The sequence below is a fragment of the Arvicola amphibius genome, chromosome X (genome assembly GCF_903992535.2).
Source record: "Arvicola amphibius chromosome X, mArvAmp1.2, whole genome shotgun sequence".
NCBI classification, from domain to species: Eukaryota; Metazoa; Chordata; class Mammalia; order Rodentia; family Cricetidae; genus Arvicola; species Arvicola amphibius.
This window is the reverse complement of record NC_052065.1, coordinates 16,423,802-16,562,988: the sequence shown is the minus strand read 5'-3', so window position 1 is coordinate 16,562,988 and position 139,187 is coordinate 16,423,802. Positions and strand designations below refer to the sequence as shown.

Below are 139,187 nucleotides of genomic sequence, written 5' to 3'. Positions count from 1 at the left end.
AAGGTATATGAGGTATTCCACAAAGGTATTCAAGATGGTGGAAAAGACAAAGACAAAAAGGTGCAGGGAGCAGGCATTGCCACCATGCCTGGAATTCCAACATTTGGGAGGTTGGGGTAGGAGAGTTTGCAAGTTTAAGGACAGCCTAGGCTACACAGTCTATCTCAACAACAGAAAATAAGGGGAAATAGGGAAACATTAGTTTGAGGTTTTGGGGTGCCTAAATGGAGGTAAGTACACATGTAACATCTTCATTTTCGTAAGACAGTGTCTCATGTGGTCCAAACTGGCTTAGAGTGCTGGCTCCTCCACCTCCTGAAGACAGTAATTACATACCTGTCTCGCAACATCAAAGCTGGGAAGAATATTTTTCTGACAACACTTCAACCAGATTGATAGCCTAGACAAGCATCAGACCTTAGTTACCACCACCATACTGGGTCCTATAGATGGCCAGTCCTACCCCATCTCCTCCATGAGAGTAAACCCAGTGCTTAGGATGCTGACGCATGCCCAGCACTCCCAAGGTTGAGGCAGGAGGATGGGCGTGAGTTCAGGCTAGGCTGTGCTATGCTGTGAGGTTTTGTCCCAAAACACCAATAGACAGGTAATAATGGCTGAGCATAGTGGTAAAGACACTTGCCGCTGAACCTCATAGCTGAGTTCTGTCCTTTGAACTCACACAGAGGTGGAAATAGAGAACCAAGTCCAGGGAGTTGTCTTCTGACTGTCATGGCATGTGTGTGGCCCTCCACATGTGGGTCATGACACGTGTTCTCATATAACCGACACAACAATAAAACGACGGCCCCACTGGGTAAAAGCACCTAAAATCTCAACACTTATGAGCTCAAGGTCAGCCTCTAGTACACAGCAAGCTTTGGAAGCCAGTCTGGGCTGTGTGAGACCTTGTCTCAAAAACAATGACGTTATAGAAAAAAGGGGGATGCTTCTGGAAAAATGATGCCTCAGAGGTGATGAGCACTGGCTGTATACACTTCAGAGAACCCAGATTCAACTCCCAGGCCCCTTATGGTGGTTCACAGTTTAACTCCAGTCCCAAGGGATAGGATGCCCTCTTCTGGCCTTGTCAGGTACTGCATGTGCACAGTACACTGACAGACAAAACACCCATATACCTAAAATACAAAGGAAAAAAATAATAGAGGTAATTATCAAAATAAAGAACAAAGGCATGCTGCTATCCACCTTTAATTCCAGTGCTTGCGAAGCACAGGCAGATGAGTCTCTATGAGTCTGAGGCCAGCCTGGGCTACAAAAAGGAGGCGAAGGGGAGGAGGAAGAAAATCAGGCAGGGTAGTGCCCCTCTGTAATGTCAGCATTTGGGAAGCGGCAGCAGAAGGCACACCACAAGTTTAAGGTGAATATGTTCAATACAGTTCCAGGCTCCTAATCTATTACATAGCAAGACCTTATTTCCAAAACCCTACAACAACCAAGCAATAAACGAAAGTTTTCAAGATACAAGAACACATGCTGGAGAGGTAGTTCAGCCATTGAAGGCTAAGGTTCACAACCAAAATAGATGACAGGAGGAAAATGATATCTGACAGATAAAGTGATTGTGATAACTGCCCTGCTCCCTATTGGGAGCACTTATGCCAAGTGATATGACCTAGACACGGCATATATTATTGTGTGAAGTATTTACAGGGATGGGAAGTCCAATAGAGATGATCAGAGGCTGGGAAGTACAGGATAATAGGAGATTATTGCTTTTTAAAATATTTTTATGGTTTATTTAACTTTATTTTATGCATTGGTGTGAAGGTGTCAGATCCCTCTGCAACTGGATCTTCAGACAGTTGTGAGCTGCCATGTGGGTGCTGGGAAGTGGACCCGGGTCCTCTGGAAGAGTAGTCAGTGCTCTTAACCACTGAGTCATCTCTCCAGCCCCGAGATTATTGCTTTAAGGATACAGAATAATGGATTTTTTTAAATCAAGAAAGGATTTTTCAGCTGGGCAGTGGTAGAGCACACCTTTAATCCCAGCATTTGGGAGGCAGAGACAGGTGGTTCTTTATGAGTTTGAGGCCAGCCTGGTCTACAGAGCAAGTTCCAGGACAGCCAGGGCTGCTACACAGAGAAACCCTGTCTCTGAAAGCCAAAACAATTTTTTTCTCCTGGCTGTTCTGGAACTGTCTTTGTACACTAGGCTCACACAGATCCACCCGTCTCTGCCTACAGGGTGCTGGGATTAAAGGTGTGCTCCACCACTGCCAGGCAAGCTTCTAGTTGGGATGATAAAGTGCAATAGATACATAGTAGAGATGGCTAAGCATTGCAAACGTACTTAATGCCTCGAAATTTTACATTTAAAAATAATAAAAATGTGGCCTGGAGAGATGGCTCAGCAGTTAAGAGCACTGGCTACTCTTCCAGAGGTCCTGAGTTCAATTCCCGGCAACTACTTGGTGGTTCACAACTATCTAAGATCTGGTGCCCTCTTCTGGCCTGAAGGCATACAAGCAGGCAAAACACTGCATGCGTAATAAATAAATCTAAAAAATAATAAAAATGCTAATTTTTGTTATACATATACAATAAATCTTTGACTCACTTTGTAGCCCAGACTAGTCTTTTTTTTTTTTTTTTTTTTTGGTTTTTCGAGACAGGGTTTCTCTGCAGCTTTTTTAGAGCCTGTCCTGGAACTAGCTCTTGTAGACCAGGCTGGCCTCGAACTCACAGAGATCCGCCTGCCTCTGCCTCCCGAGTGCTGGGATTAAAGGCGTGCGCCACCACCGCCCGGCACCCAAACTAGTCTTAAACTCACAGACGTACACATGCTGCTGCCTCCTGAGTGCTGGGATTAAAGGCGATTCTCACCACACCCCTCTATACACACACAATTTATCTATTATTTTATGTGTATGAGAGTTTTGCCAGTATGTATGTATGTATGTGTGCCATATGCATGCCAGGCACCATCTGAGGTCAGAACAAGACAGTGGACCCCTGGGACTGGAGTTCTTTACAGTTGTGAGCTGCCGTGTGGGTGCTGGAAATAAAACTGCAGCTGTTCTTCTCAAGAGCCAAACCAACTTGCCAGCTCCTATCCACACGGGTTTTCAAATGACAAAGGAGCTAGGCATGGTGGCTCACATGTGTAGCCCATCAGGAGGAACTAGGAAAAAGTTGTGACGCAGAATTTTACTCCAAAGTCCCGGCTGATCCCTTCCCCAACCTCCTCGGTTATGGATGACCCTGTGTAGTGCCACAGAAATCAGGACACAGGGACGCAGAGTAGGAGGCACAACTGCATACTTTACTGCAAAGTCAGTATTGAGTATTTTTATAATATCCAAATCATGATTCAAGCTAGGTTCCCATAATACATGAAAATAGTTTCATAGACGAGTCACTTGGTTGCAAATAATTTCAAGAGCTTTGTGCCCTAGCTAATCTAAACAAAAACCTTGGTGTTATGGGAATAACTCTTGTTGTAATATAATATGTAAAAACACCTCATCAGAAGACAAACCACAACCTAATCAGAGCCTTTGAACTACAGTGCACATCTGTGTTCTCAAGGACTGACCATTGGCAAGGCACTCTACCCATGGGGGAGGTTTGCCTCCTTCTGACTTGGTTTGCCAAGCCCGTAAGTGAGAATGCTACCTCAAGTCACCCCTGCACAGAGTTCCTATGCAGTTCAAAACCAGCCCTTTACATTTTCCCTCTTTTTCCTTTTGTAACGAGTTAGTTTGTTGATCCACATATTTAACAGCAACTTTTTCATGCTCAACTGATGATGAGGCTTAATAACACAGTAGCATAAGCAAACCTATAACAATAACTACTATCCCCATACCACCAACGGTGTGGGACAAACTTTTTACCCAAGCCTTAGGGGTCTAACCCCTTTAGTTTTTTTAGCAATCTGTTAAGCAATGTCATCTTTGGAAACCTCTGTGCTAATGTAGATTTAATATTAAAATGCAGTTTTTAAATTTTTTGTCTTACAGATTTGTTGCTCAAAAAATAATTTTGCATTTTTCCCCAGGCTCATACAGATTCATTAAAAGCCAAATCAGTAACACAAAAAGTAGTGGAATTTCAATCACAATGTAATCTTTGTTCATGTTTTTAACATCGTCGCCTTTTTTTGTTTTTAGGCTACCATCTGCTTTAAGGCATCAGCTTCATTCTGTCATCTGGCATCAATTTCATCTTGCTGGGACCAAAGTTCATGAGAATCTTTATGCCAAGCTTCAACGTAATGCTTAGTCTGTAATGAATTGTACAAGGCCATTCTAGATACCGTGGCTAGCATCACAACTGAAATTAGACTCAATAATACAGCAACAACTGTTCCAATAGATCATTTACTATGAGCAAGAAATTTCTTACAAAACTCTACTGTTAACTGAATTAAAGGATTAGATGACCAAGATCTATTTAACTTTACAGGTAACCAGATGTAGGGTCGTTGCTTCACAATCATGACAGACTGACTATTTAAAGGAATAGAATTATTTAAGCAAGTGTATAAGGTACAGCTGACACAAGAAATATTTTCAGAAAAAATTAGCAGTAGATGAGGCAAAGGAACACAGGCTGTAACATTCCAGCTTTTACACATAGTAAAATTATACACAGAAGCAATGGAAGCAGTTCCGGAAAATGATCCCTTATAGAGGTGCACAGTCTTTGAGGCAGCAGTCAGCTTCCAAATATGTATCTGACCAGCGTCGGGAAATTGTAGAGTAGCCATCCGAGGTCCACTTATCCCTCCATCTCCCCAGGCCATAAGCCGAGGACCATTACTAACTGTCTCCTTGTTCTTTGTAGCTGGAGCCATTGGCTTCTGCAGAAGTTACCGTCAGTAAAGCACACACGGTCAGGAAAAGATTTTCGGCTGTAACAGGTTTATCACACCTCTGCAGAACAGCTTGACCATTAGCAGTGAGAGACTTAATTTGCCCCCAGGTAGGCAAAGGAGCTTTAACGTGCCGATGAGGACGTTTTCTGGCCAATGATAACTGGGCCATTGCTGCCACCGGCACCTCAAGATTGTCCTCGTTTCCCCTCGATTCCATTTTTCTCAGCATAGCTGTTTTAATCGGTCCTTCAGGCCTTGATCCAGCGGCCTGGAATCCACTGCTGGTGGCCATCCTGACAAGACACAAGACCATACCCCCTTCTCTGCTCTAGTCAGAATGTCTCCCTGTGGTAAATTTAAAAAGTTTAAAATAAACAAAGTCTGATGCATAATAGCTCTAGGATTATTCTGTAAAGCCCAAATCCTGCATCTTCCTCTGTTTTAGTTTTTTAATTTGTTGCTTCAAGGTAGCAATGGGCTCTTTTTACAATGGCTTGACCTTGAGGATTATATTCTATGCCAGTCACATGATTAATATCATATTGATCACAGAATCGCTGAAATTTTGTAGAGGAGTATGCAGGCCCATTGTCTGTCTTTATTATGGTTGGCACCCCCTAATACTGCAAAAGCTTCAAATAAATGGGAATGACATGATTAGTTGTCTCCCCAGATAATGGCGTAGCCCATATCATGGAGAAGAATGTATCTATGGTCACATGGACATAAGATAACTGGCCAAATTCTGGTATATAAGTTACATCCATCTGCCAAATATGGTTGGAATCCAACCCCTGAGGATTTTTTAAAAAGATTTATTTATTTATTATGTATACAGTATTCTCAGGATTCTGTCTGCATGTATGCCTGCAGGCCAGAAGAGGGCACCATGTGAGCCACCATGTGGTTGCTGGGAATTGAACTCAGGACCTTTGGAAGAGCAGGCAGTGCTCTTAACCACTGAGCCATCTCTCCAGCCCCACCCCTGAGGATTTGTACCAGGGATATTTTGTATTAAATGCAGGGGATGACAGGACAGTTAAGAATAATACACCTAGCTTGTCTGTAAGGAATTTTATATTGAACATGTAAATGAGGAGCATTGGTGTGCAAATGTTGATGTTCATCCTCAGCCAAAGCAAAGTTTACGAGAGCATCAGCTAGATTATTCCCCTTTGTTAGATATCCAGGTGATTTGATATGTGACCGTATATGCACAATAAACACTACATGATTTCATTTCTGCAGTAACTTTTGTAATGTTAAAAATAACCCTTGTAGGGGCTGGAGAGATGGCTCAGTGGTTAAGAGCACTGGCTGCTCTTCCAGAGATCCTGAGTTCAATTCCCAGCAACCACATTGTGGCTTGCAACCATCTGTAATGAGATCTGGCGCCCTCTTCTGGCGTGCGGGCATATATGAAGGCAGAATGTTGTATACACAACAAATAAATAAATAAATCTTAAAAAATAACCCTTTCAGTATAGGATTCATTAACATGAATAGAAACAGTGCAGAAGGTCTTTACAACCCAACTACATATTTGGAATCAGTCACTAGATTAAGGGCTTCAGTAGGAAAATCCTGCAATGCCTGAATGACTGTCCATAATTTATTCTGTTGTACCAATGTATAAGGAGATAATTGTGACCAAAACCTTGATTCAGTACAATAAGTGGCATGAGTTTTATTTTTATTTTTTTGATTTTTCGAGACAGGGTTTCTCTGTGGCTTTGGAGCCTGTCCTGGAACTAGCTCTTGTAGACCAGGCTGGCCTCAAACTCACAGAGATGCACCTGCCTCTGCCTCCCAAGTGCTGGGATTAAAGGCATGTGCCACCACCGCCCGGCGCGCCATGAGTTTTAGAACCGTCAGTAAACACAGTTCGAGCTTGTGAAAGGGGTTGTTCAGCTATAAAGTTATTAATGACAAAATGCTGCTCTTTAAAAAATTCCTTGCCCCTGCTTAGTACATCATCTCAAATCCTTGAGATGAATTTATTCCAGAGGCTGATATTGAGATTTTAGTAACATTAAATAGCACCCAGATAGGAATTATTATTTATTGAAGGCATTAATGGCCAAAATCCCTGTGGTGACTGATGAAGAAATTTCCTTTTTATCTAACATTCAGGGGGGGGGGGGCAGGGATGATTTATTCATTTCTATAATTACTTCCTGCTGACCTTAGGACGTTGTTCTCGGGGCCCTAGAAGGCTAGAATGTTAGTCAAAAGCAATGAGGGAACTTAGAAGAATCTGGTTCATTGACCAGCTGAAACTACAACAGTCACATTGGCTGGATTGGTCCACATCAGGTTTCAGCAAGGTCAGGACTCATAGTCATTTGGAGCAGGTTGTTATCAACAATTGATGCTTGGATGCGTTTGTCAGCCAAGTGGGAACCTGGTAAAACAGATACAGACTGGGAACAGAAGTTTTAACTTCTGTTAAATTTATGGACTAATTTGAAGCTTGTTTACTCATATTCTTAATAATTAAGGAAGGGGAAAGAAATCTCGTAAATTTTTATATACATCTAAAGCCATTACTTCTTATAAATTTTATATTTTTAGAATATCCTCTAAGACCCATATAATCTCCAAGCTTTTATGCCTTCAAATCCTTACAACCTGTATTGATGTTCTCAGTTTTTTTTTCTTTTTTTTTTTTGGTTTTTCAAGACAGGGTTTCTCTGCAGCTTTGTTAGAGCCTGTCCTGGACCTAGCTCTTGTAAACCAGGCTGGCCTCGAACTCACAGAGATCCGCCTGCCTCTGCCTCCCGAGTGCTGGGATTAAAAGCGTGCGCCACCACCGCCCGGCTTGATGTTCTCAGTTTTTTATTTATTAATTTTTTCAACCCTCTGAATTAATATAGACTCACAATGAAAGCATCTTGTCCTTTGACTAACCATCATAGGAGCAGTCAGACTGCGGTCTTAAGTTACCGACCATAGATGGGATGTTGAAGTTTTTAAGAAACATGTTTGGGGGGCTGGAGAGATGGTTCAGTGGTTAAGAGCACTGGCTGCTCTTCCAGAGGTCCTGAGTTCAATTCCCAGCAACCGCATGGTGGCTCACAACCATCTGTAAGGAGATCTGGCACCCTCTTCTGGCGTGAGGGCACATAATAAATAAATAAATAAATAAATATTTAAAAAAAGAAACATGTTTGGACTTCTCTATGGCAGTCTGAATAGCTAAGAGTTTTAGCATTGTTATTTTATAGGAGGCCAATCATATAGAACCCTGTAACTCAGAGGATTGCTTGTATTAAGATGATTAATTATTAACTTGTATTTCGGACCTCAGTCTTTCTTTTACCTTTAAAAGACATGATTGCGTAATTAACATAAATATTCTCCAGTGAAGAATCACCAGCCTTATTAATGGAGAAATCAGTCAGAATTAGCACCACATAATAATATTTAGAATTTTTATAGTTTTTCTTAAAACTCATTGTTGTCCATATATGAGTTTTTAAATATCATTTTAGTCTCTTGTTTGTCCCTTTGTCCTTTAGATAACATGTAAATCTCCATGAATGTCTCCTCTCTTGAGTTTATCCAGCAGTCCAGAACATTGCATAGATACATTTCTTTTTTTTTTTTTTTTTTTTTTTTTTTTTTTGGTTTTTCGAGACAGGGTTTCTCTGTAGCTTTGGAGCCTGTCCTGGAACTAGCTCTTGTAGACCAGGCTGGTCTCGAACTCACAGAGATCCGCCTGCCTCTGCCTCCCGAGTGCTGGGATTAAAGGCGTGTGCCACCGCTGCCCGGCGCATAGATACATTTCAAACAAAAGCCAAAATATATAATATATGTATGTATGTGTGTATGTATCACAATAAAAATAACTTAAATTTGTAGTGACATATAAAAACCTGTACTAATGTGAAACTTTTGAAACCAGCAGTAGCTTTTTTAAAAAATCTTAACCAATATTAATTTGTACTCAATTTCCTTTAAAGATGATAAGTATTTGTAACCCATTGGATCTAAATGATTAAAACGCATATATTTTTTTCTGTGAAAACAAAAGCATAATTTTCCCCAAACATAATGCATCTTTAACTATTATTTTAAATCAACGCTTTTCAAAGTACACAGGTTAGTATAACTCAACATTTTTTTAAAGCGGTATCAAGACAGAGAAGGGTTAAAATGAGAAATTGCTGGCCAGTAGAAAAGACCCTGAGTGTTATCATAGTGAAGAAGAACTTGACTTAGGAAAGAAAAGAGGGGGAGCAGTGCTGGTGGGCACAGAGTGTTCTTAACTGCCAGTATTCCTGAAAAAAAATTGTTAACTTCTCAGCCCACAATCAAAGATTATCTGTTACACATCTGTGCAGTTTTTCAACTTCAAGCAGTTAATTCCCTGCCGCCCCGTTCACACGAGCATGTCTCCCTGTAGGATCTCTGCCCACATGGGCATGCGCCTGCACCCCCTGCCCTCTGCAGGAGCTGCTGGCTGGCTGTGGGCCAGAGAACAATGAAGGAAGTGGTCAGTGTCATGCCTCACCTTAGAGAAGTTTTTCTTTCAGGACCCAAAGTCCTGGAACTGATACAGTAAAAATGCACAGGAGGCTAGAGGCAGAGGCTGCCTGCCTCATCTCTTCCAGGATAACAAAGGTCAAAAGACAACAACGAACACTAATGACAGACAAACAGGTACCGGTACCACTTAAACTTTTCAAAGACATGAACACTTAAAACAGCAACATATTAACAGTCAAAACACAGACCAAGACAAAGCGCGCTCATTCATTCCCACATGCCTTTTAAAATCTCTAGATTCATACTCCGTTCTGCAGGGAACCAGGTGCGCACATCCTTTATACATTTCAAAAACTGGGGGGCTGGAGAGATGGCTCAGCGGTTAAGAGCATTGACTTCTCTTCCAGAGGTCCTGAGTTCAATTCCCAGCAATCACATGGTGGCTCACAACCATCTGTAATGATGTCTGGTGCCCTCTTCTGGCCAGCAGGCTTACATGCAGACAGAATATTGTATACATAATAAATAAATAAATATTAAAAAAACTGAAGCAATTGTTGTTGTCCTTCCTTAGTACCGCTAACCTTTAAAGTATCTATAAGTAAATGTACAAACAGCTCTTGGCTGTTTTCTTGGCCCATATTCACTTTACCTTTTTAAAAAAATACTTATATACAAGTTACTTCTTATTTTACAATTATACTCGAGTTACTTTTTACTTGTTTGTCACGCTGCGCAGCTAACCTCTTTTTTGTATTTACACTGCACCTCCTGTCCTTATAGCAAAAGATTGACCAATAGGCAAATAAGGTAAAGGCAGTTATTGAGCAATATTTTTTAAAATTCCAAATCAGCAATAGCAGACATCATAATTTGTATTTCACCCTTATAATCACTATCAATTATTCCTAAATGCACTATAATTCCTTTCATACTTAAGCTAGATCTTCCGGTTAATAACCCAAAAGTCCCAGGAGGCAAGAGCCCATAGATCCCAGCCAGCACCTTAACAGGCAAATTGTCCAGCTTTTGAAGTTCTATCAGTCATGGCTGGTATGTCTACTGCAGCATTATGTTTAGTGCCGGCTGGAGTGAAAAAATTGTGGCTTGCCCTTCTTACATCACGGACTTATGCCCAGTGTGGCACCCCGCTAAAGTTGTTTACAATTTCTCTTAAGGTGATATTTCATAGTCTTCCCTGAATTCTCATTCAGCTTGTGGTAAGCAGTGGCCATAGCTTCCGCCATAAGTTGCATTTCTCTGGTCTTTGATAGAATATTGTTACAAGTTTTCATGTATTGATTCAAATCCCCTTACTCCTTAATGGGTAAAATGGCCCTTCGGCAATCCTCATTAGCATTCTCATAAGCCAATAACTTCAGTAACTGCCATCTTGTTTCCTAACCAACTACAGTTCTCTCAATAGTCTTTTTGAGGTGGACAATAAAATCTATGTAAATTCATTAGCCTTTTGAAAATTCTTAGTCCAGGACCCGTAGTGTTCTCCAGCTGGCCTAATCTGTTCCCAGGCCTCATAAGCAATTTTTACCTGCTGATGTGAATCATCATATTTCCCAGTTCCTGATAACATAGCATATGTGATAGCTCTGATTTGAGGGTCCTGACTGTGGACATTCTGCCTTGCTTTCTCAATGCACGAATCATCATACCACATTTGAAACTGCAAATACTCCCCGTCTTTTAGTAGTGAACGCGCCACAATTTTCCAATCCTCAGGAGCCCAATTTCCATAATGACGGGCAGTGCCAATTAAAATTTCTTTAGTGTAATGCGATTGTGGACCATACAAAGTAACTGCTTTCCGAATCCTACTAATATCATCCACATTGATACCTTCATACCATGGCGGTTGGGCTACTCCCCCAACAGGCGGCTGTCATACGACAGGGGATACATGATGGTCAGGGGGGGGGGTCATCCTCATCCTGGTCAAGGTCAAACTCATCTGGGTCAAGATCAGAAGAACTCAAAGATTCCGCATTTCCCTGCCTGCAGCTGCCTTAAATGATTGTCTCGACAGTGGAGGAGCTGCCAGTTTTACTTTCACTTTATCCTTGGCGATAGGTAACAATTCTTCCAGCTGTTTCTCTTATTTGTCCTCTCCTTAGTAACTTAATTATCCTTCTGAGTAACCTTAACTGGCTTCTCAGCTAACTAGGAATTATCTTTTTCAATCTCAGTTTGCATTTCTTCACTAACCTGTAACTTTTTCACTGGAGCACGAACCTCGGATGCTAAGTCTTTCACTGTCTGCACGGCTTTAAAAACTACATAAACAAGAGAGCATACAGACCAAAAGCACACTGGTAGTTTTCCACCTTGCTTCACAGCCTTCTCAATGTTCATCCGAACCTGATCCCAATTTCCTATATCCATTAAATTCTCATCTGAGGGAAACCAAGGATTATATTCTTTGATAATTTCAAGACATCTCTAAGTCTGACATAGATACATGAACACCACGAGTTTTTAGCAAATGTTTAAGTATAGACAGAAGCAGAGAAGTGTAAGCTTGTCCCATTACCCTGTAATTACTTACATTATTATCCAGCACTCCTAACGTTCTTTCAGGGTCCCTGTTTGAGCACCAATTGTTGGGGACCCTTCCCCAACCTCCTCGGTTATGGATGACCCTGTGTAGTGCCACAGAAATCAGGACACAGGGGACGCAGAGTAGGAGGCACAACTGCATACTTTACTGCAAAGTCAGTATTGAGTATTTTTATAATATCCAAATCATGATTCAAGCTAGGTTCCCATAATACATGAAAATAGTTTCATAGACGAGTCACTTGGTTGCAAATAATTTCAAGAGCTTTGTGCCCTAGCTAATCTAAACAAAAACCTTGGTGTTATGGGAATAACTCTTGTTGTAATATAATATGTAAAAACACCTCATCAGACCGGGCGGTGGTGGCGCACGCCTTTAATCCCAGCACTCGGGAGGCAGAGGCAGACGGATCTCTGTGAGTTCGAGGCCAGCCTGGTCTACAAGAGCTAGCTCCAGGACAGGCTCCAAAGCCACAGAGAAACTCTGTCTCGAAAAACCAAAAAAAAAAAAAAAAAAAAAAGACTTAAAACACCTCATCAGAAGACAAACTACAACCTAATCAGAGCCTTTGAACTACAGTGCACATCTGTGTTCTCAAGGACTGACCATTGGCAAGGCACTCTACCCATGGGGGAGGTTTGCCTCCTTCTGACTTGGTTTGCCAAGCCTGTAAGTGAGAATGCTACCTCAAGTCACCCCTGCACAGAGTTCCTATGCAGTTCAAAACCGGCCCTCTACACCTAGTCACTAAGGATTTCTAGGCAGTTCACTGTTGCTAGTGGGGAGGGCGTCGTGAGCATAAGCCTCTGTCCCCGCCCCCCTGAGGAGTTATTGGCAGTTAGTGAAGGCTGGCAGAAGGGAGAGACAGTTTCCTCCGTGGTGGCCACTGATAAGGGATAGGCTCATGGTCCTGTAAATAACCCCTAACCCATGCTAATGAAATTCATTAGATCACATAAATGCTTGAAAATAAAAAGGCACTGCTTGGGGAGAGGAAGGAGTGTGGGAGGAGGAAGGGGACAGGAGAGAATAATGGAGGTGAATATGACCAAAATATATACATGTACGAAAATGTCTTAATGAAGCCCATTATTGTGTATAATTAATATATGCTAGCTAATAAAGGGAACAACTTCATGCCAATAGTTCTCACAGCAAATTCTTTTTTTCTTTTCTTTTCTTTTTAAATTTATTTATTTATTTATTTATTTATTTATTTATTTATTTATTTATTATGTACACAACATTCTGCCTCCATGTATGCCCACACGCCAGAGAAGGGCGCCAGATCTCATTACAGATGGTTGTGAGCCACCATGTGGTTGCTGGGAATTGAACTCAGGACCTCTGGAAGAGCAGACAGTGCTCTTAAACACTGAGCCATCTCTCCAGCCCCCTCATAGCAAATTCTTTGAAGGACACAGAATGCCGGTGTGTGTGTGTGTGTGTGTGTGTGTGTGTGGTGGGGGGGAGACTGGAAGAATTCTTCCATATACTTAGGAGAAATATAGTACCAATTCTGTACAAACTCATCTAGAAAATTGATGAGGGTATTTCCTAATCTTAAAATAAGGATACTTGTTCTAAGAGACTAGTATTACTCTGTTCCAAACACGGAGAAAGCCATTATAAGAAAGCTAATTATTCTTCATGTACCACAGATGCAAGATTCTTGTGTGTGTATCTGTGTGTGCATGCACACTAGGGATGGAACCCAGAGGCCTGGCATATACTAGGCAAACATACCACTAGACTGCACTCAATTTTAAGATTTCTATTTTAAAATAATTTCAGACTCGAAGTCACAAAGCAGCAATACCTATCTATATACCTTCAACCAGCTGTTCCAATGTTAATATTTTATCATCTTTTCTTTTCCCAGCAACCTTTTTGTGCTCGTGTTTGTCTTGAGGATCTCCAAGACCACCCTCAGGTTTTTTTTTTTTTTGTTGTTGTTTGGTTGGTTGGTTTTGTTTTGTTTTGTTTCTTGAGAGGGTTTCTCTGTAGCTTTGGAGCCTGTCCTAGAACTAGCTCTTGTAGATCAGGCTGGCTTTGAACTCACAGAGATCCACCTGCCTCTGCCTCCCAAGTGCTGGGATTAAAGGCATGCACCACCACCGCCTGGCTGCACCACCACCACCGGACCAGCACCCTCAGATTTGATGGTAGTAATGCTTCTTTACAATGAAGGAATATAGATAGAACAGGATCAGAAAAGGAAAAAAAGACGCTGCCTGTTTGATCTGTGAATTCCATTCACAAGCTGAGTGTCTCACGGTTCAGATGAAGCAGCACACGTGCCTAAAGTCTTTTCCCAGGGGAGTCCCATGAGATTCAACTGCTACAGAAGTGAGTGTCCTCCAGCAATGAGTCTTCTGTACTGGCCAGATAGGAGAGATAAAGGGAGATGTGGAGTGGGGGAACCAACACCCCTGCATCTTTCAAGTCCTTGGTGGTGGCACTGATCTCTGCAGTTTCTCCAGGGTCACAGTATTTTCTCTGAATTACTATTTTCCTTGACAGAGGCAATTTTAAAGGCTTCCATTTAGCCTTTCCAACAATAATAACCCTCACTTCACAGGTCAGGGAACCAGCGTGGGAATTCTGCCAACTTCTAAGAGTATCTATCCCAATTATACATTCTGGAACTGGGGAAATAACCGCAGGATGAGTTTGGGGACCCACTGGATCTACCGTGCATTGGACTTCAGCCAAAACTCCACCAGCCTCCATAAGCCCGTACTTCAACTGGAGGGCCACAGTGCTTCTTGGGGAGTCCTGGAATCAGCATCAATTCAGAACCAGTATTCAGTAGACCCCTGAAAGTCTGGCTGTTTCCTTTCCCCCAGTGTACAGTTCCCTTGTAAAAGGCCGGGGGGTCTCTCTGGGGAAGGACTGGGGAAAGACTAACAGCAAAACTCTGAGGTATTTTAACAAGGTGCTTCCTCAAGGGAACCTGGCCATCCCTTCATTCAATGGGTTCTCGGGTCTGCAAACTGACTCAAGCCTGGAAATTGGTTCACAAGCCAAGATTCCCTTTGCCACGATCCAATGGGGCTTTGCTTTCATTTGTTTGAGAACTTTCCCACGTATACAGATCAAACAAAAAGGCAGTAGGCTTCTTATCTATTTCATGGCTGGAAACACCATGATTGATTAGCCAGTACAAAAGGTCCATATGAGTCATGCCACCAGAAAATTCACTTTGTCTGTGCTGCCCATTACTGGTTAGGCCATTATGGACACGGCTTTGTCCGTGCTGCCCATTATAACTACAGCCACCTTGTCTCTGGAAATTCAATGCTGTCACCTGGCCCCTGCTACCTAGGGGCCCAATTAAAGCCATTGCATTTAATTCATCCAACTGAGCAGCAGCATCTCCAGCCCTAAGGTCTGGCACAAGAAAAAGGGCGACAACAAAGCCCATCAGATGTGCTGGTGCCCCTCACCATTCTGTATCTTATAGGATTAGTGAAGGGCCTGTCTTCTGGGCCTTCCCATTGTGAGGGATTAGGATTTACACAGTGTACCCACTCAACCATTCCAATTTCCCTGAGCCTTACAATCCCTTCATCAACATTAACAAAGGGCTATCCGGCATCTCCAATTCCTTTTCAGTAGTTCATCTTTTGACAAATGCTTCTCGGCCAACCATTCAGACAAACTTTTGACACCTTTGAACTGAGTGAGTTTCCGTATTAGACCTAGAATCTCCATTCACTGGACCCTTTTATTGATAGACTCAGCCAGATCCATTTTTAGGTTCCTTCCACCATTATCCCACACCCTTTGAATCCATTCCCACACGTATTCCCCAGATTTCTGCTTGAATGAACTAGCAAACTCATTAAGCTCTTTAGTAGCTTAGTGCATCTCCTCCTGGACTACACTCTCTACCTCCCTGCTAGGAGCCTGCTTTTCCTTGAGTCTGGTTATAGGGCCTGGCATCACCTTCAGAGAAAGTCACTGCTGGTTTAGTGGACAACTTGGGATTGATTTCCTCAGTTAAAGCAGAAAAGGCAGTATTTCAGGGGGTGGGCTGAGGGTCTATCTTCTGCTGAGGGCAGAGAGAGGACTTCCTCGGGTGAGATAAACCTTGAGAATCTGAGGGTTCAGAGTTCTCAGCATCAGTAGGGTCCTCCTACACATCTCTATTCCAAGTTACCGGAAGAGCCCGTTTGTCTGAATTAGGGTTACTATTACTGTGATGAAACACCTGACCAAAAAGCAAGTCGAGGAGGAAAGTGTTTATTTGACTTACACTTGCATATCGCTCTCCGTCATTGAAAGAAATCAGGACTCAGGACAGGAACTCAAACAGGGCAGGAGCTGATGATGTAGAAGCCATGGAGGGGTGCTGCTTCTCAGCTTGCTCCCCATGGCCTGCTCAGCCTGCTTTCTTTTAGAACCCAGGACCACAAGCTCAGGGATGGCAACACCCATCAGTTACTAGTAAAGAAAATGCTTTACAGGTTTGCATACAACCCTTTTATAGAAGCATTTTCTTTTTTAAACTTATTTTTATTCTATTGGCATTGGTGTTTTACCTGTATGTATGTCTGTGTGAGGGTGTCAGATTTTACAGTTACACACAGTTGCAAGTGCCATGTGGGTGCTGGGAGTTGAACCCAGACCCCCTGGAAGAACAGTCAGCGCTCTTAACCACTGAGCCATCTCTCCAGCCCTTGGAAACATTTTCTTTTTACTTTTTTTCTTTTTTTGGTTTTTCGAGATAGGGTTTCTCAGTAGCTATGAAGCCAATCCTGGAACTAACTATATAGACCAGGCTGGCCTCGAACTCACAGAGATCTGCCTGCCTTGGCCTCTGGAGGGTTGGGATTAGAGGCATGTGCCACCACCGCCCGGCTGCATTTTCTTAATTGAGGTTCCTTCCTCTCAGATGACCTTAGCTTATGTCAAGTTAATATAAAACTAGCCAGGACACCATTCTTTACCAATCAATGCCCTTACTCTAACCACCCACGCCTTCTGAGGCTGGAGCTTGAATTTTTACTATAATTCAGAGAACCTTATAATGAGGGCTTCGGTTTGATTTTCCACAACTTGAGCTCTGGCTGCTGGAGAGAAGAGTCTCTTCCAGGGCACACTTAGAAACCTCTAGACTGTTGATGCGCATCTGGAGCCGTCGGTTGTATCCCTGAGTTCACTGCTGTTCTCCTCTACAGTCTGAGATGCTAGAAGTTGGTTAATTTTATCATGGAGCTCATTCCTATCTTTCGTCAATTTATCCAGATGGTAGGACATCATCACTTCCCTCATTTTTCCACAAATTGTCAAAAGCCTTAGACACAGAGTCACCAAATCCATCGTATCTCACAACTGGTGAATCAGGATAATCAAATGCATTTGTCTCCTTCAGTTTATAAAGGACTCAGTCACCCCATGAACTCTCAGTACCCTCTGAGCTCCCAGGAGAGGCTTCAGTAACTGGAGAGGATTCAGTAACTGTAGGTGTCAGCAAATTAGAAAGCCTATTCCAGGTACTTAAAATATTCAACCCTTTTGCTCTATAACCACTTCTGGTACTAAAATTTGTGTTAGTCTGGGTTTGCCTAGAGTAAACAAAAGTTGTAGAACACATGCATGTACACACTTGCACGCGCGCGCACACACACACACACACACACACACACACACACGAGGCTGAATGTCTCAGCTGGTCTTCACTATATGCTGCAATCCCAAAGAAGTAGACTCTAATGCCAGTGAAAGAACGGACCTGCTAGTGAGGGGGAGAACAAGCAGGCAGAGAGCACGTTTCCTTCTTCCATGTACTCATATGGGCTTCCAGCAGAAGGTGTGGCCCAGATTAGAGGTGGATTGTTCCACCTCAAAAGACCTGGATTGAAGGTTTATCCTCTGACCCTAAAGATTTGGATTAGAAACGAGTTTAATATAACTACCATAAAATGTATGATAAACCTCACTAAAGGGAGAGAGTGAAGAGGAAAGATGTGTTGTTTCAAGTCATTTAGAAACTGCAGCAAGCCAGGAAGTGGCACCCTTCCATGGCCTCTGCATCAGCTCCTGCCTCCAGGATCATGCTCTGTTACAGTTCTGGTTCTGACTTCCTTCAGTGATGAACAACACTGTGGACGTATAAGCCAAATAAATTCCTTCCTCCCCAACTTGCTTTTTGGTCCTAGTGTTCCATCACAGCCATAGAAACCCTGACTAAAAGCCCGGCGGTGGTGGCGCACGCCTTTAATCCCAGCACTCGGGAGGCAGAGGCAGGCGGATCTCTGAGTTCGAGGCCAGCCTGGTCTACAAGAGCTAGGTCCAGGACAGGCTCTAAAAAAGCTGCAGAGAAACCCTGTCTCGAAAAACCAAAAAAAAAAAAAAAAAAAAAAAAAAAAAAAAGAAAAAGAAACCCTGACTAAGACCCCATCCTTGGCTGATTGTCTCCCTTCATGTCTTTCTTTTCCTTCCTAAACTAACCTTGCTGCTTTTTAAAGTTTATCTCAGAAACCAGCTTTGGAGTTTATCATTATCTTTTCTGACTCATTGATATACACTAGAATTTACTCCTATTTATACTTAACATAAACACATTTTAAAATATAGTTAAAATAATTTCCAGCCAGGTAGTGATGGCACACGCCTTTATGCCCAGCATTCGGGAGACAGAGGCAGGTAGATCTCTGTGAGTTCAAGGCCAGCCTAGTCTACAGAGCAAGTTCTAAGATAGCCAGGGCTACATAAAGAAACCCTTTCCTGAAAAAGAAACAAACAGGGGGCTGGAGAGATGGCTCAGAGGTTAAGAGCATTGCCTGCTCTTCCAAAGGTCCTGAGTTCAATTCCCAGCAACCACATGGTGGCTCACAACCATCTGTAATGAGGTCTGGTGCCCTCTTCTGGCCAGCAGGCATACACACAGACAGATTATTGTATACATAATAAATAAATAAATATTTTTTAAAAAAGAAAAAGAAACAAACAAAAAAACAAAAATAATCAAGTCATTTGGAAACTGATGTGCTTTCTGGGCAATGGTGGCACACACCTTTAATCCCAGCATTTGGGAGGCAGAGACAGGTGGTTCTTTATGAATTTGAGGTCAGCCTGGTCTACAGAGTGAGCTCCTGGACAGCCAGAACTACATAGTGAGACCCTGTCTTGGAAAAAAAAGCAAACAAACAAAAAAAAAAACTGAGCTTGGCGGTGGTGGCAAATGCCTCTAATCCCAGCACTTGGGAGGCAGAGGCAGGTGGATCTTTGAGGCCAGCCTGGTCTACAGAGTGAGTTCCAGGACAGGCTCCAGGCTCTAAAGCTACAAAGAGAAACACTGTCTCAAAAAACAAAAATAAAAAAATAAAGAAAACAAAAAAAGCAAGGAAGAGAGAGAGAGAGTGAAAGAGAGAAAGGAAGGAAGGAAGGAAGGAAGGAAGGAAGGAAGGAAGGAAAGAAGGAAGGAAGGAAACTGATACGGAAACTTCAAAGACAAAAGAAACTATACAAAAGCACTTGGCTGTCAAGTGCCACTATTTCCCAAAGGCACATATGTGCTTCAACAGTCTGTTTTTAATTATGTGTACGGGTGGAATGTATGTGCAAGTGTCCAGAGGGACCAGAACAAGGCACTGGATTCCCTGGAGCTGGAGTTGTAGGCAGCAATGAGCATTGATGTAGGCACTGGAAAATGAACCCAGTTACAACAGAAGACCTGTCAGTGCTCTTACCCACTGAGCCATCTCTCCAGCCCCAACAGTTTTAATACTGTTGTATATGTATACTAGGAGTGAAGAATTAAATAAGTGGATGGTGGAAGTTGGAGGTAGGTTCTCACTGTTGGAGTAAGAAGCCCCAGATAAGAGGAAGGGAAATCTATAATAAATCATATATGTGGTACTGGAATATCAGTATTAATTCATGTTCGTTTTGTGATGTGGGAGTCCCCTCTGTGTGCTGTGATTACCATTAATGAATAAAGAAACTGCCTTGGCCTGTTGATAGGGCAGAACTTAGGTCTGTGAGGAAGATGGAACTTAATGCTGGGAGGAAGAAGGGCGGAGTCAGAGATGCTATGGAGCCGCCACCAGAGTCAGACATGCCAGAACTTTGCTGGTAGGCCACGACCTCGTGGTGATATGCAGATTAATAGAAATGGGTTAAATTAAGATGTAAGAGTTAGCCAATAAGAAGCTAATGCTAATGGGCCAAGCAGTGATTTAATGAATACAGTTTCTGTGTGATTATTTCAGGGCTAAGCGACTGGGGACAAGTGAGCGGCCTCTCCTCTTACAGTTTTGAAGTATGTATGGACACATATGGAAATAATTAGAATGGAAATAATAATAGTATGTATATATGTGTGTTAATATAGATGATATATCCCACCATATATACCCATATATGTGATATATGTGTGTAGCTACTGTGATAAATGTGGATGAAAAATAAATGCCAAGCTGTCATGACTGTTCTTGGTTGTCAATTTGACTACATCTGAAATTAAAACCCAGATGACTGGGTACACCTGTGAGGGATTTTTTAAAATTAAATTATTTACAGTAGGAAGACTCACTTTTAATCCTAATCTTTTGAGGTGGGATAATCCACCTGTAATCTGGGCCACACCTTCTGCTGGCAATCTATTAAAAAGACACAGAAGAAGGAGGCTTGCTCTCTCTCTTTGCCTGATTGTTCTCACCTTGCTAGCAAGTCCATTCCTTCACTGGCGCTAGAGCTCACTTCTTCAGATTTCCAGTGAAGACCAATTAATACGTTCAGCCTTGTGAACCAAACAACTATGGATTCTTGGACCTTCTGTTCATAGGCAGCCACTGTTGGATGAGCTGGACTGCAGCTTTAAGTCATTTTAATAAATCCCTTTTCTATAAATAAAGAGGGTTTCATTCTATAAGTTCTGTTACTCCGGAGAACTCTAATACACAAGCTGAGAGGAAAAAATAAATTACATTACAGTAAAGCTTCAATACCTTTAATGTACAAGGAACTTTGGAAACGTGGAGTGGGAGACCGAAAGCCACAGAGAATGGACAGACAATGTAAAGAAAGTTATATATTATTTATTTTTGTTTTGAAAAATGGCCACACTCTGTAGCATGGGATCGTGTGTGTGTGTGTGTGTGTGTGTGTGTGTGTGTGTGTGTGTGTGGTGTAGTGGCAGATGCTATTTCGCAGGCACACATCTAAGTGTGATTTTCATCACTGTCCAAAAACCAAGCAAACAATGACAATGACAACATAATGAAAAACCCCACTAATTTCTCTCGAGAAACATACCCATGTTTTGGAAGTGTACTATCCCTTTCCTAGCCATTTTCTCATCTCTCTCTGTGTGTGCTTAAATCTATGTTAAATCTGTTTTTTAATAATCTTCAACTTTGCTTCAAAATAGGATATTAATACCTGGAGATAGAGCTCAGAAATGGAGCACTTGCCTGCATGCAAGAGTCCTTAGGTTGATCCCCAGCAACACACACACACACACACACACACACATACACAAAATATTAAAATAGTCTTTATAAACATATGAAAGAGATAATCATTCTCATTTATAACAAAAACATGAATTAAGCCACACTAAAGGAATCGATAAGCAAGTTGTGGCATATGTATACTAGGAAATCCTACCCACTAACAAAAGACAACCACAACTTGGATGAATCCCAAAACGTAAATGAGCAAAAAATAAAGAGATGCAAAAATACATAGTATCTCATTCTACTTGTTTGAAATTCTTTCTACAACAGTCAAATGTGCTCTACAGGACAGAAAACTAAACAATGTTTCTCTGGCTGAGGATGGGGGGATAAGGGGGATGGAGGGATGGGGGGTGGACCGTGGCACAAAAGACCCTTTAAGGTGTGATGGAAGTGTTCTCCCAGTATTGTGGTGACATAGGTATCTCAAAAGTCGTAGGATGGTATAGAGACAGACAGCATATATCACACAAGCCCTATTTGACTATATTTCCCGAAGCAGGGAAATAATTTCATTTCTATGAGAAAATAATGCAACTACACTGAGCGACCTTTTCTTTCAGATCCGAGAGGGTTAGGACACATTTAAATACATGTTTCTGTTTTGGTTTCTGTGTTGGGGATCAAAACCAGAACCTTGTTTATGCTACCAAACTCTCGTCCACGGAGCTAGTTTTTGTTTTTATTTTTAATGGAGTTTTCTGGGTCTTTTTTATTAATTGCTGTTGTCTCTTCTTGCAAACTTTTAGCTTATCAATGACTACATCTTCTCCCTAATATGATACCCAGCGCTGTGTTAATAAAATCATTGTCAGATCTTGAAAAAAAATGAGGAGTAAGTGGTCAAGGTCTTTAACGTGAGGCGGGATTCCCCTTTGGGGTCACTCGGAGGAGGGCCGGAACAAGACCGCAGGAAGCTTCCGCTTTCATTTCCATGGTTTATTAAGTCACTTTCTTCTTAAAGGAGCGTCGCGGAAGGGTGATAATTTTTTTTTTTCTGTCGGAGGACTACTTCCCTACGGACAAGTCCACCCATGATACAGAGATACCATAACATCACATAACAATGAGTAGTCTGTAAATGCTCAAAAGCCATAACAGACAATTGACAATTTGGTGAAACATCAAAACGAAATTTGCCTGACCTTTAAGCATCATTTTCTTCTCTCTGTCTCTGAAACGCTGAACATTTGATTACGTTCCCTCCCCCATTCCTGGTCAGTGGTTCGCTCCGACCTTAGCTCTGACAGGCCACACTATCTGCGCTTGCGCACAACGCTTGCGGGGGGCGGGGGGGGAGGAACATGGCGCAAGCTCTGTCTGAAGAGGAGTTTCAACGGATGCAGGTGCCGCTCGACGTGGGGAAAGACCACCCGGCTAGGAGACTGGGGGCGGGGTAGAAAGAGGTCGTACCATAGGCTCTGAGGATTTGGTTGGGATGGGCCTTGAGTATAAGGGGGTGGTCTGGAGAAGGGAAGCTGAGGCTTTGAGTGGCGACCCTATTGACTTCGAGTATTTCTATGGGGGTTCTGAAGGCTAGATTCTATTAGCTTTGTGGGGTTGGTAGAACGTATTTAAGTAGGCGATACGTTTCTCAGTCCGGGGTGCGGGCGAGACCTTTGTGCTCTTGTGTAGGGCATACCATTAACTGGTGATGATGTTTGACTTTGAAGGATGGAGAGCCTGAGAAGGAGAAATTATTTTGTCTGGAGAGAAAGGAAACAGGCATCTGGCCTTCTGCGTCATGTGTGTGTGGGGGTGGGGGGTGGTTTGACAGGGCAAGACCATGAACTGGTGGGAGGTGGAAAGTTTGAGGGAGATACCACTAGGCCAGGGGAGTAGGGAAAACCATGGATCTATTCCCTAGAGTTGCTGTGCCTTGGTAGTAGAGGATCCTAAAAGGTAGGGGGATAGTTGCATGGATTGGGGTGATTCCTTTAGATCTGGGGTGAAGACTATTCTGAGTGGGTAATACCATTAACCCATATTAGGGGAACAACTAGCAGATATAAAAGAATAATATTTTGGAATTTCAGGGAGGGGAACATCACGGGGTTTTGGGGAGAAGTCTGACCAGGTTCACAGACCTGTTGATTCTTTTAAGGGGCACTCTGAGAGGGAGTGGTAGCACTGCACAATGGAGGAACACTTTGAGAGAGAGCCTTAGTGGGAAAGACTGAAATGGGGGAAACCCTAGAGTCCTGTTGGTTGAGGGAGTAGAAGTAATTCTATTGGCCCGGGAGCTAGTTGACCTGCTGAGGGTCACTAAAGATGTAAGAATGAGACCACTGTTTCTTTGTTTCTTTCCTTCTTTCATCCTTTTGTTTGAGACAGAGTCTCATTCTGTAGTCAAGGCTGGCCTGGAAGCTGCATTAATCTTTTCCCCTTAGCTTCCTAAGTACTGGTATTTCTGGTATATGTCCCCATGCCTGTTGCCAAAAATCTAATCTTTAAGAAACTTACAGAAACACTTGACATTCCTCTAATAGCATGTCATTCATAACATTTCAGATTTTTATACATGTGAATAAACTTTATACTACGTAATATTTATTGCTTATTCTATAATGACTTTCATGTGATATTAGACAGGTTAAGTCTGACCAACCAATTGCATGTTTTCAAAATAATGTTTATAGCATATATATCTCTGATATGGCTGGGCCAGCATCCTATTTAAACAATTCAGCTACAGTTGTATGGGTGTTATTGTTTAATAAAGTTTTAATATTTAATATACCAAAAAAGAATGAGACAACTGGACCATAAATGGGGAGGAGCACTGTAAATTACAGAAGATTTTGAATAAGATTATTTCAGCTGGCCCGCCCAAGGGTATTTGAGAGAGACTCTGGAGGGACATAGTGTCACCGTTTTTGGATCATGACTGAAGGCATCTTGTGAAGAGTGGGTAGATATTTAAACAAGGAAGATTTATCCCCTTGGGTCATGTGTGAGAAAAAAACCACTGGTCTCTTTTGGATAAGGACTTCAAGGTGGGTAGAAAGGTATTGCAAGCCTGGCAGTGGTGGCACACACCTTTAATCCCAGCACTTGGGAGGCAGAGGCAGGAGGATCTCTGTGAGTTCGAGGCCAGCCTAGTCTACAAGAGCTAGTCCAGGAGAGGCTCCAAAGCTACAGAGTAACCCTGTCTCAAAAAAGAAAGAAAGAAAGAAAGAAAGAAAGAAAGAAAGAAAGAAAGAAAGAAAGAAAGACAGAAAGACAGACAGAAAGAAAGGTATTGCAGTTGGTGTAGGATTAGGAAAGAGGCTATCTGAGTATGGGAAGAAAGGGACAAGAAAGATCCCATAATAGCCGGGCCAGCATTCTGATCTGGACCAAACCCATTGTGGTGAGAGAGGTGGAGGCTGGTGCTTTGAGAAGGACATAAAAGTAGGGGGAGGGGTCAGTGGGTGCTTCTGGGAAGAATCAGCTTCAGGGCTCAGTGCCCCATGCTGCATTTTCCCTTATTTCTTGACTTAAGGGGACTCTAACATGTTTTGAAAACCTTAGGAGTGCTGCAGGACCTTGGGAACACCCCCTGACTCATGAAAGTTAAGAAGGAGTAAGACCAGATTCTCTTTGCTTGAGAAAGAGTTTTATAGGCCTTCTGCTGAAGGGGCTTTCAGGGTCTGACCAGGGCAGTGTTCAGGGTGTTAAGAGGTTAGTCAAGATGATTTTATCCTGCATGTATTGAGTCACGGGAACACATAGAAACAGGAGCTCGACTATTCCAGTACCATTCAGTATGCCAATACCTTTCAGTGGCCCCGGGTATGAAATGGATTAGTGGGGCAATGGAGGGGTGAGTCTGACTGTGGTGGGAATAGAACTGGACAAGGTAGAGCAATTAAGGAAACACCTAGGGGGTACCAGTCCAGTCTTTGGAGCTCAGGGGCTTGGTTGCCTCATGTGTGGGGAAGGAATGCCTTCCTGATAAATCTTTTTGTTTCTTGGCTTCTCCCAAAGACCCAGCTCCTGGAACTCCGGACAAATAACTACCAGCTTTCAGATGAACTTCGGAAGAATGGTGTTGGTGAGCCAAGAGAGTCTCATTAGATGGGGTGGTTTTGGGGGACTAGAGGCAAAGATTTTCCTTTAGAGACCTGATAAGATGACCCTTCAGTTCCTTGTTACCACCTGAGGCTGAGATTCCCTGCTTTCCCTGCACCAGAACTTGCCAGTCTTCGGCAGAAGGTCGCCTACCTGGATAAGGAGTTCACTAAAGCTCAGAAGGTACCTCCCTCCACCTACCCATCCACCCACCTCTTGCTTCCCTCTCTCCATCTGACTCATGTATCTCCCAGTGAACACCTACACTGAACCAGACCTAATGATACATGCCGCTTTCTTATAGTCATTGGAAATTTTTTTTCACAGAAGTCTCTTCAGTTTGCTAGTTTTAATCAATCTTGCTTATTTAATTTTTGTGTGTGTGTTTCTTTTGAGACAGGATTTTGCTGTGTAGCCCAGACTGGCCTTAAACGCTTGGTTGTCCTCCCTCAGCCTCCCAAGTGCTGGGATGATAGGTGTGTGCTGACATGCCTGGCTTTGCTTAATTTATTGATTTTTTTAAAAATTTACTCTTAATTCATTCAAATATCAATTGCTTATTCATTTTCATTCCCTAAATTTCTTTTGAGTGGTGCTACAGATCAAACCTAGGATCTCATGCATGCTAGGCAAGCTCTCCATATTTGCTTTTAGCCAAAAGGCTCAAAAGTGATCTTTTTGTTGTTTATGAGACAGGGTCTCTTGAAGCCTGGGCTGCCCTTGTGCTTGCTAGGTAGCTGAAGATGGCCTTGAACTCCTGATCCTCCTTTCCTCATTCTCCTGTCTCCAACTCCCAAGTACTGAGATTATAGGGGTCTGCCACCACACCCGGCTCCAAGCTGTCTTTTCTCCTGCACTACATCTCCAGCCTTCGTTCACTAACTTTGTCTTGCCAAGCTGCTCCCAAATTTCTGGCCTCACGTCGGCCTCCTTCCTCAACCTCTTGAGTAGCTGGATCTGTAGGCATGTATACCACATGTGGCTTCATTCGTTAACTTTTGATTAGTCAAGTCTATCAGTAAATCTGCCTTGAGTCTACCTCCTGTCTTGCACTCACTCTGCCTCTTTATGCGCCTACGTGTCCTGGTCCTGTTGGTGACATGAGACCAAACCCACCTTTCAGATTCTTTAAAAATAAGGTAGAATATAGCCTAGATCCTTATTTTTATTCTTCTTCATTGCTCTGTCCTCATGTATAGTGCAATGTTGCATACAGTACAGGCTGAATACTTGTTGGACGAGGGGCTGGTGGTTAAGAGCACTGACTGCTCTCCATCAGAACCTGAGTTCCATCCCCAGCACTCAGATGGATGGCATCTCCCAAACCTGGCTCTAAGTCCACTTCCAGGAGATATGATGCCCTCTTCTGGTTTTCAAGAGCACTGCATGCACCCATACACACAAATTTTAAAAATGTGGAAGGGGAACTGACTGGCATGAAGTTATCTTCTGACTTTCATGTGTAAGCTGTGCCACTCAAGTGTGTGTGTGTGTGTGTGTGTGTGTGTGTGTGTGTACGCGAGCGCGCACGCGCACCTACACACACAGTAATAATCAATAATCAATAAATACAATTTTGTTTTATTAAAATAAAACTTGTTGGGTGAGTTATACAGAATTCAGACAATCTGGCAGTCAGGAAACGGGAGTTCTTAGTAGGGTGTTGATTTCTACAGCGTGACAATATCCTTAGCTGCCAAGCAGAGGAACAGAAGTTGCTATGTTACATGAGAGAGAAGCACATTGATGTGTTTGAACAGATGTAGGGATGAAGCCACAGTTTACTAGCTTGGAGATCCAGTATTATAAAGGGTTAAAATCTAAGACACTATTTCCCCCTCTCCCCCAAAAACATGGAAGAAAGGAAGAATTTTTTGAGGTGCTGTGGCACCAAGGCACCAGAATTCCCAATCATTCTTCATTCTTTTCTTCTGTTATTTCTGTGGGCTTCTGACTGTTATGAAAGTTCTGTGTTTAAACATATTTCCATCCCACAACACATCATTGCCCTCACGTAACCCCTGCCACATTAGTTTCCATATCCCACGGAGGGGTCCATTGCTCTTCACTTTAGCTCTCTTCCACCCTTCCTTTTAGGCACTAAGCAAGAGCAAGAAAGCTCAGGTAAGGGGGCCATTGGTGGGTGAATATGTGTGCAAGATTGTCTTAGTGGGATATTTGTTTGGTGGCATTGTCCTGGCCTTTATCTGTGTACACCCATTGTATCTGCAACTTCCTCACTGCTCTGCATTTCTGTGTCTTTGTTTTCCTGTGTTTGTCTCACACTCTTTGTCCCTATGTATATTTTTCTTTATCCTCATGAATCCACGTCCTGCCTTCCTGTCTCCCCCTCTGTTTCTTCTCTTCGACTTTCCCTTTGTCTCTCTTCCACCTGTTTCTGTCTCTTTCATTTCTCTTTTCTGGTTTTCCTTTCTATTTCTGACTTCTTGTTTCTCTTTCTCCCATTCATCTATCTTCCTTACTCATTGTTTTCCTCAAACCCCTTCCTTCTGTCTCTTCTCTTTGCTATATTTTTTTCCGTTGTTACTGGTTTGTTCCTGTCTTCCTGCCTTTTCTATTCCCTGATCCTCCTCTCATTCCCTCTCTTCTCCCCTTTTTCCATCTCCCTATCATTATTTCTCTTCCCTCTTAACCCCTTGTCTATATCTCCCTTCCCGTTTCTTTCCCTCCTTTTCCATGTCTCTCTTGACCTCGCTGTGTGTCTCTCTTCCCATATATTGCCTCATTCTTTCTGCCCTATATACTTCCTACCCAATGCCATTTTTTCCTTCTCTCCCCTTCTTTACCTACTTCCCCATCCTTTTTACCCTTGTTGGAGTCCTGGCCCATGTCTGCCACTGCAGGAAGTGGAGGTACTGCTGAGTGAAAATGAGATGCTGCAGGCAAAGCTGCACAGCCAGGAGGAGGACTTCCGTTTGCAGAACAGTACACTTATGGCCGAGTTCAGCAAGGTGCTGGTGCCCGGGATAGCTGAGGGGGGAAATGGGAATGGTGCACCTGTGTATGCATGGGCAAGAGCTCAGCAGTAGAGGGTGGACAGGGTCTGTCGCTGAACACTGTCCATGGTGCTGAAATAGGCTTTAGTCTATTGCTGGGGGCAGTCATTTGACAGGTGGGGCCACTTTCATGGAATTAAATCCTTTGAGCCCCTGAGTTCATTTGGTTCCTAAGACACTCCTTTTATTTAATTCAAGTCTCCATTTGTATAATTTTGGGCTGTAGCTATGGAACCTCAGTGTGTTCTGGGGCTTTAAGTAAAGTTCTTAATGCTTAATATGGATGGAAAAGTGTTTGAACTGCTTTCCTTTTCTTTTTCTTCCCTTCATCTGACATGGGTCTGGGGTTCCACTTCTTCCAGGTAATTCATCCTGGATTGACTAATTCTATCTCCTTACTGGTTTTAATGTCCTGGCTGTTTCTAACCCTTCTGAGAAGTTGGAGATCCCATGTTTTATTCTCCTACTAGTCTTCTGTATCCATGGTTGATCATTTTGTGAGTGTCAGTGCATTTTAAGGAAAAATATGCCGTAGAGAAAAGAAATTCTGTTTTCAAGGCTCCATCTGATGCTATAAAGAGCAAAAGAAGAAGAATGTAATTATAATACATGAATACAGTAAGAAATTGTCAAAAATAACGGCAAAAAACCCACAGAAATTTTTGGGATATGACTTACTTGGTAGAGTGCCTGACTCACATGAATGAGATCCTGGGTTTGGTCCCTAGCACTGCATAAACTGTGTGTTGTGGCACATGCTTGTTATCTTAACACTTGGGCAGTAGAGGCAGGAGAATCAGAAGCTTAAGGTCATCCTCAGCTACATAGTGAGTTCCAGGCCAGACTGGGCTACATGACAAAGAATAAACAAAAAAATATTTAAAAAGTAAAAGACTCAAGACAAAATACAACAGAAATCAATCTTTAAGCAGTTACAATGCCAGGAGAGGCAATTTAACAGTCAGTAATTCCAAATAAGGTCTCTGGAAGCAGAAGGCCTAGAATAAGATCTTGGCTGTACCTTTTACTAACTATAACTTTAAGCAAGTCACTTAGCCTCCTGTTTCTTGATTCCCAAATGTTTAAAATGGAAGTGGTGATGATAGAAACACCTGCCTCACAGGGTTTTCATGACGATTCTGTGGGTTAATCTATGTAAGTCATGTAAAGCCTCCTACATAGATAGTATGAACTATCGAGGTGTTCCCTAATGACATCATCTCATTGGTGCATTTTCCCTCTAAACTATGTCTTGTTTGTGGTGATGAAGATCTAACCCAGGGATCATGCATGCTAAGCATGTGTTCTATTACTGTGCCACGTTCCCATCCCTCTCCATACTTAAAACAGTTATTATCCAGTGGATGGGGGAGAAGAAAAGAAGGTAAAGGAGAAGGAGATCTTTTTTAACCAGGATCTTGGAATATGGCTCAGTGGAAGAGTATTTGCTTAGTATGAAACATGTTTGCATTCATTCTGTGTTTTTGGCCTGCCTCACCTCCACCTCCTTTCATCCACTCTGCTTCCACAGCCTTCTGATCTCCTTACTTCTAGTTTTTTCTATTGGTCCACTTCACTATTCCACAGAAGTTATTCCAAACTCTAGATCTTATCACACTCTAATTAATACCCTCTGGCATCAGCCCCTCTCCCTGGTCCCTGGAGCTTTCTGGTGCTCTCGTTTAACTACTGGTAGTGTTTTTCTGCACCACTCTGGGCTCCTGCATAATCCCCTTCCTACTCCTCTCAGGCCCTGATGGTACTTACAGAAAGACCTGATGCTAGAGCCTGCCAAAGGTGTTGTTCCTTGGATAGATAGTTAAAGGGACCCGCTATGTAGTCTGTGTTCTGGAAATAAAGTTGGAAGCTGCCCAGAATGGTCCCAACGCTTGGGTAATTTGCAAACAAAATTAGTTTGTTTTCAATTGCTGTGGTAAAACACTGATCAAAAACAACTTGAGGAGGAGTTTATTTGGCTCCCACTTCACAATTTATCACCAAGGGAAGCCAAGTCAGGAACTAGAGGCAAGAACTGAAGCAGAGCCCATGGAGGGAACAGTGCTTATTAGCTTGCCCTCCATGGAACGAACACTCAGCCTGCTTGCTTATACCACCCTTGTTCTCCATCCCAGGGATGGCACCACTCACAGTGGGCTGGGTCCTCCCATATCAATCAGTAATCAAGAAAATGTCCAATAGACCCAACTACACGCCAAGCTGAAGGAAGCATTTTCTCAATTGAGGTTTTCTCTTCCCAGATGACCCTAGCTTGTGTGAAGTTGACAAAAAACTGGCAAGAACACTGACATTTTGTATCAGTGTAGGTGCGGTGGAGTAGGGGAAACAGTAATGGTGATCCTTTACCAATGCTGTTTCTTCTATGCCTATTCCCATTTGAATTGCCCTACGTTAGTCATTCAATGCTTACAATACAATTATGAGATATTTTTAGTATCCCCTTTTAATGGATGAGGAAAATGAGCCCCAGGGAGGTGAATTAATTTGTCCCAAGATCAGCCAGCTGGAACATGATAGAGTAGAACTTCATGTCCAAGCCATCCAGTTTCTGACTGTTTTGTGATTCCATGTTACAAAAGAAAATGTAGCCAAACGTGGTGGTGGTACGTGCCTGTAATCCCAGTATTTAGAAGACTGAACTAAGATTTTGAGTTTAAGACTAGCCTGGGCTACATGGTGAGATTCCATCTTAAAGAGCAACAACAACCAACAAAAAAAAAGCATAAAAAGAAACCCAAAACCAAAAACAACCTCCACAAAAACAACCCACAAGATAAAATTAAAAAAAAAAAAACTCACACCACCAACAAATACATTTGTGATTGACACTAGGTCAAAAATAAGTAAACTGAGACAAATAAGTAAACAGAGAATGTTGTGGTAAAAGACTGGAATTTTTGTGTTGGTTAATCCTACTTTAAAGATGACATCTGAGTAGAGCACTGACGGATACATAGAAGCCAGTCAGGTGAAGAAATTGTTAAAAGAAGCGATGTTATATCCTAGGCAATAAAATTAAAAAAATTGTCAGCCACAGTAGTCTGGTCTGAAAGTGAAGACAGGGGATTGTCTTGTGAAACTGTTGTTTTAACCAGGAGGTGAATGAACAGTGGGGCCTGCTGAGTTTTATTTTCATGGCGTACCTCTCCAAAGCTAAAGACTGGGAGTATAAAAACTGTAAGCTGTGTTTATTCTAGAAATGTCTTACAAGCTGTTTGTGATGCCTGGGTTGAGAGGAAGCTGTCCTCTCAACCAGGGACCCAGGGAGCTAGGATATTTTCACACAGATTGGGGGCGGGGGTGTGTCAGTGGGGCTGTCCATGGTGCTTAACAACTTCCATAGCAGCCTGAGGTCTTAGCATCTCAGAGGTTGGGAGTCGACAAATGGAAGGTTGTTCTCAGTATTCTTACCCTTTTCGACTTTGCTACTTAACAGATGTGTAAATTGGAAATTGTTTAATATCTCTGTGTCTCAGTGTCTATATCCTCAAAGTGTAAGAAGAACTGCATTATAGGGCTCTTGGGGGAACTTAATGAATTCTACACCGGGTGACCGAGTGCTATTTGTGTTTTGGTGGCTATTGTTCTGATTTGCTATTTTTCTGTCATCTCTTCCCCTGCTCAGCTCTGCAGCCAGCTGGAGCAGCTGGAGCTGGAGAACCGGCAACTGAAGGAAGGGGCTACAGGAACAGGAACTGTTCAAGCTGGTCCACATGTGGACGGGGAGCTGCTGAGGCTGCAGGCAGAGAACACAGCCTTGCAGAAGAACATGGCAGGTGCATGGAGGCCTTCCTGGGATATAGGGACATCTTGAGTAGAGCAAGCATGGACATAATCCTTTTATGGGAAAGAGAAGAAATTCCAGAGTGAGACTTGGTTTTGCCTGAACAAGTGTGTGATTTTGCATTTTGGTGGTTATTTTACTTCTCTGAGTCTAAACCATCCACACAGTACACTAGAGTATTTGTGCCAAGAAGATGGAACAATTAAGAGGTTTCACTCTGTGTTAGTTCAGTGTCTGGTTCTTAGCAAATGTTAGAGAATAGCAGAATGGATGTTGAAAAGGAGATATTGACAAAGCAGAAATAGAACATTGGTAAGATTCTGAGCCCAAATTGTAAATAGGGTCTGAGATGAAGGCGGAAAGACAGCTTGATAGAATGTGAGGAGGGTCTGAAACATGGGCCTTTGGTGAGTAGCTGGGGCTTATATGGTGGTGGGTGCTGCATTCACAATCAAGAATGAGACCAGGTACAATATGGGTAGGAATTAGGTTTATATATATATATATATATATATATATATATATATATGGTATGGAACATGGTAGATAGGATTTTAGAGGTTGGTGGGGCTTAAAAATTATGTGTGACATGCCAGAATGAGGCTTCATCTGGGGCAGGTTCCTATGCAACCTGAGAGGCTGAAGGATAGATAGGTCTCCCTGTATTTGAGACATAACAAAAGGCTTCAGAGATGATTTCATTCATCATACATAGTTTTTTATTTTTCTTTCTTTTTTTCTTTTTTAATGTATGAGTGTTCTGCATGTATACCTGAATGCCAGAAGAGGGCATCAGATCCTATTATAGATGGTTGTGAGTACCATGTGTTTTCTGGGAATTGAACTCAGGACCTCTGGAAGAGCAACCAGTGCTCTTAACCACTGAGCCATCTCTCCAGCCCCCATCAGATATTCTTGTCCTACTCAACAGCACTGCAGGAACGTTATGAGAAAGAGACTGTGAGGTCCTTAGCTGCCAGTGAGGGCCAAGGGGATCCCCCAGGAGATGCACTCCCCGCTGCCCTGGCTCCCATGCCATTAGCAGAAGTGGAGCTGAAATGGGAAATGGAGAAAGAAGAAAAGAAATTGCTCTGGGAGCAGCTGCAAGGCTTAGAGGTAAAACTGGGTCTCTTGGGACTGGGATGCTGGGAGACAGCAAATGCTGTATTCCTGCCTGTGGGCCCATGGAGATGTCTGTGACATCACCATCTCATGGGCTAAAGGGAGGTGGGACAGGCAAAAGTAGAGGCCTTCCTCCATCCTTGCTGATAACAACTCCATCCCTTATCTCCCCCCCCCCTACCACCCGCAGAGCTCAAAGCAAGCTGAAACCTCCAGACTACAGGAGGAACTTGCTAAGGTGGGGTTTGCCGCCGCCTGGCTTTCTCCTAACAGCAGAGGAGCATTGTGCATCCTCAGAGCTTCAGTTTGATCATGTGTGAAATAGAGGCTCACAAATTTCAGAGCTGCTTTCATTGTAGAATAAGCTAATGTAGTCCCATTCTACCTTGTGCATGGCAGGTCCCATCCCTTCTGTTTCCTCGCAGCTTTGCCAATTCATCCATATAAGAATGCCCTTAGAACCTGGGGGCCCAGTGGTGAGACAACCAATCATGATCCTGCTTTCCAGGCCTCCCAGCCTAGCCATTCTGTGATGTGGCCATTGGCTGCTGCTTTTGGAGCATAAATAATGGCCTTTGGAGTCCAAGGGAGCTAGCTGGAGATGGTGTTGCTGCTGCTGACAACTGGGCCATCAAATTGCTTAGCCCTTCTGAGACTCAGTTTACCCACTTGTAAAATCAATAGCTCTCAATTCTCAGTCCTGAGAATTCCACAAGACTATCATAAGTAAAACCCAACTTGTAGAAGGACTCAGTGTGAAGTGTCTATAAATGTTTCTATTGTTTATTTTATTTTGTCAGTGTTCTCATTATTGTCTATACTCCTTCCTCTTTCTCCCTCAGCTCTCTGAGAAACTGAAAAAGAAACAGGAAAGGTATACTTTTCTTTCCAGGGGTTTTGGGGGCCTAGAGAGAGAGGGATTGGCTTATGGAAATAACATATCTATGCTTGTCTTTCTGCGTGCAGTTTTTGTCGTCTGCAGACAGAGAAGGAGACACTATTTAATGATAGCAGGTAACTACTGGGGTTGTCAATAGTAGAAAAATAGGTACCGTGCCCAGCCAAATTAGCTAAAGACCATAGGGGCACAGATGGGAGACTGGGCCTCTAGCTCTGCCTAATATACTCTATCCTTATCACCCCTAGAAACAAAATTGAAGAATTACAACAGCGAAAGGAAGCTGATCTCAAAGCCCAGTTGGTTCACACCCAAAAGCTGCAGCAGGAACTTGAGGCTGCCAATCAGGTGATGTGATGGGGGCTTGGTCTCAAGATTCTTGGAGTAGACAGGGGAGGTATGAGGTCTTTAGAGACTGATTGGGATATCTAAGATTTGGAAATATAGCAACCTAATAGGTATGTGTAAGCCCTCTAAGAGCTAGAAAAATGGGAACTCAGAAACCTCAGAGTCCTAGAAGTTGGGTTAAGAGTTTACATGAATCAGAGATCCTGAGGTGGGAATCTAAGGATTCTGGTTGTATACCACAAGTTTGTATAAATCAGAACTCTCACCGGAGTCTAGGACCAGGAATTAGGGTGAATGTGATCTATGGGACTCTCCCAGTAGAAACTGGGTGATGCTGAGACTTTTCAAAGCTGTGATATCAGCTGGCTGTAGTAGCACACACCTTTAGAGACAGCACTTGGGAGGCAGAGGCAGGTGGATCACTGTGAGTTCAAGAACAGCCAGAGATACATAGTGAGACCCTGTTTAAATAACAACAACAATAATAATAAATTTTAAAAACTGTGACATCAGTATATTGGAGACACCTAGGGCTCAAAGACATGAAGTTCGAGTGCCACTGGACTTTCAAATATGGAGCAGTTGGAGCTGGAGGCAGAATATAATTGAGACCTTCAGGGTCTGGAAAGCTGTTGTGGTTCTGTGATGTTAAGAGGTGGGTTTATAGGGTGGGTGGTCCTGAGGTTCTAAGATCCTTGGTGGCAGTAAAAAGCTGAGACCTCCAAAGTTTACATGGGTGTGAAGTTCCGGGGGATTAGGGCTGTCTGACTTGAAAACCTTTGAATTTCCTCTGAGAGGAGGCAGGTCTGAAGTTTCTCAGAATGGAGGATAAGGTATCTTGTAGAAGCAGGACTCCTAGAAGATTGGAGTGTGAAGGCTGGGAAAGAGTATGGATAAAATCCTCAGGAGCTGTTGTTGGTCTAGGTCTAAATACTCCCAGAGATGGGATGTAGTGGGATTTCATCTGTATTTTAATAAATAAAGCTTGCCTGAGGATCAAAAAAGTAAAACAGCCACACTGGCCACTTTACAGAGCAGGCAGCAATGACACACACCTTTAATCCCAGTAGCCACACTACTTTGCCGTAGAAACCAGGTGGTAGTGGTGCCGCCCTTGATTCCAGAACTTAAACCCCAAACGGGAGGAGACAGCTCTCAGTCTCAGTCTCATTCTGAGGTTTTGTGTAGGCAGGATAATCATTTTCAAACTGAGGTTGAGCTAAGAGCCAGTGACTGCTTTGTTTTTCTGGTCTTCAGGTTGAACTCCAATTTCTGTCTCTGAGTTTTTATTAATCGTGCTTCAATGGGAAGCCAGAGTAGCAATGGAGATGGGTCGGTCTGAGGCTTCTTCACGAGCTGGAAACTAGGAGGTCATGAGTTTGCCATCTTTAGGGTCTGGGACTAGGAGTTTGTGTGAACTATGGCTCTTAAGCTTAGGACATGGGGGTTAAGTATGTCGATAATTAGGTAATTATCCTGGTAATTAGGGTAAAGTTACAGTCCATGGGGGCTGAAAATCCTGGGGCTCCAAGCTTGAATCTGGGTGACTATGAACCCCTCAGAGGCTAGGTTCAGGAACTTAGGTATGTCAGAAATGCTCAGGCTGGGAGAGAGGGAGCGAATGTGTTTGAGAGCCCTATGCCTAATAGCTTGGAGTCTGGGCGAACCTGAGATCTCTGGTAACTAGTGCAAGCCTCACGGGTGCTGAGAACATGCTTTTAGGTGTTCGTAGAGGGAGTCTGTATATCTCTGTGCACCCAGGGAAGATGAGGTTTGAAATGGGGTATCTGACTTCCCATAGAGCTTGGCGGAGCTAAGAGATCAGCGGCAGGGAGAGCGCCTGGAGCATGCAGCGGCATTGCGTGCCCTACAAGATCAGGTATGTTGTACTTGGTAGGCTCGGGAGCTGGGCTCGAGGGTGGGAGCTGGCTGAGTTGGTATTTTACAGGCAAGCATGGCCCAAGGGGTCTTGCTTTTCCTAGTCCTGGTCTGTGTGTCTGTGCGTCTGTCTCCTTTCTTTCTTGGCTGTGGGTAGGTCCTGTCCCTCTGTTCTGGACCTGCTCTCACCTGTCGTGGGGGTGGGGCCAGGTGTCCATCCAGAGTGCAGATGCGCAGGAACAAGTGGAAGGGCTTTTGGCTGAGAACAATGCCTTGAGGACTAGCTTGGCTGCTCTGGAGCAGGTACAGGACACCTGGGAGCCCTTGCTCATCTTTCCGTTTCCTTTATCTCTCTCTGCTTTTGGTTCACATCTGGTCAGGGTGGTTTGGACCCTTTACTCAATTCTGTTTCTGTTCCTCCTTTCTGATGCCTTCCAGCTTTCTTCTCCATCTGCTACGGCTTTTCTGGCACTCTAGTTTCTCTATGATAAAGTGCATGAAACATTAATAATCTTGGGTGTGGTCAGTGAATCCAATGTGTCTGTCTGTTTATGTCCCTTTATAACTCTGTGTGAGCATTTTTCAGTGAGGTAGAAGATCCTTGGAAGTAACCAATATTCTGACCTTTAGCACCATAGAATCATGTTGCTTGTTCTTTTCATATAAATGAAATTGATGCTATTCTGTCCTTGCCTACTTTCTGGTACCTTTATGTCTGTGAGCTTTATCACTATGCAGCATGGGTTCTTTTATCACTGCATAGTATTTTTTTTCACTGCATAGTGTTTTATCTCACGAATATTCCACTAACCTCTCTGCTTTTCTGTTTTAAATTTTCTGTCTTTCTACCTCACTTCATACTTCTCTCTATCTCCCTGGAACTGGGAGACCCAGGGGTCCCTGAGTAGTAGGACTCCCTGCATTCCATTTCCCATCATTACCATATTCTCCAGATCCAGACAGCAAAGACACAAGAGCTGAACACGCTTCGGGAGCAGACCACTGAATTGGCAGCTGAGCTACAGCACCGGCAGGCTGAATATGAAGATCTAATGGGACAGAAAGACGACCTCAACTCCCAGCTCCAGGTAATGCTTCTTCTGACCTGGCTTGTAGTTTCCTAGTACTGGTGTAGCGAATTGTCCTCGGGGAATACGGAGAAGACTTTGGAGACAGGGAGACCTGAATTCCTGGCTGGCTGCTTAACATCCTAGTATCTATATGTCCTGATACAGGAAATTTGACTTCTGCAAAATTGAGCTTAAAATTTCCAGCTAGAGTCGGGTGGTGGTGGTGCATGCCTTTAATCCCAGCACTTGGGAGGCAGAGGCAGGCAGATCTCTGTGAGTTCCAGGCCAGCCTGGTCTATAAGAACTAGTTCAAGGACAGGCTCCAAAGCTACAGAGAAACCCTGTCTCAAAAAAAAATTCCAGCTAGAGTCTCCATTCTGGTATCATAATGTAAAGATTGGATGTCTCTCATATGTAATGTTTGTGTTTGCTCCAGATTTTGTCTCATTTGGGAATATTGCATATAATTACTGAGATATTTGGGGGATGAAACCTAAATCTAAACATACCTTATACATATATCCTGAAGGTAATTTTATAAAATATTTTTAGTGCCCTGCTTTTTTTGAGATAAAGTAGAGCTCTCTGCATAACCCTGGTTGTCCTAGTACTTGCTCCATAGGCCAGGCTGGCCTTGAACTCACAGAATACCACCTGCCTCTGACACACAACTGCTGAGATTAAAGGTGTGCGCGACCACACCTAGCACTTGGGCACTTTGAGAGTGACTCATCATTGGTGGCCAGGTGTGGAATTCCCATATGTGGCATTGTGTGCATACTCAAAAAATTTTAGATTTTAAGTCAGGTATACTGTGTATTGCCTATAATCCTAGCACTCAGGAGGCTGAGGCAGGACAACTGCCATAAGCTGTAGGCTAGAATAATACTAGATTAAATAAAGAAATATGGGGCTGGACATAGTGGCTCATGCCTTTAATTCCAGCACTTGGAAGGCAGAGGCAGACCAATCTCTGTGAGTTTGAGGCTGGCCTGGTCTGTATAGTGAGTTCCAGGATAGCCAGGGCTACATAGTGAGACCCAGTCTCAAGTAGAAACAAGTGTAGGGCTGGTGATACAGCTTGTTTAACAAAGCACTTATATTGCTGTGCATGCACAAAGCCCAAGGTTCAATCCACAGCACTGCATAAGCCGGGCTTTATGATACAGACCTGTGATATCAGCACTTAGGGGGTACGTACAGGAGGATCTGAAGTTTAACATCATCCTAACTACATAGCAAGATCAATTCCAGCCTGGGCCTCATGAGCAGACCTTGTATCAAAGGTGGATGCTAGGGAGATGGTTCAGTGGGTAAGAGTGCTTGCTTTGTAAGCATGAGTATCTGAGTTCAGATCCCAGCACCCTGTAAAAAGTGTGCCTGTAACTCCAGTGCTGGGAGGGGGAGGAGGTGATGACAGGATTGCTGGTGTTTGGTGGCTAGCCAGCCTAGCCAAAAGCTATGAGCCACAGATTTAGTGAGAAACATTGGCCCTAAGAAATATGGTCAAAAGTGAGAGGAAGATACCCAGTAGCCTCCTCTGGTCTCTGCATATTTGTATGCACCTATGTACACAAAGGATTCACACACACACACACACATACAAGTTTAGTTTTCTCTTATGTAAAACACTTAAGTAGGGAGCTTGGTATGTTAGTACTCAGTAGTCTGAGACAGGAGGATTGATATGAGCTTAAGGCCAGCCTAGGCTGCAGAGTGAGACCTTGTTGCCAAAAGAAAAATAAAATGCTAAGTGGGTTGTTCAGGGATGAATGATGCTAATGATGGTGGTTTTTTTTTCATTTTTGCTTAATTTGTTTGAGACAGTTATTTGTTATGTATTCCTGGGTGGCTTGGTACTCGTTATGTAGCCAAGACTAGCCTCAAACTCATGCCATTCATCCTGTCTCAGCCTTCCAAGAGCTGCTATTACAGGCATGAGCCACCACACCTGTGTTGAATTATAGATCACCAATTACCAGCGACTTAGGTTCTTTCTCTTTTTCAGTTTCACAGCTTTTGACACAGACTTCTAGCCTTTGCTTCCAGGGTAGTTGTTGAAACCATTTCACCTTCATGTTTACATTGCATATGGAAGGAAAGAGGAAAGGGAGTGTGCATAACAGTAAAGAGCACCTTCCTTTCTTTTAAGAACATACTCTGCTGAGTATGGTGGGTCATGGCTGTATTTCTAGCATTCAGAAAGCTCACACAGGGCTGGAGAGACGACTCAGTGGTTAACACTGGCTGCTCTTCCAGAGGACCAGTGTTCAATTCTCAGTGCCCACATGGCAGCTCACAACTGTCTAACTCCAGTTCCAGGGGATCTGATGCCATCTTTTAGCCTCCTTGAGCACCAGGCATGCACGTGGTGCACATACATACATGCAGGCAAAACATCTATACACATAAAACCAAATAACTCTAAAATAAATAAATAAAAATTTAAACAAGCTAACACAGGAGGATTGTGAATTTGAGGCCAGCCTGGGTGACACAGCAAGACTATGTCTCAAAAAACAAACAAACAAAAACACAAACAAAAAAAACAGGTGGCACACACCTTTATTCCAAGCTCTTGGTAGGCAGGGACAGATGGATCGCCATGAGCTTGAGGCTAGTCAGGGATACATAGTGGGACACTGTCTCAAAAACAAACAAATGAAAAAATCATAATAATAAATTAAAGATCTAGGTTACACTCACCAGTTCTAGATACAAATTAATCACTTGAGCTGGACACAGTGATACTCATCTCTATTCCTAGATGTGTGGGGAACTGAGGTAGGATTGTTTAAATCAAGGAATCAAGGCCAGGGTAACAGTAAGACCCAGTCTCAAGAAAGAAAACACAAGCCAGATGTGGTGGCATGCACCTTTAATCCCAGCACCTAGAAGGCAGAGGCAGGCAGAACTCTGTGAATTTAAGGCCAGTCTGGTCTACATAGCAAGTCCCAGAACAGTCAGGGTTACATAGAGCGACCGTGACTCAAAACAAAACAGAAAGGGAAGGGAAGAGAAAGAAAGGGAAGGAAGGAAGGAGAGAGAGTAAAGAAAAAAATAAAAAGAAAGAACAAGCTTTCTTGTTCTTGATCATCTCAGAGGCTGCTCTTGGTTGGGAGCTGTCCTGCACTCAAGGCGGAATGATGGTGGCTACGGAGAAGATGACAAAAGTCTCTGGAGATGATCAGATCTGGGTTCCAGTTTATTATGGAAAGTGGAAAATGCATGCTGAGATACACGTAGACTCTGAAGATGATCAAACAGGGGAAAATGAAATTGGTTATCCTTACCAACAACTGTCCAGCTTTGAGGCAATCCGAGATAGGATACCATTATTCCATGTTGGCTAAAACTGTTGTCCATCCCCACAGTGGCAGTAAAATTGAACTGGGCACAGCATATGGAAAATATTATATAGTATGCGCACTGGCTTCATTGACCCTTGTGATTCTGGTATTAGAAGCATGCCAGAATAAGCTAATGAAAAGTAAACCAGGAAAGTTTTTCTTTAATAAAACTTGCCCGAGCTTGTTCATGCAGAAAACAAACGCAGGCATAGTGTCCAATGCCTATAATCTTAATATTTGGTAGGTAGAGGCAGGGTTAAGGGTTCAGGGTCCTTGTTGGCTATATAGCAAGACTGAGATGAGGTCCTATCTCAAGAAGAAAGGCTTTTGACATAAGACCTTGTCTCAAAAAGAAAAAAAGGAATGTAACTGGCATGACTGAGCACACCTTTAATCCCAGCACTCGAGAGGCAGAGGCAGAGGCAAGCAGTGAGACCCTGTCTCAAAAAAAGAGAAAAGAATACTAAGAAACAAGAAATGAATCACATGGCCCTACCTGTCGAAAAGGAGAAGAGAGAAATACTTTATAGACTATCATATTCCCAATTTAAATTCTGTTGCTAAGGGCGTAGGGAAGAATAAATACTGGGGACCAAGCAGCAGAGTCTGTCATTTTCCCATTATGATTGTGAGTATAACACCTGCTTTATTAGGGGAAAGGTTTACTAGAAGTGTTCTAGGTTATTGGCACCTACCAGGGACTCTCCTCAAACTTTCCCCTTTTTTCCTGAATTAGGAGTCATTAAGGGCCAATAGCCGACTGCTGGAACAACTTCAAGAAATGGGGCAGGAGAAGGAGCAGTTGACCCAGGACCTCCAGGAAGCTCGGAAGGTGGGGCACCCTGAGAAGAAGGAAAGAGATGGCCCAGTCCGTGAGGGTAGGAAGTGATAAGGCCAAATCTTGAAACTGGAAAGAGAGAAAATGACCTTTTCCTAAAGGATGGGTGAATGACTCAGCCAGTTTCAAGGGCCAGGGAAGAGCTGAAGTCTGGCTAGTTCCTTGGGCGTGGAACAGATTGATGGTTGTTTTGTGGTGTAAAGTTAATTCCCACTCTTTTGGTCTACCCTCCTGGTCCCCAGAGTGCTGAGAAACGGAAGGCCATGCTGGATGAGCTGGCAATGGAGACAATGCAGGAGAAGTCCCAGCACAAAGAAGAGCTGGGAGCTGTCCGATTACGGCATGAGAAGGAGATGCTGGGGGTGCGAGCCCGTTATGAGCGTGAGCTTCGAGAGCTGCATGAGGACAAGAAACGGCAGGAGGAGGAGCTCCGGGGGCAGATTCGGGAGGAGAAGGTGGGTGGGGTAATGATGCCCTTTCTCCTCTAAAAGCTGAAGACCATGGTGTTGGTGAAGACCTATGTATCAGGTAGGTGATACACAGGGTGCCCAGTGCTCCTCTGCCCCACTCCTGACTGTCTTCCCCTTCCAGGCTCGAACAAGGGAATTGGAGACTCTTCAGCACACAGTGGAAGAACTTCAGGCTCAGGTACACTCCATGGATGGAGCCAAGGGCTGGTTTGAACGGCGCTTGAAAGAGGCTGAGGTAAGTTGGCGGTACCTGGTAAAGGTGCAAAGCATGGCACCCATGCTCTGCCTTTGTGCAGATTTAACAGGCATGTCTTTTTCCTGGATTGTTCCTCTGCCAAAAAGTTATAATATACTATCGTTCCATGTTTGGCAATACACTAATGTTTACTTTAACAAGAACATTTATTGCCCCTTTTCCTGGCAAACTCATGACAATAATAAGAGGCAGTATCCTATAGCAGAGAAGAGCACACACTGGAGCCAGGTGTTTCCATAAATTTGCATGCCGGCTGAGCCACTTCCTAGCTGTGTGACTTTATGCAATGTATTTCATCTTTCTATGGCCCATTTTCACCTTTGACAGAAGGGGAATAAGAAGGATAGAAAGTGTAATTCATTGGTAGCATGAATGAGTCCTCAACTTCAATTCCCAGTAGTAAAAATATTAATGATGAAAATAATGCCTTACTATATAGGTATTTTAGGAAGTTTATAGAAAGTGATTTAATATATGTACAACCACTTGAATATTCCTGGCATGCAATGTTGTTTTGTTAAATAAAGAAATAGAAATGTAAATCACTTGATCGACTATGTGAATGGTGTAGGCTTCCATTTCCTACTTCTGCCTCAGGGCATATGCTGTTTCCTACAAGAGTTTCTCCCTGGCACGGTAGTGAGTTACCTGTTAATCCCAGCACTCAATAGGCTGAGGCAGAATTGAGAGGTCAAGGCCAGTGCAGGCTATATACTGAGACCTTGTCTCAAAGTCAAAAGTGGGGCTGGAGAGATGGCTCAGCAGTTAAGAACTCTGGCTGCTCTTCCAGAGGACCTGAGTTCAGTTTTCAGCACCCACATGGTGGCTCCTGCAGCCGCTCCTGCAGCTTGTCAGCCCATTTCTGCTCCAGGTGCAGCTGCCTCTTAAGGTCTTTAAGCTAAATGTGTGTGTGAGGGGGTAAGAGCTGGGGCCCAGGGGGTCCAGAAAGGAGGGGAGGAGGTCACAGGCCTCACTAGCTAGAGGGATCTGATGTCCTCTTCTGTCATAAAGATGTACATGCAGATACAGCACTCATACATAACATAAATAAATCGTTTGCTGAGCGGTGATGGCGCATGCCTTTAATCCCAGCACTCAGGAGGCAGAGGCAGGCGGATCTCTGTGAGCTCAAGGCCAGCCTGGGCTACAAGAGCTAGTTCCAGGACAGGCTCCAAAGCTACAGAGAAACCCTGTCTCGGAAAAAAAAAAGAAGAAAAGAAAAAGAAAAAAAAAGTCCAAAGGTGTTTTTGTTATACCCCAAGAGCTCTGCTGAAAGTCACTTGCCCTTGACTAACTGAACACACTATCTTTGGGGGGCCATGAACAGACTTGGGACTCTTTTTATAGGAATCCTTGCAGCAGCAGCAACAGGAACAAGAGGAAGCTCTCAAGAAGTACCGGGAGGAGCATGCTGCTGAGCTGAAGGTGATTCTTGCACGGTGTTGTTCCTGTCTCTGGGTACCAGGTACTACTGCAGGAGAACACGGACTTCTTAGGCAGTGGCCTGAGCCATTGTTTGCTTTGCAGGGCAAGGAGAAAGAGCTTCAGGATGTGCGGGATCAGCTCCAGCAGGCCCAGGAGGAGCGGGATGGTCACGTGAAGACCATCAGCAGCCTGAAGCAGGTCTGTGGTATCTCTGTGGTCCCAGACATAGCCATGGCCGAAACTTACATAATGAGGCAGGGAGGGTGTGCACTGCAGGCAGCTGTGCCATTACCTGCCGCTGTGCCTTCTCTAAGCACAGGAGATAAAGGACACAGTGGATGGGCAGCGGATCCTGGAAAAGAAGGGCAGTGCTGCGGTAAGCTAGTGAGGCCTGTGACCTCCTCCCCTCCTTTCTGGACCCCCTGGGCCCCAGCTCTTACCCCTCACACACATACCTTTAGCTCAAAGACCTTAAGAGGCAGCTGCACCTGGAGCGGAAACGGGCTGACAAGCTGCAGGAGCGGCTGCAGGACATCCTCACCAACAGCAAGAGCCGCTCAGGTAAGAGGGTAGGCTGGGTGGAAGTCAGCCTTTGGGCTGCCTTCTATACCTCCCTTAGCCTTTGCTCCAGCCCTCTGTCCTGCCTGAATTCTTTTCTCTCTCTGCACTGTCTGCTTTTTTTCTGTGCCTGTGGCTTCTTACTACCTTCTCTGTTCCTCTCTGCCTTTTCTTCCTGTTTGCTCCATATCTGCTGTTACTTCTCTGCTCTCTCTATCGTTTCTATTCTTGTACTCTAGAAATCCTCACATGAGTTTAGGACCCATGATACAAGCCCCAACTCCCAAATCATTCCCCTCCAGGAACTCACAGTGAATCATGGGACACAGAATCCCATAGGCAACAGCACTTCACTGTCTTCTCCTCCTCCTCCTCCTCTTTTCAAGACGGGGCTTCTCTGTGTAACAGTCCTGGCTGGCCTCGAACTCACAGAGATCCACCTGCCTCTGCCTCCCAAGTGCTGGGATTAAAGGCCTGTGTCATCTTCATTACTATCATCACTGCTATTAGTATTGGGCTTTTTAAGACAGCATCACTTTGTAAACCAGTCTGATTTCAAACTCATGGTACTCTGCCTTGGCCTCCTAAGAGCTTGGTTACAGGCATAAGCCACCACATCTGGCTTGTACTGTTTTCAATATACTGCCAACTCAACACGTGATACTTCTGGCAGAAAACATGTCTACACAAACCTGGAGTTCTTTCTACCTTTTCTTGCTTGGGAATAGCTGTAAATACATTGAAATAACTCAGATTCAGTAATGGTTTTAATGCATCTGTTAGATCACAGACAGGCTTAGAGAAAATTTGCCATCAACTGAGGTGCTAGGGGAACCCTACTGGGGCACTGCATCCTTTTTTGAGATTCTTTGGAGTTTCCTTCAGAGTATGGTGCTAACCCTTTCCCTGATACCTGGAAGCAGCTATAAAGGTCACAAACTCAGTACCAATCCTTTCTGTTTTCTTTTTGAGATAGGGTTCTTCTGAGTTGCTAGGCTGGCCCTGAACTCCTCAGCTCAAGTAATCTACCTGCAGGCATGTACCACCATGCTCAGCAAGTGTTCAAGTGATATGGCAAAGCATATAGCTCTCACCAAACCAACTTCTCACTGAGGCAATCAACCTCCTGAAGGAACCTCTCTTTATAATAGTGGTGTTTTGTCATAGATTAATTTAAGAAGTGGGGAATAGATTTGAATTTCATACTGTACATCTTTCTTATCCACTAGATGGGACTAAGGTCTAGGTGAATGACTACAAGTCCGTCTCCGTCTTTGTTCTTAATGTGTCTTTCTCTGTGGTTTCTGTCAGTCTCGTCGTGTACTGGCTTCCTGTCTGGACTTTCCCCTGCATGTGTGTGTGCCGCTGTGCGCTCTCAACTCTCTAGCTTCCTTTTTCTACGTCTAAGTTTGAGTGTCTGATGCCACTGGAATCTGGTGTCTACTCCTTGCCCACACCCAGCCTCACCCACTTCCCTTTCTTCCACTGAATGTGCCTACCAACAGAGGTGGTTCCTTGTTGCTTCCTGATCCAAATCTTGAGTTTGCTTGCCTACTCAAGTTTGTGTCTTTTCCTCATTCCATCCCTGGAAAATCTCTGTTTGTGCCTCTTCCTGCTGGTTGCTGCCCCGAGATTCCAAGGGACTCAGGTTTGTTTTTCCTCTACTCCCCAGGCCTTGAGGAGCTGGTTCTCTCTGAGATGAACTCACCAAGCCGGACCCAGACAGGGGACAGTAGTAGCATCTCCTCTTTCAGCTACCGAGAGATTTTGAAGGAGAAGGAGACCACAGCCGTCCCAGCCAGGGTAAGGGGCAAGTTTCACCTACTAAGACTGGAGGATCCCCATTTTTCCCTCACTTGAAATTGTCTACACTGACCTGCAGACAAGTAGTTCTTCTCTATGTGTCTGTCTATCTATCTATCTATCTATCTAACTACTATCTTTTTCTCTGTATTTATGTGTTTGTCTCTGTCTCTCTCAGGCTAAGGATTGAACCTGGGGCTTCACACATACATGCAGAACACAGGCCTCACACATACACATGCATGCAGAACACTGGCCTCACACTTACACTTACATGCAGAACACATGTCAACATTTGCTGTTCTACTAAGGTGCAATCCCAGCCTCTGACAAACATTTTGTCAACTTCTTCCCAACTGTGGGAGGCCAATCATTTTCTCTGCCCCTCTATTTCATCACCATAGATTAATCCCACCCTCCTAGTGCTTTAAAGTACAAGCATTGTGGGAAGTGCACCACTCATGTAGGAAATCCTGTTTTCAACTTATTTGTTATTATTTTTTGGAGATAGTGTTTTGCTATGTTGACCATGTAGACCTCAACCTCATAGAAGAGATCTGCATGGCCTGCCCTCTGAGTGATGAGATTAAAGGTGTGTGCCACCATGTCTGGCTAGTTATTGCTTTTTTAAAAAATTTATTTATTTTTATTTTATGTGTATTGGTGTTTTGCCTGCAGGTTTGTCCATGTGAGGGAGCTGGATCACCTAGAATAGAGTTCCAGACAGTTGTGAGCTGTCATGCGGGTACTGGGAATCGAACCCACGTCCTCTGGAAGAGCAGCCAGTGCTCTTAACCTCTAAGCCATCTCTCCATTCCCTACTTATTGCTTTTTTAAAATAGGTTTTTGAGACAGGGTCTCTCTACATAGCCCTGGTTGTCCTGGAACTCACTAGGTATTCTCAAACTGGCCTCAGATCTGCCTGATTTGCCTCCCAAGTACTGGAATTAAAAGACATGTGTCCCCACGATTAGCCTTAAATAATTTTTTATTTTCATTTTATGTTTATGTTCTATCAGCATGTATGTCAGTACACCACCTTCATGCAGTTCTCTTAGGGGCCAGAAGAGGGTGTCAGATCCACTGGAACAACAAGCTAGTAGTACAACAGCTAGTTGTGAGCAGTAATGTGGGTGCAAAAACCGACCGAACCTGGGTCCTCTGGAAGATAAGCCAATGCTGTTAACTCTTGGGTCATCTTTCCATCCCCTATTTAATGTTTTTTTCTCTTTCTTTTTCCTTTTTTGATATTGAATTCTTGCTATGTATCCCAGACTGGACTTGAATTCATGTTCCATTTCCATCAGCCTCCCAAGTGCTGGGATTATAAGCATGAGTCACTGTGGCTGATTTCCTTTATCATCATTATTGCCATTTGTCACATCTTGTTTCCTGCCAAACACTTTTTATTTGGATTTTTTGTTTTGTTTTGTTTTGTTTTTTGTTTTTCGAGACAGGGTTTCTCTGTAGCTTTGGAGCCTGTTCTGGGACTACCTCTTATAGACCAGGCTGGCCTCAAAATCACAGAGATCCGCCTGCCTCTGCCTCCCAGGTGCTGGGATTAAAGGTGTGTGCTACCACCACCCGGTTTATTTGGGAATTTTAAAAAATCATTATACAATTAATATATATATATATATACACACTGTTAGATATTTTTGGTGGAAATTTTTGTCCTTTTGGTTGTAAACTTAGCTTTAATAGCTAAATAATCTCTCCAGCCCTGATAGGTCAGTTTTGGATTTTTGTTTTGTTTTGGTTTTTGGTTTTTTTTTTTTTTTTGAGACAGGGTTTCTCTGTAGCTTTGAAGCCTGTCCTAGAACTCACTCTGTAGACCAGGCTGGCCTCGAACTCACAGAGATCTGCCTGCCTCTGCCTCCCAAGTACTAGGATTAAAAGCATACAACACAACTATCCAACTCCTAGTAGGACTTTTAAAAAAATTTTTTTGTTTTTGTTTTTATTTTCTGAGACAGGGTTTCTCAGTGTAACAGTCCTGCCTGTTCTAGAACTCACTGTATAGAGCAAGCTGGCTTCGAACTCACAGAGATCTGCCTGCCTCTGCCTCCTGATGCTGGGATTAAAGGCATGTGCCACCATCACCTGGCTTTTGAAAAATATTTTTTTGAAATTTTTTATTATTAAAAATTTCCGCCTCCTCCCCACCTCCCATTTCCCTCCCCCTCCCTTGAAAAATTTTTTTAAGATTTATTTATTTATTATGTATACAACATTCTGCCTCCATGTATGCCCACACGCCAGAGGAGCGCTCTAGATCTCATTACAGATGGTTGTGAGCCACCATGTGGTTGCTGGGAATTGAACTCAGGACCTCCAGAAGAGCAGCCTGTGCTCTTAACCTCTGAGCCATCTCTCCAGCCCTTGAAAAAAAAATTTTTTTTTTGGTTTTTTGAGACAGGGTTTCCCTGTAGTTTCTGGAGCCTGTCCTGGAACTAGCTCTTGTAGACCAGGCTGGCCTTGAACTCACACAGATCCGCCTGCCTCTGCCTCCCGAGTGCTGGGATTAAAGGCGTGCGCCACCACCGCCGGGCTTTGAAAAATATTTTTAACTAAAAAATTTTTACATTAGGGAGGCAGAGTCTAGTGAATCTCTGAGTTCAAGGCAAGCCTGGTCTACAGAGCAAATTCCAGGACAGCCAAGGTATTTGTTTATTTTTGTGTAGTTTTTTTTTTTTTTTTTGGTTTTTCGAGACAGGGTTTCTCTGCAGCTTTAGAGCCTGTCCTGGAGCTAGCTAGCTCTTGTAGACCAGGCTGATCTCGAACTCACAGAGATCCGCCTGCCTCTGCCTCCCGAGTGCTGGGATTAAAGGCGTGTGCCACCACCGCCCGGCTTGTGTAGTTTTCGTGCATATATGTTTGCACCACAGGTGTGCCTGGTGCCCACAGAGGTCAGAAGAAGGCATCATATTCCTAGAGCCGGATATGTATGGATATGGTTGTGCTCTGATGTATGGGTTCTGGGAATTGATTTCTGATAAGTGCCCTTAACCACTGAACCATCTCTCCAACCCTTTGTTGGAGTTTTTTAAAAAAAAAAATTTTTTTTTTTTTTGCTTTTTTGACACAGTTTCTCTGTGTATCCCGAAACTCACTGTGTAGACCAGGCTGGCCTCAAACTCAGAGGTCCACCTGCCTCTGTCTCCCGAGTGCTGGGATTAAAGGTATGCACCACCACTGCCTGGCCTTCTAGAGGACTTTTTTTCTTTTTTTGTTTTTCGAGACAGGGTTTCCCTGTAGTTTCTAGAGCCTGTCCTGGAACTAGCTCTTGTAGACCAGGCTGGCCTCGAACTCAGAGATCCGCCTGCCTCTGCCTCCCGAGTGCTGGGATTAAAGGCGTGCGCCACCACCGCCCGGCCTCTAGAGGACTTTTAAAGTGTCCTTTTTTTTGTAAAAGCTAGCATTCAGCTTCAGAGTAGACTTTGGTTTTTGTTGTTGCTGCTTGTTTGTTTGTTTTTCTTTCCTTATGTCTTTGTGTCTGTTCTGATGCTATTTTCCTGACATCAGCTGGTGGAAGAAACCAAACCATTTGACCTGTAGGAAACATCCCACCTTTAGATTTTTCTGCTTGCTTCTTAATGGTACCATTTAGCTTGTTCTACTGTTGCTTCTCATTTCCTGTCATCTGAGAATTAGATGTCATTTGCTTCCTTTCGTCCTCTCAGTAGCACTCTTGTGGTGGTGGTAACACTGTCTGCCTCCCTTTAGGCCAAAGGAAATGTGGAGTTTCTGGGAGTGCCAAGTCTGGCCTTCGGCTGCTGCCTCAGAACCTATAGTCGCTGATGTGCCTCAGCCCTCTAACTCAGGTGGATGGGTGATGCTAAGAATGGCTAGATTTTCTCTCTTCTTTCTTGTAGTCTTTATCTAGCAGCCCTCAGGCCCAGCCCCCTCGGCCGGCAGAGCTCTCAGATGAGGAGGTAGCTGAGCTGTTTCAGAGACTGGCCGAGACACAGCAGGAGAAATGGATGCTGGAGGAGAAGGTGCTGTTTGTATACCTGCTAGTCCCCGCATGAAGTGTCTTGGGATGGGGGTGGAAGTGGGAAGGGTGTCTGGCTGGATCCTCATGGAAGACAATGTCAAGTTCAGGGGCTTGAGATGGGGTGGACCATCTTGCAGGTGAAACACCTGGAGGTGAGCAGTGCCTCTATGGCAGAGGACCTGTGCCGGAAAAGCGCCATCATTGAGACCTATGTCATGGACAGCCGGATTGGTCAGTGCTCCTTCCCCAGCCCTCACCTCCAGTGCAACCTTCACCTGCCCCTCCTTTTCCATTGTTCAATGCAGCTACTTCTCTCTTCTTGACCCATGGAGGGAAAGTTGGGAGGCTTTGCATTATTACGTGGCCTCCCTTTGTCCTTACCATTTCTAACCCTGCATTCTCTAGTGTTTTCCCAGGACTTTTCTATACCCTTCTTTCTCCCTCACTTTCTATTTGTTTATGTTTTTTTCTGCTCCACTACTTAGTAGCACTATTGTTCTGTTTCCATTTTTATTTGTTTGCTTGTTCTTTGAAACTGAATTTTGCTCTGTTGCCTTGGCTGGCCTGGTACTTGCTTTGTAGCATAAGCTACAGACTCTCAACAGTCCTGCCTAAGCCTTCCAGGTGCTGGGTTTGCAGGTGTGCATGACTGTACCTAGCCGTACATCTTTATTTGTTATCTCTTCATTCCTGTTCTCTTCTCTGACCTCCATGGCTATCCCTTCCTCTCCTATCTGTCTGCTACCTTCTCTCTCCTCTTTTATTCCTTATTTTCAAATTTTCCCCTACTTCCTGATTTTTCCTAGTTAGCAATTCCTACTGACATGTTCTGAGGGTTTACTATGCACTCTGTGTGTCACATGCAGTCATATATATCTTTCCAGCACCATGAGTTAAGAATTATCCCTATTTTTGAGTCACATGACTAATGACAGCTGGGTTTCACCTATCTAAGCCTCTGCCCCCAACATAACATTGCTTTTCTCCCTCCCCTCCTGCCTGCTCTTTGCTTTCCTCCTGTCTCCTCTGGCTCTGCCTACTCTCTCCTGTTCCCTGCCCCTGGCTCTGCCGAGGGGGTCGTGCTCAGCCTGGACCCTTGCAGATGTGTCTGTGGCAGCAGGCCACACAGACCGAAGTGGGCTGGGCAGTGTCCTGAGAGACCTAGTGAAGCCAGGCGATGAGAACCTTCGGGAAATGAACAAGAAGCTGCAGAACATGTTGGAGGAGCAACTCACCAAGAATATGCACTTGCACAAGGCGAGTGTGGACCACCAGCCTTCCCACCTGTCCCTCCAACCACCTGCCTCCCTAGCCACAGTCCTTGGCTGTGCCCTTTCTAGTTGCCCTTGTCCTCCCAATACCACCTTCCACTCATCGACCATCCTTTTGTGTTCCCCTCTTCTACCCTCTGATCAACTTACCAGTTTAGCCTACCACTCTTCCATCTGTCTTTCCACCCACTCATCCATTCAGTTTTTGTTTTTGCAAAACAGAGTTTTTCTGTGTAGCTTTGGAGCCTATCCTGGAACTCACTCTGTAGACCAGGCTGGCCTCGAACTCACAGAGATCCGTCTGCCTCTGCCTCCCTAGTGCTGGGATTAAAGGCGTGTGCCGGTGATGCATCATTCTTTCATCTAATCAGCAATCACCCTTTTCCCCACCTACTTGTCACGTGCCTACCTACCTTTCTGTCCTCTACAAAGTTCATTTTTGAACCTATTTGTCTGCCAAAGATTCCTGATGAGTTCACCCACACAATGATTCCCCCGCCTACCCAAATACCCCTTCATCACCAAGGGAGTCATACCCAGATCCTACCTTGGAGAAGCAAGTGGACATTTGTTAGATGAGAAGGTGGTGGATCTTCCCATCCAAGGCCTGATACCACTGGGCGCTGGTTAACCCAACAGTCCATTTAACTACAGATAACATCTCATATTTGCTAACAGAGCTGCTGCCCCCCTCGTCCCCTTCTCTAGCTCCTGATGGATCATTTGTTTCTTAGGACATGGAAGTTCTATCCCAAGAAATTGTACGGCTCAGCAAGGAATGTGTGGGGTCCCCTGACCCGGACCTAGAACCTGGAGAAGCCAACTAAAGACCTACGGGCTGCACCTACTTCCATTCCCTTCCAGAATGCCACTTGCTCCCATGGGCTGTGGTGGGGAAATAGAGGCTGGCACCAAATCTAATAGTTTGGGAGATGGACATTAAGGGGGCTAGGAGCCTATCTATGGCTGGTATTGATGACCCCCATCATATAGCCAGAGGCCCTTGTGGGGGAAAGATTGTGAGGAAAGGGCATGGATTTTTTTCTTCTTGGCCCTGGCTCCCAGGGGCATCTGCCTTTAACTCTGCATGTGCTCCCCCTCCCAGAGACCAACTCTTTTCATTTTCTTTTTTAATTTATGTCTGGAAGCCTGGCTACTCTGCATTTGGGACTGGGGATGTTGGGTGGGGGTGCAGTCCATGCTCAATGTTCTAGCAATGTATGTATGTGTGTGAGTGTGTGTGTGTGTGTAAAGGCTTTGCAGCCAAAATACCATCTGGCCAGATGGGCCCACCAACTGACTGTCTGATCTCGTTCTTTTCAATCGAGGGATGTGTTGGGAGTGGGGTGGTCATTGCACTGTCTGGTCTCATTCTTTCCAATCAAGAGGGACATGTTGGGAGTGGGGTGGTCATTGCTCTGGAATGGGGAAGGTGGCCTCTGGCTCCAGTTTTTCTTCTTCCAAGTCTCAGCTCACTTGGTTGCTAACAGACCTCAAAGGGAGTAGCAGAAATATCTGCAGATATGTGTGGGGGGTGTATTAAATTGAGGGTATAGATGAATGACCAGATGGGAGGATGGATAAGTGGTTAGATGGACTGAGGGATAAATAAGTGGTCGTATGGCTGGGAATTAATGCATAGGTAGACGGATGCATGGCTGGATGAATAAATGAGTAGATGCATCTGTAAGTGGATAGAGTATGGGTAAATGGAGGTACAAATGGACATATGGATGTCTAGTGGGGTGGACAAATGGATAAATGGGTGAATTAACTGTGAGTAGATTGATGGATTTATAGAGAAGTTGGGAGTAAACTGACAAGGCTAGAGTGGAATTATGGATGCATAAGCGAATGAAAGGGAAGGGTAAGTTGGAGGCATACATGATGGGGGAAGCTGGAGAATGCATAGACGCATGGAGGACTGATATTTAGGAAAAGGTTGGCAAATGGTTAGAAGCTGAGGGGTAGGTAGGTGACTGAATGGCCAGATGGGTACCTAGAGGAATGGGTAAGGTCATTGGTTATGTGGATAGGAGGATGGGTGGGCGAAAGAATGGACAGATCAGGAGTATGAAAAGTTAGCAAGTTGAGTATCGTGGGTAGGCGGATGGATTGAAAGGCTAGGCACTCTCATCAGACACCGTTAGTTACTTAAGACCAGGCATCCTGCCAGGCCTTACCTGTGCCCACCCCATTCACATTGCTTCAGCTGATGCTCAAAAGGACACTGTCAAGTTGGGATAATTCTGACAACTGAGAAAACAAGTCACCTGGTTAAGGGCACAGCAAGTCTGGCAAAGCTGGGGTTAGAACTCACAGACTTATCCCAGAGGCACTCGGTACTCTGCGTTCCGATGTGCAGAAGCAGATCCCACCATGGAAAGAGGTGTGATTCGAGGGCATTAGATACAAACAGATGGGAATTCTGCTCCTTTGGCAAGGGGCCTACGGGTAGGGAGTGGTACCTGGATTGTCCCCATCTGCACTACCTTTGCTCTGCATCTTGCATCCTCAAACTGGAAGGTGTATACTGGAGCCCCACAAAGTCTGGTTTAGAAGTTGGGCTCTGACCTATGCCCTCCCCCCAGAGTGGATCTGGAGGCCTGGTCATCCCCACCAGCCCCCCTCCCCCACCTCTCCCCGGCCTTCCACAGAGGGGGGCAGGGAGGGGACACAGCACTGCATCATTCCCCGTGGCACTCCGCTCTGGGGCCATTAACAGACGCCTCCCCATCGATTGGTTCTGCTAAGTGCTGCTGATTCAGACGGGTGGGGGTGAGGGCCCCTGGGGGCAGTGGGGGTAGGAGCTGGGCAGAAAGAAGGGGGAGTCCAGGAAGTAGGAGGTGGGGAGAGCTGGCAAAGTTCCCTGCCACCCCCATTTTCCAGATGACGCGACTGAGGCCCAACCAGCTTTGTAAGGAGGCGGAGTCTCCCCAGGGTCTCTCTCAAGCTGTCCTAGGGGAAGGGGCTCTGGGAGCCACGTGGCCCCTCCCTGTCTCTCGCTTCATCTCCCGACAAGCTCCAGAGGGGCGGGGAGAGAACGCTGGAGGAGGAGGAACTCCGGCAGCTCTGCAGAGGGGGCAGGAGCTCCGGTGTTTGGTACCCCCAGCCCCAACGCTGTTGCTGCTGCTGCAGCAGGGACACAGGTGAGGACAGCCCGGTGGGGAGAGGGAGGGGACCATCACTAGCTCTGTCCTTGTCTTTTTCTGGTGCGGTCCCCATGCCCTAGTCCATCCTGGAACAGTCTCCAGGGGTCCCACTGGACCTTGTCCTTCCAGAGCCTTCTTCCAAGGACCCAACAGCCTCCTCCCCCTGTCTCCCACCCCGCCCCCGCCTGTGCCACCTTTCCCTCCTAGGCCTGGCTGTGGCTCTTCTCTTCCTCCTCCTCTGCTGCTGCTACTGCTGCTGTCGTTGCTGCTGCTCCGGCTGCTGCTACTGCTGTTGCTGGGTACACACCGCCAGCCCCTCGGGGTGTGGTTTCCTCAGACGTACCTCCAACGGTGGGACCCAGCCTTCTCCTAGTCTCCCCTACCAGCTTCCTGCAAGGTTCAGCAGCCCCCTCTCCTGGAAGACACACCCAACTTTCTTCCAATACCCCGCCCCCTATCCAATCTATTTTGAGGGAATTCCCTTCCTCTTTGCATAGTCTTTGCGAGTTTCTTGTGTGCTCAGGGGGCTATACCCAACTTCAGTCCAGTTGAGTATTGGCCCTTTGGGATTCCCCACATCCCCCCCTTTCCTCATTCAGAGCTGTTGATAAGGACCAGGCTTCCTAAGCTCCCTCCAGGGAACCTCTCTGCTGCATATCTCCTGGCCTCTTAAAAAATAAGCTAGTCCCATCTACCACTTTAGCTATCCTCCTTTCTCAGTCCTCTTTAGAGGGCCCTCACCTCTGCTACTTTCCCCGGAACTCCTGGAGATTGTAGACAACATCCTCCAGGCTATTCTTGGCAGCGCTAGTCACTCCCTAGACACTTTTTAGTATCTTTACAACCTCCCGCTGTCTAGCCACCCTTGAGATGCTCCAGTCCCCTTTATTGATCTGCAAGGGGGCTCCAACCCAGGCATCTTTTCCCATCAGTCTTCTGGGCGTGGACAGCCCTTCAGCCTCTTTCAAACATCTCTGGTCCCTTTCTCCAACTCTCTGAATGCCTCTGTCTGCCTCCTCTTCAGCTCAACGGAGGGGTTACAGACCCTCCTTTATTGGGAACTCTTGAGAGTGTGAACAACACCCCACCTATATCTTGGTCCCTCTGAACACCCTCAGACATCTCTCAGGAATGTGTTGGCTCTAGATTCATCTCAGTCTTTCTAGACTTGAGGATCCTTCTTGGTTCCTCTAGCACTTTAACCCCTTCTTAGTCCCCTAGAAACCCCCAATACCCCCCCAAGCGCCTGTCTCTCTCTCTACTTCCTCCTCCTCTGGTTCCGATTGGTTTCTCTCTCTCTCTCTCTCTCTCTCTCTCTCTCTCTCTCTCTCTCTCTCTCTCTCTCCACCCACCCACCCACCCACACCCCCCCACACACACACCCCAGTTTCCTTGTCCGGGTAGCCCAGGGTCTCTCCAAACCTCCACCATCCTGGAGCTAGCCACATTCTCCTAAACATCACACCCCAAGTCTCTGTGGGCCTGGGGAGCTGCAGGATGGCGGCAGGTGTGGCCACATGGCTACCATTTGCAAGGGCTGCAGCAGTGGGCTGGCTGCCCTTAGCCCAGCAGCCCCTGCCCCCTGCACCGGAGGTGAAGGCATCCCGAGGTGATGAAGTACTGGTGGTGAATGTGAGCGGTCGGCGCTTTGAGACCTGGAAAAACACGCTGGATCGCTATCCAGACACACTGCTGGGCAGCTCGGAGAAGGAATTCTTCTATGATGCCGAATCAGGCGAGTACTTCTTTGATCGTGACCCAGACATGTTTCGGCACGTGCTGAACTTCTACCGCACAGGCCGGCTGCACTGCCCCAGGCAAGAGTGCATCCAAGCCTTTGATGAGGAGCTGGCCTTCTATGGCTTGGTACCAGAGCTTGTGGGTGACTGCTGTCTTGAAGAGTACAGGGACCGCAAGAAGGAGAATGCAGAGCGCCTGGCAGAAGACGAGGAGGCTGAGCAGGCCGGGGAAGGTCCAGCCCTTCCAGCAGGCAGCTCCCTGAGACAGCGACTCTGGAGGGCTTTCGAAAACCCACACACGAGCACTGCAGCACTCGTTTTCTACTATGTCACTGGCTTCTTCATAGCCGTGTCAGTCATCGCCAATGTAGTGGAGACCATCCCATGCCGTGGCCCTGCCCGGCGACCCACGAGAGAGCAACCCTGTGGTGACCGCTTCCCGACGGCCTTTTTCTGTATGGACACAGCCTGCGTACTCATATTCACCGGGGAATACCTTCTGCGGCTCTTTGCAGCCCCCAGCCGTTGCCGCTTCCTGCGCAGTGTGATGAGCCTCATCGATGTGGTAGCCATCCTGCCCTACTACATTGGGCTTTTTGTGCCCAAGAATGATGATGTCTCTGGTGCCTTCGTCACCCTACGTGTGTTCAGGGTTTTCAGAATCTTCAAGTTCTCCAGACACTCCCAGGGCTTGCGGATTCTGGGCTACACCCTCAAGAGCTGTGCCTCTGAGTTGGGCTTTCTGCTCTTTTCTCTCACCATGGCCATCATCATCTTTGCCACTGTCATGTTCTATGCTGAGAAGGGCACTAGCAAGACCAACTTCACAAGCATCCCTGCTGCCTTCTGGTATACCATTGTTACCATGACCACACTTGGGTAAGTGTAGACCTTGAGCTGGGAGCTGGGTATCCAACCGCCAGACACACACACCCTTTCTGTAACATTAAAAGGTTAGAACATACCTGTACGGTAACGGATATCAAACCCAGAGCCTCACATGGAGGCTTCACACATACAAAATATGTGCTGTCCCTTTGCCTGCCACCCCACTTTTGAGACAAGGTTGTTGTGCTATGTATAGCCCAGGCTAGGTTCAAACACATTACCTTCCTGCCTCCACTTCCCCACAGCTGGGATTACAGGTATATACATACCAGCACGCTTGGCTCCTTTATCTCCTTTTGAGCTCCAGTTTGCTAATCTATAAAAATTCAAAAAGCTGGAACTGGAGAAATGGCTCAGCAGTTAAGAGTACATACTTCTTTTCCAGAGGACCCGTTTGGTTCCTAGCACCCAGGTTGGATGGCTCACAATGGCCTGTTATTTGAGATCGAGGGTATCTGATGCCTCTGGCCATCCAGGCATCTGTACAGTTGTGCACATGTCTGCACACAGATGCACACATATACATAATTAAAAATAATAAAATAATAAATCATCTGGCTTTTTAGTTTTTTGAGATAGAATTTTGCTATGCAACCTTGGCTGGCCTGGGACTTGCTATGCAGATCAAGCTGGCCTTGAACTCATAGAAATCTGCCTACCTCTGCCTCCAAAATGCTGGGATTAAAGGTACTGGTCACTATGCCTAGCAAAATAAACCTCTTAAAATAAATTTTAGGGGGTTGTAGAGATGGCACACTGGTTAAGAGCACTTGCTGCTCTTGCAAAGGACCCAAGTTTGGTTCCCAGCATCCACATGGCAACTAACAACCATCCGCAATTCCAATTCCAGAGGGTCCTTTAAACTAACAGCCCAGCCAAGATGTACCCAGTCCTAAAGCCAATGGGGGAATTTTTGTGGCTCTGTGGCTGCTTCTAAAGGTAGTTCTTTTCTCTCTCTCTCTCTCTCTCTCTCTCTCTCTCTCTCTCTCTCTCTCTTTTTTTTTTATTTATATTTTTATTTTTTTGTTGTTATTTTGAGACAGGGTTTCTCTGTGTAATAGTTCTGGCTGTCCTGGAACTCACTTTGTAGACCAGGCTGGCCTCGAATTCACAGAGATCCATCTGCTTCTGCCTCCTGAGTGCCGGGATTAAAGGTATGCGCTACCACTGCCAGGATTCTAAAGGTAGTTCTAACTAAATCTCTATCGTTCTAATAAAATTCAAGATTCAAAGGCTAGGGTGAAAACCTGCCAGCTCAGAGAATTAGAGCAACAGCTGGCTAACTTTGTCTCTTTGCTGGTGTCCTAGAAGCCAATCCCTTCCACACCACCCCAACTAAAAAAAAACACACACTAAGTTCCTCCTTGCTACTTACTGCCTGTCAACCTCTTACTAACCCTGCCTCTCTGAGCCCAGGTTAATTTTATTTAATTAACGCAAATACAACACATCTTTACATAGTTAACAGATGCAGGATGAACACATTTAACATAACTTTGCCTGGCTAAACAAATATTCTACAACAGTACACAAATTTACATGTAGGCAAAACACTCACAAATGTAAAGTAAAATATACCAATATTAATAAAGAAAAATTTAGCTTGGTTGGTGAGGCACACCTTTAATCACACCACCTCAGTAGAGACAGGCAGATCTCTGTAAATTCAAGGGCAGTCTGGTCTACCTATCAGTTCCAGAACAGCCAAGACTACACAATGAGATCCTATCTAAAAAAATTTAGAGAAGTCAAGTGTGGTGGCGCAGGCCTTTAATCTCAGCATTTAGGATGCAGAGGCAGGTGGATCTCTGTGAGTTTGAGGCCAGCCTAGATTACATAGCAAATTCCAACCCAATGAGGCTACATAGCATGGCCCTATCTTTAAAGTTTATAGTCCCTCTCGGCTCTGAACATATCTTGATTTTTCCAGGTTAGGCTTCAAAAATTGTTTATGTTGCTCTCATTTCTCGTCACACTTTCTCAGGGTCCCAGTTTCCCTCTCTTTTCTTTGAGATGCTGTGTGGCCCAGGCCTGCCTGGATTCACTGTATAGTCCGAGCTGGCCTCAGACTCAAAGCCTCCTGGGATTGTAGGCATGAGCCACTGTGTTAGGCTTATTGGTTTCCCTCTTTGTAAAGTGGGAAATGAGCACCTTAAGAGGATTCAGTGATACCACGTGAGTTCTCTGAATGCTTCTGGCACAGGATATCTAGGTGCATAGCTTCTTGTCACCAACTTTTCCCATTTTGAACACTCATGCCATGTTTCTCAACCTTCTAAAACTGTCTGCTGTGTGACTGTACAGACACAGCTGCTGGGAGTTCGTGATTCCTTGATGTTTTCCAGAAGATATTTTCAGCATTACTTTTGTTTTGAGACAGATTCTTACCAAGTAGGCCAAGCTGGTCTTGAACTCACCATCCATTTGCCTTTGCTTCCTGAGTGCACACCCAGCTGACTATATCAGTATTATTTTGGTTCTGTGAGACAGAGTTTCTCTGTGTAGCAGTCTTGGCTGTCCTGGAACCCATTCTGTAGATCAGGCTGGCCTCGAACTCACAGAGATCAACCTGCCTCTGCCTCCCAAGTCCTGGGAGGAGTATTATTTTTTTACTGCCAATCCCTGAGAGGAAACAGTTGAGATAGATACAACAAATGGAATTGCCAAACTCATGATGTTTTTTGTTTGTGGAGGGACATTATTGGGGCTTGAACCCAAGACCTCACCACAGTCACCAGCCCCAGCTCTCATAGTGTTTTGTTTTGTTTTGTTTTGTTTTGTTTTGTGGCAGACTCTCAATTTGTACACCCAGGCTGGCCTCAGATTTACAATGATCCTATTCCTGCCTCTGTCTCCCAAATGCTGGAATTCTAGGCTTGTGTCACAATTCACAACTTCGTCTCTCTCTTTAACTCTGTTTGTGTGTGTGTGCGCGCGTGCATGCATGCATGCATGTGTGCTTTGAGCATGTACATGTAAGAACATGCATATGAAGATCAGAGGACAACTTTGTAGTCTCTCCTTCCACCTTTACCTGGAGTCCAGGAAATTTGTTTTCTGTTTTTGTTTTTCAAGACAGGGTTTCTCTGTGTATCCCTGGCTGTCCTGGAACTCTGTAGACCAGGCTGGCCTCGACCTCAGAGATCCGCCTGCCTTTGCCTCCTGAGTGCTGGGCTTAAAGGTGTGCGCCATCATACTCTGATACCTTTTAAACAATGTTTTATTTATTTTTCGAGACAGGGTTTCTCTGTGTAGTCCTGGCTGTCTGGAACTCTCTCTGTAGATCAGAGTGGCTTTGAACTCACAGAGATCTGCCTGGCTGCCACCTTTATTTTTTTGAGACAGATCTCTCATTAAACCGGAAGCTCATCCATTCAGCTAGATTAGCTGACCAGTACCACGCCTATCTCTGCCCTCCAGGGCTGGGATTCTAGGCACACATCCTGATACAGCTTTTACCATGGGTTCTGGAAATCTGAACTCAGGTTCTCATGCTTGCATGTAAAACGGGTATTTACCAACTGAGCCATCTCCCCTGCCTCCTTCCAATGCTTTTGAGACACTGTGTAGGGCAGATGCTGTGATTCTTCTGTAAATTCTCATCTCTAGGATTAGGTAGAGTGTTGTTATTCAATGTCTGTAGAAAGAATGGCTGAATTTGTTCAGTGCCCAATAGAAGTACAAAAGTTTCTAAGAAGTACAGATTAATTCTGCTTGGAAGTTCATTACTGGATCAAATCAATAAATATTGAGTATAAAGAACGAGTTAGCAGTAGGTATCTTGTTGTCTTTTGCCATATACTGTCCGCAGAACAATTGTGACCGTAGGAGCTCCTGTCGTACATAAGTGAGACATAGTCTGAGATGATTATCACATAACTAGAAATGGCCAAGCTAGAGAGGCTCTGGGCACAGCACAAATGAGAAGGTCTGGAGATGTCGCTCAACTCATACAGTGCTCTCCTGGCACCTCTAAAACTCTAGGTTGAATTTCCAGCACTCCATAAATTGAGCCTGTAATCCCAGTAGACAGTGGGAGGCGGAAGCAAAAGGATCAGAAGTTCAAGGTCATCCTCAGATACGTAGTAAGTTTGAGGTCTGCCTGGGATACATGAGACCCTGTCTGAAGATTGCAGAGGCTGAATTTCTCAAAGGAGTTTCAATTGGTCTTGTGGTTAGAAAAAAAAGTGTGCTGTATGTTCCTGGGCAAATCAACTATGGCGCCCTCTCTGAGCTGTTCCCCTCCTTGGAGAAACAAGCCAGAAGTTGGTTCTGTTGTTGTTCAATGGGAGAGTGATGGCTTGGAGGAAGGCAGGGTAGTTTTGAGGCTCCCTGTCTTTCTTTTTTAAAAATAATTTATTTAACTTTATTTTATGTGCATTGGTGTGAAGGTGTCTGGTCCCCTGGAATTGGAGTTACAGTTATGAGCTGCCATTTGGGTGCTGGGGATTGAACCTGGGTCCTCTGCAAGAACAGTCAGTGCTCTTAACCTCTGAGCCACTTCTCCAGCCCCTAAAATAACACACTCCTTTCTTTCTTTCTTTCTTTCTTTCTTTCTTTCTTTCTTTCTTTCTTTCTTTCTTTCTTTTTCTCAAGAGATAGGGTTTTTCTGTGTAGCCCTGGCTGTAACTTGCTCTGTAGATCACAAACTCAGACATCTGCCTGCTTCTGCCTCCTGAGAGCTGGGATTAAAGGTGTGCACCATCACCGCTTAGAGGCTTCCTATCTTTCGTAGGAGGACACTTTCCAGGCTTCTTCTGGGGGATATTTGAAGGGGTCCTTCCTAAAGAATGTAGAGAAGCAAGTAAAACCAACAGACTGCTTCTGGGATACAGAGCCTCTCATCTAAACTGGGGTGGCAGGACTGTCTAACTACTGAGCCATTTCTCTAGCCTCCAGGAGCCTGTATTTGTTCCTTGTTTTCCCTTCTGCTGGTGTTAGTAGGTTTCCAGATGACAATGTTGCCCAATGCATGGCTTAGATGAGGGCAGCAGACGGCAGAAACTGAAGGCAGCCCCTTTTCTCATTTGACCACTACTGCTGGGGACCAGAGAGGTCGTTCTTCATATTTTGAATTGTTTGGTTTTTGAGTTGGGGTTTCTCTGTGTAGCCCTGACTGTCCTGGAACTCACTTTGTAGACCAGGTGGGTCTCAAACTCAGAGATCTGCCTGCCTCTGCCTCCCAAGTGCTAAGATTAAAGGTGTGTGCCACCACTGCCTGTCCATTCTTTGCATTTCGAAGATTTCTTTTTTACTAGTTTTAAATTATGTGTATAGTATGTGCATGTGAGTGCAGGTTTCCCTGGAGTTCAGAAGAGGGCGTTGGATCCTCTGGTGCTGGAGTCACTGGTAGTTGTGAGCTGATTGACATGGGTGCTGGACTTGGATACTCTACAAGGCCTAACCACTAAGCTCTTTCTCTAGGCCCCATTCTCCAGATTTTTCAGTGTAAGGAACTGAAGCTGGGGCTAGGGAAATGGCTCACAACTTGCTGTTCACGACCATCCTTAGCTCCAGTTCCAGGATCTGACACTGTCTTCTGGATGCATGTGGTGCACATCCTTCCATGTAGGCAAACATTCATGCACAAAAAATAAAACTTAAAAGGAGCGGGGCAGTGATGGCATACCCCTTTAATCCAAGGTGGAGGCAGGCAGATCTCTGAGTTCAAGGCCAGCCTGGTCTACAGAGCAAGTTCCCAGGACATCCAGGGATACACAGAGGAACACTCTCCAAAAACAAAAACAATAACAAAAAAAACTTAAAAAGAAAGAAAGCAACTGAAGCTCAGCGAGTCTGTGGTTTGGCCAAGTTTGAAGAGCACATCAGGAGTGGGTGGGTGGAATCGGGGATTATTGAACACCTTTTCAACCTTGGCCTGCTTCTGTCTTTTCCAGGTATGGAGACATGGTGCCTAGCACCATTGCTGGCAAAATTTTTGGGTCCATCTGCTCACTTAGTGGTGTCTTGGTCATTGCCTTGCCTGTACCAGTCATTGTGTCCAACTTTAGCCGCATCTACCACCAGAACCAGCGTGCTGACAAGCGCCGAGCACAACAGGTAACTTTATTGCCACTCCAAGCACCGTCGTTCCTTACACTCTAAACCCGTCTGCCCCTGGCCCCACGTGTCTAATCTTTTGTCTCCTCTCTGTAGAAAGTGCGCCTGGCAAGAATCCGGTTGGCAAAGAGTGGAACCACCAATGCCTTCCTGCAGTATAAGCAAAATGGGGGCCTTGAGGTGGGGAGGTGCATGTATCGGGGTTAGGGGTGAGCAGGGTTGTGAGGGGAAGGTGCTCACTGCCTCTTTCTGCTCCATCTCTTCCAGGACAGTGGCAGCGGGGAGGGACAGGCACTGTGCGTTCGGAGCCGTTCTGCTTTTGAACAGCAGCATCACCATTTGCTGCACTGTCTAGAGAAGACTACGGTGAGGCCAACCAAGATGTCACCTGGCAGGAGGGAGGAGTTGGTTCCCTCACTGAGATGAAAGCCTTACCACGTAGTTGTGAAGATCACATGGTGCTCCCTTTAAGAGACCGAGTCTTGTGGCAGACGCAGGTGGTCTCAATGAGTTGTAGGCCAGCCTGATCTACATAGTAAATTCTAGGCCAGCCAAGGCTACATAGGCTGCACCTTGTCTCAAAAAAAAAAAAGAGGCTTCTAGGATGGGCAAGGAAAGAAAAGGGAGTGTGAGTGACTCTCTCTAAGCAAAGTTCTGGGAGTTGTATTGGTTTCCATGGCATGGGCTACCTTGTGATCCTATTTACCTTCTGCCCACAGTGTCATGAGTTCACAGATGAGCTAACCTTCAGTGAGGCCCTTGGAGCTGTCTCACTGGGTGGTCGCACCAGCCGTAGTACCTCAGTGTCTTCCCAGCCAATGGGGCCTAGCAGCCTGTTATCATCTTGTTGCCCTAGAAGGGTCAAGCGTCGAGCCATCCGCCTTGCCAACTCCACTGCCTCGGTCAGCCGTGGCAGCATGCAGGAGCTAGATACACTAGCAGGGCTTCGGAGGAGCCCCGCCCCTCAGAGGTAAGTGCCGGGCTCACCTGTTTGTCCACCATTAGAAAGTGCAGAATTTGGGCCATGGGTTTGAGATTTCATGACTGTAGGCCTAGCAAGTCAAGCCCAAACCCAAATTCCTCTGGGCAAGGATCTTTTTAGTTTGTCTTGGAAACCCCTCATGTTTCAAAATTTTAAGACAGGGTCTTGCTTTGTGTATAGGCCAAGTTGACCTTCAGCTCATGCTCATTCAGCCCCAGCCATCAGGTGGTAGAACATACTCGAACATCACTGCGCTTTGCTCTTCATTCTTTTCAATACTTACTGAGTAATAGTAGTGGCATATTCTATGGCCGACTAGTCATTCAGGAAGTTAAGGCAGGAGAATCTCTTGAGCTGGGGATGTCGCTCAATGATAAACATTTACCTAGTATGAAGGAAGCCTTAGGTTCCACCCAATATACACGCGTGTGCACACACACACACACACACACACACACGCACACACGCACGTTTTGGGAGTGAATCCTTGTGTCCTGAAACTTACATCCTAATAGGAAAAAACACTTAACAAACAAGTTTACAGATGACATACTGGATCAAACATTTGAAAGTAGCAAGCTGAAAAATAAATAAGGAACAGCCAGAGACTACGGAGCAAAGGATGATACAGGGGTTACTTTTAGATTTATTTTCAATTCTGTGTCTGTGTGTGGGTATGTGCATGTGATTGTAGGTGCCCATGGAAACCCTAGGCTTTAGGTCCCCAAGAGTTAGAGTCATAGAAGGTTATGAACTGCCTGATGTGGGTGCTAGGAACCAAAGTTGGGTACTTTGGAAGAGCAGTACTCAGTCACTGAGCCATCTCTCTAGCTGTAGGCAGTCATTCGTCGAGATCGCAGGTCAGCTCTGTCCCAACAGCCAGCTTCCAAATAACCACGCAGAGACTCATCATTAATTATAAATGCTCAGCCAAGAGCTTAGGCTTGTTACTGTTTAGCTCTTACAACTTAGATTAGCCCATATTTCTTATCTACACTCTGACACATGGTGGTTCCTTTTTCATCATGTTATGTTCATCTTTCTTCTATCTGAGTCTCCTCGCAAATCTCCAGACTCCACCCTTCTTCTGCCCAGCTTCCTCTCAATCTGGCTCTCCCAAATAACCCCTTTTTGCCTAGCTACTGGCCATTCAGTCATTTATTAGAGCAATGAGAGCAACAGATATTCACAGTGGACAAAGATTGTTCCACAGCAAGCAGTCTCATTATTTTCAGGTTGGGCATGGTGGCGCACATCTTTAATCCCAGCACACTGGAGGCAGAGGTAACCTAAACTCTGTGAATTCAAGGCCAGCCTCTTCTACGTAGTTAGTTCCAGGCTAGCCAGGGCTACATAGTGAGAGGTGTCTCAAAAAAATAAAATAAGAATGACCTTTTTTAGTACTGGGAATGGAACCTGGGGTCTCACAAATGTTAGTTAAATATTCTACCACTGAGCCATGTGCAGTTTTAGTAGTGTGGTCACAAAAAGCTTTTTTTTTTTTTGGTTTTTCGAGACAGGGTTTCTCTGTAGCTTTGGTGCCTGTCCTGGAACTCACTCTGTAGACCAGGCTGGCCTCTGCCACCTGCCTCTGCCTCCTGAGTTCTGGGATTAAAGGCCTGTGCCACCACTGCCCGGCTACGAAAAGCTATTTGGGGGCTGGAAAGATGGCTTAGTGGTTAAGAGCACTGGCTGTTCTTGAAGAGGACCTGAGTTTGGTTCCTAGAACTCATATATCGTGGTTCACAACTACCTCTGCCTCCAGTTTTAGGGGATCTTCTGATGCCTTCTTCTGACCTCCATGGGCCCCAGGCATGCTGTGGTACATAAACACATATGCAGACAAATCACTTATGCACATAAAGTAAAACAAAATAATCTAAAAGAAAATCTTCTTTTAAAGAAAAGAAAACTTTTCTGAAATGGTGTCCGAGTCCAGGTCTAAAGAAGGCAAAGGAGTAAGCCATACATGTAACTAGAGGAAGCACTTTCCAGGCCGTGTCCCGCTATGCAAATGCCATGAAGCCTCTGTGCATGGGAGGTCTAGCGAGGAAACTACTCTGGGCAGAGTGGGAAGTCGGGGACAGGCAAGAAGGCAGACAGTCAGAAAGGAATGAGGACTCAGTTTTATAGATCCTAGTGTAGACATTTTAACTTTTTGTTTGTTCTGTTTGGCTTTGAAGTAGGGTCTCACTATGTATGCAGCCTAAGCTAGCCTCAAGCTCAGGGTCTGCCTGCCTTAGCCTCTTGAGTGCCAGGATTACTGGTGTGTGTCACTATTACCCATTCCTATTATAGATCCTTGCAATAGTTTTGGCATTGTTAAGGGAAACAACAGAGGGACTAGGGAGATGGCTCTGCTTAAGAGTACTTATTGAGTCGGGTGGTGGTGGCACACACCTTTAATCCCAGCACTCTGGCGGCAGAGGCAGGTGGATCTCTGTGAGTTTGAGGCCAGCCTGGTCTACAGAGTGAGTTCCAGGACAGGCTCTAAAGCTACAGAGAAACTCTGTCTCAAAAAAAACCAACCAACCAACAACAACAAAAAGAGTACTTATTGCTTTTGTAGAGAATCTGGGTTCAATTCATAGTAGCACCCATATAGTGGTGGCTCATAACCACCTATAACTCCAGTTTCAGTGATTCAATGCATGTAGTACTCAGACAAACATGGCAAGGATCTGGATTTACTCCCCAACATCACACAGAAAGTGTGTGTGTGTGTGTGTGTGTGTGTGTGTGTGTGTGTGTGTGTGTGTGTATGTGTGTACGTATACCCTACGTCCAGGCACTTTTTTCAGTGTGGTAAAATGTGATCACAATTTGAACCCAAGACCAGTTGGCTGCAGAATCAACCTCCTTTACCATAATTGAGGATGCAGGAAGAATTTGTAGCACAGTGCAAGGGACCAAGTAGGTGCTTCATTAATGTGACAATTGGTGTGGCAATTATCAAGATGACTTTTTAAGAGTATTCCATCTTCCCTACCCCTGTTCACAGCCGCTCAAGCCTCAATGCCAAGCCTCATGACAGCCTTGACCTGAACTGTGATAGCCGGGACTTCGTGGCTGCCATCATCAGTATCCCCACCCCTCCTGCCAACACACCAGATGAGAGTCAACCTTCCTCCCCTGGTGGTGGTGGTGGAAGTGGTGGCAGAAGCAACACTACCCTCAGGAACTCCAGCTTGGGTACCCCCTGCCTCCTTCCTGAGACTGTGAAGATCTCTTCCCTGTGAGGGATGGGTCTGCCCACTCAGAGGGCCTCTTAATTTTTGGGAACTCCTTTCCAAAGCCATATTTGGGAGAGGCAAAGAGGGGCAGACCTGGGGACCCCTTATGCTCCCTGCCAAGAACTATGCAATGGAGTTTCATGGAATGGCCCATCTGGTGGGGAAGTAGCTAGGGCATGGGAAACAATTTTCCTAACAGGAGCTGAAGCACTGGGACTCCATAGGTCCTGGACTCCTTGCCTCAGCATGCTGGGACTGGCCTCTCTCTCCTAAGCTGGCCTCTTGCATGCTCCTCCCTTGGGCCCTCAGAGGCAGGTTAAAGTGCTTTGTAGTCTAACATTTGAGGTCTGGCCTGACAAGAAGAGTCGAGAGTTCCTCTTCTCTTTGGCTGTGCTGTACAAGTTCGAGGGTTCAGAGAAGAGAACCCTCAACTCTAATTTAACCTATAGTGGGCAAAGTCTTTGCCCTTCACCAGGCCCAGCACGTCCCAGATTTGGAAGCTTGGAATACAACCGTGGGCTGGCTTAATGAGCTGTGGCCTCTGTAGTGACCCACTACCCCCAAGCTTTGGCTGAGGGGTCAGGCTGCTTCTTCTAACACAGAGATAGCACAAACACCACCACCTGCTTCCCCGGCTGCTGGATATGAGTTCCTGCCACCTGCCCTCTGCTGGGCCTCCAGCAAACTCTAGCAATAGCAGCTGCTGCCGTAACCATATGCAAAGCCTCAGAGCAATTTGCCGCAGCATATACATCTGCCCCGATCAGATGGCCACATCTAACTACTTTCTTCTCTGGTGTTTTTCTTCTTGGGTTGGTCTGGAGTCTGGACCTGCTGAGATAAGAGCCTGGCACCCAGCTAGAGCAGGGCTGGGTTTTGAGATCATGGGCTGACTCTGTCGTCTTGGGCGGGAGTCCAGAAGTGTTGTAGGCAGAAGCCTGAGTTGTTTCTGAACCCTGGGAGGGACAGAAGAGACTTCTTGATTACCTCCTCCTGCCCTGTAATTTCCACATAGTTTTCTCTTCTCTCTTGGGTCACCTGCTGGATCTGTGCTCTCAGACTGAAATCTCACGTCATCTCAGGTTCCCTGTCTCCCAGCTCTGTCCCCCTGAAGCCGGCAGCTGACAAAGATGAAGTCTTCATCAGTCAATAAAACTTAAGAGGAGAGATGTGGACTGAGCATCTACTGACTCTGGATTGACTTTGAGGACTTGGCTGAGGGGTTAAGAACACTCTGGTCTCAATTTCTTTCAACAGTGAAGGGGCTGGTGTGGGTAGAGGTATGGGGTATGGGAGGCGGATGGCTAGTAAAGTATTCTTGAAGATGAGGATCATGGAGAAATGAAAGAGGGTGGTAGGAAGAGTTGGTCTCTGGAGGCAGTAAAGCAGGCCAAAGGGTACTAAGACTGATGTATCTTGGAATTTTTTTTCCAAGACAGGGTTTCTCTGTATAAGCCTGACTATTCTGGAACTAGCTCTGTAGACTAGGCTGACCTTGAACTCTAGAGATCTGCGTGCCTCTGTCTCATGAATGTTGGGATTAAAGGCATGTGCCACCATGCCCAGTGGTGTACCATGGATGTTAATCTGTTCCAAGTCCTTCATTCACAGATGGAGAAGCCAAGATCCAGAGCAACATAGTTGTTACTTAGAGAAGTAACAAGCTCATGCTTTCTGATAGCAAAAACCTACACATTTAACCCTAATAAAATTATTTCTGAGTTTGTTATATCCTCCTTTGTCACGGATGTCCCCTACATTCACTCCTGGATGCTGGCCACTCCAGGCTAGTATGTGACTGAGCTCTGTAGAGCACTGCGAAGACAAATAGTGGATTCAGACTGCCATGTTTCAGGCCTTGGGTGAGAGGATCAACTTTTGTGTCAGGTTGCTAATTTAAAATAGATAATATTTTTGGTTTGTTTTAGTTTTTTGAGACAGGGTTTCCCTGTGTAGCTTTGGAGCCTGTTCTGGAATTTGCTCTGTAGACCAGGTTGGTCTTGAACTCACAGAGATCCACCTGCCTCTACTTCCCAAGTGCTGGGATTAAAGGCCCGCGCCACCACTGCCCCGCCAGAAGTTTTTAATTCATCAAATATTTATTAACCGCCCATCATGTTGTAGCACTATGGTACAATGATGGGCAAAGAGGTGTTACTATGTTTAATATACAGAGTTGAGCATGGAAGGCAGACAAGCAATTCCAATACGAGGTGGTGGAACTAAGAGCGCTGAATTATAGAAACATAGATGGCAAGGTAACCTAAACTGGCTAGCATAGGATTTGTATGTATACAAGGAGTTGGAGTTAGGCAGGAGAGGAAAGGCTGAAAATGTGGGTGGAGGGCACAGTGCGTACAATGATTTGGAGGCTAGAGAGTGAGCTCAATGCCTTTGGGGAACTGAAAGTAGTTCAGTCTAGCTGGAAAGGAGGGTGCAAGGCTGAAGGGAGGGAAGTAGATAGTATAGGTTGCAAAAGGCCTTGCATAAGGGGGGGGGGGACCGTTGAAGACTCAGAAACAGGGAAGTCATTAAGTTTCCATTTCAGAAGGATAATTTTGGTCATGAGGAAAAAGTTATGGAGAAAAAGTCTTGAGTGAAGGAGACTCCGTCAAGGACTTTTGTGATAGTCCATTTGGTAGGGGATGTTGGCTTGCCTAGATTGATAGCAGTAGAATTCAAAAGTTGTTGCACGGGAAGCAGAGGCAGGCGGATCTCTGTGAGTTCGAGGCTAACCTGGTCTACAGAGTGAGTTCCAGGGGAGATTCTAAAGCTACACAGAGAAACTCTGTCTCAAAACAAAACCAAGCCAAACTAAAGAAAGTCATGAAATTCCATGGATAGAATGAGCAGGACTTGGAATTGACAGGCAAATGGGAATTGGAGAAGAGGAAGCTGTCAGATGTGACTCAGGTTTCTGGTTTGGGCAATAACTGGTGGAGGGGTCCTTTTGCTATTAAAGGACACATGAAAACTATTACCACAGTGTCAGGTATATAGTTAAGTATTGGGTGAAGACTAGTCTAGTTTTAGGTGTGTAGTGCTGAGCAAACATCCTTTAGGCAATGGGATATATGTCCAAAGACAACCATAAGACAAGTCGGTATAATGTTCATCAGCATTGGGCAGAAATCCCTGAATATGGAAGTCCCAGTAGATATGAGTCTCCTCCTCCGGTGAAGTCTCAGGAGCAGAAAACATCCTAGGATCTGTATGTACCCATGTATTACTGATGCCTTTCAGAGAAAAGCTTCTGTTAAGGTTAGCATCTGAAGGGAAGAGAGGTTAGGTGTCTTTTTGTTTCCTCCAAAATATTTTTTGTTGGAGACAGGGTCACCATGTAGTCCTGGCTAGCCTTGAACTCTCTCTCTTTAAGATCATTTTATATGTATTGGTGTTTTGTTTATATGTATGTGTTTACATCATGAGCATGCCTAGAGCAGCTGAGGCAAAAAGAGGTTTTCAGATCCCTGAGACTGGAGTTTCAGACGGTTGTGACCCACCATGTGGGTGCTGGAATTGAACCTGGGTCCTCTGGAAGAGCAAATGTGTGTGCGCTCTCTCTGTCTCTCTCTTTGTTTCTCTCTGTGTGTTCCTCTCTCCCACTGTTTCTCTCTGTGTGTCTCTCTCTCTCTCTCTCTCTCTCTCTGTCTCTGTCTCTCTCTGTCTCTGTCTCTCTCTCTCCCTCTTTGGTTTTTCGAGACAGGGTTTCTCTGAGTAGCTTTGAGCTTTGTTGCCTGTCCTGGAATGAGCTCTTATAGACTAGACTGGCCTAGAACTCACAGAGATCTTCCTGCCTCTGCCTCCTAAGTGCTGGGATTAAAGGCGTGCGGCTGCCAGCACCTGGCTGAGCAAATACTCTTAACCACTTAGCTGTCTGTTCAGCCCCTGGCTTTGAGCTCTTGATTGTCCTGCCTGAGCTTCCAGAACGATGATAGCCCATTGCTGATAATGCGCTTTGGATAGGAAATCTTAAAAGAGACAATGATTTGCAAAAGGTTCATAATGATCCATGTGTGCCTAGAACCGAGGTTTTCCTTCTACGGAATCAAAGTCCAGGATCCTACTCCTGCATTACCATAGATTCTAATTTATATAGCACTTACTGTGCGCCATGCACAGAACCGGGCCATTTATTGGCATTAATTTCTAACACAGAAATTATTGCTGTTGTAAAGAGAACTAGAAATAGTGGATGGATCAGGTGTTAACTAACTTGCTCCAGACACTCAAACATTAAGGGCCACGCTAGTAGCGTTCTAGCTGCTCAATATCAAGGATTTTGCCAATACCACTGGGAGACACTAGCTGCTGACAGTGTTGATTTGTAAACTTTCTCTTTTCCTGAGTAAACTAGGATGGGGGGGCGGTGCAAGTGGTGATAAAGGCTGTACCGCGCCTGCGCAGTATCCATGGGCTTGAGGAGGTCAATGTGAGGGTAAGAGGGCGGAGGTGACAGAGGAGGCGTGTCTTTCCGCCAAACACTAACTAGCCGTAGGGTGCATGTCTAGCCAGCGGTTGGCTGATCTGAAATGATGGGCAGAATCGTTAATCCAATCACCGCAAGATTACGTTTGTTGTCAGGGTGAAGCAGGGTCCGCCTTTTCCGATTTACAGGTAGGTGGGACCGGAAGTGATGACGGGGGGGGGGAATGATACGCTCTGGGAATGTTGATAGTTTCCAGTGAGTGTGTTCTGAGTTCCAGATGGGATCCTTGAGGAAACAAGTTGTACTGTTCGCGAGGCCGACCATTTTGTTTGTTTATAGTACCGCTGCCTGTGGGTTAGGACCTTGGAGAAAATAAAGAACAGAACGGAACCGACGAGGAAAGCAGGGAACACGGCTACAGACTTTGAAATTTGAGACGGAGGACACGAGAGAGCGAGCGCTCATCCCTGATTGGCTCGTGCGTGTTGTCAAGGCTTTACGCAGCTTCTTCAATTGGTTGATGTGTGCTGTTGGGACCGCTGCGACGATTTTGCCCACGTACTTCCGAAAAAGAGGCCGGGTTGTGTCCCGCTGCGCGTGCGCACAGCCCGGGAGGCCCCACCCGGCAGTTCAAGAACCTGTGTAGGGGCGGGGCGAAGAGGTGCTTGTTTTGGTTGTGTTTCCTTTGAAGCTGAATCCCGGAACAAGGTAGCAATAAGCTTGGCTGGATTTGGAGGGAGAAAAAGCTACGACAAATTCGTCTCTGTACCATCCTATTGGACCTCACATCCGGGATCTCCTCCGGGCGTGACCTGCGTACTGCCTACGGTTCTTGAACCGGTGTCCCGGTCTCTTTATCCAGGCCTCGCCGTTCCCATCGTGCTTCGCGCACAACAGTAGCCCCCTCATCCGGGTTCTCTCCCGGCGTTCTCCGCGTCTGGTTTGCTGTGGGGTACTTGGCGGTGCCGCCATGACTATTCTCCCCAAAAAGAAGCCGCCACCTCCCGACGCTGACCCGGCCAACGAACCGCCGCCGCCCGGGCCGCTGCCCCCAGCGCCTCGGCGAGGTGGGGGTGTGGGCGTGGGCGGCGGCGGCACAGGCGTGGGTGGAGGAGATCGCGACCGTGACTCCGGCGTCGTGGGGGCTCGTCCCCGGGCTTCACCACCACCTCAGGGCCCACTACCGGGGCCGCCTGGTGCTCTTCATCGTTGGGCACTAGCCGTGCCGCCTGGTGCAGTGGCAGGCCCTCGGCCACAGCAGGCTTCTCCACCTCCTTGTGGGGGCCCTGGTGGCCCCGGCGGCGGTCCTGGTGACGCTCTTGGTGCGGCAACTGCGGGGGTGGGCGCGGCAGGGGTGGTGGTGGGCGTGGGTGGTGCCGTGGGCGTGGGCGGCTGCTGCTCGGGCCCGGGGCACAGCAAGCGGCGGCGTCAAGCTCCCGGCGTTGGCGCAGTTGGCGGGGGCAGTCCGGAGCGTGAAGAGGTCGGAGCAGGCTACAACAGTGAAGACGAATATGAAGCCGCCGCGGCACGAATTGAGGCCATGGATCCTGCCACTGTGGAGCAGGTAAGGGCTGGAAGGTGAGAGGCTAGCAGATAACAGCACGGGAGTCCGTCAGACTGAAAAGGGACCTAAGGAAATGTTGTTTCAGATTGGTCCAAGAAACTTAGGTCTTGTTGCTGAACCTGATCTGGTGGAGAAGGCATGATGAAACCTCATTCCCCCGCTTCAAAGACAGTATTAGGGGCTCTAAGTATGCTAAGATACTTCTAGATGAGAACTTGGAGCTCTTTTGCACCCCATACTTGTCAGTCCTGGTCCTGGGGTCTCATCATGACTGATGGTTGGAAGTCCCCAGGAATCACAGGTAGGTTGGATCCCTTCCTGAGAGGAAGATCTCAGGTCTTGCTAAGGGACTTTGGTTCAGTGACTTTAAGAGCGCTTTTCTCTTTTTTAGGACGAGTCTGAGATTTTTCTCTCCAAAGAACTCAGACAAGGAAGTGCTCTCAAAGATAGGGTCTAAGCATACTCAAGAAACCTAAAACTTTATAAAGAATCTGACATTCTTCATGTAGGAAGGACTTTACGCCTTTGCAGAGTTGACAGGTCTGCTGACCAGCCATGCCCGGGACCTCCTCGGGAGTCCTAAGCATCTATTGAAGGACCTAGACCACCTCCTTGTAGAATTGAAGGTTTAGAGTAAACTCTCACACCTGTAGGTAGTGATTTTCAAAGCAACCCTCCAGGGATGTGAAACTTCTTCCAGGAGATAAAGTTCTCTAACCCTTGGAGACAAAGGCTGAAACCAATACCTAGGACCAGAGACTTCCTGTCTTATACCCGTCCTGAGTGACATTGGCTTGTATTTTCTATCAGTGGACTGATACCTGCGTCCTTGGAGACCAGGGTCCTAGATTTCTTCTCAGAGATGTGTTCTTTTCCTCCACCCCACTATTCAGCCATGGTCCTGAGCCTTTCTTCAAATGAATGAGACTCAGAACTTTGGTTGATGTTGATGTAAAGACAAAGACTTCTTTGCTTATGGTCTGGGGTTTTACAGACAGGGCCTGTGGTCTCTTCAGGAGTATGACACTTCTAGATGTTTCAGGCAAGAAGAGATCTTCAGGACATGCTTTCATTCAGACTGGTTTCTTTGCTCTTGGGGGAGTCATATATTCCCCTATGGATATATGTCTTACTGATTGAAATTCACTTTGGGGAGTCAACATCCCATCTTCCCCCTTCAGTGAATCTAAAGACTTCTCTGATTCCTCAGGGGTTGAGCTGTTAATCTCACGGGGGAAAAAAAACTCTCAAGTCACTAAACACAGATTAAGTTTCTTGGAAAAAAAAAACCTGAGGCTTCCCTCAGGAAGAGCTCCATCTCCCCTGGAGAACTCTCACCTATTAACTTTGCAGATGAGGTCCTAGAATCTCTGGGCCCTGTCCAATCCCTGCTTTGGAAACTCCAGCCTCAGGATATGGACAGTTTGGAGACCCAGAGGTGATGTCAGAGTTCTGCTTCTAAACCTGCCTTCCAAGGCCTGAGGCTTTCTTTTCTGTGAAGGACATAAGAGTTTCCTTAGGAACAGGAGCTTCATACATACTCCTAAAGACTTATTCTAGAGGTAATGTCTGAAGTTCCTGCTCAGGGAACTTGAGGTGCTCTTCAGAGACAGGATAACATTTCCCACCAGGACTGAGTTGTGGCACTTTTCTTTTGGGCATGATTATAAGGTCCCTGAGGAACAGGAACGTAGTCTCTTTCCAAGGGCTTTGAGCATCACATCTGCTGTTTGAGGGATTGTTCTACTCCTTAGGTTCTGAGACCTGAATCTTTTGGAGCTGTCACCAAAGACAAAATAAGTGTATTCTTCATAGGAGTCTTTTAGGAACATAAGATTCTCTTTGTGGGGAACTTGAGGCTCAAGGACATTGGCAGCTTGGGCCTCTTACCTCTGAAACATTTCCCTCAGGGACAAGAGGTTCTTTGCCTTGGGGACTGAGGCCTGAGTCCTTGCTTAGGCATGCAGCTCTCCTCCCAACATCTCAGGTGATTCTTTCTCACCAAGGAGAGGATGTGAAGTCATCTTGAGTATGGCCAGAGGCTTCTTCCTTTGGACAGAGAGGACCTGGGTGTTCTTTTCATAACAGTTCTTTACCCTCAGGTCAGAGCCTAGAAGATTGTCAGATCCTGGGCCCAGAAGCCTGAGGCATCCCTCAAACTGGTAGAGATTCTGACTCTGATTTGTTGCTTCCTTCTTCAGTGGTCCTGAAAATTTCTCTCACATCCATTTCCTTTGTCTCATTTTTTTTTCTATTTTACAGGGAACAGAGTGTGGTCTCAAATCTACTGTTCTTGTTCCTTTCTTATCATTTCTGATGCAACAAATCATCTGGATTCACAGATGTCAGGTCTGGGAGTTACGAATCCCTGATTCTTGTAAAGTCTATTTGCCCCTTACAGAGCTATACATTCTTTGTTCCAGGGACAGAGAAGGTATGTTGTTTATGGAGATGCAAAAGGCAGTTTGCAGTTCTGCCCTTATATTCGTCCTCATAAGAACTTGGAAGTAAGATCTGATTAACTCCTAAAACCTACTCTTCCCTATGACAGGGGAGAGGCTTTCTCTTCTGCTGTGGGACAAAGGGAAGATAGAGCTCTTCCTTTTCTTGCTGCCTTTCCTGGCCAAACTTTGAGCCTTTTGGGGATGAGAAGAAGGGAGATTGGTTCTGCTACCCTAATCTTGGCCCATAACTGTTGCTGAAGATGTTTATAACTTAGGGGGTAGTTTGATAACTGACAGAAGGGGATGATGATTGGTCTGGGTGGTGAATCTGGTTCCAGTTCTATGAATATATATTTGTGTTCCCTTTAGGATTCTCCAGGTGCCTGGGGTCAGGGTGCTGGGGAGATGATGCCAGAGGGTTCCTTTTGGCATGGTCACCTTGCTGAGAGCCTGTCCACTGAAAACTGGCTTGTAAGCATCCGGAGCTAGGAGGGACCTCACAGAGATCTTGGAGAAAGGGGCATACATGCTGAGATAGTGGAAGATGCTAGGCTTAGCAGTGTAGTCAGTGTGTGGATACTTCTCAGTCTGTATAGCTTCTGCTTCTCTCTGCAGTTTCCTTCCTTAATCTCTTGCTCATGGGCTGATGTGTTGCCAGTTAGCTTTGTGGTTTTAGGGATTTCAAAGCCCCTTATACCTGAATGAAGTTGATAGTGAATAATGGGTGTTCTTTGAAGAAGAGCTTCTTTTTCTTCCTTATTTCTTCCCTAATCATAGAGGTTTGATGAGTAGGATTTGGTATGATGCTTAAGGATAATGGGTAGCAATGTTGTAGCCAGCTCTCAAGTTCCACAGTTGTATGTGGAAAGAATTTGGGATTTGGAGCCGGGCAGGCTTGATTTCGAACTCTAGTGTTAACTGTTGAACTGGTTTTATGATTGTAGAACTTACATTTTAGGGCAAAAAATTGATGAGGGTTATTAGAGTGTAAATATCTTACCCATCTTGGCCGGTTCTTTTTGCTCAGGGTGAATATTTTGCCCCAGTACCATCTTGTTTTCTTCCCAAGAGGCTTTGTCCGTCAATAGGATCCATCTCTTCACATTTAGAAGCTTGCCCACCTGGAATTGGGTGGTTGGCTGGTAAGGAAGCAGCATATGGTCTCTGACCTGGCAGCATGGATCTGAGTCCTTTTTCTATACTAAACTTTTCTGTGGTCTTTGGACAGTTCCCTTTTCAGGGTCTTTCATTCTTTCTCTCTCCATTTTTTTCTAGACAGGGTTTCTCTGGGTAGCTCTGGATGTCCTGGAACTCACTCTATAGATCAGGCTGGCCTCCAACTCAGAGCTCTGCCTGCCTTTGCCTCCGAGGTACTAAGATTAAAGGCATGCACTACCACACCCAGCTTGGATTTTGATTTCTCTACCTATTAAATAGGTAGAGGAGAGTGGTTGGACTCATTGCTTTGAAGAAAGTTATAATCTTGCCTTTAAATCCTGTTTTACACTCTTCTGTCCTTTATGGAATTTTATGTGGGAGCCTTGACTCTGCAGATGTTAACCTTTTAGAAGATGTGCTATAATGTTGTAGCCAGTGTTGAACTTCTTTCTTCCTGGTAGATGCCGTAGGTTCTTTGGTGGTTTTGTGTTTGTTTAACAGTTTTATTGTGATGAAACTCATGTACACAGTTTTCTGAATGTGATGGCTTATACCTATAATCTCATCATTTGGGAAACTGAGGCAAGAGGATTGCCAAGAGTTTGACACCAGCCTGAGCTATAGTGTTGAGATGCTAAGATAGCCAAAATAAAAAGTGTACAATTTAATGGTTTTCAAGAAATCCATAGATTCGTACTTCTGTCATCAGTTGGTTTTAGAATGTTTTTTAAAAATGTCTTAGAACCCTTTATACCTTTTAACCCCTACCCCCAATTCCTTCATCTCTTTCCAGCCCCTGGCAACCCACTAATTTCTCTGGACTGATCAACTATTCTGAAACAAGCAGAGCAGAATCTTATAGTAATAAATTTTTCTTTTTTTTTTCTTTTTTTTGTTAGCCTGTATTCCAGGCACATACATGGGATAGCATGTATCAGTACTTTATTTGTTTTTATCACCAAATAATAGGATCTTGGGTTTTTTAGTCCCTCAGTGGTCCAGGAACAGGTTGTGGGGGGGTCTTTCTCGTCTATTTTGGTGGGCTTGTGTGGGTCTTTAAAGAAGCAGTATGTCCATGTTTCTCATTGGATGGATTGCCTGTGTTTATTACCCCTGGAGCAGGGTGAGGGGGTGGTGTTGGCTCCGAGCTTGCTGGGACAAAGCTGGGAGGCCTGGAATACTAAACACCTCTTGGCTATGGGCGCTGAGAAGACATCTGTCCAATGCCGTTGCCATCCTTTCCTGCACCCTTCCCCCTTTATTGGCAGCTCTTTTACCCACAGGCTGGGTCAGCAGCTTCCCAGGCTGAGAGGGAGGATTCCAGACCCCTACTGCTTTTTAATTTCAACCCTCTCTTTAGGTAGGTGGATGGTGCAGAATGGGAGGGAGCCATGTTGTGTTGTCTCACAGCCACAAAGTTCTAGAACTCACATACCAAAGGGTTACTACAAGGAGGATGTATTAATGTCCTGTGGCTGTTATGACAAATAACTGGACTGTGGCTTAGGACAACAGGTATCTTCTGCTTCAGTTTTGGTGGTCAGAAGTTTAAAATGGGTTTCACTAGGCCAAAATCAAGGTGTTGGTACTTACTGAGCATCCTCCAGGGGGGTCTAGGAGAGAATCTATACCTTTTCAGCTTCTGGTAACTGCATCACTCCAATCTCTGCCTCTGTCTTTACATTGCTTTCTCTATGTGTATGTGTGTGACTTTCTTTTCTGTATTAAATCTCCTCTCTCTGTAAAGACAGTTGTATTAGTTACTTTTCTGGTGACAAAAGCAACATAAAGTGGGCAGTGGTGGTGCACACTTTTAATCCCAGCACTCATGAGACAGAGACTGACAGTTCTCTGTGAGTTCCAGGATATACAGAGCTACACAGAGAAACCCTGTCTCAAAAACCAAAAAAAAAAGAGAGAAGAAAAAAAAAACTTAAGGAAGGGAAGAGTTTATTGTTCCTTTCAGTTTGAGGGGATATAGTGAGTCTGGTGGCAGGAGTGTGGGCAGCTGGTCTCATTGTGTCTGCAGTCAGGAAGCAGGGAGATGAGTGCTAGTATTCAGTTCACTTTCTCCTTTTCCCCTTTTCAGCACAGGACCCAAAGCCCATGAAATGATATCATCCCTCGAAGGCATACCAAGATGTGTGTTTCCTAGGGAATTTTAAACTCCTTTGAATTGACAGTGAGGCACTCTTATTAGTGTTTTACTCTTATCTTGAGATGGCTATGAGACATTGAGGACCAGAAGTAAAGCAATACAATGGCACTGAACAAACATTCCCATTCCAGAAGAGAGGAATAGGGATTTGTTAGCAAGGAAAGATTAGATGAAAGCAAGACTGAAACTCAGCAGGGAAAACACTAAACCCCGAGTTTATGCAGTTGATGACACCATATGTGTCCAACAAGCTTGGTAGTTGTACCCCTCAGCTCTGATGCTTTGGCTATATGTAGCTCTGTCTTGAGTCAACTTTACTCCATGTCTAAAGCTTTCCTTGGCTGATGTTTCTGGCATCTCCAATATACTTGAGGTCATCATTGCAAGTTGACATTACCTCCATAACTTCATAAAATGGCCTCTTAGGGCCTTATTGCAGGAAATCTGACCCTGCCACACATTACCTGGTTTCATTGGCTTTCTGAAACCTTGGTGCAAAACCGTATGTACACCTCTCTAGAGTGTTTTCTGCATTTTACGGTAGAGCAGCAGTTCTCAGTCTGTAGGTTCTGACCCCTTTAGGGGTCACATATCAGATATCCTGCATATCTGACTTATAACCATAGAAAAATGACAGTTATGAAGTAGCATTGAAAATAATTTTATGGTTGGGGTCACCACAACATGAGGAACAGTATTAAAGGGTTGCAGCATTAGGAAGGTTGAGAACCACTGGTCTAGAAACTGCTCTTTTGGCATTATCCTTCCAAATAATGTTTTTCAACCTAGTTTTTAGTTTTATAGCCTGGAGCCTTTCCTGGGTAGGGTCTTTTCCTTGAGGCAATATATACCATATAGAGTTTAAGATTTTCCTTAATTGTGCAAATTTCATTACACTTCTTGCTCCTTTTCTTGTCAAACTGCGTATTTATGTCCTTTATTTTTTTTTGAGGCAGAATCTCATATAGCCTATTCTGGCCTCAAGCTAGCTATGTAGCCCAGGCTGACTCTGAACTGCTGAGTCCCTTGGCTCTATCTCCCAAGTGTTGGGATTATAAACATGAGCCACTATAGGCAGTTAAAACTTAAACCTGGTTGATTTTCTTTTCTTCACTAAACTGTACGTTTTTTACGTCTTATATGTTTCGTGCTTTCTCAATAGATTAATGCAATAAGTAATGACCATAGTAAGTAATAAGTATACTACAGCCTGGAGGTTATGCTGACTTCAGATTCCCTCCAAGCAACTTAGTCCTTAACTTTTGAATTCATCCTCACTTAGATGATCAGGTGGGCAGAAATGAGCCAGATTATTTTGCCAGAATGTAAAACAGCCTCTAGTCCTTGTACCTAGCTGAGATCTCCTTAACCAGGACAGTATTGTTCACATTTTTGTCTGTAGTCTTTTATTCCACATTCCCTCCAGAATATACTGTTAAGCTCTACTTCAGCACTCTAGGTCTTCTCTAGCTCACAGAACCAAACCCTTCCAAATTCTTCCTGCAAACCACCTCCAGATGCCTACAGATTTGTGTGATCAGGTATTCACAGCAGTGGTTCCACTTCTGGGTACCAACTCTATTACTTTTCTCTTGTTGCTCTAACAGAATACCTGACATGAGGTTTATCTTGGAGATACAGTTCATCACAGTGGGCAAGGCATGGCAGTGGGGAATGTGAGACTGGTCATGTTGTGTTAGAGAAGTGAAGAGTACTGATGTTCAACTTGTTTTTTCCTTTTGCCCTTTTTATTCAGCCCGAGACCCCAGCCTATGTGATCATGGTGGTGATGTAAACCTATGTGGGAACTTCCTGAAGGAGAGCATTGTCCAGTCCTTTTGCAAAGGACACTATCTCTAGATAGGGAGAGACTCTCTGCTCCAGGTTTGGCCTTGAACTTGTAAAGTTTAGGGTTTGTGACTTGATCTTTTCAGGTCAGGACATCAATACCAATTAAACCTACTGATTGTTAAGGGATGGAAAGAGAGGTAGAAGTTAAAGCATTTTAAAATGGGTACTAAGGCCAGTGATTGCTTAGTGGTCCATCCTCTAGATGCAGGCCTACATGCCATTCAGTTTTCTTAGGACCCACACCCCACTTATGCAAAATGACTATCTGTTCAGGCTTCCTTTAGTTTTAGGTACGAGCCAGAGTTCCTCCAGGACTTGCTGCCAGGTGTGTGTCACTGCTCATGGCACATACTGTGTTACCGCTATACTACTAGACTTCGCTAGTACCCAAACTGTAGTACCTTTCTGCCTTTGTAAGATGTGGATAATGTTTCCTGCCACTTGGGTTGTGGCGAGGACAATTGAATGAGGTCACCTTTGTATCTGGTACCTGGCATGGGGCAAAGCACTCAGCTAATATGAGTTCATCCTTCCTGTCTTCCCTGCTTAGCTGCCTAGTCTTGCTTATATCTTTGCTCTACTGTACACATTGCCAGGCTCTGAGCATCTCTGGTGCTTAGAGGCAGAAATGACTTTCTCATCCAGTTATTAGGCATTTCTGGAGGTTTTGGGGTATTAATACTTAACTCAAGTGCCAGCCTTAATCTTAGAGTAAGGTCTCTTTCTGTTTCATAAAAGCAAGGGAGTGTTCATCTGTTTTGCAGTGCAACTCATACTGTGTCTGGCCATTGTCTTTCTCTGCCCCTCCCCTAGTTTATCAAGACAGACAAATCTCTTTATTTTTCAGTCCTCTCACTGTCCAGTGTATGGTGACTCATATTTTGGGAGATGATTAACTAGAAGCCCCCTTTCTCCCCTCATCCTTTTTTCTATCTTCCTCCCATATCTGGGAGGATGCTGTTCTTCCTCTTAACTCTCCCCTTTATTAGGTGTGGGGTTAGAGTTAAAAGTTCCTCTTCTTGAAACCCCTTGATGGACTAGGCTTTGTGGTTCTGGGAAATGGCTGACAATGTGAGCAAGGATGAACTTGGAGTAACTAGCTAGTGTACTAGTGCACAGACTCCAGAGTGGGAGGAGCACCTGGGCTACTGGAAGGTTGTGCACAAACAGGTGTGTTTGTGCTGCCCAGGGAAGCACATTAAAGGCTTATAGGTGCATTTGTCATCTCTACAAATGAAGCCACACCTTCCTGATGTGATGGGGCCTGAGGGTGAGGCTGGCTAGGTCTTCCCTTGTCCCTCTTCATTCTCTGTCCCACCTAAGACTTTCTGAGTGTATCTCCATTGTACATCATCTCTTTATGCTGGTCTCTTCCCTTTTATGTTTAGTAACCACCTCACCAGTATATGTTATTACAGAGCCTCTTTAGGTCCTGACTAAAGTCCTGAGTTCTTGACAGATGTGTCAAGTACATCAAATGCTTCCCATTTTTATAACTGGTATGACAAGCTTAGGCAGCTTCCTACAACCAGGAAACAGTACAGTAATGAAGCTGGCTGGGTTGAAAACCAGGGCTTTTTTACAGATCGCGTTCCAGGACAGCCAGGACCACACAGAGAACCCTGTCTCCAACAACCAATAAACAACAGAAGGAAACCAGGTCTTTAAACCTCCAGATATTATGCCCACTCTGCTAGAGAGCTCTCTTGTTTTTTTTATGGGATGGAGTATACCCATTGCCTGTAGTGGGGTACAAAAATGGCCCTTTTAGCAGGGATCCTATAAGTTCCTCAGTAGGGTAATGCCCCCTAGGAATAGGCTTCACCTTCTGTAGTACAGCCCTGTTGCTGGGTCAGGCTGTCTGCTTCTGGCAACCAGCAGAGGGCGGGAGGAGCCTGAGAAAGATCTGCTTCTGCTTCATTTTGAAATGGAAATGTCTTAAGCTGTCAAGGTCATTACTATTATTTTAATTTAGAAGTATGAGTTTGTATAGGTTCACTTAACCAAACCTTTGGGATCAAATGTGATTTGGAATTTAGAAACTATTTAGAATTTGGCAAAGTCTCCTGGTGTTTATACTTTGATTATATAATACTTTAGCAGAGGCTAGAGCAGTACCTGAATGTTTCTTTGTGACAGTGTTTCAGTCTTCACCCTCAAGTAGGCCATCTGGTTGTATGTCAGTTCTCTTCAGGTTATGATGGGACATTAGATTAAGACTTTGGGTTTTTTGTTTTGTTTGAAGTTCCTTGATGTTCAAAGCATTTAGGGATTTGGAATTTTAGATGAAGAATTGTGTATCTTATTGGGAAAGGAGGTTAAAAAAAATCACATAGCATGAATACTTAGGATTATATTTTATCGTCTACTTTTTTCTGTTTTTACTATACATATGTAGAGACTTGTGTAAATGTACATGTAAGTGTATTTGGACACACTTGATATCATAGTTGGCTCACTTTCTGCCTTACACAATATATTTTAGAATTTCCCAGATGTTTATAGGCTCAAGATCTATATTCTAGCTAGTTGTTCTCTTTAGCATCTTCCCTGGGTGAAACTTATTGATAGAGAAACACATTCTTCATCTAAGGACTTAGAGGGTCCAGGCCTCTGGCTGCCTGGGCCAGGTCTTGCAATATCTAGAGCAGGGATCTGAAAGCAAATGAAGTTTCTATTTCCAGGGCATCTGGGACCTCTCTGGGATTAAGTCTTATTCTTGTCCAGTGACTGAATCTCTTGCTTTTTGCTTACAGAATAGTCAAGAAGGGCTGTGAATTTCCCAGTATCCTTTTTTGCTAGTCATCAGGTCCTCTCAGGAATTGAGGACAGGACCCTGGGGAAGAGGTACAGGCTTCCCTGGGTATGGGTTTTCCCTGTTGCTGACCTCCCACTGTTTCCTCCAGCAGGAACACTGGTTTGAAAAGGCCTTACGGGACAAGAAAGGCTTCATCATCAAACAGATGAAGGAGGATGGTGCCTGTTTATTCCGGGCTGTAGGTGAGTCTCTGCCTTGGTCCTGTGGGCTGTGGGGCTTAAAGATGCCTCTGAGCTGTGTCCCTGTTGTCAGCAGCCCCTGAGACAGGATTGCAGCAGAGTTAACTAGTTGGTATTTTAGGATATCCAGGCATGAACCTTATGTTAGCGTTTGGCCTCTTGTCTTGGATTGTGCTGAGTGAATAATAACACAGTAGTAGTGATAAAGTGACATCACTTAGAGACTAATACTACTGGAAACCCATCCATCCATCTATCCATGTTTTTGTTTGTTTTGAGACAGGGTTTCATCACGTGTAGTCTTGGCTGCCCTGTAAACAAATCATACTAGCCTTGAACCTAGAGATCCGCCTACCTCTGCCTCCCAAGTGCTGGGATTAAAGGATTGAGCAATAACCACCTGGCACGGAAACCCCAGCCCCCAGCCCCCCCCCCCCACCTCCCGCACCCCTTTTTGTTTGTTTTTCAGGATAGGGTTTCTCTGTAGCTTAGGAGCCTGCCATGGAACTCAACTCTGTAGACCAGGCTGGCCTTGAACTCACAGAGGTCCACCTGTCTCTGCCTCCCGAGCGCTGGGATTAAAGGCGTGCACCACCGCCGTCCTGGAAATCCTTTTATTATCCCACAGTGTAGGTGAATGTGGAGACTGATGTTGCCTCTATTTGTCAGATGAGAAAAATGTCTCAGAAGTAGGGAGTGGTTGCCTAGGGTTACACAAAAAGTATGTGGTAGTCAGGATTTTATATGTGGGTTAACCATGTCATGTTGTCGCTTTGGTTTGTAAGAGTTTGTACCCAGAGTTTTCTGTGGTGTGGTGTGGTGTGTTGGGGAAGGTCTCTATTCTGTGCTTGTGCATGTGCCTCTTTTGTGAAACTGGGCATGATGAAACACACCCTTAATCCCAGCATGCAGGAGGCAGAGGCAGGTGGATCTCAATGAGTTCAAGGTCAGCATGTTCCATGCCAGCCAAGTATATTTTGTCTTGTTTCAAAAAAAAATCTAGATCTTTATAGGTTTCTATATTAGGGTTTTTTTCTTTTAGCTTGCACAAAAGTAGAGAAAATAGTGAGCCCTTTCAAACTCTTCATCTAGCTTCAAAAAGCCATTAACACAGCTGGGTGGGGTTGCACAAACCTTTAATCTGGGAGGCAGACACCAGCAGATCTCTGTGAGTTCAAGGCCAGCCTGTCTACAGAGTAAGTTCCAGGACAACCAGGACTGTTACACAGAGAAACCCCATCTCAAAAAAAGAAACCACACACATACACAAACACACACACACAATCATTAACACATAGATAGCCTTACTTTATAACTACCCTGCCCACTCTTTCTCACTTCCCTGAAGCAGTGTTTTTACAATATAACTTGACACAGGATCATTTCATTCATAAATATTTCTGTATGATTTTTTTTTTTTGTTTTCGAGATAGGGTTTCTCTGTAGCCCAGGCTGTCCTTGAACTCACAGAGACCTGCCTACCTCTGCCTCCGAGTGCTGGGATTAAAGGCATGAGCCACCACCACTTGGCTTCTTTGTGTTTCTTTAACAGATGCATCTGTATTGGTTTCTGTATAGCTGTCAAAACTAGCAAAATTAATTTTTTTGAGACAGTCTTACTCTCTAGTCCAAGCTAACCTGAAACTTGGAATAATCCTGTTTCAGCCTCCTAAGAGCTAAGATTATAAGTGTGAGACACTGTACAGCTAAGAATTAGTAATTTTTTTCAAGATTGATTTGTTAATGTATACAGTGTTCTGCCTGCATGCATACCTGCATGACAGAAGAGGGCACCAAATCCCATTATAGATGTTTGTAAGTAAAGCAGTGAACAATCCCTTCTCCAACTCTAAATTTGACAAAATAAGTTTCTCTAGATGTTTGTAAGTTACCTTGTGGTTACTAGGAATTGAACTCAGGGCTTTAACCTCTGAGCTATCTCTCCAGCCACCAAGAATTAGTAATTTTTTGAGACTGGGTCTCTGTTAGTCCTGGCTGTTCAGTCTATGTAGACCAGGTTGGACCCAAACTTTGAGATCCACCTGCTTCTGCCTCCCAAGTACTGGGATTATAGACTACTGTGCCAGGCTAGAATTAATAATTTCTAAATATTGTCTACTAAGCCTGAGCTAGATCTTTGAGTCCCTGTGGCTATGAATCTTTGTCCAAACAAGTAAATGTGAAATCCCATACCAACTTGAAGGGAGACAAGAATGTGGCCTGTTCTCTTCCCGCACCAGTGGTTCTGTCTTCCAGGGAAAATTGCTGGGAAGCCAAAGATCTGACTTTTAGTTCTGGCCCAGTTTATACCTGCTGTGTGGCTCTTCGACTGTTTTCTGATCTGTGAATTGCTGGTGGTCCTGAGGACTCCTTGAGTTTTTTCTAGGTCTGTGTTTAGTTTCTGGGTGACCCTCATGTCTATTATAAGCTATACTGTGGATCAGGTACCACTCATGGGCAAGTGACTCTTCTTTCTGGACCCTCTTTTATTAGCTGCAGAATTGATTAAAGGATTCTACTGCTCTGGTTTGATTTGCTTTGGTAAATCCCTCAATGCTTGATACATAGTAGGTTATCATGGAACAGTAGCACTAGTATTCTCAGTTGTGCCCCAGAGCCAGAAATATTTGTGGGATGGATTGACAAATAGCTGCTCACCCTCTACCAAGCAGAGACTATTCAGAAAATGGTTTCTGTTAATTGAGAGGACAATCCCAACTTTTCCTACTCTCTAGTTTGAAGTCATCTTCTCCCTGGGCTACTTACTAGAGAAAGAACTGGCTTTAAGAGGTATCTTGGGGATAAAGGGAAGGCAGAGAATGAAAAGGTGAGGAGGACCTAGTAGTTTCTAGGCCCTGTATTAACCTCAGACTGGATGGAAGAGAGGCAAGATTACTGTTGGGCATATGGCTTCATGCTTACTGAGGAAGCTTGGGGCTGTTGAGGACCTGGCATGAATAGTAACTCACATCAAGAGCAATTTTTGTATGTGTGTGTCTGTCTATCTAGCTCTCTTCCCCCCCCCCCCCCAATTGGGGCCTTCCAGTAAGGGGCCCAAGCACACAGGAAGAGCTGACCTCAGCAGGTTAAAAGGCCTTTCCTTATCAGCACTATGGCTACACATTTCCCCTGACTGGGCTGCCCTCAGCTTTTCTCTGTAAAACCTCAAGTCCTATGGCCTCTCCCCTGTAGTACATGGTCCCTGGTCTCTAGGCCTCCTAGAGGTTTCCCTGGTGCAGAGTACACAATATGTGTGCCTGGGAAGGGGACTTTGTCCCCAGGCTTTCTGCTGTCCCCCTGTTTCTAGCCTAGCTTATACAGGGACAGATGGTCATCACCTTAGGCTTTGTACCAGGGCTTGCAGGCTTTAACTTCCTACCATGCATTAAATAGTGAAGGGAACATGTAATAGAGAGTTGGAATTGAGTGACTTGTACACATATACGGCACTTTGTTGTTGTTTCCCTGACCCTACTGTGTGCTATACATTCATCTGTGTGCTTCAGGCTCTCCTGAAAATTTTGGATTATTATCCCATGAAATAGAATCAGTTGAAGGTCTGAAAAGACGGCAGAAGGTATAGCTCAGTAATGGAGCTTTTGCCCAGCATTCAGGAGACCCTGGGTTTGATGCCCAGCACTACCAGGGATAGAAAGGGAAATGACAATGGTAGAGTTTGCATGGGGACATTTAGGTGTTCAAAGAATACACAGGAGGCCCCAGGGTGTTGAACCCTTTCACCTAAGACCATCAGAAAACACAGATATTTACAGTGTAATTCCTAACAGCAAAATTAGTTATGAAGTAGCAACAAAATAATTTTATGGTTAGGGGGCAGTCACCACAATATGAGGAACTGTGTTAAAGGGTCACAGCATTAGGAAAGTTGAGAACCATTGGTCTAGCTTCTTAGTTTGTCTGTTCTTTGACATCTCTGGACCTTCCTTCTTACAGCTAGAATCTATTCTTCCATTGTTGAAAATGTTAGGCAGGTGGTTTTCTGCCCTTTGCTTTACCACTGACATCAGGACAACACTTTTGAACCAGTATCAATTGCTTGTACCCATTTCTCCCTGGCATCTCTTCTAGAGATTTATGGGCATCAGTGAACTCTTGGGTGGAGGTGAGTATCCTATGATCCCACCCTGCCCCTGCTGTGCTCAGATAACCTCCTCCTAGAAACATAAGTCTCACTCCCTTTTCCTTCATTTGGGTTTGACTCAGCAGAAACGTCTAGCTCTGGCCATGGCAGTGGTGCTGGCCTTTGGGCCAAGTAGGAGCCACATAGAGGTGTCTGCATGGACTTCAGTAGAGAGTAGCTAGAGCTTTGTTTTATAGCCCAGAAATATTATCCAGACCCATGTCTCTGGTTGTTTTGGACTTGGAACATAGATCATCAGCATTGGGAAGGATGGCTATTAGGTAATTTTTTAAGATTTTGCTTTTTATTATTTATTTTTTGGAGCAGACCTAGCCCAGTCTAGCCTGGAACTTTCTTGGTTGACCAGGTGGCCTTGGGCCTTGAACTTGTGATGCTTTTTGTCTCTCAACCTCCTGAGTATTGGAATTGTAGATATATTGATGTCGTGCTTTGTAACTTAATTTTGACAGGTTTTTCTTTTTGTTTTTGGGTTTTTTTTTTTTTTTTTTTTTTTTTTTTTGAGACGGGTTTTTCTTTGTAGCCCTGACTGTCCTGAATCTCTCTCTCTGTAGACCAGGCTGGCCTCAAACTCAAGAGATCCTCCTGACTCTGGCCTTCCATGTGCTGGGATTAAAGGCATGTGCCACCATCTCTTGGTCTTAGATTTGACAGCTTTATAAAATGAGCAACTAAGGCCTCACCATAAAGCCAGGACCCTGTCTTATGTAGGTCACTCAACCAATGTCAGAACAGCAGTGTTTGAGATTATATCAAGACACAGGAGATTTCTCTGTGCTATTTCCTGTACACCTGTCTCCATTGACCTCTCTCTGTTCAGCATCTTTGTGTTTTCCCATTTCCCCTTGGGAATCCTCAAGCAAAAAAGCATATACCTCAGATTGGATCTGAGGCCATGTGTCTTGTGCATAGTTTGTACCCAGTGGAGCAGTTGGGTATGCATACCATTGTTGTTTGATAGATGGGTGGGACATTTTCCTCACTCCTTTTTCAGGGTTCCCACAGGGGCAGAAGGACAGTGGAGATCAGTTAAGGTTACTGTTGCTCCTTGCTGCTGTGTGTACCCACAATTGTGTGGTTTGTTTTTAGGTTCTCCACAAAAACCAAGCTTCCTTTATTAAACATAGCATTGTGTGTGTGTGTGTGTGTGTGTGTATACAACATAGTATGTTTACATGGAGATCAGAGAAAAACTTAAAGAAGTCTGTTATCTTCTTCCTTCCACCACGTGGGCTCTAGGGATCAAACTCTGGTTGTCAGGCTTGGCAGCAGGTTCCTTTACCTCCAAGCTTCCTTTTCTGTCTTTAGCAGAACTTAATGGTAGGAAAACAGTCAGGCAGCTGCCACCTGAGGAGTACGTGGTCCCATGTCCCTTCAAAGCAGGAAGGACCCTGTATTTACTGCCCTTTAGAAATAATCTGGACTTAAATCAGTTAAGTGAAATGGTTCAGTCAGTAAAGGTACTTGTTGCTGAGCCTGGCAACCCAAGTTCAGTCCATAAGACTCATGTGATGAGAGGAGAACAGACTCCCACAGCAGAAAAGTAGTGGATCTGGAAAGACGCTTAAGAGCACTTGCCGCTCTTGCAAGTGGGAACCAACGTGGGTTCCCAGCATTCACAAAGTAGCTCACAACTTTCCTTAACTCTAGTTCCAGAGAAACCAGTGCTGTCTCCTGTTTGTGGGCATCAGGTATGCATGTGACACACATATGTACATGTAGACAAAAATCATAAACACACAGTAAGATAATCTTTGTGGGGGGCGCAGAATAATCTCTGTATGTCGTGCTTCTCCCGGTAAGTGTGGGCAAATGCAGGTTGTTTTGTTTTTGTTTTTCAAGCATTTTAGGGATCCTCAAGAAAAAGGACTTCTGCAGGCAGTAGAGGAGAAGGATGAAAGAAGTTTGTTAGAGATGTTGGTCATTCCTATCCCACCTATCCCTAGCAAAGGCTGGGAAGGAAGTGGCATGGCTTCCTGAGTATGCACAGTCTCACATCTTGTCTAGCCTTCAGTCTTTCCTGATTGGTGACAAGGACATATACTCACAGTATGCTGTGGTTTTGTGTTGTGGAGTTGGTCATGTGGGTATTTAGTCTCAAAGATTTCAGTCTTTTGGAGGCCCTACAGGCTCCATGTGGTACATATGTGTGCTTCTATGTGAGTATCTTTATATGTTCAGAGAAAGCAAAGTAGTATGGTGTGTGGGGAGGAAGGTTCGTGTTGAATCTAGAGAAGTGTGGTGTGCAGTCTCTGATACTTGTTATCTCTGCTCAGTTACAAGCCTTTCTCTTGTTTCAAGTCATTCCTTGTGCTAGCAGGGAAACTGATGTCTAGGATCAGGCCTAGCCCTAGGAAAATAAGGTGACTGTGAGACATGAGGTGAGGTGGGGGAACGTTCCTTGGGACCAGGTGTTGGTGGTGCCTTTCCATCTTTGACACCAAACATGTGATAAATATGTGATCCTGAACTAGCTATGCTATTTCTATATCAGTGCCTCCCCCATCTTGTGTAACTTTTGTTTTGTTTTTTTGGTAAGGATCAAATGAGTTGCTTGAAAAGTCTGTAATAGAACTATTTAGTGATCTTACTGTACTGAGAACTTCTGAGTCCTGCATAGAAAGGGGACAGAGGTGGATATAGTGGGGGACCCCCTTCCATCTGGACCCTGGAAGAAGAAACCAGGTGCATATGGCCAAGTGCAGTGTTAGCAAGAGAAGTTTCAGTTTCTGTCAAAACAGTTTCTCTGAATTCCCCCTTTATTTGTGGTTCCAGTGGGCCACTCTTTCTCCTTCCTTGGTCTACCCCCCACAGGGAAGTCCATCCTGGCTCCCACATGCTAATCTGGGAGGAGGAGGAATTTTCCTAAGGACAGAATTGGTAGGACTAGGAAAGTTAGAAAAGCTAATTCATGTTATGATGTGCTTTGCCTATAACATCGAAGAAGAATTTTTCCTCTTGATGGGGAGGCACTGTGTCTATTTCCTTGGACTAGAGATGCATATTTTATTCCATGCTAATAATTACAAAGTTAAGGTATACACTGGGTATGGTGTTATATACTTATAATCCCAGCACTTGGAGGCCAAAGAAGGAGGATTGTTGTAAGGTTGAGGCCAGCCTGGGCTACATAGGGTACTATTCAAGCCAAGTGTCTAAAACTAAAAAATAAAAAATAAAAAAAATTAAGGAACAGTTTATAATCAGTGTGAGGTTGTTTCTTACAAAAGCTGGGATGAGTCTATAAGTGCTATAACTTGCCTGTACCTAAGGGCCCTACACATAAAGTGAGTATTACTAGTTTGGTAGGAATTTGGTTGTCAAAGTTTTGAACAAAGGCACTGAATTCTGTAAAGAGAGCTAGCGGTGCTTGTAATTGAAGGGATACCCCTCCTTTTCTGCATTTGGGGCTTTCCTTTGGTGGAGGAAGTGCAACAGAAATGAGTAAGGGCTTAATAAGCAATTCTCTCAGCACTCTCGCTGACTGGTAGACAGCTTGCAGTATAATAGGAGTTGCAATGGCTTGCCTGTTTCTTTTTGTTTTTTTGAGACAGGGTCTCTCTACATAGCTCTAGCTGTCCTGAAACTCATTTTGTAGACTAGGCTGGCCTGGAGCGCCTGTTTTCTTGACCACTGCTTATGTTACAGATAGTTGACAAACTTTCCCTTGTAGTCCCATCCCCATACTGGAGATTGAACCTAGCACCCATGTTCTCCCACAGAGATATATTCCCAGCTCTCTATAGTCTTTATAATACCATTTAAATGGAAGAAGAGTTACTGTCCCCACTTTATGAATTTCAACCCAGAAATGAAAGACCTTGTCCAGTGCTACATAGCTAAGAGGTGGCATGAACTTTCTGCCAGAAAAAGACAAAATAGAAGACCCCGTCGTGTCCCCCCCAAATCTGGCATCTAGCTCTGGCAAAGAGAGATCCTTTCTGTAGGAGATACGTATATCTCAATCCAGCTTAGGGAGCCTGGTAGCCCACCCCTATTTAACCCTTTCACTCCCATCTTAGTTCCTGTTTATGGCAGCTGCAGACTGTACTGCCTCCAAGCTCAGCCTACAGAAATAGCTCCTCCAGCAGCCCAAGCAGCCACAGCAGCCTCTGTGGTCCTGGCTTCTAAGAAAGGCAGCAGCAGCTCCCAACCCCCACCCCCAGCTTGTATACAGGACATGTGACTTACTGGAAGTGCTGGGGAGGGGAGTGTGGCCACAGAAGCCACATCCTTGTTTACATCAGTGAAGGGGCTACCCCTTCCTGCCTTCACAGACCCTTCTCCTCCACCCCTCAGGTATCTTCACCTCTAGGATGAGTTGAGGCTGTTGTAGCTGCCCACTTTCTTTCTCAGTGTAGCCTTTGTTTCCGTACCATGCAGAACCCTCATGGAGGGAATCAGAAGGCAGTGAAGACCTGCTGGCAAGTCTTCAGAGAAAAGACTGCCAGGCCTGACTGGTGGGCACACTCCCATTTCTAGCATCCCTGAGCCCCAGGGGGATCCCATCAGTGCTGTGAACCTCTGGGGAAACACAGGGAAATTCCCTTTTTCAAGGCAGCTAGTGAAAGTCAGGCTTGCCTTATCTTCAGATCCACGTGATGGGAGAAGAGACTCCTGCTTCTGTGCTTCAGCCTATATGGCTGCTCAGCAGACTATATCCAATTTCTTTTGCTATACCAGGTCCTGAGCTGGCAGTGTACTTAGGTGTGAGTTGCCCTCTACTTTCAGTTAGACGCCTTGTGTAATCAGTCTATGCACACCTTTGATGAATTGGGTAATAGAGGGGTTCTACCACTTTATACTTATTGTCCACTAGAGACCTGCCAGGTCATACATACCTGTCTGGTAGCCAGAGAGTCAAGCCAGAGAACTTGTCTCTGGCTACTTAACCTACTAGTTATTATTTGGCAGAGTAAGTAATTTTTCTTCCTTTTCTTCTGGTTAAGATTCTAATCATAGCTGGGTGATGGTATTATACACTTTTAATCCCAGAACTCAGAGACAGGTGGATCTCTGTGAGTTCAAGGCCAGCCTGGTTTACAAAGAGTTCCAAGGCAGCCAGGACTACAGACGGGGAAACCCTATCTTGAAAAACAAAACAAAAAGATTCTAATCATGATGGGGCATGGTGGTTTTTATGCTTTTTGTGGTAGTGGTGAATGTAGGGTTTGGTTTGGTTTGATTTGACATGAAGCCTCACTCTGTGATCTAGGTTGTCTTTGACCTTGGCAGTTCTCTTGACTCAGCCTTGATTATAGGTGTTTGCAATTTACAAAGGCCAGTTTACTTGTTGAGGAAACCTCTAGTTTGACATTGTCCCTTTAAAACCTTTTGTTACTACATTTTTATTTCTTGGTAGGTATGGAGATTGTGGTGGCATGCCACAGGGCATAGGACAGTTTAAGGGAATTGGTTCTCTCCTTCAACTATGTGAGTCTCACGCATCAGGCTTAGAGGAAGTACCTTTATCCAGAGTCATCTTGCTGGCCATTTACTGTGCTATACTTACATATACACCCCTATACGCTCTCATTCTTCAAGATTGTCTAACCTGGTTCCTTTTTTTTCTGAGTCTCATGAATTTACATTGTAGATGAAGATAATCTGATCATCCCACTTCCATATCCTGAGGGCTGGGATGAAAGACATGGCACTGCCACACCTGGTTTATGTGTGCAAGTTCAGCACATCTTCAGACCTTGCTTGCCATCTACCACCACCCCATTACAGCACACAAAAGACCTCTCCGGGCTTGGTGTAGAAAAGGGACTTTCCCTAGTCCCTCAGCCCATCTTTCCTCTAATGAATAATGTTCCGTGACTCAGAACTCTTGTGATGACAGCTCTAACTCCATCCTTTCCTTTCTTTTGTCCACGCACCCCCAGCTGACCAGGTGTATGGAGACCAGGACATGCATGAGGTTGTACGAAAACATTGCATGGACTATCTGGTGAGATCCTGGCGAGGCCTTGGGACAGGAGGAGGGTAGGAGGATCTCCTTTGTACACAGGCCTTAATTTTTAATCCCTTCTACAGATGAAGAATGCTGACTACTTCTCCAACTATGTCACAGAAGACTTCACGACCTATATCAATCGCAAGAGGAAAAACAACTGCCATGGTAACCACATTGAGATGCAGGCTATGGCAGAGATGTACAACCGTCCTGTGGAGGTGTATCAATATAGCACAGGTACTTCTGTAGTGGGTAGATGAGGGACTAATGGTGCTTCATCAGAGCCAACCATACTGGGTCCCCTGTGGATGCTCCCTCCTTCTCTTTCTCTGCAGAACCTATCAACACATTCCATGGGATCCATCAAAATGAAGATGAACCCATCCGTGTCAGCTACCACCGGAATATCCACTATAATTCAGTGGTGAATCCTAACAAGGCCACTATTGGTGTAGGGCTGGGCCTGCCATCATTTAAACCAGGGGTAAGTGGGTCCCTGTGCCATGGGTATTTTACAGAGTGTTGGTTCTGCCCTTAGCCCACAAAATGTCCTCTCTCTTTGAGTTTCTCCTGAAGTCTCACCTGTATATAAAATTAGTGAGTTACTGTTGATCAGAAATCATTCTATGGTTTTGATTTGCTTGTCCATGAGTTGGCTCACTGATCTTATGCTTGTTGAGAGTAGTCTCTTAGGATACCTTGTCCTGGGTAGCCAGGCTTGCACAAGGACTTTCTTCAACTTCATAGTTAGAGACAGTTGGGGTCACGGGCCTGGTGTGTAGCCCTGACCCACATACAGCTTACTGGAATGGACCCTGGGGCAGATTGTATAGGTCGGGCCAATACTGAAAGCACTTCCCATAGGCCTGAGACCTAGTAAGTGTCAGAAGATGGCATTTCATTTTCCCACATCTCCTGGCAGAAATCATTCATTCTCATAGTCTCTCTCCTCTCATCTTCCCTATTCTTTCCTCCCTCCTTTCATCCTGTCCTTTGACCTTCCCTCTCCCACTTCTCCTAGGTTGCTTTTCCTATTCCTAACCCTCCTTCCTCTCCTCCCCACCCCCTCTCCTCCCTCTTCTCTGTATTCCCTCTATCCCCTCCTGGGGATTTTGAAATCCTCTATTCAAGTCTCACTTCCTACGAACAGAAGGTGGTCCTGCCTCATCTTAAGAAACACACTAGCATTAACATACCCTCCAGCCCTGGGGTTGGGGGACCTGTTTTGCTTTTTAATAAATTGTAGAAAAGGTTTAGATTTGCAGAATGATTGTGAGACTATTAGCGTTATCATATGCCACATTATGATTAACATTAATGGAGTACATTTCTCAATAACAAATCAGTATTGATACATTAAGTAAAGACCATGCTTTATTCACATTTCCACAGTTTCCTCCTGGTGAATCTTTTCTGTTCCGGGAATCCTACCCAGGACACTATCTAACATTCAGTTGTTCCCTTTGACTTCTTCTGGCTTTAACAGATTTTAAAGAATTTCATTTTTTTTATTTGTGGACCCACTCTATAGTTTTGTCTATTCTAGAATGTCATATATTGGGAATTATGCAATATGTATGTAGCTTTACCAGAATGACCCCCCCCACACACACACACACTTAATACCATTTAAGATTCATCTATAACTTTTCCTGGATTGACTTTCCTTTTTTTTTTTTTTTTTAAAAAAAATGGAATGTTTAAAAGTTTCTCTAATTAATAGACTTAATTGTTGAAGTTTTTTACATTTATCTATTTCAGGTAGGGGGTGTATGAAGGTCAAAGAACAACTTGTAGGACTCAGTTCTGCCTGTGAGGTTTAAACTCACTCAGGTCATAAGGCATCCTTACTCCCAGAGCTATCTTGCCAACCTTCAGAATCGTTTTCTCAGTACACGGAGTTTCCATCTAGTTCCTTCCTCCCAAGGCACAGAGACTCTGGTACATTTCTTAGAGGGTTTGACGCAGTGGTAATACATTCCTATTAAGTTCCCGCCTCATTCCTTACTCTTGTTTGATGACTTTGGGAATTTTTTATTATTTTTATTGACTTTGGGGCTTTTAAGGAATACCATTTAAAGGTATTACAGGGAAATTCTCTTTCTGAATGTTGTTATCATTTAAACCCAGATTTTGGGTTTGGGGAGGGAAAGCACTAAGATTAAGTGCTGTTCTCAGAACAATATATCGAGTATATTTTAGGAATAAGATCGTGACTGTTGATGTCTTTGATCATCTGACAGGAGTAGGATTAAGTTTCCCACCTTTTGAATACTGTATTGTTAATGAAGGAAATAACACTTTAGGAATGAGGATTATAGCTATCTCCCTGAATTTATGTTAAACTAAACACAGTTACTGCTGATGTCTCCAGTTAAAATTCCTCCATCACAGGCCTCGTTCTTGCCCCCTTTCCAGTTTTGAGTAAAATTCCCACTTTAAAGTGAGAAAACTTTACCCACCACCCACCAGTCATTTACATCTACATCTATAAACTGGGGCAGACTCATTAACTGGACCCCCTGGAGTCCAGTGATAAGCCCAGTTCTTTTTGTTTAGTGTTACTGAGTCTATTCATTTTCTAAGTGCCTAAGGCCACCACCTGCTTGTCCTTGCATACATTTGTAAGGTGGTTTTTGTCACTGGGAGCCTCACTTCTTAACTGATCTTTAAAAAGCGATTAGCATACATTAAGGATTAGTCTTTGTTTTGTAAAGTTCCTTGGGTTTTGACAGATGCATAACAACAAAGTGCATCTATTTTAGGCACCTAATCATTCAAATAGTTTTAGCCCCTGAAGGTTCCCCACTCTTTCTTTCCCCTTCAGCGACTGATCCTTTATTGACTCTGTTTTTTCCTATTTCAGAAAGTCACGTAATTGGAATCATAGTATGTAGCCTTTTCAAAATGCTGCTTTTAGGTAGCAGTATGCATTAAACTTCCATGTTTTTTCATGGCTTGTTAGCTATTTTCTTATCACTTACTGTTCCATTTGTGGAGGCACACGGTTTGTTTAATCATTCACCTATTGAAAGATATCCTTGGTTGCTTCCAGGTTTAGATGATTATTAATAAAGCTTCTGCAAACTGCTGTGTGCAGGTTTTTGTGGGAACTTAAATTTTATGGTTAGTTGTATTACAATCTTGAAGCAGGATTTCAGAATTTTAAAACTATACTGTGATTTGTAAGGAACTGCCAGGCTTTGTATGAAGTGGACGTGTGTGTGTGTGTGTGTGTGTGTGTGTGTGTGTGTTTATCACAATGAATGAAAGTTCACTTTCCCAGGAATTGATCTTCCTACTTGTTAGGTTGGGAGCATAGACCCCCAACCCCTTGCATCTATCTCAGCCCCCAGGCCTGAGAGTTGTATTGATCTGGACTCCAAATCCCAGCAGGGCAGGTCCTGACCTTCCCCTAGGGAGGGGTCAGAGCCACTCCCACAGATTATTTAAGTGAACTCCCAAAAGAGGAACACGTGGTCTCTTTTCTTTCCTCCTGGTGGTCCTGTTTGTGGCCTCCCGGTTCCCCCTGGGGCCACCTGAGAGTGCAGGACTCCTATTAAACCTGGATATTTTTTTAATTTGGCTTGTTTTGATTTGGCTTGATTGGGAATTTGCGTCGACAGAGAGCTTGCATTAGGAAAAATTCCTAACACTACTTTTTTGTATTTTGGCCATTCTTGGAAGTTTTAGGTTTATTTGAATTGGTAACAATGTGTTGAACACTGTTTTAGTGCTCTATCCCTGAGCTATACCCCAGCCTGAGTGTCTTTTAACATGTCCACTTACCATCTCTGTATCTCTTTCTCTGTGGTTAGATTGCTTACCTACTTTCATTTTTGTCATTTTGCAGTACTGGGAATTGAATCCATGTTTTGTTGTTGTTGTTTTTGTTTTTGTGTTTCGATACAGGGTTTCTCTGTAACTTTGAAGCCTGTCCTAGAACTCACTCTGTAGACCAGGCTGGCCTCAAGCTTACAGAGATCCGCCTGACTCTGAGTGCTGGGATTAAAGGCCTGCCCCACCACCACCCAGCTGAATCCACGTTTTGTGTATGCATTCTTTATCACTGAGCCGGACAGACCATAGCTGCCTAGTTTTAAATTGACTCAATCTAACATTTCCATGCATACATTTACCCTAGTATGCTACATGACAGGAAAATATGTTGTACATCATTACTTAGTATACATGCATTTATGTATTTGTGTGTGTGTGTGTGTGTGAGAGAGAGAGAGAGAGAGAGAGAGAGAGAGAGAGAGAGAGAGAGAAATTTGCTAGGAGCATGGTGGAACATGCCTCTAATCCTAGTACTCCAGAGGCAGAGAAAGGGGAATTGCGAATTCAAAGCTAATCTGGGCTCCATTGTTTTTGGGGAAAAAGAACATTAACTAAAACTTTATGAAGCAGTATTTACACTTAATCCCTGAAATATACTTTGATGTTCTCTATTATTTCATTAGTGTCATATCGCTGGATGTGGTGGCTCACGCCTGTAATCCCAGCACTTGGGAGGCTGAAGCAGGAGGATTGCCATGAATTCCAGGCCAGCTTGGCCTACATAGTGAGTTCAAGATCAGACTGGGCCATGTAGCAAGACCCTGTCTCAACAAACAAACAAATAAATAATGCTGTAGTATCTTAAAACTTCGCATGAAGTTCTCATACAGTGTCCTAGCACCCACACCATGCCGATACTGACCCTTCATCCCTCACATAGCCACACCCAGCCTCATATATGCCTGACTCCTGCCTCCACTCCATGTCTGTACAGTTCACTTTTCTGTTCATCTCTTTCCTTTTCCCTGTGAATATTTGAGAAAGGCTTCAGCATTGTGAAATAGAGCCGTTACTAGGTGAGGCTTCTTTAAATTAAGACCTAGACTGAAGAGCCCCTTTAATCCCCAGACTTAGTGCTTCATTTGAGGTGTCTTGGGGTTGGGCCAGCATTTCTGACCATAGGAATTCAGAATGTCAGGTCTTAAAATCTAGGCCTGCTTTCCTCCAGTCACCAATCTGTGCAATCTGCTGAGGAGTACTTTGTAAAAATAACTTTTCTTGTGTTGTTTTTGCTAAGGCCTGTAAGCCTACCTTCCTGAGCCCATTCAGGCTTTTGCCCAGGTTCAGAGCATCACCCCACATCCCTGTTCCTCTCCTGGCAGTTTGCAGAACAGTCCCTGATGAAGAATGCCATAAAGACATCAGAGGAATCATGGATTGAACAACAAATGTTGGAAGACAAGAAACGAGCCACAGACTGGGAGGCCACAAATGAGGCCATAGAGGAGCAGGTGGCTCGAGAATCCTACCTGCAGTGGCTGAGGGATCAGGAGAAACAGGCTCGCCAGGTCCGGGGACCCAGCCAGGTGGGTCATGGACTCTGTGACTGGCCTGACCAAGACCTGTTACTTCTTATCTTTTGGCCCCTAATGAACAGGGATAAAATATGGGAGAGGGAAGCTCCCAGCCCCATCGGTTACTCATCTCGTCTTTAGTCTTGGCATCGTACCTTGGAACTCTCAACACTTGCTTTTAAGAAGTAAAGGAGAGCAGCTTTTAAGAAACAAAGGAGAGCAGCCACCACTGCTGGTGGCACAAAGGAACAATGGGTAGCTACAAAGAGACCAGCTTTTTTTTTTTTTTTGGAAACCCTTTGCATGCTGCGTTCTGTACTGAGGATGTAAAAGCTTTTCCTTCACTGCCTTCAATGATCCTGTCTGTCGAGGAAGACAAGGCATTGGTGGGGCCAGTGACCCTGGTTGTACAAAACCAGGAGGGGTGGTGGTTTCAACCAGTTGCCTTATTAGGGTGGGGAGGGGGAAGGCAGGCATCTGAGGAGGATTAGATGTTTGCAAGAGCTAAATAATCTGTTCAGCAAGTATTTATTGTAGGTCTGTGCCAGGAAGCAGGAGGTCCTATTCCTAGTGTAGCGGGATATATTTGTGGCCCTAGCAGGCAAGGTCCCTGTCCTTAGGCTACTCGGGTTTTCAAAGTGAAATAAAATAATCATAATGAATAAATTAGTTGGAGGTATGGTAGATGAAAAATGACAGTTGGTACAGGGGAACAATGAGACTTGAGTGGGGCTGGTTTGAGTTCGCAGTATTAAACAGTTATGAGGTAGGCCTCATCAGATGAGATGAGAAAGGGCTGCTTTAGTTGAGTATGTGTACAGAGCAAAGCCTGGGGTGAGGGCGCCATACTTGGTATAACTCAGACATAGCCTGGCGCTGAACAATGTATTGGGTGAAATCAAGGCAATGGGATTAGGTTGGATAGGGGCTTGTGAACTCTGGAGAAGACTTTGATTTTGCTCTGAATGAGGCAGAAACAGTGAAAAGGAAAAAGGATTGGATTGAGTTAAGACGTAACAGAATCACCTGACTACTGAGTAAAACAGTCTAAGCTAGAAAGCAAGGGTAGAAGTAGGAGACCAGTGAGGGGCAGCCTTCTAGGTAGTTCATGGTGAAGTACTGTGGCCATGGTGTGGGGTCAGGATCTCTTGGAAAAAAGAGTAGTGATTTTTCTCAGTAGCCTCCAAAGATTCGGTAGTGGTTAGGACTTTGCCTCTATTCTATTGTGGCACATTAAAGCTGTACTGTAGCCAGGACTCTGGAAGGGGTCTAAGCACTCTGGCACAGGAGGATCATAGCTGGGGTAGGTCCTTATCACTTTTTCCTTCCCTACTGCAGCCCCGGAAAGCCAGTGCCACATGCAGTTCAGCCACAGCTGCAGCCTCCAGTGGCCTGGAGGAATGGACTAGTCGGTCTCCAAGGCAACGAAGTTCAGCCTCTTCACCCGAGCACCCTGAACTGCATGCTGAGCTAGGCATTAAGCCCCCTTCCCCAAGCACTGTGTTAGCTCTTGCCAAACCTCCTTCACCCTGTGCACCAGGTCAGTGACTTGCTTTCAGGGTGCCTGCTTGGGCTAAGAGGCTCTGCTTGGTGGGCCCTACCTCAGACTGTTCATCTGCCTCAGGTACAAGCAGTCAGTTCTCATCAGGGGCTGACCGGGCCACATCTCCCCTAGTGTCCCTCTACCCTGCTCTGGAGTGCCGGGCCCTCATCCAGCAGATGTCCCCCTCTGCCTTTGGTAAGCCTCCTTAGGGGATGGGCCTGCTGGAAGCTGGGAGAGCCTGGAGGATTTTTGAAGCTCCTAGGCATCTTCCCAAATGAGAGGCATGAGGGAAAATTTCAGGCCCAAAAGGTTTTCTCCACAGGGGTCTAGTGGGGTTTCACAGAGTTAAGGGAGCCAATGAGTGATTGGAACTTGGGTGGATTTTCCAGAGCCAGGCATTAGACAGGCATGAGCGAGAATGGGCTGAGGACCCCAGTCATCATTGTCCTCTTCTCTCTCCTGCCCAGCAGGTCTGAACGATTGGGATGATGACGAGATCTTAGCATCGGTGCTGGCAGTGTCCCAACAGGAATACCTAGACAGTATGAAGAAAAACAAAGTGCACAGAGACCCACCCCCAGACAAGAGTTGATGGAAACCCAGGGACTGGACACAATCCCCTGACCCCCCCACTCCTGCCCTTTGATGCCACCCAGCCTTATTTGGCTTTCTTCCTTCTTGGGCTTCCTTCATTCATTTCCTCTTATCCTTCTTTTCCACTTCCCTCTGGCTGACCCACTTTCGCGCTCCATCCATCTCATCCCTGCCACCACCATACTGGTCTCTGCCAGCTGATGTGCTCTGTTGCCCCCCTGCACAGCACCATCTCAGCATTCCACAGGGGACTCTGGAAAGGGTGCCGAAGGTAGGCGAGAGGCACACAGAGACAGACCATGTGGCAGCCAGGCAGCCCCCGAAAAGAGAGACACTGAGACAAAAGGGAGTCTTCTGCTCGCCCTTCCTTACACATCAGAGAAACTTGCTGCACCTCTGCCACAATGGTGACAGGAAAGGCGGGAGTGGGAAATTTTCCTTCCTAGTACCCCAAGAATCTGAGCCTTCCATATTAAATTTTTCTTTATGAAATGTACTTTTATCTTATAAAATCAAGAACCATGTTCATGGCAACACTGGCTCCTTGACAATGGTATCTCCGGTTTGGAGACAGTCAAGCTGGCCATGGGGCATGGTGGGCAGGCCAAGAGATGAATTTCTGCTGTCTTCTGGCCTCCAGCTCCTTGGAGGGGTTGAGGATATGAGCCAGAGGAAGGTGGCAGGGTTGCAGTGGCAAACTGGCTTTGGACAATGAACCCTGACCTTGCTGCATTCCTTTTGCTTCCACCACTAGTCTGTTTGGACTCTTTAGGTGGGGCTATCTTTGGAGATCGTGACTGCTACTCAAGATTTGAGTTTAGGGAGTGGGGGCAGCCTCCACAGGTGGGGCACCCGTGCCCTGCAGGTATCGACAAGATCCACCATCTGTAATGTCCTTGGCACAATAAAACCAAATGTCAGTTTCCCTGAGCAACTCTGTTCTGTATGGGGCAGGGGTGGATGGGCCTCTGGGAAGCTTGCCCTGAGTTCTACTTGTTCTCCAGTAGGTGCTGTCTGTAGGCTGGGGTTCATCTTTGATCTGTTTATTAAATTAACTTCTTGCCAGGTGCAATTTATGTAGAGCCTAGGCAGTTGAAACTAACCTAGGCCACATAACCAGGATTCTGTTTAACAGAACCAGCAATAAGAAACCTCTTCTAGTACTGGGTCATGCCTTTGAACCCAGCACTGGGGAGGCAGAGGCAAGTGGATCTATCTATGACTTTTAGGCCAGCCTGATCTACATAGTAGAGTTGCAGGCTGGCCAGGCTACACAATAAGATGCTTTTTTCAAAAATCATAAACTTCCTCAGTGGCAAATCTACTTTGAAGCCCTTACTCCCACCTAACCAAATTTCTAAATGGGAGCCTAGGGATAATTATGGACTGTGTTTGGGCTAAAGGCCATGACTGAATTTTGTCAGAATTTCCACTCTCAACCTTAATGTTCATTCTTGTGATAATCTGATGAAGAAATAAAACAATTGATAATAAGCTACATGAGTTTATTGAAAGTGACCAGAGGTGACCCCTGCCTGACTGGTTTTCATAAGCTGGAAAATGAAGTGGCTAAATCCTTTTTTATTATTTGCTTCCAAATTCTGTTGACACCTCTGTCTATCCCTCCTAGGGTTTGTAAAGCCCAGGTTGAAAAGGCTGGCTGACCCTCAGATTTTTCTCAAAACAGTATTCTCCCCACCATGCCTCAGTGGGGTCCTTGCAGAAGGCTGTGTGTGGTAACCCCACAGGTGAGGGTGTGGTTTGCCCAGTGGGCAGCTGCAGGGTATCTGAAATACATGGCCAAGCATGAGCACGCCAAGGGGGTTGATTTAAAATCTATCTGCATTTTCTAGCTGTGTGGCTTTGGGCTCTCTTTGAGTTTAAAGTGCCCCATCTGCAACTACAGGGGTGATTAATGTCTGCTACCTCATGCTCTCTGATTTGTGAGTATTGACAGAGAATGTGTATGGTCAATAATGTACTACTGGGCACAGTACCTGGTACATTCTTAGAGCACAAATGTTGGGGTTATTAACAGACTTAGGGGTGGGGGTATTATCGTATTTTGTAAGTTTGTACCATTTGGCCTCAGCCTGCCTCTTGCTACTCTTGGCTTTTTCTTGCAATTTGCCCTAATCCTGTCTTCAGCTACCAACCTTATTTGTCTTTTAAGACAGAGGGGTCACCTGAGAAACCCCTGTGTGATCGATCTCATTCACATTCTCACTTCTGTCTACAACTATCCCCAATAACTGTACTATAAATAAACTTCTGGGCTGGGGCTGTGATGCTTACTTATCTTGTTTGTGTGTGTCTTAAGATCTACCCCTGCACTAAAGCCTGTCAGGCTCACAGTGAAACACCTAGTAATGTTGGCTGAGTTAAGGGAAATGACATAACTGCTGTGCTCTGTGTGTATTGTCTGTCCTGTGACCACAGTGAATCTACCACTCCTGAGTAGTTCAGTGTCTCGGACTGAGTGTATGTGTCTGTGTCCAATGAGGGCTTGTTTCCAGGTGTGTCAGATGGTGACTTGAGTGTGGGACTCTGCCTATGACAGTTTGTGTCTGGTATCTGAGAGAAGTGCATGTTTGCGTGGGTCTGTCAGTGCCAGTGCATCTGTAGTTTGTCTGGATACTTTCAGTGATAAGACTGCGTTATCTGATAGTGTGTATGTGATTGGATCTATTTTTGTGACATTGCTTATCTATGTAGTGCTCAGATCACTACATGCCTGCTCTGGAGCTGTGTGTGTGTGTGTGTGCATGTGTGCGTACATGTGTAACCTCTGTGTATATTGTGACAGAATCTGGGTCCCTCATTTCTGGGGCAATCTTTATGTAAATGTGGGTATCTGGTGGTAGTTGTGTGCTTGCAATAGGTTTGTCAGTTTCTGGTGGGGCATAGGTATTAAATGGTCCCATGGGACAGTACAAGTAAAGTCGTATCACTGTATTTCTGGGATGTTATTTTCTGGGTGTATCTTCATGTGCATCTAGGTCTAGAACAGGTCTGCCTGAATGTATCTGATTGTATCTTTCATGGTGGTTCTCCCTCCGTCTGTATATGTCTGTGTGTGGGTATGTGACTTCCACACACAACTGTAGATGAGAAAACAACTTGTAGGGATCGCATACAGGTTGGCAGACTTGGGTAGCAAATACCCTTTCCCTCTGAGTCATCTCACCTGCGGTGCTTTTGGTTTTAAGTCATATTCTCACTATGTTCCCTAGTCTGCCCGCCGATTCATGGTGGTCCTGACTCAGCATACAGAGGACTTGGATTCCACATGTACTCTACATCGCCTAGCTTTCCATGTATCTTTGGAGTTGTGTGGATGTCTTCCTGGACATGAGGCCCTCTGGATATTTACACAGACATGGCTCTTCACTTCTTCAGCCTTTCAGATCCTACCTCTTTAACAAGGAAGTTGTGGTTCCCACAAGAACCAAGCCTTGTCATTATAGATTCTAGACCCCCTGACTGGTCAAGTACTAAGTCTAGCCAGGTTTGTGGAGGATAATGGCAATTAAAAAAATCACCCTTCAGGGGCCAAACTGCCATTGACGGCCCTGCTCCCCTTCCTTGTCATGGTGGAAATAAATGTTTCCTTCCCTGAATAATGGACCAGCTCTTTTTATAAGGGTCTGGTTACCGTTTTGAGGCAAAGGATGCTTAAGCTTGGGTGAGAAACACCCTTGCATCATAGGATCCTGCCTAGCTCCAGGTTCTGATTGGTTTTTTGTTGTTGGGGTTTTTGTTTGTTTGTTTGTTTCCCGAGACAAGGTTTCTCTGAATAACAAGTCCTGACCCAAAACTCGCTCTGTAGACCAGGTGGGTCTCGAACTCAGAGATCCGCCTGCTTCTGCCTCTCGAGTGCTGGGATTAAGGGTATGCGCCACAACCGCCCGGTCAGGCTTTGATTCTTAAAAGCTGGTTTGGCGTTGTCTCTTCACCGATCCAAGGCTGCAAAAGCGACGGCGGCAGCAAACCTGCATCCTAGGAAAGGAGGCTGTGCTTTTTTTTTTTTTAAGTGTGTACACACACCCTACCACACTAACAACCAAAACAAACGGGGTTGTCGCAAAGGGATTCCCAAAACCTGTTCGAGTGTGCTGAGTGCGTGTGCACGAGCGCGTGTCTGTGTGCCTGTGTGCGCGCGCGGCCGCCCCCGCCCCCACATTTGCATACAGGCCCCGCCCCCGCGGAAGAACCTGGCATGTATTTGCATAAGGGACACTTGAAACGTTGATGGTGGCATGCAAATAAGGACTGGCTCCGATTGGCCGGGGTACAGCAGGTGCCGTGTCCGGATTGATCAAAGCCAGGTGGGCGGGGCTGTCGCGCAGGGCGACTCTCCGGGAGGCGCGTGCCCCCGCTCAGTAGCGTTGGGGCTGGCGCGCGCGACGAATCTTAACGCTGCGCCGTCTGCGGGCGCTTCCGGGCCACCAGATTCCCTACCTTCCACCCTGGCGCCCCCCAGCCCTGGCTCTCCGGCCGCTCTGCCCCGGGCATCTACGCCCTGCGGGCTCAGCGGATTCAGCGGGCTCAATCTACGCAGCTCCTCCTCCATGTTGACCAAGCCTCTGCAGGGGCTTCCTTCGCCCCCTGTAACCCCCACGCAGCCTCCAGGTGAGCGCAGTCTCCCCTGTCACAAGCAGGTTGGGTGGACTGGAATGATTGGTGTCGGTATGGGGGCGAGAGTCACGGCTGGGATCAGAGTACACCGCCACCCTGATTTCCTCGCCTCCGCTTGCGTAGGTGGCAAGAATCGGGCAGCTTTCGAGGCCGAATACCGACTTGGCCCTCTCCTGGGTAAGGGAGGCTTTGGCACCGTCTTCGCGGGACACCGCGTCACGGATAGACGTCAGGTATCCCCTAAAGGGGTTCTGGGAGGGTCAGGTGTTTTGGCGAAGGGTGGTGGTGGGTGAACGGAGATGCCACTTGTTCCAGTGGGGAGCTTGCAAATGTGTAGTAGAATCATAAGGAGCAGGGTTGCTCTGTGTGTGTATGTGTGTGTGTGTGTGTGTGTGTGAATGTGAGTGCGCACATGTGTCTACAGTCCAGGTGTGTATGGGGGTGGGCTGGAATTCTGGAAGACCGGGTATTTGTACTGGGAAGGGGGCAGATCTTCAGAACTGGACCCCAAGAGCCATGGTATTTGCGTGCGTGTGTGTTTGTGTGTGTGTGTGCGCGCGCGCTCGTGTGTACGTGTGGGGGGAGTGGGGATTTTTTTGAGTAGGTGTTAAGAGTGGAGTCGTGAAAACAAGAATCCAGATACGTAGTTGTTGTGCCCTGGAGATGGGTAGAATTATGGAGGAGGGCTTGCGATGTCAAAAAACTTAGAATTTGAATGTTGGGATATGGGTCAATGGTGGGTCGTTTGTCCATCATTCACAAACACTGAGTTCAACACCAGCGTCACAGGGTGGGGGATGTAGGGAGACAGTGGGAAAGAGAAAACAAAAGAAAAAAATACAGCTCCATTCTAGATTTCAGGAGGTCTTGATGCTTTCCCGACAAGAGCTCAGGAGTAAAGATGCTAGACGGAGTGAACACGATTCTGGGGCCTTCAGAGTGCTGGATAGGCATCCAGGCTCCAGTGGGTGTGATACGTATGAGAACTAGAAATACTAGAGTGGAGAGACTGGAATTGGGCAGAGGGTCTAGATTAAGAAGATTCTGGGATCACCGGCTGGCCCCCTTATCTCAGTATTTTTTCTAGGTGGCCATCAAAGTAATCTCCCGGAACCGTGTGCTTGGCTGGTCCACCGTGGTGAGTGTCTTTGGTGTGTACGTCATGACCCGTGGACTCCATCACCGAACTCACCCCTTGATTTTTTTCTAGGGGGTGGATTATTCCCTGGGCCTTGAAACCGTGAGAACCTCACCAACCTGTGTTTACTGCCTTTATGTGATAGTTCTGATTTCACCTCAATTTGCCCAGAGCTCTGGATTCTCCTCTCAAACTCTCCTTTTGCATCTTTCTTCCAAACACTGCTTCTGGGGCTGTTCACAAGACATGCTGTTGGGGAAGGAGGGGCCTAGGTCACTGGTTGTCATGGTGATGCTGGCTGCTGCCGCTGCCACCCGGAGAAAGCTAACGGACTTCAGGGCGGGTCTGGGCAAATTGTAGGTAAGAGCTCCCCCTGGTGGGCATTTCAGACAGTCTATGCCAACCCTGGGACGGAGAAGGGAGGGCGAGCCTGCGCAGTAGCCGAAGAATTTGCGTCTCCGTGAGAACCTGTCTGCGACTGTGCAAGTTAGTGGGCCTGTAACGGACCTCACCTGAAGCAACAAGACCCTTGACACTGCCTGTTTAGGTGTGGGGGGTGGTGTTATTGAGTTGCGGTAGTTGAACTGATTAGTAAGACTGACAAAACGTCGCCTTCATTGAATGTTTGCTCTGTGCCAGGTCCTTTGCAGTTAATCACTGTAAGCTGTTTTTAACAAATGAAAGCCAGTATTGGTGGTGCACACCTGTAATCCCAACATTCAAGAAGCTGTGACAGTAGGATTTCCGTGGATTTTTTTCTTTCTTTTTGTTCTTTTTTCTTTTTCTTTTTTATTTTCGAGATAGGGTTTCTCTGTAGTTTTTGGTGCCTGTCCTAGAACTAGCTCTTGTAGACCAAGCTGGCCCCGAACTCACAGAGATACACCTGTCTCTACCTCCTGAGTGCTGGGATTAAAGGCGTGCGCCACCACCGCCCGGCGATTTCTGTGAATTTGAGGCCAGCTTGGGCTACATGGCAAGATCCTGTCTCAAAAATGAGGCAAAATTTAAAAGCCAGAGAACGTCTATGCGGTGACATAATTATAGGCACTTTGCAAAGTACGACATTTATTCGAATTCAGTAGGTACTAGATCTCTTCTACTAACTGCTCTGTCCATCTAGCATATTGAGTCCTTCAACACTTATACAATAATAGTATTTAATTACTTTTCATTGCTAGCCTCTCTTTCCTGTAAACTACTTCCATTTAGAAACATTCATAGAGTTATCTAGTGTTCATAAAAACTGCCCTGATCTGGATGTTGGCTAATAAGACAGGTAAATATATCCCATGATAACATGATATTTTTTTTTTTTTTTTTGGTTTTTCGAGACAGGGTTTCTCTGCAGCTTTAGAGCCTGTCCTGGAGCTAGCTCTTGTAGACCAGGCTGGTCTCGAACTCACAGAGATCCGCCTGCCTCTGCCTCCCATGATAATTCTTATGCAGAGGGACTTAAATTTTAAATTTGAAGGCCAGGCATGGTGGTGCACACTTTAATCCCAGCACTCTGGAGGTAAAGGCAGGTGGATCTCTTGAGTTCCAGGCCAGCTTGGTCTATGTAGAGATCCTGTCTCAAACCCCATCCCCCCCCCCCAAGAAAGAAAACACTTCAACTTATTCAAATATTTACTGAGCTGCTACATGCCAGATGTATATGGCTTCTGCTCATTTCACTCTGATGGATTTGAGCCTTTGAAAGGCTACTGAGGTCTGGAAAAAGGGAGATGGCTTGCCAAAGGTCAAAAATCAGTGCTCTGAAAATAAACTGCCATATTGACAGTAGGGCTCAGACTTACCATCTACCTTCTGTTTTTTCCTTTTCACTTCCCACCCCAGTCAGACTCAGTCACTTGCCCACTTGAGGTAGCACTGCTGTGGAAGGTGGGTGAAGGCAACGGGCATCCAGGTGTGATACGCCTGCTTGACTGGTTTGAGACCCCAGAGGGCTTCATGCTGGTCCTTGAACGGCCTATGCCTGCCCAGGATCTTTTTGACTACATCACAGAGAAGGGCCCACTGGGTGAAAGCCGTAGCCGCAGCTTCTTTACCCAAGTAGTGGCAGCTGTCCAGCACTGCCATGCTCGTGGAGTTGTCCATCGTGATATCAAGGATGAGAACATCCTGATAGACCTGTGCCGGGGTTGTATTAAACTCATTGATTTTGGTTCTGGCGCTCTGCTGCATGATGAACCGTACACGGACTTTGATGGTAAGGATTCTTCCCTACAATTTATGCGGGGGGGGGGGGGGGGGAGCTGTTTTTAGTCTTCTGGCTTTTTGGCTATTGGATTGTCCTTGTAACCTTTGACCTAAATTGTACCCTTTAAGGTTCTTGATTCTCAAGCCCAGTTACAGTTTCTTATTTAGTGTGGGGATCTTGTTAGTGTTGGGTTTTGTTGTTGGGTTTTTTGTTTGTTTGTTTGTTTGTTTTGCTGGTAAGACAGTCTTAGTGTTAACTTGGAATTGCTCTTTTTAAGCTGTTTTGCTGCTGACAGGACTCTACTGTTAAATGTGAAGCAGTATTCTCCAGCAAGTGGATACTCTTCTTTAATTTACAGTTCATACTTCTAGGGACACAGGGTTCGACAAAGGGCACCATCAGGGAAAGATCTAATTCTTGGCTTGTGTGCAGGGACAAGGGTGTATAGCCCTCCAGAGTGGATCTCTCGACACCAGTACCATGCCCTCCCAGCTACTGTCTGGTCACTGGGAGTCCTGCTCTATGACATGGTCTGTGGGGACATTCCCTTCGAGAGGGACCAGGAGATTCTGGAGGCTGAGCTCCACTTTCCTGCTCATGTCTCCCCAGGTGAGGCCCTCGCTGACCCCACAGGCTTCCTTCCTCCCAGGACTGGGTACTCTTTGCTGACTGCTAATCTCCCTTGTGCTTCTTGACCCCACAGATTGCTGTGCCCTAATCCGCCGGTGCCTGGCCCCTAAACCCTGCTCCCGACCTTCACTGGAGGAGATTCTGCTGGACCCCTGGATGCAAACACCAGCTGAAGAAGCGCCCATCAATCCCTCCAAAGGAAGCCCCACCCCCTTACCCTGGTCCCTGCTTCCCTAGGCCCAGCCAGGCTCTCTGGTTGGAATCCCATGGTCATGCTACAGGGATAGATGGACATCTGTTGACCTGGTTATACAGGTTGTTAAAATCCAGTATTACTAAGGTCAGGGAATAAGGATCAGGGGTCAGAAGATAGCCAAGTCTGCCCAGTTCCTATCCCAATCCTGTGAAGGAGCTCTCCTCCCGGAACCTGTGGTCCCTTATTTGGGAGGGGGGAGTTAGTTGTTTCTTGTTCTGTTAAGGATGTTTATTTGGTTGGATTCCTTCCCTTCTAGTCCTATGATTCTTATTATGACATTATAGTCCCTACACTGGCACCTCCTATCCTACTACCACAAACTTAGACACTTAGTTCAAATGCTCTCACTCGGGCAAGGGTGCTTTCCTTAAATACCCCAGCAGCTCTTTAGCAAAGGGGCCCTTACCCTGGGATCTCAATTCAGTTGCTGCTTGCCTGCCTTAGCCCAGAAGTGATTATTCTGGAGAAGGTAACACCCTATTAAGCCCTATTAATTAGTATCCCAGTGCTTTTTAATTTAATTTTATTTTATTTTTATTTTATTTTTTTGGTGAGGGGACCCTATTGTTATCCCAAGTGCTCTTATTCTGGTGAGAAGAACCTTACTTCCATAATTTGGGAAGGAATGGGAGATGGACATCATCGGACACCACCAGAGACTAGGATGGGATGGATGGTTTTGGGGGGATGGGATGGAGGAAATAAGTCTTACTGTTTGTTCTCCTGGGGTCCCCCCTCTCCAACTTTTGCTGCCTCCTCCTGAGCCAGGATTGTCCAGTGGTAAAGTGTAAATAATTATGTACTGGAGGTAGGAGAGCTGCAGCTGTGCCCTCCTGTCCCTTCTCCCCCTGCCTGGATTATTTAAAAAGCCATGTGTGGAAACCTATTTAATAAATAATGAAGTCACGAATGAATGGTCATTTATAGAGGTAGGCATTAATGGAGCATCTACTGCCTGTTGAGTTTAGATGGCTGGAGAAAAATCTCTGAAGAAAAACCAAGTCAGAGAGGGGGGCAGTCTGACCGTTTTTGTTTTGTTTTCAGATGGGGTCTTTTTGAAGCCCAAGCGAGCCTCAAACTTGGAGTGCTGGGATTTACTTGCACAAAAATAAATCCCAGGCTCCAACTGGAATTTTTCTAGCACTTTCTGTGTAGCTCTTAACTTGATTTAAATCTTAATTTTGTCTTTGCCTTTCATGCTCCTCCTTTGCATCTTCCTCAACTCACCTCCCTTGGTCTCTCTAATTCTGACGTCAATTGTCCTGAACCTGCTTCTCATTTTCCTAGGTGACTAAGCCTTCCCTACTCTAGTTCAGCAATGAATTCTATGAACCTAGCGGTAGGCCTATGACTCACTTGCCCCGCCTTCTCGAAAGTCCGATCCCTCCCAGTTGGCCTCCGGGCCTTAGAGGGCGGGACCTGGCTGGGACCTGGCTGGTGGGACTAGAACTGGGTTTCTGATGCGAGGAGGGTGGTGCCATCTGAAAGTTCCAATAAAAGCGGAGATGGAAGAACAACGGAACCAATGAAACCGCGGGACGGCTTGGGAAGGTGGTTCAGACTGTAGGGGTCAGTGAGGCGGGCCAACGGGAGGTGTGGGCCGGGTCTAGTGTTGCCAGCGTGCCAATAGATGTGTAGAGGCTGCGGGAGACGGGTCTCCGGCATTCTTGGTCTCCAGCTGATGGAATCTGGAAAGTCCGAAACCACCATTTTAGAATCAGGCTTGGAACGGGCTAAAAACACCACCTCTCAATCCCAGCTAATGCCCCGCCCTCCATGCCGGAGGTCCGGAAGCGGACGTGATGGATACGGAAGTAGCCTGCTGTTGCCGAGGGGACGGGACGGGCAGATGCCAACATGGCAGCGGTTGGGGTTGGCGGATCATCCGCGGCGGCCGGGCCAGGGGCCGTGTCCGCGGGCGTGCTGGAGTCTGGGTCGGCTACAGCGGGTGAGATGATCTCAGGCAGAGAGCAGTTGGCCGGGCGGAGTTGGGGGACCTTGGAGGTGGAATGATCCTTGACTGAAGTGACAGCGGCATCTCGTGTAAACGGACCGACGTGTGGTGTGTGTGTGTGTGTGTGTGTGTGTGAGAGAGAGAGAGAGAGAGAGAGAGAGAGAGAGAGAGAGAGAGAGAGAGAGAGAGAGAGAGAGAGAGAGAATGTGGAAGAAGGGAGGAGAGAACGGATCATTGTAGGTTGCAGGTAGAAATCGGTCGTTTTGTGGGTGTTTGTGACGGGGCCCTAGACTTGGAAATAAAGACCGTTATGAATGTGTGGGGATATTTCCTTTTGAGGAAGCTAAGACCACTGAGAATGTTCGGGGGCTGTGGGCAATCTTTAATTGCAGAAGGGAGAGACGGATTCTGGGATAGGAGTTTTTCCTTATAGAAGGGAGAGAGACGATTCTTAGGGTGGTGGCTTCTTCCTTATAAAGGGACCTTATAAATTGTCAGGGTGGGGCACATCCTTGTATGACTAGTGGATCCATTTTGAGCATAAGGCTGTCCTTCATTACATGGAGAGTATGTTCTGGGGCTGTCCCATCCAAATGGAGATAGTTCTATTTATGTTGAGGTGGGAGGGTTCCTTCCTTATAGGTCAGGGAAAGAACATTCTGAGGGTGCCAAGTCCTATATAGCAGAGAGAGCTCATTGTCAGTGTGGGTAGAACAAAGAATTGTTCTGTGGCTGGGAGGAGGGTGTACGGCAGTAGGGAAGTATTTCCGTATGTGATTAAGGTAATCAGACTGTTGGGTAACCATTATAGGAGATAGGAAAGTAGTACAGTCCTTAGGAGGTGGACATTTTAAACAATTGCCCCATTCATTATATTCTGATATTATTTCATTTATGGGACAGTCCTGCAAGTAGAAACATCACTTCATAGAAATCCTCGATTTGCTCATCCACAAAATGGGATGTTTTGAAGTACCATCAGAGACCAAGTGCTGGGTGGGAATCCATGTGAACCCCTTAGCGCAGTGACAGGCGTGCTGCACGCATTCAGTAAATACGGGCAATGCTGTCGGGGAAAGAGCTGCTTCCCCGGGGAGGGAGAAGTGGGTATGTGTGTCCAGGGCCTACCCAGGCCATTTCCTCACACCTTACCAGGAATTCCACAGTAAGAGCTGGCCAGAATGGGACCCTGTCTGACCCTTGCCGGCAGGTAGGGAATCAGATTCTCAGTTGAGTCAGGAAGGGCAGGCAGAGGAAGTTCCAGTGGTGGCTGGGAGGGTTTTGATTGAGAAGAGAGGGGAGGTGGGTGACTAAACCCTGACAGCTTCTGACTCCATCCTTCTATGTCCCTTCCACTCCCTACAGCTCACCGACGCCTCAAGTATATATCCTTAGCTGTGCTGGTGGTCCAGAACGCCTCCCTCATCCTTAGCATCCGATATGCTCGCACACTGCCTGGGGACCGCTTCTTTGCCACCACCGCTGTAGTCATGGCTGAAGTACTCAAAGGTGTCACCTGTCTCCTGCTGCTCTTCGCACAGAAGAGGGGTATGAGGCAGGGAAGGGGCTGGTTGGTTGATCTGACTTCCTGTGTGTAAGCACGCCCAGGAGGCTTGTTTTCTGAGAGAATCTTTATGAAAGTGCTTGCGGAGTATGTAAGCGCCATCTAAGCTTCCTTGCCACTCCAGCTGTGCGAAGTTGCCTCGGCACTTGTATGTGTTCCCTTAAACCTGGGAACTGCAGTAGTGACATAGTCTGCCCAAAAGGCAACAGAACACTCAACAGTGATTCAAAGATTTAACTTTATCCTGTGGAAGCCAAGTGTGGTGGCACATGCCCCTAGTAACAGCATTTGGAAGGTGGAAGCAGGACGATGAGGAGCTCAAGGTCATCTTTGACTACGTAGTGTAGTGAATGTTCAGGGATAGCTTGAGCTATCTGAAATTCTATCACAAGGAAGCATAATAAAAATCATACATAATAAAATAATATCATCTGAGGCAGGAAGATCATAAATTCCAGGTCTTCCTAGGCTGAAGCAAGATCCTGTCTCAAAGCTGGGCGCATGCCTTTAATCCCAGCACTTGGGAGGCAGAGGCAGGTAGACCTCTGTGAGTTCAAGGCCAGCCTGGAAGGCAGACCTCTGTGAGTTTGAGGCCAGCCTGGACTATAAAGAGCTTGTTTCAGGACAGGCACCAAAGCTACAGAGAAACCCTGTCTTGAAAAAAAAAAATCCAAATAAAAAGTGTTTGGCAGGAAACATGATCCTGCCTCAAAACAAAACAAACAAACAAAACCCCTAAACCACCAATGAACAAAAAAGCAAAACCAGATCTGATGGTGCAGGTCTGTAATCTCGGCTGCTTGAGAAGCTGAGGCAAGGAAATCATAAGTTCAATACTAGCCTGATCAACTTTGTAAGACCCAGTCTCAAAACATAGGACTGGCAAGAGAACTTAGCAGGTAAGGTAAAAAAAAACTCTTGCCATGCAACCCTGACAGCCTGAGCTCTATTCCCAGGACCCATGATGGAAGGAGAGAACTGACTTTAGCCTCTAAGTTGTCCTTGGACCTCCACACCATGGAATGTGCATGCCCACACTCAAACGCATATATCACACATAATACTGATAAAAGGACTGGAAATGTAGCCCAGCTGTAGAACACTTGCCTAACTTGTTTAGGGCTGTAGGTTCATCCCCAGTAACACACATACCCACAACGTGCGCGCGTGCAAAAACCAAAACAATTGGGGCGGGGAAGATGGCTTCATGGGTTAAATGCTGGGCGGTGGTGGTGCACGCCTTTAATCCCAGCACTCAGGAGGCAGAGGCAGGTGGATCTCTGTGGGTTCAAGACCAGCCTGGTCTACAAGAGCTAGTTCTAAGATAGCTAGGGCTGTTATACAGAGAAACCCTGTCTCAAAAACAAACAAGCAAAAAATAATAAGGTGGAAAGTGATAGAGGAAGACACCCAATATGAGCTCTGTCTTCCACATGCCCATGCATGGATGAGGGCAGCAGTCCATCCACATTCCCACACACAAATCAGAAACCCAAAAGATTAAGTGGTTCATAAGTGTTCAAAGTTATAATGCCTCCTTTCTTTTCTTACTTTTCTTTTTTTCAAGACAGAGTTTCTCTGTGTAACAGCCCTGAGTGACCTGGGACTCACTCTGTAGACCAAGCTGGCCTTGAACTCAGAGATCTGCCTGACTCCTGAGTGCTGGGATTAAAGGCATGCCCCACAACCACCTGGCAACAATAGCTTTTATCCACAGTTTTTATTATTATTATTAATTTGGGAGGTGGGCACCCATGTGCTATGCATGCATTGGAAGTCAGTAGACAACTTAAAAGAACTGAATCTCTCCTATCATATGGGTCTTGGGAATTCTTGTCAGGCTTGGCAGCAAGTACCCTTACCCTGATGGGCCATCTTGCTGGCCCTATTTTGATTTTTTGAGATCAAAATAGGGTTTCTAACACTGTAGCTGAGCTTGGTTTTGAACTCCTGATCCTCTTGCCTCCCAAATATGAGGATTTTAGGTATGCGCCACAATGATGACCCACAAACTTAATTTGTTTGCCTGTCTGGCTCTCCCTCTCTTTCCCTTTTGAGACACGATCTCACTGCACTAACTAGCCCGGTCTTAAACTCCAGCTGGTGGGCTAAAGTGTCCCTCCTCCCTCCACCTCTGTGGTAGCTTGGGTTGCAGGTACAGGCGCTTCATCACTCTCTGCTCACTTTGCTTTTCCTCACCCTCAGTGTTGAACACTCGCTCAGCATGTGCTAAAGTCCTAGGTTCCATCCCCATCACTATAAAAGGAACAGAACTTGTGTGCTTGTAATCCTGGCACTTGAGTAAGAGGCTTTCCTCAGCTATATAGTAAGGCTTTGTCTGAAAAACCAAAATAACCAGCAACCTAAACCTGACCTGATGTGGAGTTCTTGGTATACCTGTGTTTTGAGTTTTTCCACTTTGTGTGTATATGCACATAATTCTCCACAGAAATATGAATGTGCTTTTTTATGATATGCAGTTATAGCTATGCAGGATTTGTGATGTATTTTGTGGTACGCACATTACCTTCTTAACACCTGGAAAATACCAAGTCAGAAATCCATTAATTACTACTGAAATAAGTGCTGTGATGGATGGGGGAGAATTTTATGGATCAGTATCAGACAGGCATTCTAAGCTGACCCTGTGCAGTGTGGTTATGGAGATCTTCTAGGGATAACTGACTTCAGGTAAAACCTAAAAGATGAATTCATCCTTGGTTCCATAGCAACTTCAAGGCCAGTTTGGGTTATATGAAATCTGTCTAAATGAAATAATAGTAAGATGTAGGGCTGAGTATATAACTCAATTGGTAAAGAATGTGCTTAACAGACTTGGGGGTCTTAAGTTTAATCTCAAAGACCAAAACTAAAAATGTGATGAGTTTTGCTGGGTGGTGGTGGCACACACCTTTAATCCCAGCACTCCGGAGGCAGAGGCAGGCGGATCTCTGTGAGTTCAAGGCCAGCCTGGTCTACAAGAGCTAGTTCCAGGACAGGCTCCAAAGCTACAGAGCCCTGTCTCGAAAAAAATGTGGTGAGCTTTACATAGACCTTATTACATAGGAAATGATACTCAGTTAATTGTAGAAATTCTCAACGAGACTTCTATTTAATGGTCAAGAACTGGCGTGGTGGCGAACGCCTTTAATCACAGCACTTGGGAGACAGGCAAGGTGGATCTCTGAGTTCAAGACCAGTCTTGGCTACAAAGTGAGACCATGTCTCAAAAAAACAAAAAAACAAAAATAGGATTACATTCAACTGGTACATGTTGGTGCCTACTCAAGAAGCTAGGGCAGAAGGATGGAGGAGAATTTGAGTCCAGCCCAGGCTCCTTAGAGAGACTCTGTTTTGAGAAGAAAGGAAAAAGGGCTGCATTCATCCATAGGGCAGGGGCAGCTTAATGTGTCTAGGGCTAAGAAAAAGATTTGTTTGATGGGAAATGGACTCTGTCCTCAAGTGGCTCATGGACCATTAAGGAACTAAGATGCTTAAAAGCCTTGGGTTGGATGTGTAGCTCAGTGGTGTGTGAGGCTCTGGACTAACCACAAAACAAACAAATCTCAAACCTCCCTTCTGAGAGATAGTTATATGCCCCTGCCCAGGAACCAAGAAGCTCTATGTCACATGCTTCTAGTTACTGGTGATTATTTCATTGTAGAGACATGTCAAGTGCTTGCCCTTGACATGAATGGGTTCATGCCAGGGAGGTAGCTCTCAGGTGGGTAGACTGTGGTTGATAGCAGGCAGAGTGAGATAGGTAATAGTTTTGTGACCATTAGTCTTCTTTTCTTACAGTGTTAGGGTAGAACCTGGGGACACACACACATCTGCTAGGCAAGTGCCCAACCCCTGAACTATATCACCATTCCCCTTTGCAACCATAAAGTTCTGCATCAGAAAGGCTTTTTGTTTAAAAGACATAATCTCATTATGTAGTCCTTACTGGTCTGGCACTGGCCTGAAACTAACCAGATCCACCTGCCTCCATCTCCCAGGTGTGGGAATAAAAGGTGTGTGCCACCAGGCCAAACTCAGAAAAAGTTCTTATTGGCATTGCTGTGCTACTGTGGAAGAAACTGAGCTGCTGGGAGGGGGAGAGTAGTTCGGCGGTGAGGGAAGGCAGGACTGGGAGGTGAGCAAAGGGGCCAAGCCTGGTCCCAATCCTCAGCAGACCTTCTTCTCACATAGGTAATGTGAAGCACCTGGTTCTCTTCCTCCATGAGGCTGTCCTGGTGCAGTATGTGGACACACTGAAGCTTGCCGTGCCCTCTCTCATCTATACCTTGCAGAATAACCTCCAGTATGTTGCCATCTCCAACCTGCCAGCTGCCACTTTCCAGGTGAGCCCAGCCCAGCATAGCTCCTGGGGAAGTGGGAGAGGGAGAGGGAGACGGAGGGAGGTGGTCTGTAAAGAGCAGGAACTATGTCACTTTCAGAATATTCTTGGAACTCCCTCCATATATGTCAAAATTGGGAATAAGGGGAATGCTGGGAAAACTGAAAATATACCTGAGACCAGACATGGTGGCATATACCTGCAAACCCAGCACTCAGGAGGCTGAAGCAGGAGGATTTAGGGTTTGAGGACTACAAAAAGAAACTATTTCTTGGACTGGAAAGATGGCTTAGAGGTTAAGAGCACTAGCTGTTCTTCCAGAGGTCCTGAGTTCAGTTCCCAGCACCCATATGGTGACTCACAATGAGATCTGGTGCCCTCTTATGCCATGCAGGTAGAACAATGTATACATAATGAATAAATATTTCAAAAAAGAAACTATTTTAGGGGGCTTAAGAGATGGGGCTCAACAGTTAAGAGTACTGAACTGCTCTTCTACAGGACCCAGGTTTGAGTCCTAGCACCCACATAGCACTCACAACCATTTCTAGCTCCATTTTCAGAGGATTTGATGCCCTCTTCACCTCCAAAAGCACAGATTTTCATGCAGGCAAAATATCTGCATGCATCAAATATTTCTTAAAGGCAGAAACTCTATCTCAAAGAAAAGAAATACCTGGAAAGAGTCTTTGAATGCTTATTGGTAAATCTGTGGCATCTATGGTTAGTCTTGTTTTCAGAAGGTTGATTAAAGAACCTAGATGTAGCAAGGTTGCCTGGGTTCAAATCCCAGCGCTGCTGCTTTCTAAATATGTGATTTGGGGAGTCAGTCACTTACCTTTCTCCACCTTTATTTGCCCATCCTTATTTTATTATTATTTCATTTTGTTTTCATTAGACAGGGTCTCATGTAGCCCAGACTGACTGTCAACTTGTTATGTAACATGACATGCTATGATCCTCCTGCCTCAACCCCTCAAGTGTTAGGATTATAGGTGTGTGTGCCACCATGCCCTGTTTATGATGAGGTGCTAGGGACCGAACCTAGCACTTTGTGCCTGCCAAGCAAAACTACCAGCTAAGTTGTATCTTCAGCTTTTATTTGTTTGGTTTTTGAGACAGGATCAGTCTGGTCTTGAACTCATTATTCTTACTCCAACTTCTTAGTGTTGTGATTGCAGTCATGAGCGACCATTGCCTAGCTTTCTCATCACTAAATTGCAGATTATAGTGGTGTTCAGTTCCAGGGTACTTGTGAAGATTAGATGCACTATTTCTGATCTAGTGCCCAGACCATGCTGGACACAGTAATCTAAAATATTCTCTGGATTTATTGTGCTTGAAGACGACCCTCTTCACAAAGCTTTCTATTTAATTCATCGCCTGCTCGGAGGCGTTTTACATACATCGTCTTACTTTATAGAGATGATGCCAGGCCTGAGAAAGGACAAGTGATTTGTCCCTATCACAGAGCTAGGAAAGTAGTATTGGGTTGTAGATTTACGTGTGACTCGGGACACTTTGGCACAGCTACCTTTTTGTAACTCACTGGGAGGTTCTTTTTCTTTTCTTTTTTGTTTGTTTCTTTTTCTTTTATTCTATTTTTTTTAGTCTAGAATTCCTTTTTCAAGCCCTCTCAGGTTTTACGTGGGGTTAGTTGACCACGTTGGAGTGCCAGTTGTTGTAAGGGGGGAGAGCCTGCTTGTTTTTCCCAGCCGCCCGGCTAGCTTACACCCAAAATAACCACACAGAAACTGTATTAATTAAGTTACTGCTTGGCCCATTAGTTCTAGCCTCTTATTGGCTAACTCTCATATCTTGATTTAACCCATTTCTATTAATCTGTGTATCCCCACGAGGTCGTGGCCTACCAGCAAAGGTCTGGCAGTGGATCCATGGCATCTCCTCTGTTTGCTTTTCAAGACAGGGTTTCTCTGTAGCTTTGGAGCCTGTCCTGGAACTAGCTCTTATAGACCAGGCTGGCCTTGAACTCACAGAGATCTGCCTGCCTCTGCCTCCTGAGTGCTGGGATTCAAGGCGTGTACCACCAACACTGCCTGGCCGGGAGGTTCTTTTTTTTCTTTTTTTTCTTTTTTTTGAGACCATTTCTAGCCCAGACTGGCCTCTGACTCTACATAACCAAGGATGACTTTGAATTTCTGATCCTCCTGCCTCCATTTTTCGAGTGCTGGGATTACAGGTGTATGCCACTGCATCTGGTGCTGGGGATGGAAGCCAGCAGTCTGTGTATGCTAGGCAAGCTCCTTACCTATTGACTGCATCCCTAGCCATCTGGGAAGGGCTTTGGGAACTAGTTAGCCACAAATTAGTCAGTGGTCAGTGGTTGGTTAATTTTATTGTTATGTACCCCACCTCTCCTTTACATTATGCCTGAAGGGCCACAGTGGGTACTGTCCCCTGCCCCTTGCACTTCCTGGGAGTTGGGGCCAGCCCTCAGTGCCTTCCATATGCAACTTGCAGGTGACATATCAGCTGAAGATTTTGACTACAGCACTGTTCTCCGTGCTCATGTTGAACCGCAGCCTCTCACGTCTGCAGTGGGCCTCCCTGGTGCTGCTATTCACTGGTGTTGCGATTGTCCAGGCACAGCAAGCTGGTAGCGGTGGCCCTCGGCCACTGGATCAGAATCCTGGGGCAGGACTAGCAGCTGTTGTGGCCTCCTGCCTCTCCTCAGGCTTCGCAGGGGTCTACTTTGAGAAGATCCTCAAAGGCAGCTCAGGTTCTGTGTGGCTGCGTAACCTACAGCTAGGCCTTTTTGGCACAGCACTGGGCCTGGTGGGGCTCTGGTGGGCTGAGGGCACTGCTGTAGCCCATCAAGGCTTCTTCTTTGGGTACACGCCTGCTGTCTGGGGTGTGGTACTTAACCAAGCCTTTGGTGGGCTCCTGGTGGCTGTCGTTGTCAAGTATGCTGATAACATCCTCAAGGGCTTTGCCACCTCCCTGTCCATTGTGCTGTCCACTGTTGCCTCCATTCGCCTCTTTGGCTTCCACCTGGACCCTTTATTTGCCCTGGGCGCTGGGCTGGTCATTGGTGCCGTCTACCTCTACAGCCTCCCGCGAGGTGCAGTCAAAGCCATAGCCTCCACTTCTGCCTCTGCCTCCGGGCCCTGCATTCACCAGCAGCCTCCTGGGCAGCCACCACCACCGCAACTGTCTTCTCGAGGAGACCTCATCACGGAGCCCTTTCTGCCAAAGTCAGTGCTGGTGAAGTGAGAGCTGGTAGTGGTTGGGGGAGCCAGGGTAGGGGGTTGGGTGGAGGGGGTTGGGCTGCTGCAGGTCCAAAGTTGTTGCCAGGGCCTGACTTTTGTGGGGTTGGAGGGTTTTTTCTCCCATACTTCTAGAGGAATATGGAACTAGGGATATGAGCCTTCCTGGTAGATGGACCCCCCTTTCCTGAAGGAGCTTTATTGAGCAGCTTCCTCTGACCAAGGCTAACCTCTTTGGGAACAGGGTTGGGGCACTGCTATTCCAGGCTTTTTCCCACGACCCTCTGCTGGAGATGTCCTGTCTCTCATGCCTGGGACAGGTCATCCCAGCCATCCTGCAGACTGGACAAAAGCCCTGCAGCTCTTCAGTAATGACTAATGACTACCCGTGGGGTTCCATTTCCTATTGTATGAGGCCTTCTCTCCTGCACCATCACCCTGGATCATGTCAACAGCTTGGTCTCTGATGTGGCTTTTGGGCAGTTTCCCTGGTACAGAGACCCTTGAAGATCAGCCTGTTGTAAGTGCCTGGAGTGAGGAGAGAGGCACAAGCTGAGAATTTTGCATCAGCTCATCTTGGGGAGGGTGCAATAAACACCATTCGCTGTTCAGTAGTTTGGGCATTTGTGATAATCAGATTAATAATGATCCAGAGTGTTGGGAAAATGGGGAGGGGAAATCCTGAAGTGGCTGAATCTTACGTAATTGAAGAGACGGATGAAGGATTGATTATCTTCTGAAACATCCAGAGAGGAAAAATAAAGCTGCCAATCCCACTCTTCAGCCCCATTGGCTGTTTAAAACACCCGTACTTCATGGCGGGTGCCAGAATTGATGAATCATGGAACCTGCACCCCCGCACTCCCCAAAGCTTATTAACTCCTTAACTGTTTCCCAGATGTGTGTGCCTGTTGTGTGTGTGAGTGAGCGTATGCGTGTGTGTGCATAAATACACGCATGGGAGGTGCCTGGGCTGTCTTTGCTATATGTAAATAGGGCCATTGGATCTTTATTTTTGATTAATTTGTTCTGATTTTTGGGGGTGTTGTTTTCTAAGGAACTGTAATGAACATGTCAGGATACCCAAGCCAAATAAAGATGATGTATTTATTTAGCGCATGTGTAGCTGTCTGACCCGGGGCCTGCTCTCTCCACATAAGCACCGAAATTAACCCCAGGATACTAGTTTACTACTACCGCCTTCACTTGCTCAGGGAACCCTCCTGCCAGTCCACCCCAGCTTTCTGTGTTTCTCTTTCCTTCCCGTGTTCACCACAGGTTGCTCACCAAGGTGAAGGGCTCGTAGCTGCTGGAATTGAAGATGTTGGCCTGCCTTCGTTCTCCCTTCTTGCCCTGGCCCAGCTGGGACTAAACTCTTATCAGTATTAGGGGTAGGGTGAGGTAGACATGGGAACTCCCTGTCCCCACCAACCCTGCCCCACATAGGGCTGACATGACTAACCTGTTAATGGGCCCACCTCAACTTCTGCTACCTTGCAGTATTTCTTAGGTGAGTTTCTGCAAATAAAATGTGTTTTGCATCTTGTCAGCTTGGGTTGGAAAGCCGGGAAAGTAAGAAAGGAAGCACTCAAGCCTCCTGAGTATGATCCACAACAAAGCTTTTATTACAAACAATAAGGGGGCCGGGAGTGTCGCTCATTGGTGGGATACTTATTCAGCATGTGTGAAGCTCTGGGCCCTACATCCAGAGCCTCAAGGAAGAAAGCAGGAAGGCAAACTGCCAAAGCTACAGCAAACGAAGGGTCAGTCCTGCTGTTTGGTTCGGGAGGCCTCAGCGTTGGCGCGGAGCACAGCCCCTGGGGAAGGGTATGGGCGCTGCTGGAAGAGGGGCCCAGCTGCTGTCGTGTCGGCACCTGTCTTGGCCTCATTCCTCTTGGGTAGTCCTGTTGACCATGTGCCCCTGGGGACAACAGAGAATTAGAGGACAGGAAAAGGGTATAGTGGACATTCCCCCAACTGCCCATGATTAAAGAATGGGAAGAAATGCAGGAGGAAGGTACTGTTCACAGGTATAGCGACAAGCATGAAAAACCAAGATTGGCATGGGGTTTCGCTTACCGGGGTGCATCTGAGTATGAGCTGGGATCCATGGGGTCTAATTCTTCATCTTTCCGGCTTGCCACTATAGAAATAAGTCGCTGGTTAAATTCTTCACTTAAGGCCCAAGGAGCCCCAGATCACTGAGCCCCTTCTCCCAGGAGGACGTGGTGCCAGGGGCTACCATGGCTCACAGCACCATTCTCCAGGAGCCCGGGTCTAGATATGCACTCCTTACATTCCTGTGCCCTGGTACCTCACTTGACTCATCCAAGTCCCAACCTGATCTGCTTACCCTTCTTGCTCTTGGGGTAAGGAGCTAGTTCCTCTCTGCGATGGTGGCGCCGGTCTTTGCCATCTTCCCGGTCTGCCTTGTCATACCCCCGGTCCCGATCTCGTTCCCTGTCCCGATCTCTCTCTCTGTCCACTTTGTCATAGCTCCGCTCTCGATCCCGGTCAGACTTCTCATGGTTTCTGTCTGCCTTCTCGTGGCTCCTGTCTGGCTTCTCGTGACTTCGGTCTGACTTCTCATGATTTCTGTCCAACTTCTCATGATTCCGGTCCAACTTGTCCTCAGCATCTGCGGTAACACAGAAGTCCTGAAGCCCTCTCTTATACATATGGTCTCCTCAGCCCCTCTTTGAGACTGTAAGAATCACTGAGATACCCATGCTTTGCCAACTCACCACCAGCATTACTGGTCCTCAGTTTCTTGGCAGATTTGGTAACGACAAAGTTGGGGTCATGTGGTGAGAGCCACGACACGAGGTCTGTCTCAACATTCCAGTAATAAGGGAGTCCACTGTGGGCAGTGAGAGGGATGGGAATGTCAGCACAGATGTCCCTTATGTCAACTGTTTCCCTGACCTCTGCTTAGATCTGCTCCATGGCTCCATAGCAGATACCTTCCTCATTAACACAGGAAGGGAAAAGCCAGCCATCCCTCCTGCCTTATGTTGGTAGGCTCACCAAGAAGGGTCAAACACCTTGTACCAGCTCGGTGGCAGACCCTCTAACCGGGTGGCCTCATAGTCGACAGGATCATCATCATAGTCCTCAGCAATAATCTCTTCCTCTGGCTCTGGAAGAACAGGGAGACAGACAAGCAGTTTAAGAACCCCGGGGGTTCTCTTCCTATACTCAGGGCCTGGGGCCATAACCACTCACATCTATACCACTGTACATGGAAGACAGAGCTATGCATTGAGAGTTGATAGAGAATCTTAAAAAACCTACCAGTTCCTGAGGTCAGATACCATGTGGCCCTGTATCATCCAAACCTATTCAAATGAAATGGGTTTAAATAGCAGGGGGGTTGCCTAAAAACAATGGGTCACCTATTCACCTTCTGAACTGTGATGGGTTTCTGAGTCATGTACAGCAAGGAATTAATTCAAACATTGCTCTGAATTTACTGCCAAGGGCTGACATATATTAAGCCTGCAGCAAGAAACCTGGTGATAGAATAAAAATGGTATTTATTATCAGCTCAATGCCTGGCTATCAGTAGGCCCATAACAGATTTCAGCTGTGGGTATAACTAACAATAAAATGCATATGCCACGCCAATTGGTGGTGGTGCACACCTTTAATCCCGGCACTCGGGAGGCAGAGGCAGGAGGATCTCTGTGAGTTCCAGGACAGCCAACGCTACACAGAGAAACCCTGTCTCAAAAATCCAAAAACCAATGCACATCTCAGCCCAGTGACACCAAAAGAATTGTCACGTATGATCATCCATATTGCTATTGCTAATTATATATAATATTGAGCACCCGGCCTGCTGCGCATGCTTTTGCAAGGCCACCTGCTCCTTCCCGTGTGGAGCCAGCTGGAGAGTCACCATGAGCAAGACCCACCCTCCCGAACTGAAGAAATTTATGGACAAGAAGTTGTCATTGAAGTTAAATGGTGGCAGACATGTACAAGGAATTCTTCAGGGCTTTGATCCCTTTATGGATCTTGTGATTGATGAGTGGAGATGGCCACTAGGGCAACAGAATAACACCGGCATGGTGGTCATACGAGGAAACAGCATCCTCGTGTTAGGAGCCTTGGAAATAGTCTAAACAATGACTGCTTAGCAGAGGAGTTCACATCCTTCCCCAAAGGACTGTTTGACTGGGCTGTAGAATTGGGTCATGTACATTTTCATAACAAACTTCTGTGATACTCGGAGTGCAAATAGATATATACTTTCAGCAATGGGCTCAGTACTCAAGAGACTTAAAATAAAAATGATATGGGGTTTGCCTGAAACTCTGGATTCATACCCTAGCTTCACCAAAAAAAATTTAGCACTATTAGGTACAATGTCTGTGGCTGGCCCAAAGTAGTCCTGTAATAGATGTCAGTTATCCATACAGTATTATGGCGCACTTTCCAGTGCCTAACACACCATATGGGTTAAAACTCACGCCAGATTTTATTATTATTGGCAATAATGTGTAATTAGCAGCTAGTAATACAGTAAACCTGTAGCACGGGTAATAAAAACCCAGACACAGAAATTGGGGTTCAACCTGAAGGTCAGAGAGCAAAAGCAGCTGGTCACTGGCTCTTACGTCTGCTAATGAGACAGACTGAGAGCTGTCTCCTCCCATTTTATAATCCTCTCTAGTTCTGGGTTCTAGTTCTAGTTCACCACCACTGCTAGTGTGGCTCCTGGGATTAAAGGTATGTGCTATTGCTGCCTGGTCTGTGAGGCTGGCCAGTGTGGCTGTTTTAACTTTTCTGATCCTCGGGCAAGTTTTATTTGTTAAAATACAAATGAAATGCCACTTCATAAACCTAACTGATAGATGATCATTTTAGACTATTAATATATGTGCCAGGCACTTAGGTGGCCCAAATAAATGTTAATAGGTTATCATGCCTATCATCACAGTACGTCTGCTGAGTTAAAAACCACAAAGCATTAACACCTTGTCACTATATTTGAAACAGAGACTGCAGAATATATCACTCTTATTAAATAAATACTGGCCCAGTGTGGTGGTGGACACCTTTAATCCCAGCATTAGAAAAGCAGAGACAGACAGATCTTTGTGAATTCAAAGCCAGCCTGATCTACATGAGTTCCAGGCCTGCCAGAACGATACAATGAGACCAAGACCATGTCTCAAACATTAATTAATAGCAAGTAGTTACCCCTTTGGATTTTAGTTATTTTTGGAGTGTGCAGAGAAAAATATCTGGCCTGGAGTGCTGGGTTTTAAATGAGTGTGCCACCACCACCAACCAGCAGCTTAGCTTTAGTTTCTGAAGACTGGGTCTCGCCAAGTTGCCATGGCTTGCCTTGATTTCCTGGGCTCAAGTCATCTTCCTATCTCTGCCTCCTAAGTAGCTGAGACTATTGGTACATGCCACCATGCCCACTTTATTCGTGAATTAAACTCTATCCTCCAGTCTATGCTTCACACGGTACTTACTATGCAGTAGTAATGGATACCAGGAAATTATATTGCCATTAAGATGCCTGCCAGGCCATGCAAGATATCAAGTATTAACAACAAAGCCTCAATAGTAGAGCACATCCAAGAGTTTGAGTTTGACCCCAGCAACGCAAGCGTGGAAAAGATGTGTGTTTCGGGGCTGGGGACGATGGTTCGCGCCTGCTTAGCATGCACCTGGGTTTGACGGGGGGGGGGGGGGGGGGGCGGGGGGGGAGCGGGCAGGTCGGAGTTAGAGAACAGAACAACAGACGTCTGGTAACACCGGCACATGGTAGACCCATCTGTTATTAGCTTTCTCACCGGGTTCCAAATGTTTGAGGATGCCCCTCTTCGCCAAGCGGGTCTGCAGTGCAACCGGGAGCGGCATTGTGGGAACAGACCTAGGAAGCGACAGACAGTACTGAACGACAGATCTGATAAACATTTTAGTCAGGATATCCAGAAACCATGCATCACACGACAGCGACAGATCCAATAAACATTTCAGTCAGGATATCCAGTAACCATGCATCACACGACAGCGAGTGCTCATTTGACGCGCCGCCCCCCCCCCCCCCCCCCGCTGCACACACCTACCTGACCGCACCAGTAGCTCGAAGGACAGAACAAAAGTGCGTGCTAAAAGATGAAAGAAATACGTGGCAGTATGGTCTGGGCTAGTACCACCAGAACTCTACGGACCGGGGCACCGGGACCGGATGCACCGAAGACCCAGTTCCTCTCCAGGCCAAGGCTCCACCCACCGCCGAGGGACCAAGTGTAACACACCCGCAACCCCAAATGGGATCACCCAACGTTCCTCCAAGTCAGCACAGTGGGAGAAACCAAGGCGCTGGGATGGGGGCGCAAAAATGCCAGCACCATCTCCAGCTCTAGAAGAAAGCTTCTACCCCGCCGTTACCAGTCCAGCTATGCGGATAAGCAAAGTCTGTCACCTGCCCTCCCCTCCCTCTTTGTCACTATGCTTACCAATATCGAAGGGCTCTTCTTTAAACGACCAAAATGCTCCCCGCTCTCCCCAGACACAGTTAACTGGTCGACGCCAAGGGTTTACACGGAACGGACGTGGCCTGCCTGTCTAGCCAATAAGAACGCCCCCACGGCCTTACGTAAGCAAGGAAAACCAATTGTTTCCTTGGCCTACGTACGACGCCTCCGCACTTGTGGGCGGTCCGGCGGGAGGGGGAGTGGCTCGCCAGTGCGACCGACTGCTCCAGGCGCCATGGAGGAGTACGCTCGCGAACCTTGGTACGGCCATGGGCACAGGCTTCGGGACAGTCCCTGCGACGCCCAGGCCAACCACGGGAGGCGGGCGGGGAAGGCAACGGCTCCATTGCCAAGTCCCTGACGCGGGAGGCTTAGAAACTTCACTACCTCAGCGCGTCCGGCATGGCTCCGCCCACTTGGACTTCGTTAAAACCCGCCACAGTGGAGAGTCCCTGTAGGTGCGGTATGGGACAAACCACCTCACTGTTACCCTGACTGTTCTCCTAGACCCTTTTTGTGAGCCAAAAGAGAAACGCTGGGCAAATCCATTCCGGCAGCGGGGGAGGAGAGGCGTGGTGCCAAAACCCACAGGGTTTCCTCGCGTGACTTTCCCAGACTGGTTTTTGACTCTAGATAGGGCATGTATGAACCCACTGTGGGCTAAGAGGTGGGACCTGGAACTTCATTTGAATTTTTTTTTTTCTGTTTTAGATTTTTAAAGGACACTGTACACGGCTTCCTTGAATGTGCTTGCGTTTTTGTTTTGTTTTGTTTTTTTTTTTTTTGAGAACAGAGTGCCACCCTGTTCTGCTTTCCTTAAGTAACATTAGCTAATTAACACTGTTGAAACCTGCCAAATCTTTGTACTGGTCAATTCATTTGTTTTTTTTTTTTTTTTATAGCAACAAAACAGTTTGATTGATGGTTGGTTGTAATCAAGAGTACTATTCTGTCAGTAATAAGACCAGCATTTGGAAGGCTACCCCGCCTCAAAAAAAAAAAAAAAAAAAAAAAAAAAAAAGAAAGAAAGAAAGAAAGAAAGAAAGAAAAGGAAAAAGAAAAAAAGTAAAAATTTCCTACTTTTGTGTCAGAAATATATTTACAAAGCTTTTAGGTCTTGTTTATTTGTTTTGAGACAGACTCTCGCTATGTAGCCCTGGCTGTCCTGGAACTCTGGGTAGATCAGGCTGACCTCAAACACACACATCTATCTGCCTCTGTCTCTGTAGTGCTGGGATGAAAGGCATGGCACACCCAGAACACAAAGTTTCTTCTCTCTCTCTCTGTCTCTTGTTTTTTTCCAGACAGGGTTTCTCTGTGTATTCCTTGCTGTTCTAGAACTCACTTTGTAGACCAGGTTGGCCTTGAACTCAGATCCAACTGCCTCTGCCTCCTAAGTGCTGGGATTAAAGGCCAAGGTGTGTGCCACCACTATCCAGCTGCACAAACTTTCTTTTTGGGACAGGGTCTCCATTTATAACCCAGGTTGGACTCCAACTCGTGATCCTCCTGCCTCAACTTCCCAAGTATTATGAGTACAGGTATGTGGAACTGTGCCTGGCTTTATGGGTTGTATCAAAACTGACAGACAGAACTAATTTGTTATTATCTGAGTTGTTTCTTACCAGTTGTGAGCTTCCCATTTTGGTTCTCCAAGTTCCAAAGAGTCCAGGCTTGGCAGGACAGGGTTTCACATTAACCCAATCTTTTCCTTCCTGCTTGCAGCCCATGGCGGATTGTGGATGATTGCGGTGGAGCCTTCACTATGGGTGTCATTGGTGGTGGAGTCTTCCAGGCTATCAAGGGCTTTCGCAATGCCCCTGTTGTGAGTTGGGCCTTCCCCCAGTGGTGTGGGAATCTGCAGTCTTGCTGACATAGAATCCTGCTCTGAACACAATCATTCTGTTGCTTGTTCAACTACTTGTTGGGCCTGGCTCCTGGATCTATGATTTAAGGGACTTTATTCTTCAACTATCTAGCTGGACCTCTATGGAAATGCTGTACTATCAGAAATAGTCTTAGGGGCTAGAAGTATGTGTAGGCAGAGTTTTTTGTCGGGACTAGGGGACCATGACACCATGATCAGCTCTGTTCCACCAGCTCCTTCCCAAATAACCACTCAGGGACTTATTAATTATAAATGCTCAGCCAATAGCTCAGGCTTGTTATTGTCTAGCTCTTGCAACTTAAATCAACCCATTTCTATTCATCTATGTGCTGTCCCAATGCTTGTGGCATTTATCTCCTGCATGTCCTCCTTCCTTTCTGTATGGCTGGCAGCTCCTCTGACTCTGCCCTCCTTCTTCCCATCATCCTCTCTGCCCCCAAAATCCTGCCTAACTATAGGCAATCAGCTTTTTATTAACAATGAGAACAATACGTATTTACAGTGTACAAAGGTTGTTCCGCAGCAAGTACATAGCTCAGTGGTATAGAGTAGTTGGGGGAGAGAGAAAGAGAAAGGGGGGGGGGGGAGGGAGAGAGGGAGGGGGGGGTCCTTGGTTCATTCCTCAGCATTAGAATAAAAAGGTTAGCATCAAATCTTAAATGTGTATGCAATGTAGATTTTACCTCAAAGCAGACTCTGAGTTTAAATTCTATTATAGAAAAAAATGACATAAGTTTGACAGAGAGACAAATTTACATTGAATAGGGGGACCTTTTAATATAATTCTACCTCTTCCCTTAAGGCCCCCTGCCCTTGGAGACTTTATTAGATGTTACTATTTTAAAAGCATGGGGAGGGGCTGGAGAGGGAGCTCAGTAGATAAGAGTACTTGGCTTTGCAAGCATGAGAACCTGAGTTTGATTCCCCAGCACCTATGTTAAAAGCCAGGCATGACTGCCTGTGCCTATAGCCCCAGTATTGGAGGGGATGGGGCACAAGACAGGCATATCCCAGGAACTTGCTGGCCAGTCAGCCCTAGCTGGAAGTGGAGCTTCTGACTCAGTGAGAGACCTTGTCTCAAGACCAAAAGCAATAGAGGAAAACCCCTGATGTCCTCTCCTCTGACCTCCACATATTCACACACCTGCACCGTCATGTGTATATATGCCACACAGACACACACAAACCTTTGTTTGTTTTGAGACAGGGTTTCTCTGTATAGCCCTGGCTGTCCTGGAGCTTGCTCTGTAGACCAAGCTGGCTTCAATTGCCTGCCTCTGCCTCCCATGTGCTAGGATTAAAGGCATGCACCATCACGGGCCAATGTAACTTTGTTATTTTTAATTTTTGCAAAGCCTCATACTGGAAAGATTGTCTTGAATTTGGGCTGAAGAGATGGTTCGGAGGTAAAGAGCACTGGCTGCTCTGTTAGAGGTCCTGAGTTCAATTCCCAGCAACCACATGGTGGCTCACAATCTGTAATGAGATCATTGGTGCCTTCTGGCATGCAGGCATATAAGCATGCAGGCAGAACACTACTAAATAAATCTTAGAACAAGATGGCCTTCAACCACGGAGATAACTGGGCTTAGACTTGTGAGCTTTACTCTAAGACTTAAAGATGGACAGGGTGCCTGTTCCTCTATGAAATGGGTGTGAGCCTTTTGGGATATATCAGTTACTTTTCTGTTGTCGTGATAAAGTCCATGACCAAGGCAATTAATAGAAGGAAGAGTTTATTTGGGCTTTGAATTCCAGAGGGAGAAGAGTCCGTTGTGATAGGGAGACATGGCAACAAGGAGCACAGCTGCCAAAGCAAGAGGCTGAGAGTGCCCATCCTCAATGGCAAGTGTGAAGCAGAGAGAGTGATGAAAATAGGCAAAGCTTTAAGGCAGTGGTTTTCAACCTTCCTCATGCTGTGACTCATTAGAAGTTCTTCATGTTGGGATGCTCCAACCATAAAATTATTTTTGTTGTACTTCATAACTGATTTTTGCTAGTTATGAATTGTAATGTAAATAACTATTTTCTGATGGTCTTAGGCTATCCCTGTGACCCTCAAAGGGGTTGTGAGCCACAGATTGAGAGCTACTGTTCTATAGTACATTTTGCTGTCTTGCTTGATTGCTTAGGCCCTGTCCCTGCCACTACTGTGTGCTCTCACTCAGAGAGGGCAGAGACCTTGTTCCTTGTACCCCTGCATATAAGATGAAGCCTGGCGCACAGGATCTACTCATTGTGTACCGAATGAACAAGTGAAGAGATGAATAAAACTTACCAAACACACTCTTTGTTGTATATTCCCCATTCTCCTGCGTTTCTGGCTGCTGCTATGCATCTAACAGCTTTGCCATGTCTTCCCTCTTTTTGTTGCAGTGCTGGGAGTAGACGAACCCTGGGCCTTGCTCACTCTAGGCAAGTGCCCACCAGTAAACACCCAGCAGCTCTTCTTGTATAGGCTAGAAACCCTGCCTTGCCAGTAGTCTTACCCCTACCTTGACCCCTTTCCTTGCTTTCTCCAGGGAATACGACACCGCTTCAGAGGTAGTGTCAATGCTGTGAGGATTCGAGCACCCCAGATTGGAGGTGAGGAGATTGGGGGAACATAAAGACATGATAGCAACTTTGAAGGTAGTTGATTCTCTGTAGAGGTCTAGATTGTAACCCAAAGTCTGACTAGAACTTCCTGGGGTGGAGACATTTCCCAACAGTTAATGTGAAAGGACAAGATTGTGTCTTCTGAGGTTTATTTATTTGTTTGTTTGTTTGTTTATTTTGAGACTGGGTTCTCTACATAGCCCCTGTCTCTACCTATTTAGTGTTGGGATTAAAGGCTTGCACCACCAAACCTGGGGTATTGTGCAGTTTAAATCTGTCTCACCTCTTCCCTGTTAGGGGACCTTACGCTAGTAGCATACCTTCCTCAAACTTCATCTGATAATGATAGCATGGACCACCAAACAGGTAGTGTTAAAATGAACTCATGTAGCCAGGCGGTGGTGGCGCAGGCCTTTAATCCCAGTACTTGGGAGGTAGAGGCAGGCAGATCTCTGTGAGTTTGAGGCCAGCCTGATCTACAAGAGCTAGTTCCTTGGGGCTGGAGAAATGGCTCAGTGGTTAAGAGTACCACCTGTTCATCTAAAGGTCCTGAGTTCAATTCCCACCAACCACATGGTGGCTTACAGCCATCTGTAATGAGTCTAGTGCCCTCTTTTGGCCTGCAGGCATGCATGTATGCAGAATACGGTATACACAATAAATAAAATAAATCTTAAAAAAAAAGAGCTAGATCCAGGACAGGCTCCAAAGCTACAGAGAAACTGTTTCGAAAAAAAAAAAAAAAAGAACTCACATAGTATTTACTAAATGCTAGTTACTATGCTAAGCCCATTTGATAATATTACCTAATTTAAAGTTGCAGAAGTCAACTGACACAGTACCTCAAATAAGTACTAGAACACAGTAAGCCCGCAATAAACATTTTGACTACAGGTTGAGTATTCCTATCCAAACTGCTTGAGACCAAAAGTGTTTCACATTTCAGAAGATTTTGGATTTTATAAAATTTGCATATGTATAGAAATGTTTAAACACAAAATTCACTTGTGTTTTATATACACCATACTTAAGTCTCTTGAATATCTTTGTTTTTTGAAACAGGTCTCACTCTATAGCCCAGGCTGGCTTCAAACTCAAGGTTATCCTTCTGCCCCAGCCCCACAAGTGTTAAGATTACAGATGTGAGCCATGCCCAGCTCTTTTAAAAAAATAATTAATTTGTTTATTTTGAGATACTGAGATATGACCTTCAGCGTGTTAGGCAAGTACTCTACCACTAATTTTGTCTCAGCCTCAAAGTGTTATTTTATACACTATAAACACATGTAGCTGGGCAGTGCTGGTGAACGCCTTTAATCCCAACACTTGGGAGGCAGAGGCAGGCGGATCTCTGAGTTCGAGGCTAGTCTGGTCTACAAGAGCTAGTTCCAGGACAGGCACCAGACAAAACTACAGAGAAACCCTGTCTCAAAAAATAAAATAAAATAAAATAAATATGCTTTTGTCCAGGCGGTGGTGGCGCACTCCTTTAATTCCAGCACTCGGGAGGCAGAGGCAGGCAGATATCTGTGAGTTCAAGGCCAGCCTGGTCTACAAGAGCTAGTTCCAGGACAGGCTCCAAAGCTACAGAGAAACCCTGTCTTGAAAAACAGACAAAAAAAACCCCACATATGTATGTATTTTTCTTGTTTTATGGTAGGGATGGATTGAGCATGCTAGGCAAGTACTCTATCACTAAAACAGATTCCCAACATGTGTGTGTGTGTGTGTGTGTGTGTGTGTGTGTGTGTGTATTTTGGTTTTTCGAGACAGGGTTTCCCTGTAGTTTCTAGAGCCTGTCCTGGAACTAGCTCCTGTAGACCAGGCTGGCCTCGAACTCAGAGATCCGCCTGCCTCTGCCTCCCGAGTGCTGGGACTAAAGGCGTGCGCCACCACCACCCGGCTATTTCTTTTTAAATTAAGAGATGGAGTCTCGACTGAGAATGTAGTTTAGTTCGTAGAGTACTTACCCAACAATACAAAGTCCTGGGTTCAGTCCCCAGCACTGCATAAAAACTGGGGATATTGGTGTCCACTTGTAATCTTGGCACTTGAGAGATGAAGACAGATGGATCAGAACTTCAAGATTATCCTTGGCTACATAAAAGATTTGAGGCCAGTCTTGACTACATGAGATCCTGTCTCAAAAAAGAGGGAGAGATGCGGGGGGGTCTGAGGGCTGAGGATATAGCCCAGTGATGAAGTACTTGGCTGGCTTGAAACCCTGACTTCCATTCCCCACTACCACCACCAAATCAAAAACAAGTAGAAGGAGCTTTCTATGTTTTCCAGGCTGGTCTCTAACTCTTAGGCTCGGTGATATCCTCAGCCTCCCGTGTAGCTGGGACTGCAGCTGTACACCTCCAGAGTTTTTTGTTTGTTTTGGTTTTTTGAGCCCTGGCTGTCCTGGAACTCGCTTTGTAGACCAGGCTGGCCTCGAACTCACAGAGATCCACCTGCCTCTCTCTGCCTCTGAGTGCTGGGATTAAAGGCGTGCGCCACCCTGGCCAGCATTCTCCTGCATTTTTCCTGTTTCATGTTACATGATGTCAGCCTGGAATTTTCTGTTACTGGTATCATGATCATGCTCAAAAAGTTGTAGGTTTTGAAGCATTTTTGATTTCTAGATTATACATGTTTAATATATATCTTGTGTTCTGGCTTTTCTGTCCTGTTTTCCTTCTCTGTGAAATCAAAACCAGAATTCCAACTCCATGTGATAGTTAAAGAAAGGGTGGAAGTTGCTTCATTGAAAGCTGTATGAAAGGTTAATCTGCTTGTATCCATTTACCAACTAAAAGTGAAAGCATTTTGATGATTACTACAAACCTGATTAAATGGGGAACTCTTCACAGTGGGAAAGATGGAGTGTTGCATAAGGGTCTCCACCTGTCTCTATGTCTGGACTTTCTTTCCTCTTATATTTGATTCTGACATTTAACCCATGACTTTTTACAGGCTATGTGACTCTCCCAACCCGCTTTTCTGTTTGAGACAGGCCTTCATTCTATGGGTTTCTAAGTCTTTGCAGTCTCCTGCCTGAGCCCCCCAGGTGCTGGGATTATGCCAGCCATGGGTGTTGTGTATGTGCATGTGTGTGCTTGTGTGTTTTGCTGGGAATCTCCCTAGGCAAGCACTCTACTACTGAGCCACATCTTACAGTCTCAGAAGCCCCTTTCTCTGTCAGTCTTCAGATCTTGGAAATTCCCAGATGTTGAGATATACAGAGCCTCAGAATTTCTGGTACTCACTGATTAGGCCTCTATCCCCCTACAGGTAGCTTTGCAGTGTGGGGAGGCCTGTTTTCCACCATTGACTGTGGCCTTGTACGGCTGAGGGGCAAGGAAGACCCCTGGAACTCCATCACCAGTGGAGCGTTGACTGGAGCAGTGCTGGCTGCACGCAGTGAGTGCCTCTAGCCCCCGCCCCCAGTCCTTTCCCTGTTCTGCCTGCCCTTCCTCAGCTTTGTTTCTTTCTGCCTCCTAGGTGGTCCTCTGGCTATGGTGGGCTCTGCGATGATGGGGGGCATCCTGTTGGCCCTCATCGAGGGTGTTGGTATCCTTCTCACTCGCTATACCGCCCAGCAGTTCCGCAATGGTGAGGACCTGGTGGGCAATGGTCAGGGAGAGTCAGGAAGCATTGTCAGCCTTCTCCATTCTTCCTCACCTCATTACCTCATTCTCCCTTCTCTAGCACCCCCATTCTTGGAGGACCCCAACCAGCTAACTCCTAAAGAAGGAGCTCCGGCCCCAGGTTATCCCAACTACCAGCAGTACCACTGAGGAAGCCACTGCCTGCCCCTGCCACCGTGGGAGCTACTCCTCAGTTCCTTCCCGGACAATCTACCTCCAAGGGAGGACTGGCTCCTATATAACCCTGAGACCCTCCAAAGAGGGCCTCTACTCTACTCTCTTGTTCTGTGGTAGGGGTGGGGGCACCCTAGCAGTCTTGTCCCATGGGTCCCCTTTTATGTCTCTCAGGGCATCCCAGCCTCACACATGTAACAGTCTCTCATCCCAGATCCTCCATGTGGCACCCTGATGAATGTTTAAAGCCAGTTTTGAAATGTCTGTGTATGCACTCCTTAGTCATCCAGATGACCCTCTCCTCAGGAGAAGGGGCTTGGAAGTTTAGGACTTGTTATTCCACAGTGAATGGATTCTAGTAAGTTTTTGCAGGGTAGTAGGGGAAAGAAGCAAGATCTCACTATGTTGTCCAAACTGAATTTGAACTTGTGTGATGCTACCATACCCAGCCTCTAGTAAAGAGTTATGGAATGGATCAGCAAGGGAGGTAAGATACACAATGATATGAACCATGAATAAGCATGGTTAGGGGCCAAGGGATATAATGAGCAAACAGGAGTAAGCTTGGGAAAGAAGCTCAGGAACTCCAGGATTGCTGGGTATGATGTATGCCGTGCTAGCCCCCCCCTTGCATAAGCTCCCCTTGTGGAGACTGGACACTACCTTTAAGAAAAGCCTGTTCTAAGCCAGGCTGTGGTGGTGCATGTCTTCAATCCCAACACTTGGGAGACAGAGGCAGGCGAATCTCTGTGAGTTCAATACCAGCCTGGTCTACACAGCTAGTTCCAGGATGACCAGGTCTACACAGAGAAACCCTGTCGAGGTGGGGGTGGGGAGCCTTGACTGAATACCAGTCATTCTATTTTTTAAAATTCCATTTAAAAACAAAAACAAAAAACAATCCAGCCAGGCAGTAGTGGCGCACACCTTTAATTCCAGCACTTGGGAGGCACAGGCAGGCAGATCTTCGAGTTCAAGGCTAATCTGTTCTACAAAGCAAGTTTCTGCACAGCCGGGGCTATACAGAGAAACCTGTCTCTAAAAACAAAACTCCATATGGCCTCATACCAGCTCTGGGATGTGTGGGGTGGAGGTCCAGGCATCAGGGGAACTGCTTTTCCAAAAAAAGGTGCCCTGTGTTAGTCTCCTGTCACTTCTTTGCTTGGTGGTGTCTACAGTTTTTACATTTGCTGTTTTTTTGTTACTGTTTTTAATTACATTTTAATTTTTTTATTTAAATTTTTCCATACAATATATTTTGGTACTATTTTTCCCCTTCTCCAACCCTTCCAGATCTTCCCCACCTCACTATGTATTTAACTTTATGTCCTTTTGTTTTTTCAAACAGGGTCTCACTGTGTAGACCTGACTGTCCAAACTGTTCTATAGACCAGACTGACCTAGAACTCAAAGAGATCCGCCTGTCTCCTGCCTCCAGAGTTCTGGGTTAAATGCGTTAAATGCGTGAACTTCTACACCTGGCTTGTTTGTTTTTCCTCCAACTTGCTATGTAATAGCAGCTTGCCCTGTAAATTGATCCTCCTGCCTCAGTTTCCTAAGTGCTGTGATCACAGATGTATGCCCCCATTGTAGTGGATTAATAAAAATGCTGCAGGATCCCCGGTGGCAGCAGGCAGCAGAAACTGCAGGTTCCCAAGCAGCAGCAGGCAGCGGGCCATGTGGTGGCAGACAGTGGGCAGGGGGTCTCAAGAGCAGTCAGTCCTAGGGACTGTGCATGAGACCATGCCGCAGGTCTCCGAAGGCGACTGGTCCCGGGTAGCGAGCCACGTGGTGGCAGCTGCGGGCAAGAGAGAGATGGATAGGCATACCATGCAGAGTGGAGTTGGATATTTATTTAGTGGTTATGGAAGGGAAGGGAGAAGGGGAGAACAGCAGAGAGAGAGAGAGAAAGAGGAGAGAAGGGAAAGACCAAAGCTGCCTCTCTGAGAGGGAGACAGAAAAGAGAGAGACTAAGGCTGCAAGCAGGAAGGAAGATCTGCCTGCCTCAGTGGATGGGGAAGGGAGTAAGCGTGGCTTGTCTCTTAAAGAGACAGAGCAATCATCACATTCCCATCTCTATAATAAAAAAGCTGGAGATTAGGCACCACAGGTTAAAGGAATTGGGGCGGCAGATTCTCAAGACTTCTGCTTATTTGTGGGTGTTGTCTTTGGGGGGTATCCTGAGAAGGCTGGGTGCTGGTCACATCCTGGCATAGCTGGTTTCTTTGCTCCTGTCCAGAGTTTGTGGTGTCGAAATGTCTTAACACCTGTTTAAGGTATTGGCAGAAGACAAAGTTAAGGAAAAAATTTTTAGGACCAGGGAATTGAGGGGGATGTATCTGACCTGTTTAAGGTGGATCCTTCAATTTGGCTCTCTGGAACTCACAAGAATTCTTTGGGTTTGTGAAAACAGAAGTTTTAGACACATACATTGTATAAACAGTAGCATATTTATGTCAGAATGACTGTGACAGATGTTTTTGCACAATGAAAAGTATTTTTAAGACTATGGAAGGCAGCATGAGAGAACTTTGTTAACTTTTATTTGCCCTCACACCTTTATAACTTGCAGGTACATACCTTAATAACTTGTAATTTACTGACATTTGTTTGGTGAGGTTGTCCTTTTAAACTGACAAAACCTCTCAGC

At 45.6% G+C, this 139,187-nt stretch overlaps 8 protein-coding genes and 1 pseudogene across 22 annotated transcripts; 8 read left to right on the top strand and 1 right to left on the bottom strand.

Annotated features, from left to right (window-relative positions):
* The first annotated feature begins 22,659 nt into the window (after positions 1 to 22,659).
* Positions 22,660 to 52,829, top strand: Gripap1 (GRIP1 associated protein 1). 9 transcript variants are annotated; one of them, XM_038316271.2, is made up of 26 exons: positions 22,660 to 22,722; positions 25,346 to 25,412; positions 25,551 to 25,612; positions 27,527 to 27,553; positions 28,294 to 28,401; positions 32,090 to 32,240; positions 33,180 to 33,364; positions 33,561 to 33,608; positions 34,213 to 34,244; positions 34,337 to 34,384; positions 34,517 to 34,616; positions 36,418 to 36,495; positions 36,705 to 36,797; positions 37,448 to 37,582; positions 41,651 to 41,746; positions 41,995 to 42,207; positions 42,344 to 42,457; positions 43,826 to 43,903; positions 44,006 to 44,101; positions 44,223 to 44,279; positions 44,365 to 44,464; positions 46,134 to 46,264; positions 50,140 to 50,262; positions 50,399 to 50,492; positions 51,364 to 51,518; positions 52,267 to 52,829. In XM_038316271.2, the coding sequence occupies exons 1-26, from the start codon at positions 22,681 to 22,683 to the stop codon at positions 52,357 to 52,359; spliced, it is 2,526 nt and encodes an 841-aa protein (XP_038172199.1). In that variant the 5' UTR covers positions 22,660 to 22,680; the 3' UTR covers positions 52,360 to 52,829. The 9 variants fall into 9 exon arrangements, with proteins under 9 accessions (XP_038172199.1, XP_038172202.1, XP_038172204.1 ...); XM_038316270.2 differs by having other exon boundaries at positions 22,673 to 22,722; positions 25,503 to 25,612; XM_038316274.2 differs by lacking the exon at positions 33,561 to 33,608.
* Positions 40,332 to 41,043, top strand: LOC119804882 (annotated as a pseudogene).
* Positions 52,830 to 56,181: 3,352 nt separating the features above from the next.
* Kcnd1 (potassium voltage-gated channel subfamily D member 1) lies at positions 56,182 to 68,092 on the top strand. Its single transcript, XM_038317055.1, has 6 exons — positions 56,182 to 57,302; positions 63,209 to 63,371; positions 63,468 to 63,551; positions 63,639 to 63,737; positions 64,091 to 64,341; positions 67,355 to 68,092. The coding sequence occupies exons 1-6, from the start codon at positions 56,182 to 56,184 to the stop codon at positions 67,590 to 67,592; spliced, it is 1,956 nt and encodes a 651-aa protein (XP_038172983.1). The 3' UTR covers positions 67,593 to 68,092.
* A 4,146-nt stretch (positions 68,093 to 72,238) lies between these two features.
* Otud5 (OTU deubiquitinase 5) lies at positions 72,239 to 102,726 on the top strand. 5 transcript variants are annotated; one of them, XM_038316119.2, is made up of 10 exons: positions 72,239 to 72,723; positions 72,878 to 73,579; positions 84,097 to 84,190; positions 94,235 to 94,299; positions 94,386 to 94,542; positions 94,641 to 94,789; positions 99,468 to 99,671; positions 100,998 to 101,199; positions 101,284 to 101,397; positions 101,670 to 102,726. In XM_038316119.2, the coding sequence occupies exons 2-10, from the start codon at positions 72,986 to 72,988 to the stop codon at positions 101,792 to 101,794; spliced, it is 1,704 nt and encodes a 567-aa protein (XP_038172047.1). In that variant the 5' UTR covers positions 72,239 to 72,723; positions 72,878 to 72,985; the 3' UTR covers positions 101,795 to 102,726. The 5 variants fall into 5 exon arrangements, with proteins under 5 accessions (XP_038172047.1, XP_038172052.1, XP_038172051.1 ...); XM_038316124.2 differs by having other exon boundaries at positions 72,239 to 73,337; positions 73,467 to 73,579; positions 84,100 to 84,190; XM_038316123.2 differs by having other exon boundaries at positions 72,239 to 73,337; positions 73,467 to 73,579; positions 101,673 to 102,726.
* Positions 102,727 to 106,156: 3,430 nt separating this feature from the next.
* On the top strand, positions 106,157 to 111,568 carry Pim2 (Pim-2 proto-oncogene, serine/threonine kinase). The gene is made up of 6 exons (XM_038316389.1): positions 106,157 to 106,428; positions 106,558 to 106,667; positions 107,522 to 107,572; positions 109,409 to 109,781; positions 110,205 to 110,381; positions 110,476 to 111,568. The coding sequence occupies exons 1-6, from the start codon at positions 106,368 to 106,370 to the stop codon at positions 110,637 to 110,639; spliced, it is 936 nt and encodes a 311-aa protein (XP_038172317.1). The 5' UTR covers positions 106,157 to 106,367; the 3' UTR covers positions 110,640 to 111,568.
* A 765-nt stretch (positions 111,569 to 112,333) lies between these two features.
* On the top strand, positions 112,334 to 123,294 carry Slc35a2 (solute carrier family 35 member A2). Of its 2 annotated transcripts, XM_038316855.1 has the most exons (5): positions 112,460 to 112,606; positions 113,978 to 114,160; positions 118,371 to 118,522; positions 121,000 to 121,733; positions 123,024 to 123,294. In XM_038316855.1, the coding sequence occupies exons 1-5, from the start codon at positions 112,516 to 112,518 to the stop codon at positions 123,049 to 123,051; spliced, it is 1,188 nt and encodes a 395-aa protein (XP_038172783.1). In that variant the 5' UTR covers positions 112,460 to 112,515; the 3' UTR covers positions 123,052 to 123,294. The 2 variants fall into 2 exon arrangements, with proteins under 2 accessions (XP_038172784.1, XP_038172783.1); XM_038316856.2 differs by lacking the exon at positions 123,024 to 123,294 and having other exon boundaries at positions 112,334 to 112,606; positions 121,590 to 122,859.
* Positions 123,295 to 123,347: 53 nt separating this feature from the next.
* Positions 123,348 to 128,333, bottom strand: Pqbp1 (polyglutamine binding protein 1). Of its 2 annotated transcripts, XM_038316857.1 has the most exons (8): positions 128,228 to 128,333; positions 127,835 to 127,876; positions 127,559 to 127,638; positions 124,773 to 124,884; positions 124,490 to 124,605; positions 124,099 to 124,383; positions 123,825 to 123,888; positions 123,348 to 123,666 (listed from the first exon to the last, which is right to left on the bottom strand). In XM_038316857.1, the coding sequence occupies exons 3-8, from the start codon at positions 127,623 to 127,625 to the stop codon at positions 123,510 to 123,512; spliced, it is 801 nt and encodes a 266-aa protein (XP_038172785.1). In that variant the 5' UTR covers positions 127,626 to 127,638; positions 127,835 to 127,876; positions 128,228 to 128,333; the 3' UTR covers positions 123,348 to 123,509. The 2 variants fall into 2 exon arrangements, with proteins under 2 accessions (XP_038172785.1, XP_038172786.1); XM_038316858.1 differs by lacking the exon at positions 128,228 to 128,333 and having other exon boundaries at positions 127,835 to 128,178.
* LOC119805055 (small nuclear ribonucleoprotein G-like) lies at positions 125,648 to 126,062 on the top strand. The gene has a single exon (XM_038316859.1). The coding sequence runs from the start codon at positions 125,648 to 125,650 to the stop codon at positions 125,870 to 125,872; it is 225 nt and encodes a 74-aa protein (XP_038172787.1). The 3' UTR covers positions 125,873 to 126,062.
* Positions 128,334 to 128,438: 105 nt separating the features above from the next.
* On the top strand, positions 128,439 to 136,801 carry Timm17b (translocase of inner mitochondrial membrane 17B). The gene is made up of 6 exons (XM_038316705.1): positions 128,439 to 128,506; positions 129,971 to 130,070; positions 132,656 to 132,719; positions 136,008 to 136,136; positions 136,218 to 136,328; positions 136,425 to 136,801. The coding sequence occupies exons 1-6, from the start codon at positions 128,481 to 128,483 to the stop codon at positions 136,511 to 136,513; spliced, it is 519 nt and encodes a 172-aa protein (XP_038172633.1). The 5' UTR covers positions 128,439 to 128,480; the 3' UTR covers positions 136,514 to 136,801.
* The last annotated feature ends 2,386 nt before the right edge of the window (positions 136,802 to 139,187 follow it).

Excerpts from the sequence above, each read along its gene's own strand:
- Gripap1 (XM_038316270.2), top strand. The coding sequence starts at position 22,681 with ATGGCGCAAGCTCTGTCTGAAGAGGAGTTTCAACGGATGCAG. Across the intron at positions 25,613-27,526 it reads AGTTCACTAAAGCTCAGAAG|GCACTAAGCAAGAGCAAGAA; the intron begins GTACCTCCCTCC and ends CCTTCCTTTTAG. Across the intron at positions 36,798-37,447 it reads GCTTGGCTGCTCTGGAGCAG|ATCCAGACAGCAAAGACACA; the intron begins GTACAGGACACC and ends CATATTCTCCAG.
- Kcnd1 (XM_038317055.1), top strand. The coding sequence starts at position 56,182 with ATGGCGGCAGGTGTGGCCACATGGCTACCATTTGCAAGGGCTGCAGCA. Across the intron at positions 63,738-64,090 it reads ACTGTCTAGAGAAGACTACG|TGTCATGAGTTCACAGATGA; the intron begins GTGAGGCCAACC and ends TTCTGCCCACAG. Across the intron at positions 64,342-67,354 it reads AGGAGCCCCGCCCCTCAGAG|CCGCTCAAGCCTCAATGCCA; the intron begins GTAAGTGCCGGG and ends CCCTGTTCACAG.
- Otud5 (XM_038316119.2), top strand. The coding sequence starts at position 72,986 with ATGACTATTCTCCCCAAAAAGAAGCCGCCACCTCCCGACGCTGACCCG. Across the intron at positions 84,191-94,234 it reads CTGTTTATTCCGGGCTGTAG|CTGACCAGGTGTATGGAGAC; the intron begins GTGAGTCTCTGC and ends ACGCACCCCCAG. Across the intron at positions 99,672-100,997 it reads AGGTCCGGGGACCCAGCCAG|CCCCGGAAAGCCAGTGCCAC; the intron begins GTGGGTCATGGA and ends TCCCTACTGCAG.
- Pim2 (XM_038316389.1), top strand. The coding sequence starts at position 106,368 with ATGTTGACCAAGCCTCTGCAGGGGCTTCCTTCGCCCCCTGTAACCCCC. Across the intron at positions 106,668-107,521 it reads GCGTCACGGATAGACGTCAG|GTGGCCATCAAAGTAATCTC; the intron begins GTATCCCCTAAA and ends TATTTTTTCTAG. Across the intron at positions 109,782-110,204 it reads ACCGTACACGGACTTTGATG|GGACAAGGGTGTATAGCCCT; the intron begins GTAAGGATTCTT and ends GCTTGTGTGCAG.
- Slc35a2 (XM_038316855.1), top strand. The coding sequence starts at position 112,516 with ATGGCAGCGGTTGGGGTTGGCGGATCATCCGCGGCGGCCGGGCCAGGG. Across the intron at positions 112,607-113,977 it reads GTCTGGGTCGGCTACAGCGG|CTCACCGACGCCTCAAGTAT; the intron begins GTGAGATGATCT and ends CACTCCCTACAG. Across the intron at positions 121,734-123,023 it reads ACGGAGCCCTTTCTGCCAAA|GTTGCTCACCAAGGTGAAGG; the intron begins GTCAGTGCTGGT and ends TGTTCACCACAG.
- LOC119805055 (XM_038316859.1), top strand. The coding sequence starts at position 125,648 with ATGAGCAAGACCCACCCTCCCGAACTGAAGAAATTTATGGACAAGAAG.
- Pqbp1 (XM_038316857.1), bottom strand. The coding sequence starts at position 127,625 with ATGCCGCTCCCGGTTGCACTGCAGACCCGCTTGGCGAAGAGGGGCATC. Across the intron at positions 124,885-127,558 it reads CCTCAAACATTTGGAACCCG|AGCCAGAGGAAGAGATTATT; the intron begins GTGAGAAAGCTA and ends CTGTTCTTCCAG. Across the intron at positions 124,384-124,489 it reads GAGGACCAGTAATGCTGGTG|ATGCTGAGGACAAGTTGGAC; the intron begins GTGAGTTGGCAA and ends GTGTTACCGCAG.
- Timm17b (XM_038316705.1), top strand. The coding sequence starts at position 128,481 with ATGGAGGAGTACGCTCGCGAACCTTG. Across the intron at positions 136,137-136,217 it reads AGCAGTGCTGGCTGCACGCA|GTGGTCCTCTGGCTATGGTG; the intron begins GTGAGTGCCTCT and ends TCTGCCTCCTAG. Across the intron at positions 136,329-136,424 it reads CGCCCAGCAGTTCCGCAATG|CACCCCCATTCTTGGAGGAC; the intron begins GTGAGGACCTGG and ends TCCCTTCTCTAG.